Source organism: Hyperoodon ampullatus (genome assembly GCF_949752795.1).
Source record: "Hyperoodon ampullatus genome assembly, chromosome: 4".
In the NCBI taxonomy this organism is placed as follows: domain Eukaryota; kingdom Metazoa; phylum Chordata; class Mammalia; order Artiodactyla; family Ziphiidae; genus Hyperoodon; species Hyperoodon ampullatus.
In genome coordinates, this window is record NC_136917.1 from 171934420 (window position 1) to 172078598 (window position 144179).

The 144179-nt window shown below is 44.8% G+C and overlaps 1 protein-coding gene across 1 annotated transcript; it reads right to left on the reverse strand.

Moving 5' to 3' along the window:
- Positions 1–35096: 35096 nt before the first annotated feature.
- Positions 35097–93318, reverse strand: ICE1 (interactor of little elongation complex ELL subunit 1; the record flags this gene model as incomplete). Its single annotated transcript, XM_079703169.1, has 20 exons — positions 35097–35278; positions 39589–39687; positions 45935–46041; positions 47907–48097; positions 51158–51318; positions 53906–54074; positions 54597–54629; positions 55177–59910; positions 62168–62577; positions 64295–64381; positions 71116–71172; positions 71256–71295; positions 71510–71592; positions 73812–73849; positions 74835–74911; positions 76417–76528; positions 77290–77306; positions 79611–79647; positions 80297–80355; positions 93235–93318. 20 exons carry the CDS (start codon positions 93316–93318, stop codon positions 35097–35099), a joined length of 6777 nt encoding a protein of 2258 aa, XP_079559295.1.
- Positions 93319–144179: the final 50861 nt, after the last annotated feature.

The following is a 144179-nucleotide window of genomic DNA, read 5'->3' on the forward strand; positions in this document are numbered from 1 at the left end:
GGCTTTAATAGACTTGCTCTGGGATGGAAACAGAGTGGGAGCAAGGGGAGTGGCAGGCAAGCAGGCAGGAGGCTTCTGCAAGAATCCAGGCAAGGATGACCTGGATCCGGGAGGGGAGGTAGAAGAGTGGCCGGAGTCGGGAGCCCCATGACGGGCCCAGCTCTCAAGATCTGCTGGGGGACTAGGGGTGGAAGGGAGCAAAAGCAGCGGGAAAGGATGGAGCTGCCGTACATGCGATTAGGAGAGCAGAGGGCAGGGAGCAAGGACACGCACAGGAGCTCTACCTGGACGTGTCATGTCTCATGTGCCCGTTAGACTCACAAGACACTGCGTAGCTAGTTAGATATGAAAGTCTGCAGTTCAGGATATTGGTTATGGCTGGAGATATAAATTGGGAACCAAGAGTGAATGTATATGTACCACCAGTAGACCCAAGTGTAGCTAGAGAGGGAAGAAGTCGAGGATAGAACCTGAGGCATACCAACTCTTGGAGATCGGAAGGAAAAGTAAGTTCTGCAAAGTCCGCTTCCTGGATTCAGGAGGAGAGCCAGCTGTGTGTTCCGGAAGCTGAGTGAAGGCAGCCTCGCGGAAGGAGGCTGTGGTCCACTGGGACCACCTGCAGCATGAGGGCCAGGTGAGAGAGATGCCCAGAATTAACCGCTGCATGTAGCCCTGGGGTCGTCACCTGTGACCCTGAACAGAGACCACTGGAGAGGTGGGGGCAAAAGCCTGATTGAGTCATTTCAAGAGCAAACACTGGGGCAGCTCCTGGAGGGAACAGTGGACTGAAAGGAAGGTCGTTTCTTCACTGTTGGAAAGAAGAGCACGTTCACTTGCTGGTGGAAGGACCCAGCAGGGGAGACGTTGATCATGAAGGAGAAAGGGGCTGAGACGCAATGGGATTGAGGGCACACGTTCATGCCAAACACAGGAAGGAGACAGAGGCATGGGCACAGCTGGCGGAAGGCAGTGGAAGAGACAGCTGGAGCTCGGAACAGTTCTTTTCTGATCATCCCTGTTTTCTCCATGAAACTAAAGAAGCAAAGACATCAGCTAATGTGGAGGATGGAGGAAGAGGTGGTGTGTATTCAAGAGACAGGAGAAGGTATAAATGGTGATCAGGGAGTGTGGTATGAAGGCCAGGCAGCTTTCAGAGCCACTAGAGGTCAGTGCTCATGGGTTTAAGGATAGAAGCATTTGGGCAATTGTGTTTTTGCCCAAACTCAATCTTCCGTCCAGGTGAAGGGGGACTACGGTGTCACCAAGCGCATAAGATGCAGAAACAAAGGAGCAAGGCAGCCACTGTGTTAGTGACACCACCCTGTGAAGTGTAACTCCTTCTTTAAGAAAAGGAATTGGGGGCTTCCCTGGTGGCGCAGTGGTTGAAAGTCCGCCTGCCAATGCAGGGGACGTGGGTTCGTGCCCCGGTCCGGGAGGATCCCACATGCCGTGGAGCGGCTGGGCCCGTGAGCCATGGCTGCTGAGCCTGCACGTCCGGAGCCTGTGCTCCGCAACAGGAGAGGCCACAACAGTGAGAGGCCCACGTACCGCCAAAAAAAAAAAAAAAAAAAAGAAAAGGAATTGGGTAACTTGCCAAAGATCACTGTGCTAGTGAGGTGATGATTTGGGATTAGAATCCAGGTCTAGCTGACTTGAAAAACATTGATCTTTCCACCAACTCTATTCACTCAGTACTTAATACAGAATTTAGCATTATATATACCTATGTCTGCTCTGAGTTTTCTGTGCCATTATATCACTAATGCCACATTGAATTGCACTGTTTTTATTATTCAGTATTAGTTCTTTGTTTTTCCAAGTGTTTTAAATTTAATTAAGTTATGTCCTAAACACAGGAAAATCAGAATTCAGACATGTATGGTTTGATGAATATCACAAAATGATAATTACCAATGAGTTTCTTATACCTGTGAATTGACATCTTCCATTGGGTTTGGAAAATTCTCAGCCATTATCTCTTTCAGGATTGCCCCTGGTTCATTCTTGTTTTCTCACCAGTTCTAGAAGTGTCACTCAGTCTCTTCTTTCTTTGCCATGTTTTTCATCATTTATTCTTTCTATGATTCAGTCTGGATGTTTTCTTTCAACTGTTCCTTAGTTCTTTGATGAAATTCCTAACTTGGCTTTTAATTCTTGAACATATTAAGCACAGTTATTTTAAAGTCTGGGTCTGATCATTCCAATATCTGCATCTTCTGTGGTTTGGTTCTTAGTTTTTTCTATTTGTCTTTGGTCTGTCCTTATTTGTTTTCACCCCTGTTGTTTTAATCTGCATTTAGAACTTTAGGCATGAGAAATTAGAGCTCCTGTGAGGTGCTGGTTTGTGCTATCATTCTTCAGGGAAGGCTTATTATCCCTTCAGACAGGCAGTCGGAGGTCGAGGGGGCTCTAGGATTCATTCTTTGTGAGACCTCATCTATTTCTGTTTCACCCTTATTCTTAAGTGTGACCCTGCAAGATTCCCAGCTGAAGGCTTTCTCCCTTGTGTTGGGCTCTGAGATCCAATTTTTGCTGAAAGCTCTGAAGATACTCAGACTTTTAGTCGATACAAGGGCCTTGAGAGGAAAGTGGCACCTCCCTCAGGGTTTCTTCCGTGCCTCTCCTTCCATCCAGCATCCTGGACCTCAAATCCTTGCTGTCTCGGGAGCTCTGCAGTGGCTATAAACAGATGGGCCTTTTCTCTTTACAATGTGTTCCATTTTTCCTGTTATTCTTGGTGGAAAATTTGGTCTGAATTATCTCATCTTCCAATACTAGAAATGCAAGTCTCTTCTTAACTGCTTAAAGCATTTCACACGGATTCTTTTATATCCTCCATAGCCCATCAGCAGGGCAGATTCCTAGAAAGACACATTTCACTGGGCAGTACCCACAGATATGAAGTCAAATGGTGCAGTGCATTCATTACATTCTTTAAAGTCGTCTCCTTAACAAAGTTTTCTTTCCTTTTTTTTTTTTCTTTTCCTGCCTCCTTTGGTTTCAGGAAGGGCCTAAAGAGTTAATTTTTTATGAAACTGGGAAATCTGTCTCAGGATTCATCATATTGTGTTCTTAGAAATTGTCCACCTCTCATTAAAGCATCCCAGGTTATTTAATTATAAGTTTCAAGTAGTGCTTGGGGCAGAATAAGGTATTTGGAACATGTACAACCCAACCTTAAACTTAATAATGTGTTCTCAGGAAAACAAAAAACAAAAAAAAAAACACTTTAATTAAGAAAGCCAGATGACAGAACAGAGAAATGTAATCAAGCAACTCAGTCTTCAGTGGAAAGAAATGGGAGATTTATTATGCATTTCCTCTTGAGATCCAGCCTGGAGAGTGAGGGTCAGGGATGCATTTGAATGGAGGAGGTGCTCAGGGTTGACCAGTGCACAGCCCCAGGCCTGGTCACTCTTACGACCCCATCAAGCAGCCTGCTAGGGAGGGCAAAGAGGTGAAGAAGTGGGGTGGGGAGCCACCTCTGTAGGAATGAGCAGAGTTGTGCTCACAGACATAGAAAAGCTGCAAGCCCTGTGCCCAGTGAGTATTTCTGCTCACTCAAAAACCACACTCCCTAACACAAATTTATCTCAGGTGCCAAATTTAATCTGTCAGCACTGTGTTGAGAAAGATCCTGACGCTGAATCAAGATCAATGACAAAGGGCCCTACTACAGTGAATGGTACCAACCTGAGGCTTGGGGTGAGGAGAGCCACAGTGCCGGTGTTGTGTATTTGCCACTTCTCTCATTGAAGTATGTGTACAATGACAATTATCCTGTACGTTCATTATTTTTTCACTTGTTCTTAAACAACCTCATGATGTAGGTAAGACAGGTATCTTAAATCCCGTTTTTCAGGTAAGAAAACAGCATTTTAGAATGTAACAGGATTTGACCACATAATCCACAGCTTCCTACTGAGCTTCTGTTCCTATTCAATTTTCCCATAGCTGCTAGGAAGACAGTCAGCACCCGGTGACCAAGGCATCAGGTAAAAACGTGGACGATGCAGTAATATTCATAGCATTGCCCTCAGAGAACACAATAAATACTCCCCAAAGAACAGAAAACGATTCCGTGCATTCATGTTAAAAAAATTTTAAAAACATAATTAAAACGTAGAAGTTATGAATAATCATGAATTTAGACTTTTTATATTGCAAATGGAATAACATAAGTATAGAACAACATGAACTTGAATTTATGCACGGATTTTTTTTCAGTAAATACATTCTACAGTACTAAACAATCCATGGTTGGTTGAACCTGCAGGTGCAGAACTGCATATACAAAGGGCCAACTGCAAAGTTACACATGAATTTTCTATTGCACTGGGGGTCAACGCCCCTAACCCCCTCGTTGTTCAAGGGTCTACTGTAGTTGATGCCCCAAACGTGTAAGGAAATACAAAAGGGGTTGAAAACTTTCACTGCTAATTTTTGTGTATACCCAAAAATAAGGCAGGAAAAGAGCCATTTAACTAAATTAAAAATATATATTTGGGCCACATGCTAAATGCATAAAATATACTAGAATATAATCTAGTATGGGTTAGATTATTGTATAAGTAACTATAATCCAAGACAGGATATGATAGTACTTGCCATTGGAGAGATACAAGAAAACAGAATGGGAGATCATTGAGTCAGGAGATTTGGATATAATCATTCAGCATGATTATTGAATGAATTACATTTTTATAGCTATATAAAATTTACTGTCAAATTTAAGAAAGCATAAAAGAGAGAGGGAGAGAAAGAGAGGAGTATTTCTTTCAACCTTATAGATTGACTCTGATCCTGTGTGTTCTTTTTCCTGGACCCCTCAGGTGGGTATGAACAAACCCAGTCTATAATGTATTCACATCTATTTCCTGGAAACTTTCTAGAATTGTATATAATGAGCATCTGATAATAAACCAATTTATCTCAGGACTCGTGGCATGGATTTTAATTTCTGCTTACAAATTTTCAAAGGTTAATAAAAGAGAAAATAGAGTTTCTACAAGTGAACATAGAAATCAATAATTTGTTGTAATTCCTGCCACCTTTAAATAGAAAGGTTTTTATACTATCCAACATGGACTACTATCCCTCTTATTACTTAGCTCTCCTGGAAACAAGATCCGAAAACCCCTCCGCATCAAGTGTTCCAGCTTCTCTGGAGGCTGAACAAGTCTGCTGTAGGCAGAGGCAGGGTCTTTAGTTGCATTATCAATTTCTAAAATCTCTGTCCATGGACACTCTTAGCAGTGACATCTGCTCCATCCACTTATACCTTGGTGCTTAGGTCCTTGTAGGCAAAAAAAAAAAAAAAGGTCACAACTTCTTTGACACTCCTCTAGTTAAGGGGCTGAGTCTGTGTCCCCTCCCCTTAAGTGAGAGCAGGCTTGTGATTGCTTCAGTCAAGCAGAATGGTGGAAGTGACCCTGTGTCTTCTGAAGCAAGGTCATAAAAGCTGTGCTGCCTCCACGTGGTCTCTTGAACCCAGCCCCATGCAGTGAGAAGCCCAAGCTGGGGGGGAGAGACCACGTGTGGGTGCCCCACTTAACAGTCCCAGGTGAGCCTGGCCTTCAAGCCATCCCAATCCAGGCAACAGATGTCTAAGTGAGGAAGCATCCAGATGGATCCAGTCCCCAGCCTCTGGTCTGCCCAGTCATTCAAATATTTCCAGATGAGACCTCGAACCTCCCTCCTGTGCTCTATACAATTTCCTGACTGATAGGATTTGTGAACATAATAAAATGATTGCTGTCTTACTCCATGAAGCTTGGGATCATTTGTTATGCAGTACTCAACCAGAACGCCCACCATTACATATGCCCATTGTCACTCAAACTTGTCCTGAGTCCCACCTCTCAATCTATTTCTATCCTGATCTCAAATTCTCTGCCAGTCCTTATGCAAATTTTCCATCTTAACACTCACCCAGCTTTACACTAATATTCTTCTCATTGTACAATAATATTTTGTTGTATTTACTTCCATTTTTAAAACCATTTTACTAACACGGGATGTTTCCATTCTTTTCACTTGGGATAATTAAGGATGATGCCACCATAAATATCTTTGTATGTGATTTTATGCTTGAGTTTCAGGTTAGTTTTAAAGGGTACATTTTCAGAAGTTCAATTACCAGGTTAAAGAGGATTAATGACTTTAGTCTCTGGAGGCATATTGGCAAACTTATTTTCAGAGTTATAACAATTTAGAGTGACACCTGTAATCTATGAGCGTACCTGTGCCTCTGTGCCCTCTCCAGCTAAATTAAGTTTTATAATTAAGAAAAATACTAATTTGAAGCATAAAATTCACAGTTTTGTTTATCTCACAAATTCATGTAGAGGTGAAATGACAAGGGCAGCTAGAATCATGAGCACATTAAAGCACGAGATACAAAAACAGACGGAATATGATTTAGAAGAAGAGAGAGAAAGCAAAAGGAATGATTGTCAAGTCTAAGAGCGAGAGAGAGAGAGAAAGAGCAAAAACGAGATGGAAGAGGTAGCAGAAGGGACCCTCAGATCATGGCAAGGCCAGATACATAAAGAGAGAGAGAACCAAAAAGAGAGATTAATTCCAAGCAGCTGCATGGGTCACTGTATTGAGTAGGGCTCTGAGGCTCCACCAAAGCTCATGGATGGGGTGGTGGGGTGGGAGGGGGAGGCTTCCCTGGTGGTGCAGTGGTTACGAACCCACCTGACAATGCAGGGAACACGGGGTCGAGCCCTGGTCCGGGAAGATCGCACATGCCGCGGAGCAGTGAAGCCTGTGCACCACAACTACTGAGCCTGTGCTCTAGAGCCCGCGAACCACAACTACTGAGCCCGCGTGCTGCAACGACTGAAGCCTGTGCACCTAGAGCCTGTGCTCTGCAACAAAAGAAGCCACCACAATGAGTACCCCCTGCTCGCTGCAACTAGAGAAAGCTGCACACAGCAACAAAGAACCAAAGCAGCCAAAAATAAATGAATAAAATAAATAATTTTATTTAAAAAAAAAAAAAAAAAGCTCATGAGGGGTTGTTCTCCATGGGGTTTTCCGGACAGCTGTGTCCGAGAATCAGACTAAGGTATTGGAGAGACCCAAACCCAGAGTCGTTAAGAGAATGAGAAAAAAAAATAATCTTGATCAGGGGTGTCACTATGATAGAATGAACACCTTGTTTATCATCCCACAGTTTCCTCAGAGGGTAGCAGGAAGACAGAGAACAAGCTTTAGATAAATAGCATTAGGGAAAAAAAAATATTTGGAAGGGGAGTGAATTTGGCCAAACAGATTCAAATACCCTTACTGTTATTTTCCAAAACAACTAACAATTCATCTTCTCTCAGGTAAATGTAGCTCCTTGAACTAAGAAATGTATAAGAATATTCAAAACACCCTTTTCAAGAGTGTGCTCCTTGGGCTCCCCTGGTGGTGCAGTGGTTGAGAGTCCACCTGCCGATGCAGGGGACGCGGGTTCGTGCCCTGTTCCGGGAAGATCCCACATGCTGCAGAGAGGCTGGGCCCATGAGCCATGGCCGCTGAGCCTGCACGTCTGGAGCCAAAAAAGGAGTGTGCTCCTTGAAATCCCACTGTTTAATGGTCAGCTCGCTGTGCTGTTTTATTTTTTTTCACAGATACCAAGGGCTTACGACAAAAACATCTGGTCTGGGTGAGCTTGTTTTTAGAAGCAGCACATTATGTAAATAAATATCTGCTTAAAAATGCATCTCACAATTGCAACTGATATCATCAGCTCCCCAGTTTTCCAAGAGCAATATGAGATAAACCACAATTAAGTCTTCTAAACAAGAAGAGAATGACAGATAAAATAATCATTTTCGCTTAAGCTCTGTTCTGGGCTGGCATCAAGGACCTTTGTAATTCAGGACACTGCAGGCTACTGGACTTGCAGAAAGAAACACTTCTTCCCCCAGACCACACTCAAGTGCTTGGCATATACATTTCACATATACAAGCAAATTAATATTTTATTTTCTGCTTAGCCGGAAAATAGGCAAACTAAACACTAGTTTATAGTATCAGCAATATTTACATGTCAGGTGTGACCACTTATATTGGTACACTGGCCTACGATATGCAAAGGTGATTTCCTTGTATTATCCCATGTCATTAGCACAACAATTCTGACAAAAAGATATTAGTATGTCCATTTTTTTCAAAAACTGGTCTTAAATAAATCCAACGGCTTGCCCACATGTGGGGAGCTCAGTGCTGAGGAGAGAAATTATACAACTGCCATTTGATGCAATTTCAAACCTATGTTCTCCTACTGTACCTGGGCCCTCAGACCCCACCACACCTGGACCTTCAGACCTCCAACCCATGCCTACCTCACCTCCCACCTCAGCGAGGGGTTCTGTGCTGTGTCCAAGGGCTCACCAGGTGCCCACTGCCCTCTCGTACCGCTCCACTACAATTATCAGGGCCACCCCATGAATTCCACCACCTGCATTTCTTAAAGTGAACCTAACACAGGCCAGTGAAGAAGAAAAGGCTCTGTAGTGTCTCAGGGAGCCCAAGGACAACCTTCAACTCCCCTCTTGTTTACACTGACATTACAAACTGAACAGAAAGGACTCTTTCTCATGTCCAGATGCTCTTTGAAGAGCTGACTGGTGTCTTGTAACCTGCTTTCTTTCCATGTGGACTTCCATGCCATTTGGGAAACAGGGATTTATTTTCTGGGCCTTTGAAGAGAAAAGAAAGCAACACAGTGGCTCTTCACAAAGTTCGGCCAGAGCCTGCAGAGGTGCTTGTGGAGCAGGGACCCCAGGCCAGCCCCACGAGGGACACGCAGTGGGTCCCATTCTCTGCAGCTCCGCAGATTTTCGCAAGTGAGGACCGGAAATGCGATTGGGCAGGGAAGGGCCGGCGGGACACAGGACAGCACGGCAGAGCAGGTCCAATCTCAGGGTCCTCCTCTGGGAGCTGGTGGCCTTTGGTGATGTTCATGGTCAGGTTCCTGAGAAGCAGACCTGAGACAAGGAACAGAGTGTGTGTGATGAGGAGGAGGTACAGGTGGGAAATGGTGTGAAGTCGAGGTTGGACCAGGAGGAAAAGCCAAGCCGGATACAGCCCCAGCCTGACCCTGGAGGGGCCGTGGGGTGTGAGTTATGCCTCAGCGCAGTTACAGCCCGGAACAAGGATGCCGCAGTCACACTCCCACACCCAGGACCAGGTCACCAGCCACTCGGGTGGGGTGGCAGGACCTAAACTCTGGGCATTTCCTGTCTGTGCACGTGGACGACGGGTCAAGGTCAGTGCCTCAAGGAAGAGCTACAGCTCCAGTGGGGAGGTGGATGCAAAGGCAGGGAGGGATCTGAGGGGATTTAGGTAAAATACTGGCATCATCCTCCACAGGTAATAACTGTTTTATTGTTTAATACTTACCACTGTGTTCCAGCCAGTGTTGTCAGCACTGTATGTATGTGGATTCACTTAGAAGGATCTAACAATCCTCACTGTCCTGGTTTTGCAGATGGGCAATTTGTGCACAGAGGTTGATTCAGCGGCCCGAGGCCCGATTCCCTGATGGTCATATTCCTACAGGTGGCAGAGCCCTGCCCCGGGGGCCATATTATAAGCCAGTGTCTGCACTGCCCTTGTGTAAGAGCCCGTTTCCTCCTCTGTAAAATGAAATAATAACTAGATGGTAGGGTTATGAGAAGATCCTTCTTGATTATGACACAATGGTGAATTACCCTGACCAGGAGCAGGGAGAACCAGAAAGGGAACCAGCTGACCCAGACAGCCACAGCCCTGGTCAGATCCAAGTAAAGTGAGCCTCTGGCACCCATGATCACTTTGATGCTGGAGGGGATGACCACACACGTTTAACTCCACTCTCATAGGACCTCAGTACAAGGGGACCTACACCATCCTCTTTCATAGGTCATAACCAACTAGCTCCTATGTTGCATTTAGTCATTTTTAAAAACTGGCAGTTTTGTTTTCTCACCTAATGAGAATTCCAGAGGCAGGTGGTTGCTGGCCTTGGTTCAGTGGCTCAGTGATGTCAGGAGCACAGTGTCTGCTATTTTCTTGGCTTTCCTTGTGGTTACAAGATGGCTGTTGCAGTTCCAGCCATCACATCCAAATTCTAGGCAGCAAGAAGGATGAGCAGAAAGGGAAAGGGAAAGTGGTAAGTGCCAGCTGAGTCTTCTGCCTTTTAAAGCTTTCCCAGAAAGCCCACCCAAGGGCGTCTCATTTGTCAGAATAAAATCACATGGCTGAAACCAAGTTCCCCTAAAACTGAGTTTCTCTGCTGAGTTTATGATTAACCTCTCTATCAAAAATTGGGTTCCCTTTCTTGTCCCAAACTTGTTCCCCTCAAGACTGAGGAGTATCAAAGTAAAGGGGGAATTAAAACCACATAGAGGCCCCCGTGTCCCTGTCCTTTGTAGTAAAAGGCTTTAGTCTCTCAGGTCTTCCCTGAGTCTCAAAAGGCTGACTCGAGAGTTAATGATCAGGAAACGTGAAGGTGTCGAAACAAAGAGTAGCTTTTGGGCCAGGAGACAGGTAACAATTTAGACTATAGACCAGCCACATCCCAGAGTCACTGAACTCCCAGTTCCCTGAAAGATAGAGATAAGGGCCTGACACATCTTCCTAAGTTGTTTTGACAGGGAGCAGACCCACCAGATGGAAACTGCTGCCGCAAGCACAGAGACTCCAGACCGGCTGAAACAAGAAGATTGGTGATGCTCAAAACTCAACCTTGATACCAACCAATCAGAGAACTGTGCACAAGCTGACCACACACCTGGCAGCTCCCTCCCTCACACTGCCTTTAAAAAACCCTCCCTGAAAGCCATCAGGGAGTTTGGGTCTTTTGAGCATGAGCTGCCCATTCTCCTTGTCTGATACCCTGCAATAAAATTTGCACTTTCCTTCACCACAAGCCGGTGTCAGTAGACTGGCTTTACTATGTGGGCAAGCGGACCCAAGTCCAGGTTCAGTAACATGGCCACCCCATGTTCAAAGGAGGCTAGAAAATATACTTCCTTAATTGGGCTCATTGCTGCTCCAAAATGAGAATCCTATGTGTGTATCAGTTTCCTATTGCTACTGTGAAAAAAGTTAACACAAGCTTGTTGGCTCAAAACAATACCCATTCATTCTCTTTCTGTTCTAGAGGTCAGAAACCTGCAGTGTCTTAATGGGCTACAGACAAGGTACAGGCAGGGCTGCAATCCTCCTGGAAGGCTAGGGGAGAAGGTTTCCTTGCCTTTCCCAGCTCGCACAGGCTGCTTGCATTCCTGGGTCTGTGGCTTCCTTCTATCTTGAAAGCCAGCAAAACCCAGTCAAGTCTCTTTTGAGTTTTTATCTGTCTGGTTCTCCCTCTTCTGCCTCCCTTTTCCACTGTTAAGGACCCTGAGATTACTTTGGTTCCATCTTGATCATTTAGTATCATCTCCCATCTCAAGATCAGTAAGGAATCAGAAACATTAATTTCCCTCTGCCATTTAAGGTAATGTACCCACATGTTCCAGGCATTAAGATATGGACATCGTTTTTGGAGGGGAGTAATTTTTCCACCTACCACAGTTGGAAGGGAAGAAAAAAAAATGGATATCAGGTGGGGGGTCACCAGCAGCATCTACCATTTGGGTGACTATATGCAATGCTGAAGTAAAAAGTTCAATTAAATAATGCCTTTTCACTCAGCATGACAATCTCTAGGTCTATCCATGTTGCTGCAACTGGCAATATTTCGTCCTTTTTATGGCTGAGTAATACTCCATTGTATATGTGTACCACCTCTTCCTTATCTATTCATCTGTTGAGGGACATTTAGGTTGCTTCCATGTCTTGGCTATTGTGAATAGTGCTTCAAAGATAAGTCAGACAAATATCATATGATATCACTTATATGTGGAATCTAAAAAAAGGGTACGAATGAACTTATCTACAAAACAGAAATAGAGTCACAGATGTAGAAAATAAACTTATGGTTACCAGGGGGAAAGGAGGGAGGGGAGGGATAAACTGGGAGGTTCGGACTGACATATACACACGACTATATATAAAATAGATAACTAATAAGGACCTACCGTGTGGCACAGGGAACTCTACTCAATGCTCTGTAATGACCTATATGGGAAAAGAATCTAAGAAAGAGTGGACATATGTATATGTATAACTGAACCACTTTGCTGTACACCTGAAACTAACACAACATTGTATATCAGCTATACCTCAATAAAAATTTTTTAAAAAACAAACACACACGCTTTTTCCCACTTTCAACAAGATTATAATATCAAGGAATTTAAGAAACAACACTTAAGTATCTGATTTTTAGAGTGGAATTAGGAAACTGAGGGTCAGGAAGGTTGAGCAGCCTGCCCTAGGCTGCTGAGCAGCAGAGCTGGGATTTGAAATCGGGGGTCAGGGGTCAGGGGCAAGTTGGAACCAGAGCCTGGGTCTAGGGTCTCCTTTACCAGGAAGCCACATCATGTGTGTATACAAGGTGGAGAGATTTTCTGTAAGGGACCAGATATTTAGGCTTTACGGCTGTTTGGTCTCTATCACACAACTCAAGTCTGCTGACAGCCACAGAGGGTAGCAAACAAACAGCCTGGTGGCTGAGTTCCAGCAAAACAAAAGCAGCAGGTGGACCCAGTTTGGCCCAAGGGCCTAGTTCACTGAGCCCTGGTCTAGGCAACGATATCATTGATGGTTTGTTTTATGAAACCTCCTTGAACCCTGAGTTAGTGCTGAGTCATGGCTCCTGTGGAAACATGGAGCCAGGCTCCTGCACGTCTCTGGCCACACATTTCTGTGAACCGCTCAATACAGAACCTGGTTTTATGTGTGTTTCTGTTTGAAGACACTTGTTTAATGTATAGTTGAGTTATTAACATTGAACTCATGCCAGCATCTCTGTAGCTCATGATTGAGTAAAGCTCATCTAGCACATGTATTTTTCCCAAAAGGCACATCACAGCCTTCTTGTCCTTAGGACCCTGGGCAGCATTTCAGCATGATGCTTGAGGGCAATTTTAAGCAGTAGAGTCAACAACGAGAAGCACAAGAATGAGAAAAATGTGTCACTAAATAGACTGTGAAAAGGACGCTTGTTTACAGGGTGAGAGCCGAGACCAGGAGGCAGAGTCCCTTGGTTCCCCCTCAGCTGGGACCATGTGTGTCAGGAACTCAAATTTCCCACTGCTCTGGGCACATCTGCCAATGACCATAAAAGCACCAAGAGTATTGATTTGGGGTTACAGATCAATGTTAGCAAGTGGGTGAATGCACAAATATGGAATCCGCAAATACTGAGGACCAGCTGTGCATGATGTTGGTAACCAGGTTACCTTCACAACGACAGATGTCGTATTTGACATGCTTGGTGACCGTATGATGCTGACATCACCAATGAGAACTGACCCTGGTCTTGCAGAACTGATGCCCGCCTGACCCTGAACAGCTGTAGGGAACACCAGTACTTCTACCAGCTGAATGCCAGTTTCCCCACTAGAAAAGCATCAGTGGATGGCTGGTGCTGGCCAGGCCCCACCCACAGCACCTGTCAGCATCACTGGTGGGAATCTACAGTTCTGCAGATCAGAGTATTATGACACGGTGCTCAGAGGAATAGCATGTAAGTAGCCATATTATCCACAGAAATGGGATACTAAAATCCCTGCCCAGGCTGGAGCAGTGGCCCATGTCCCACACGATGCCTGTGAATCCTGGTGCTAGCACAGGGCCCGAGGTGGGGATCGGGGGAACTTCATACATATCAACCAGACAAGTGACCAAGGTTGGGCCCCCAAGTCCTGGTGTCCTGGATAAGTGACCCACGGTTCTAGTGTGATGTGGCCTTGGGCAGGCTACTTAACCTTCCTGTGCCTCGGTTTCCTGACCTGAGTAGCCACCTCACGGGAGCTTTGGGAGAACCAGAGTTGTCTTCTCTTCTCATCCTGTAAAATCCCAATAAGATGAGCTATGTCTGCGCTTCTGGATCTCTCTATCTTGTTCCATTTCACACTCAAAAACCAAACCTGGATCATCGTGTCCAGTTATGGATCCCACATAGTAGAAGACAAACTAAAGAGATGCCGTTCGCGACGATACGGATGGACCCGGAAGATATTAAGTGAAATAAGCCAGACACAGGAAAACCAATACTATATGACGTCACCAATATTGAGAACTTCATAAAGTCAAAGTCATAGAAGCAGGGAGTAGAGAGGTGGTTGCCGAGGGCTGGAGGGGAGGGGAGAATGGGGAGACACTGATCAAAGGGTACAAAGTTCCAGTTATAAGATGAATAAGTCCTAGAGATCCACTGTACAGCATAACGGCTACAGTTAGTGGTACTGTATTGCATACTTAGAAATTTGCCAGGAGGGTAGATCTTACGTTAAGTGTTCTTATCACACACACAAAAATCATATGAGGAAGTAGGAGGAGGAAGAGGAAGAGGAGGAGAAAGAGAAGGGGAAGAAAAGAGGGAACTTTGGGAGGTGATGGATACCACCTATTACACTTAGGTGGTGATGATGGTTCCATGGGTGTTTATCTCCAAATTTATCAAGTCATGTCTGCTAAATATGTACAGCTGTTTCTATGTCAATCATACAGCAATAAAGTGCTTAAAGGTACCAACTGTCCAAAGCATAGATGAGAGTGGAAGCTCTATTCTATCTCGCATGGTTTCAAGCTTCAGAATTCTAGCTGGTTCTGGTGGACAAGGAGATGTAATGGTTGTGTGAGGTATAAATTACAGCAAAGTCAGAAAACAGATTAGAAGAGCTGCTTCTTACAGTGGAATTTGACCCCAGAACAAAATGGCATACAACCGTGCCGCATGGTTTGGGGTGAAATTCTCTCCCAAACAGGCAAGGTCCACGAGCCAGGCTCCAAGACAGTTGCTGAGAAGCTTGACGTTTGTCAAAACGAGACGTGCAGAGTTTTCTTGAGGACCTTTCAGAAAGTCCTCACCAAGTGCAAGGGGCCAACAGCTCAGTGACAGGCAGCAGGATGAGCCAGTCAGTTCTAAACCCCGCCGGCTGGGCCTTTGTGGCTTTCTGTGCATCAGGTGGTAATGCTGTGACCTTTCCCAAATGTGTGGAAATAGAACTTTGATTAACATATTTGTACTCCTCGTAGAGACCTTTATATATACAGGGCAATCTGTTTGTTGGGTGACTACTTTGTACTTATTTATTTATAATAAATTTATTTATTTATTTGGGTTTTTTTTTAATTTTTGGCTGCATTGGGTCTTCGTTGCTGCACGGGCTTTCTCTAGTTGCGGCGAACGGGGGCTACTCTTCGTTGCGGTGTGCAGGTTTCTCATTGTCGTGGCTCTTCTTGTTGCAGAACAAGGGTGCACAGGCTTCAGTAGTTGCAGCACGCTGGCTCAGTACTTGTGGCGCATGGGCTTAGTTGCTCCACACGGCATGTGGGATCTTCCCGGGCCAGGGCTCGAGCCCATGTTCCCTGCGTTAGCAGGTGGATTCTTAACCACTGCACCACCAGGGTAGCACACTTTGTTCTTATTTGAAGACTATTCTGGATCCATTTCTCCCATATGTCGCAAAATAGTGAAAAGTGTCTCCCTGGGAACAGCAGCAGGTCAGGCCCAGGTCAAGAGCAGCTGGAGTCAGTCCTTCCAGACCTGGACAGACCGGAGAAGGGGAGGACACCAGTGGCTCTTATCAGAAGGGCGCCTGCGGGGCCCCGTGGTGGAGGGGCTGGGCTCTCCTTGCTCAGATCCTGTGGCGTCTACACTGGGCAAGGCTCATGCAGAGTGCACGCTCCTCAGATTGCCGTGAGGCTGAGCATGAAGGTCTGGTTGGTTCCACAGAGGGTAGAGCCCAGCCTCCTGAAGTTGGTTCAGGTGAGGCGTTTGCTGTGGACCAAGCTCCTGTGCACACATCGCATCCATAAGATGCCTTCCTCAGAGCCTCTCTCTGCCACTCTCTCCAGGCCCCTCAGCGCTGGCTTTGCTTGAGCCACAAGGCATCTCCTGAGCCTCCTGGGGCCCCCAGCTGCCAGAGGAAGCCCTGCTTCAGCACCATCAGTGCTGGCCTGAGGCTGAGCGGCTCCCTGCCCTTGTCTCTGACACTGGTACCACTTCTTGAACCTGTTAAAATGTCAAAGGCTTGGGACCTGGCTCCCGAGCCGCTGTCCCAGAAAAGTGCAGTCCCATTAACTTGGGGGAAAATTTGGTCAATATGACCCAGGACACAGGAGCACACACTCCCCCCTTTTCCTTCTGCCTGGGGCCTGCTTTGCCTGGAGCCATCCTGCACAGCAGAGCAGGTTCACCTACTGAGCACCTACCTGGCTGTGGCTCTCCCTGGCACTGCTTCCCTGCTGCTGTGGACTGAATGTGACCCCTGCCCCCCAAATTCATATCTGAGATGGTATTTGGAGATGGAGTCTTTTGGAGGTAATTAGGTTTTCATGAGGTCATGTGGGTGGGGTCCTGTGATGGGATTAGTGTCCTTAAAAGAGGAGACACCAGACCTTACTTCCTCTCTCTCTCTGTCACATGAGGACCCAGCGAGAAAACCACCATCTGAAAACCAGGAAGGGCATGGCCCTTGCCAAATCTGCAGACACCTTGATCTCCAGAACTGTGAGAAATAAAGGTCTGTTGTTTAAGCCCGCCAGTCTGCATTTGTTAAGGAGCAAATGAAAATGGCAGCCCTGGTGTCTCATGCCCCAGTATAGCACCAGCACACAATCCTTTCCCCAGGCTCTGCTTTCTGGGGAATGCAGGGTTGGTTTCAGTTATTCAGTTTTTAAGACAGAGATTAAGAGATCTCTCTCACAGGCTTGTTATGAACATGAAATCAAACATATGGAAGGTAACATGTATTGTGCATTAACTGTTGTTGGATATTGTGCTAAGACTTTCACATTCACAATCTCTCAAACAACCTATGGGGGTCGTCCTATTGTCACCTGTTTCCCAGACGTGGAAAGTGAAGGATTCGAAGAGATATGGCCAAGGTCAAATTGTGGTGAGGTCAGGGGCTGCACAGAACTTTGTACCCAGAGGTCTAGCACAGGGATGGCATCTCCTTACCCACCACCTGCATGATCTGTAATCTGTCCAGGAGGGCGGGCCAACACGTGGAAGGGGTTCACAGACAAGAGCTTCCCTTTCCCTCCATCCGTCTTTACAATTATTATGGAACATTGGCTGTCTTTATTTCAAGATAGTTTTGTGACATGTGGTAATCCCCAAATGTGTGTTTCTAGCTGTGGGGAGAATCATTCCTGTAACATCGCTATAATCACTTGGACCGCATTGGGAATTGAGGTCCAGAAACAACAAAATGAATGGACTGTAGAACATACACCATTAAATCATTCTGCAAGATCCTTAAAATGCATAAGCACCCATCCTGATATTTATTCTTGGAAGCTGGTGGTTGTTTCTGAAACTACTTGCAGCATTTTAATTTGTATTATAATACCAAAACGTTATTCAATTTTATTATATTGGGTTCTTTTTGACTTAACAATTTTACAAGCAACTTTCTGATCCCAGAAAAACAGATAAATTAAAAGTTGGCTGTGGGGACTGAGTCGCACTTGAGTTTGGAGCATGGTGTCCTGTCCACCAACTGCTTCCCTTTCGACCTTAGAGGACATTATTATTGCTCACAGGAAGCCAGCCGTGGTGGGCTACTTGCAGATAATTTGGAACCATTATTGGAGAAATTCATACTCTACATGGTTCCTGGGCAGTTCTTAGGCACATGCCTGGTGCACACAATCCAACTGATGCTACAGGAGAGAAGCAGGTGGTGGGCCTTCAGGCCAGAGACGAGGGGCCAAGTGCAGGGCCTGGGGGGTGGGGGGCAGTGGAGGGGCGTGGGCAGGAGGCAGCCTCTTCAGGGCAGGGCAAGAGGAAAGCTGCAAAGAGGGTGAGCTTTGGCTGTGTTGGGAAGATTGGTCCTTGTTCAAGAGACTAACGGGAAGGGAATCCCTGGATATGGAATACGGGGAACAAAGCCAGGGGGATGGAGCACACCCAGCAGCGTGTTCAGTGCAGATGAGTCGGGGTGGGAGTGGGAGGGGACGAGACTGGAGAAGCAATGGGCAAGTGATGGTAGTCTTCCCCTGGTCCCCCCAGTCAACCACAGCGACAGGTAAAACTGAGCAGGTGATTGTAGAGGCAGTGAAGTAAACACACCAATGATGAGCGAGAAAGGACCCAAGGCTCCCTGTGCCTCAACTCTAAGGCGGGGGTGTCAGGCCCCACCTGGGTCCCGTCTGTCTGTGCCTTTGATGAGGAAGGAAGAAAGGAGAAGAGGCGGAGGGGGTAGAGAGGCAGGAGCACGGGCACCTCTGTCTGGTGGTCGGCAGTCGGTGTGGGGAAGCATCAGGGTCTACGGTGGAATAACGGAAGGTCCTGGTGAGGGCAGCTCCTCCTGGCTTCCTCCGCAAGCCGCCACCTTACACTCCTGCTCTGGAGCCTGTGGTATATCCCAGTTTGGATGTAACTGTCTTTTTAACTGTGTGCACATGACAACCCCACAGCCTCTCATACCCTGAGGATCTCAGGCTGCAGCTGGGATTCATCGTGGGATCTTAGGGTCTGTACTGCGCACCACACACTAGATGGAGGATGCCATGGCTTTCAGAGGCAACCATGTGACCACAGAAAGGACCTTCTGATCTGGGGACACAGAAGCAAAGGGCTTAATATATCCTGAGGGGCAGGGTGGGGCGGGGCTGCCCCCTGCCTGCACTGTGTGGTTGTGTGGGTGTGGTCCAGGTGGGATGGACAAAGCGCCCTGTCCCCTTATCCCCTTCATTCTGGGTTTCCCGTCACACTCAAGCAGCTACTCCCATGACAACTATGAGATGCTGACCTTCACCCACCTGCTGAGTTCATGCTACAGCACTCAACAATGGAATGGCCCTCAGCAGAAAGAGGTACATTGTGATTAAAAAGCCCACAAACACCAGGAGAAAAGATTGTGGTTTAACAATTTTGCATCTGACCACTATTTTTCATGGGGGAAATAATGAACAGGTACATCAGGATGAATTATGTGGTGAGCAGTGCAACACCCCATTCCAGGGATTCTGGATTCAGAAATATGAATGCCCCTGTCCCCAAACATGCCAGCTGGAAGACATCCTCATCAATCACTTCAAGAATGCTTCCTTCCAAATAAATGACCTTTCACATTGGGCCACCTGCTTCCTCTGACTCAGAATACTGGGCTGGGGCGGAGGGAAATACAGCTGGTGTGTTAGCCTGGGTTCTCCGGAGACACAGAGAATAGGACATATACGTCAGGGAATGTGGCTCGGTGTCTCTGGAGGACGGTGATATGATGAATGTATGGACAGATAGACAGATAAGTATGATTATAATCTCTCTATACATATCTCTGGATATATAGATATATGTAGAGATATCTATATAAAATATCTATATATTTACATATGTCTATATATAATCTATACCTCTAGCTATACATATATAGAGATAGAGGGATTTATTTTAAGGAATTGTCTCACATGATTCTGTGGGCCAGAAAGTCTGAAGACCATGGATCAGGCTGGGAATTCAGGTAAGATTTGCCACAGCAGTCTCGAGTCTGAACTCCCCAGGGCTGCAGGCTGGAATGAAAGGCAGGGTTTCTGTGTTGCCAGCTTGAGGCAGAATAGCTTCTTCTTTGGGAAACTTCACTCTATGCTTTTGGGGCTTCAACTGATTGGATGAGGCCCACTCACACTATTAAGGGTAATCTCCTTTATTTAAAGTCAATTAACTGTAGATGTTAATCACATCTAGAAAGTACCTTCACAGCAAGAGGTATACCGGTGTTTGACCAAAGACACAGCACAGCCTAGCTAAGCTGACACCTACAGTAAACAACCCCAGCTGGCGTCTAGTCTCTTCTTTCTGGAACTCCATCAGGATGAACAGTCATCTTTTCCCAGAGAGCAACCATGCTGCTGGGTCAGCTACCTCGCTGTCCATGGGCCGGAGAGAGCCGCGGTGGTAGGAGATCACAGAGGGAGGAGCATGGTTTCTTTCTTTCCCTATAGAAATTTCCTTGTGAAGGCAACTTCAGGTTTCAGGTCTGCTCTCTCAGCCAGGGGGTGGCAAAATGATCCAAATTCACACAAGGAAAACATTTTTTTAATATAACTTACACACATAGACATGCTCAGATATCAAGTAGACTATTCCATGAGGTTCTATGAATATTATGAAGGCACAGAGCGCTTTCACCAGCACACATCTGCTGCCTTGCCTTCCCAGTCCCTCCCTCCCACCCAGAAACCAAGGGTCTCTTGTTTCTTCTAGACATTTATACCTATTGAATTATACAGTATGTGCTTTTCTGTTTGGCTTATTCCAGTCATCCTATTATTCTGAGAGTTACACCTATTACATGCTTATCAGTCATCTATTACTTTTTATAAAATTTTCACTGAGTACTAATCAACTGTATGAACAAGCAGAGCTTATCCATTCTGTTGATCAACAGTCCAGGTTTGATGGTTATAAAAGTCTTATAAGAGGTTTTGCATGGACATACATACACATTTATTTTGCACACACACCAGGAGTGGAATTACTAGGTCATAGAAATAGATTTAACACTTCGAGAAACTGACACTTTGACAAAATGGCTGTATGTTTCACAGTCCCACCAACATGTGCAGGGTCTGGCTGCCCCAGAGCTGTTCCAGATTTGCTGTGGTCAACCTTGTACATTTTACACATTCTAATGGAGCATGTGGTAACACCTTATTGGGTTTTTAATGTACATTTTCTTGGTGATTAATGAAGTTGAACAGTTTTTCATGTGCTTATCGACCACTTATATATCTTCTTTTGTGAAGTGCCTGTGTGCCTTTGCCTCTTAAAATTGGGCTGTCTCCTTGTTATTGAATTTCAGGAGTTCTTTATATATTCTGGATACAAATACTTTGTTTTATGAACATATTCTCACAGTCTGTGACTTGCTTTCTTATTTTATTGATAATGTTTTATGATGAAGTTTTGTGTATTTGATGAAGTCTAATTTATCATTTTTGATTTTATGGTCACACCTTCTTGTGAGAAGAAATGTTTTCTTACCTCAAGGTCACAAATATATTCTTCTATGTTTTTTGTTTTGTTTTGTTTTAGGCTTTACATTTAGGTCTATAATTTGTCTCAAATAGGTTTTTGTTTGGAGTGAATTAGCAACTGATGTTGTTTTTTGGTTTTGTGTTTGTTTGTTTGTTCTATTGGACCTCACACAAGCACATTTCAGACCCTGATTTACAAGGTGTTAATATTAGCAACTATAAAATCTTTCCCCAATTTGGCTATTAACACAAGTTTTGACAAGTGGCTTTAATACACCTGGGAGCATTAGGTGACCTCACAAGAGCCAACTCCTCTTCTTGCATTTTTAAGCTTCTCTGCATGGGACCCCTCTGACTTACCAACCATATTTATTTATCACTGTCAGACTCCTGCTGTCAAAAGAGCACTTTTCACTCCTCCTGTGTGTAGCATAGCATGTGTGACAGTCTCCAGATGGTATTACCTCCCTTGATTTTTTTCTCTACTTTTTTAAATTATGAAATTTACTATTCACAGATACATATGTACAATTCCAAGAATCCACATTCACATTGATAAGGTCTTTTAAATTTATACAAATTTGTACATTTTTGGTGCTCTTCATTGCTTCCTACAGATTTGGGATTGAATCTGATATAATTTTTCTTTAGCCTGAAGAAATTATTTTGGTATTTCTTGTAGAGAAGTTCTGATGGGGAGAAATTCTCTTAACTTTCATCTCTAAAAATGGATTTATTTTGCCTCCAATTTTTAAAATTAATCTTTTCTTTTTGGGGAAATAGTAGATTCATATGCTTTGGTAAGAAATACAGAGATATTCCATACACCCTTTACTCAGTTTCCTCCAATGATAGTATCTTACAAAACTACAGTATAATATTATAACCAAGATATCAGCACTAATGCAATCAAGATACAGACTCTTCCGTCACTATAAAGATCTCTCGTGTTGCTCTTTTTAGTAACTTCTCTCTCCTCTCTGTCTCCATCAGTGACCCTTGGTAACCACTATTCTGTCTCCCCAGTTTATAATTTTGCCATTTCAAGAATGAAATTATTGAATAGAAAGTTTGAGATTGCTTTATTTTTAAAGCTATTTTTGTAAGATATGGAATTCTAGCTTGACATTTGTGTATGAGTGGAATATGTGTGTGTGTGTGTGTGTGTGTGTGTGCTTTGTATTTTTCCAGATCGGTGTTTCCTGAGCTTTTTGGATTTGTGGGTTGATGTCTTCCATCAGTTTTAGACCATTCTCAGCAAATATCTAATTAAATATTTCTTCTTGTTCTCTTTTTTCCTTCTTGGGCTCCAATTACAGATATGTTGGACGATTTGATATTGTCCCATAAATTAAGACACTCTTATCTATTCTGTTTTCTGGGGTTTTTTTGTTTACTTATTTTTGGTTTGCTTTTTTTCCCCCTTAATTCACCTGTCCTCAAGTTCACTCATTATTTCTTCTGCTGAGTCATTCTGTTATTAAAACCAATAAAATATTTATTTCTGATACTCTATTTCTCATTTCTAGAATTTCTACTTGATTCATTTTTGCAGTTTCTTTGTGTCTGCTGAAATTCACCCTCTCCTTATCCATACTGCACACTTTTTTTAATAGATCATTTAGCATATTTCTAGTTATTTTAAAGCTCCTGTCAAATAGTTCCAACATCTGGGCCACCTACAGTTCTATTAACTGTTTTCTTTCTTCATCATGAGATGTTAGAACAATAAAGTCTATAATATTTCCCTTTAGAAAAGAGTTTTTTCTTGTGTCAGGTCACTGGTTTGGAGTGATGGAGTAAATTTGTTCTATAGTTAAACTGGGTCTGAGCTTTTGGGCAAGTTTAGTTTGTTTCAGTTCACTACTAGCTACAGATATTTTGAGAGTCGGCTCAGAATTTTCCCTTCTGCAATGTTATAGGTGTGAACGCTACCAAGATTCCCCAAATTTATTCATGTTTTCCACGAGTTTTCCATGCCATGATGGATCTCTCTCTGATTTACAACTCAACTGACAGCTTTGTACATTGTTGGAGAGTTCCCTTTGCTTTCTGGTCCAGCCACAGGCTTTTGGACACTTGTGAATACTCTGTTCTGCCTGGAATGCCTTGGAGGGATTCCTTTCAGCTTTCCTGTCCCACCTGTAGCTATTGTCAGTGGAAAACCTGTAGTGTTTTGGGGAGTGGAGGATTCTCTCAGGTCTCTTGCTTATGCCCAGACCTTGGCAGCTGAAAATCCAGGATGCCTTTGGCTGACTTATCTCAGTTCTCCCCTCCCTTTGTAGCTGCATCCTCAGCCCTCTGACTGGTTTAGAAAGACTGTGACTTTGTGGCTTATACATCTTGTTTGGGTTATTGAGAACAACAGTCTCTTGTCATTTTCTACCTTCTAACCAAAGAGACATCTTCCACATCTCTTACCTTCTGTTTTCTCTCAGTTCGTCTCTCTGAGTTGTTTTCTGGGTAATTTTATTCAGAGCAATCTTATACCAATACCTCATCATTTGTAACTAACCTGCTTTTGTCCTGTCCTTTGGCTTTGTACTTGGAATACACGTGTGTGTACATATTTGTATCTTTTTTTTAGAAGTTCTATTTTATTCTTCATCAAATCTGCTGCCTCATACATTTTCATAATCTTTTTGTCATACTTTCATATTCCCCTCTTATTTCTTTAAACATATTAAAGACAGTAAGTTTATGTATTCTAAACCTGATAAATAAAATATATACAAACTCCATAAATCTGACTTCAGTTTGTGATTTCTGGAAATTCTCACTCGTGGAGTGGGTTTTTTCTCATCTGTTTAATAATTTTGTTCGCATGAGTATGACTTCATGCTCCTTGGGACTTTATCTGTGCGGAGTCTTCAAAAACGGGGTTTAAAAAGAACTTTTCTCTAATAAGGATACGCATTTGCCTTTTCCAGGTGCTTTAGTACGACTGAATTGGAAGCACCGTCAACTAATTTGGAGGGATTGAGGCCACATTCCTGCCCAAGTTCCCATGAGTACAGGCCTTTGGGTAGAAATTCTCATGCAAGAGTGTGTGTGTGTGTGTGTGTGTGTGTGTGTTTCTTCCTGTTCCTCCCATAGCTAGGATGGTGGTGGTGGGGGAGGGCAGGTTTCAATTCCTACCTTCTCCTTCTGTGGATTTTTCCTTGGCTTGACCCGAAGCTTCCTGGGTTGATGCGGTGGGATTGTCAGTGATGTGACCACGTTATTGTGGCCCCAGGCCTTGTCTCCTTTGACCTTCCTCATGGCCCATAAACCTCAATCTCATTTACCATCCGAGACTGGTTTCCTCCCACCAGGTGCCATCCAGGCTGATGCCCCAGTGATCCCTCCCCCCATGGATTTCTTCCCTGTCCTTTATGACCTTCAGGAGATTCCCTTATTTTCTGCTGGCTCAAATGGGCATTATATTTTAGATATTTGATTCAACATTTTTAGTTGTGCTATTTGTCTGCAATTCTGCAGGATTCCCTCTTTATCTTCTATTTCAGCCCTGCTCTCCTGACAATGAATGGGTCTGTTGGCAGTTTCCAGGGGCCCTCAGGAGCCATATTTTGAAAACACACTTCAGGATTTGGATAAGTGTGAGGAGATGTGTGTCCTTATCGGATAAGGTAGCTACACACTCATCTGGATATCCATCATGCAGACCTTCCAAAAGGGAAAGCCTGCTCCTTCCTCAAGCCACTGGCCCATTCTGACTTTAAAAATATCATGTGAAAGTGATTCTCATATTAGTCTTTATTTTGGTAACTGTAAATGCTGACATGAATGTAGATATTGCTAAGTTGAAAAGTAAATGTATCATTACTACAAACTTACTTTTACTGTTTTAAATCTCATACAAGCCCTTATGATTTAAAGAACAGTGCTTAACACTTATTTCTAATTTTAAGTTAATTGTTTGGCAGAAATATATACTTTTAAATAATGACTAGACATTGTCTGGTGTTAATTGCTCTTGCAGACTTTTGTGAGTAAAAGGTTGAATAAGTCTGTGCAAGCTTAATAATGTAGAAGGGAAGTGCATAATCAAAGCTGTAATTACACAGAAATGTTGTGAGATAGTCTGGGGTAAAATCTATCTGATAAAATAGAAGTAACTGTGAAGTCTTAAAATGTGCTGTTTTCCCTTCCTGCAGAGAAGAAACCTCACATGTGGATACACACAATGGGGCAGTGAACCAGCGGCATGGACGCTGAAAACCAGGTGGGTTCTAGGCTAAAGCCAGAGACCTGGTGCGCATCCTACCTCTGCTGCTGCCAGCTCTGTCCCACCAGGGCCCTGGCACCACGGATCGGGTGAGATGGGTCGTGGTGAAGTCACTGCAGAGACCTCTGTGGGGACGATGCCTGTGTCCTGGGCTGGGGAGCAGCGGAGGCTGATAGTGCTTTTGCTGCCGGTCAGCTAACTGTCTTGCTCTACCGGCCAGGGTACACCAGCATCTTTCTTCTTCCAGGAGATGCCAAGATGAGGCAGGAGATGCATGGGCCCCAGGCTGAGCCACTAGAGTTTGTCCCCTGGGGACAGATACTCCAAGATGAACATAACGGCAGGAGGATAATAGGAAGAGCTGAGCCCTGCCCAGATAAAAGATAAAGACCACATATTCCTCATTCTCGAAGTCAAGGGGACCTCCCCGACTACACACGTGCAGAAAGACTCCTTGAAGGTCAAAAGGGAAGGGGCACCACCCCATAGTAGGTGATGACAGCCTTCCCATAGGCCTCTGTGCTGGAATCCATCTTGACTAAGAGAGCACAAGCACACAGGGGAGAACCCTGAGATAAACCACGTACGGACTCAGCAGCAGGCAAAGCAAGATGATTGGCCAGAGTAAACCCGGAAGAAATGTCCCATAAACGTGATTCAAACTACCACGAGGGCACGACTCTCTGAGCCCACCCGTGTGAGTCTATTCACAGGTACTCTTTTCCTCCTAATAAACACTTCACTTGTTTCATTACTTTCCATCTCTTTGTGGAAATTCATTTCTACACAGCTGACGGGCCAGGGCCTTGTCACTGGCCACTGTCCCTAGTGGCTAGGATTCAGCACTCTAACTGCTGTGGCCTAACTTCAATCTCTGGCCGGGGAACTGAAATCCTGCTTCAAGCCGCTGCAGGCCAAGGCCACCCAAGATCAAAGAGACAACGAAGTGGCCTTAAACCAAGTCTGACCTTTCTGCCACCTTTGTCACGTCTGCTCAGTCTAACATGGTGAAACACATGATCTGGGATGCAGGAAACATGCTTCATCCCTGGACATTGGAGACCTCATGGGATGCTAGAAGCAGCCTCAGGTTCCTACAGTTCTACTTAGTGCTCTTTGCAAGCCCACATCCACAGATGCTGAGGTCACCATGCCTGCCTGAGCCTATGGAGATGGCAGTGCCTGACTTTCAAGCAGGCTCCCAGGAAGTCAGAGATACAGTATTCCTCTGTTTTAAAAAAATAGTAGTTTGTCTTGACAAACTACCAAGTAAAACTTTTAACAAGTTAATCAAATAAAATTAGTGGCACATAATTGCTTCAATAGTTAACAAAGAATATTGTGATATCCATGTATGAACTTGAACATTTAAAGCAAATTCTCACTCCCCACCTCCCAGAAAAAAACACCCAGATACAACAACAAGAAAACAATAAAGGCAAATGCAAGCGATCAAAATAATGTCATTCCAATGGTGAGCAATTACTAATGGTGTCAACTAACAAACCATCAGGATCCTACTGGAATTACTGACTGAAACAAAGAGACGTCTCCAAGGCTGAATGTCTCCTGAGCTCAGATTCTCATTATCTGCATGGGCAGTTTTAGGGGCGTTGCCTGTATTTTCTATAGAAAAAAGTTTTAAGCCCCGCAATTCGGTGACTCATAAAAATATCATTTACGGTATACCTGGCTTGTTTCTGCTACACTGAGACAAAAGACAAGTCCCAGGGGTGCAAAGAGGCAAGTGAAGTCACAAAAGAATACAGACATTCCAGACTCAGCCTCCATCTGAGAATCCACATCAGTAATCCCGGGTGAGTTGCACTGTGGTCAGGTTAAAAGGGAAGGGTGCAATTTCTCACTGCTTTCTCAAAACTTCTGTGCTGGAGGCCCCTTCCCAGGCCCCTCAGAAGCATTGCCACCACCAGCAGATGCAGCCTTTGCCTCCGTGGAAGTTTCCTCCTTACAAGACACCAGGAGCACATTTGGGTTCCTGTGAAATCTACCTTGATGTCCTTCTGTGTCTTTTCTCTCCTAAATCCGTGTTTCTCTGTCTGGGCGGAGGAGGTCCTTGGGTTGGGTGGAGGGTCCTGTGCTCATGACCAAGAGGCCCCTGCCAGAAGGTCAGGCAGCTGTCTGCCCCCAGCTTGGAGGGGAGCAAGGGAACCGATAAGATCAATGTGTTTTCCATTGAAAACACTTTCAGGGGATTAAAGAGAAAAAAATAAAAATAAAAATCAACTTGAGGAGCCAGCACAAGGGTGTTCTGCTTTTAAGATTTCTTTCTCCCTCTCCTTTCTCTCCACTTGGTCAGACTGTGGAATTTGAGTGGAAAGGAATGCCAGGGAAGGACAAAATGCAAAGCTCAACCTGTGAATTAAAACAAATCGTTCATGGTAACATTTCCTTTTCCTTAAGTGCATTAAAAATGGGATGCACAGCTAAAGAAAGCCAGAAAAAAAGAACGTGAACTTACAGTTTCTGAAATTGTATTTACCTTTAGTTTTTCCAATGCCAGTATTTCTATTTAGAAATTAAAGTTATGCATTGCAAAACTGCATCAAAATCCAGAAAACTCACTTCCCCATCACTAAACAAATAGGTTTATAAACAGAAAGACACATTAAAAATATTATTCCAGATGATTGCCAAGGTGATAGGAGATAAACTTCAGTCCCTTTAAAAATACACATAGGAAAGGTCAAGAGTGAATGCTTTTAAAATTCTATTTTCTGCTCCACTGCTGATTTAACAGACAGATTTTCAATATGCAGATAAAGGCTGGTCCTCAGTTACAGACATTCCGAGAGGTTAGACCCCGAGTTGCCCTTCTCCTCCTCCCCTGAAGGCGGCTCTCCAGTTCAACTCAGGTTCCTTGAGTCTCAGGCAGGAAGAGCAGCTATAAACTGACCTGCAGGAGGCGCTACTCACATTTCATAAAGCACTTCTTCAGCACTTTAAGGCGGGATAGGGGTTGTGTTTGGTTTTCTTGGGCTCTCCCTTGGCCGCTGACACAGCTTCAGAGCAGATATCATGAGTCCGGAGAACGGCTGTCGTCACAACAGAACCCAAGTCTGCTTTTCTAGATGCTTCCACACTAACAAGGCTCCGGAGGAAGAAAGCACCCTACACTGGCAGGTTCTCCTCAATATCCCCAGGGTGATGGGAAAGCAGAAACTTGAGACAAGTCCTGCCAGCCTTTGGATCATGGGTGGGAGCGTCCCAAAATGACGGCGGCTCGGGATCAGAGGCCCCTTGACCTTCCTCTACCTGCCTGGTCAGGGATGGGGGCTGGCAGGGGGATCCACTTAAGCAAAAAATAACCCTGCAGGATAAATGCTTCTTTGTGAAAACTCTATCCTCTTTCTCTGGGAACTTATTCTTTTCCCCAAAGGTGAAGCAATGGTTGGAAAACATACAGGGATACAGGCCAGGAGACCTTTCTCCTGCAGAAAGACACCGACCCTAACCCCCAGTCTTCCTATGAAGGATGTTTCTGGAGTCACGCACGGGTTGCCCAAACAAATGTGACTGTTGTCTTCTATGAAAAAGTCCTGATCACCCGCTTGTGGCTGATGGGCGGCCTGGGTGGGGCTTCGCCCAGCGCACATGGGGCACGTTCCCGGCTGCTGAGAGACTTGTTGGGCAAGGTGCCCTGGGCAGGGCAGAGGACCTGGCACTGGAGTTTTGGGCCTTATCCTGTCAGGTGCCTCCCACCCCCAGGCCCCTCCTGAGTCCCCGTGACCAAGGTGCCTTCCGTACAGCGGGAGCGGAGCAGTGAAGGACAGACGGCACCTCAGGGTCCCTGGTGACACAAGGGTGCCTGACCATGAACGCACTGATCGCCCTAAACCCCAATCCCTGAAACATCACAAGGTGTTTCTTTCTTCAAGAACTGTCACAGAACTTTAAACGTGACCGTTACTTAAAAATCTGTATGGCTACCTCCTTTCAGGTGTTGCTGCATTTTTATTAAGGATGGTTTTAAGAATCTAACTGATGCTGCTGGCTTGGACTTTGTTCATGAAACAAACACCCACGGAGTTAGGAGCTGAGGTGTTCAGGCCGCCTGGGGTGACAGCTGGGTGGAGACCCGACAGCACTGCCTGCAGACCCTTCCCCCGGAGCTGCAGGCTCAGGAAAGGCAGTGGAGAGTAGAACCAAGCGGAGGGCATGTGGGGTCCTCCTGGTGGGGGGACAAGAGGACAGCAGCCCCGAAGCTCTGCCTTCCCCACGCCTTCCATACTTGGGGACAACTTCCCGAGTGGAAATGCACTCAGGAGACAGGGCAAGCACCTGAGTTTGTTGTTAACCTCGGGGGCCATCAGAAGGAGCAGAACAGGGGCTTCCCTGGTGGCGCAGTGGTTAAGAATCCGCCTGCCAGTGCAGGGGACACGGGTTTGAGCCCTGGCCCGGGGAGATGCCACATGCCGCGGAGCAACTAAGTCCATGTGCCACAGCTACTAAGCCTGAGCTCTAGAGCCCGTGAGCCACAGCTACTGAGCCTGCGTGCCACAACTACTGAAGCCCATGCACCTAGAGCCCGTGCTCCGCAACAAGAGAAGTCACCGCAGTGAGAAGCTCGTGCAGCACAACGAAGAGTAGCCCCCGCTCGCCGCAACTAGAGAAAGCCCGCGTGCGGCAACAAAGACTCAACACAGTCAAAAATATATTAATTAATTTTAAAAAAGAAAAAAAAAGGGCGGGGGGGCAGAGCAGGTGTGGCCTGTGACGTTCCTGCTCCTCCAGCCAGAGCTGGGCCCGGGGTCTCTGGAAGGAAGCCCAGAGCCTGGTCACAGAGCTGCCTGGGGAAGCAGGGCCTGCGGGACGGCACAGAGGGGGACGGACGTTCCAGTGTGTGGACTGTTTTAATGTTTACTACATGCCTACAAGACTAGCATGAAAACATTAAATAAAATAAACACACTGGATTACAATTTAAGCTATTAAAGTGGATACTTAATAGTACAAATTCATAGAAAAACATGGCAATCAAGAGGGGGCCTTCTGTGAATGCAAAGGGCAGGTGGGGTTGAGGTTCGCTTCTGCCCCCATTCTCCTCCCCTTTTGAGTTTCGTCAGTTGAACACTCACAGTTTAGGGTGAGATTATCTCAGAGCAGCAATCAATGGCTATTTGTTAGGAAAAAATAATATTCTTAAAGATGACATAAAAAGTGAAAAAGAAAAAATGGCGGGCACTAGATTCAGTTCCAGATGGCGGAAGGCAGTTAACATGCTCACCTCCTCTTCCTCCTAAATCTCCACTGAAATGGACCAGGAGGGGGACAACGGGGGAGGCTGCCTGGAGAGTGGACATCTGACCTGAAGGCAGTGCGGCTGGGAGAACAGAGGTGGCAGGCGCCCAGGGCAGGGCAGGCTCCCTGGCTGCAGGGAGCACGCCTCTCCCTGGAGGCTGGTACACAGCCGACAACCCAGTTTGGCACCCAGGGGGTCCGGGGTGAGGCCGTGCCCTTTGAGAACCACTGGTCTGGGGATCAGCCCGCCAGGCATCCACTCTCCCGTCCCCCAGGGCACAGCCCCGGACAGGTGCAAGGCAGCATCACCTTTCCCAGCAGGACAGCAGAGGCCCCTAAGGCAGGAAGCCCCCATCCTAAAGCCCTCCACAAATGCCCAAAGTCCCTCGTAAACGCAAGCAGCTGCTTCCATTTTTATAAAACTGAATCAACCATCTCTCACCACCACTCTTCACTCACAATTCTTTGTCTACATCGTTAGAACTGTTCAGCTGTGCTGAGCAAACTGATTGCAATACAGTGACGGCACTTTAATTCATAAAAATAATCCGAGCATACGAAGACAGAAATGTCACGCTATAAAAGTAGGTCTTCCTTAAAATTCTCTTTAGAGGCAAGAAAAGGAACCTCATGTTTGTTTCACAATCACAACAAGCACACTGAATTTCTCTGAGAAAGTGTCAGGCAAATTATGGAAAAAAGAGAGGGAAGTGTTTAGGTTAATGGCTCTGCCTTAGTTTCCAAAGTCCCCTAAATTCCTAGAACACTCTTCAGGGAGACCTCTGTGGCATCGTTGGCCCTGGTCAGGCAGGTTGATTAGACTCCCATTCACGATCCACTGTACTATGGTTCTAGGAATGCTATTTGTAAAGAACTGAGCACGTTCCAGGTGGGCACAGGCGACTTAATCAGGCCCGTGTCACAGAACCTCCCACCATTACTATCACCCACCTGCCACTTGTTTATTCATTTATTTATTTTTGGTCAAAGCATTTTGTTTTAGCATCGTTAGAAAATATCCAGGAAAGAATCTGACCAAACTGGAAAAGTATTTGCTTCTATTTTGGGGTGGGGGTGGGGTATTATTGTGCTCTTGAATTCCATCAGCTTTACAAGGCAGCCTTTCCACACATCTCGCACTTACTTCTGGAGATAAGGGGCCTGGGCAGTAAAAAGAACTCCGTTCGAAGCCCACGGCATGAATGGAGAGCTGTCCTCCTGAGTGCCGACTGCAGACAGGACGGCCTTTGCGTCCTGGCCCTTGTTGCTCACGGTGGGACCACAGCGCCCTCTCACGGCGCCACGCTGCTCATTCCACTCCAGGCACAAACCCCTTCAGGTCTCCACCAACACCATAAATTTGTGAGTTACGCCGTCACATCCTCTCTTAAAAAACAAAGTAAGCAATGTGACCAAGTATTCTCAGGGGGGTGGGGGTGGGGGATTACAGCCTGAAGTGTCACCTCCAGGCTGATTTGTGCTCGGAAGGAAAAGCTGGGGCCTCCCAGGGAGGTGCAGGGGACAAGATGTCCGTTAAGGTCACTAGCCACGCTGCTCTACAATCTCCTCCCGGCCACCGCCCGCTCCTCCGCCCCCGAGTCATGTGAGCGGCTGCAGGAACAGAGGGCCAGGCCCAGGCCAGGCTGCCTGCCGCGTGCGGGACCCAGCCAGGATGCCAGGACCCCTGTGTCTCCTGGGTGCACAGGCTGACGCCAGACTAAAGCCCCACACAACTACAGGTTCAAATGTTTACCTACCTTTGTGCGTGCGTGCGTGTGTGTGTGTGTGTGTTTGATGTTCTGCCCGGGGACCAAAAACTAAATTTAACCACAGCTTAAAATTGTTTCACCCTCTGAGAGTGACGCAGCACGACAGGCAAGCTCAGGCCTGTGTGTTAAATTCAGGACCGGATGCTGCCATTAAGCTCCATGCATCCTCGTGGGCAAGGAACGGCAGCCGACAGCCAATGTCAGGTGCCACCTACCCTCCACCAATTAAGAACACTTCAAACTGTTGAGGTTAAAAAAATGCTTTGAATCCTGTGAGAAATCTATTCACTAGGCAGATGACCCCCAAACTGCGTCTGCTGACCTGCTCTCTCCCTTACCCCCTTTCACTCCGCAACCCTCCCCAAGCCCGTCGTTAGTGGGAAACGCTCACCGGTCTCACCGCCACCCACAGGAAGCAGAATCCAACCACCGGCCACGCCCTTCCTCACTGACCTCGCTGCCTCAAGCAGCTCAGGGGCCAGCTGCCTGCCTTCTTGCCTCCCTGACTCGGGCAAGATAGCAGGAGCCAAGGTGCTTGGCCACCACCTCCTGCCCTACCTGGCGTTTCTCCCTCCCCCTCCCCCAAGCAGCTGCAAATTACACGACCTGCCAAGTGAGGGAGGCTATCTTCCTCCCCAGGTGACCATGTGCTTTAACTAACCTCCAAACTCAATCAGCTTCCTAGCTTGTGTCCCCACCTTGCCTGAACTCGACTTCCGCCTGTAAAGGATCCCTGCCACCTCCACTTGGATGTCTCACGTCCCAGACACACGCCTAGGACGTGTGACTCCTACCACCAATCCCGGAGCTCCTGTCCCCAAGCCCAGGTGCCGCGGCAACCCTGATTCCTATCTGCCCATCACCCCCAGTTCACGAACTCAGCACTGATCCCACCTCCACGACCCGTGTGGCATCCATCCACCCCGATGTCTGCACGGCCACCAGCGTCCACCCCCAGCCTCCTGACACGTCTGCTTCCCGCCCCGCCCTTCTCCTGCCCTCCGTCACAGAACAGCCCCCGTGAACCGTGACATCTGCTCCAATCCCCCTAGGAGCGTGACCGAGCCCAGGGCTGCGCAGGCCCCAGCGACTGGCAGTTACCTGTGTCACTGAACGAAGGACGCTGGCCCACTTACACAGCATGTTCTGGCCATAGCGGCCTCCTGCCCACACGCGGCAGGCTCCTCCCCTCCCGGAGCTGGCGCACCTGTCTGGGAGGGACGCGTTCCAGGGTCCCCTCCTTTCAAGGTGAGCTCCCTTCTCTCGGGTCCAGGCTCACGTGTTGCTTCCTTGGAGGGACCCTCCTTGACTAACAGAGAGAGAGGCGTCTCCCTGCTACTCTTCCGCAGGCAGATCGCTACATCTCCCTCACTGCACTTAAATCCCAAATTTGGACTGTTGATTTATTGGGGTGACTGTGTAGGGTTCTCTCAACAGATCACAGGCCTTTGAGAACCTGGCCGTGACTTTCTTCACCAGCTCCTCCCAGCAAGGCCCTGGCACAGAGCACAGGCCCAAGAGACAGAGGTAGAAAGAGGGAACACACCACCAAAAAGCATCCAAAGGGCAAGGCAGAGTTGTTTACAAATCTGTTTGTTATAATTACTTAAAAAACAGGAGGAAGAAGTAACAAAATACTTGTCAAATGTGATTTTTAAAGGGTAGCAACTGTAGCTAAACAAAGACATCCAATATGGAGGGCCAACCAGCACCTATCTGGTATCTGCTCTCACTAAGGGCACCTGGGAGGACATCCGGGCAATCCAGCATGCCTCCGTCCGTCCAGGAGGGAGGTCCCTCTGGCAGGCCGCTCACCGCTGTCTTTGGTTGGCACCGACTATTTGCTTCATCTTCGGCTGGAACAGAAGTAAGACCAAGTGTCACTCTTTACTGACCAGGACAATCGTGTGCATGGCTTACTTTTATTTTTTATTATAAAAAACACATACAAGAGTTTTAAGAAATGATGAATATAAGACAAATCAGGACCACGGTGAGTTATTAAACCCAGTTTCTATGTACAAATACTAAAATTCCGAAAGTGGAATATCATCAAATGTGAGACACATTATAGGCTGTCCATATATACACGGCACATGAAGAGACCTGCCCGCACTCGGCTGCGTCTGTATGTACACGGCGAGGTACAAACACCCGCGGTGACCTCTATCCTCAGCTCTCCTTTTCCTGATACAGTTAAATATTTGCAAGGAACTTTAGAGACCTGAAGAAATGCACTGAAGTTCTCAAGGCTCTCCCTGTTTATCTACTCTGGTCAGCTGCGCTCCATACCTTGAGAGGAGCTCCGGAGCCCGTCTCCAGCTAAGACAGTGGCAGAGGCTTCCAGGAGCACTGTTTTAGCCTCCTCATCTTTTCCTAGTCAGTCATTTGGGCACAAAGTCCAAAATTGGCTCAGGAACCAAATCAATGCTTTTACATTATATTCATTACAAAATGCCACTCAATTTTTAAAAGCGACTAAAAGGACACTTTCTGCAGCAAAAAAGGGCTAAGTTCAAGTTTTTGTTGTTTGACCAAGACACAACAAATTACAATCCATGTCATGTGATCACAGCAGCCATAAGTGAAATGTGTGCGGTTTAGGGAAAGCAGCCACTGCTTCCTTCTCCGCCCCCAGCACTTGTATCTCCCTGACGTCTCTCTCGGGAACCTCGGATGGCACCCTGGAAGCTGACTGATCTATCTGCACTCGAGCGACGGGAAGGCACTTCTCCGGGCACAGCATGGGGCAGTCAGCCACGCTCCTCCGTACACAGAGCGCTGACCTCCTCCAGGGAGCTAAGCACTGCGGAGGGGACACGCTGAGAGGTCTCTGTGCGCCAGGCTTCCAGGATCTTGGAGATCTCCGCTGGGTTACTGGGACTCAAGTCACACAGAGCGTACACGGCTGCCAGTTGGATACCCCACGGTATGTCTGAAAAGAATTTCCACATCAGTCATCACACAAGAAGATCTTCGTTATGCAAAATGTTAATGTTGTTGATCTAATAAAAGACTATTCAACAAATACTGTCTTCCAGCAATGAAAAGTAAATATTAAAAAAAAAAAACAACACACAATGAAAAAGTTCATTTAAATCCCTTCTGCAAATGGAAAACAAAAACAAAAACAAAGCAAAACGCTGCACAGCTCTCTACAGGTTCCTGGCGCTGCCTGTACCCAGAGGATGGCGAGCCGGAGTAGGGGCACGGGACCTGAAGCGCCCGCCCTCTCACGATCAGTGCAAAGCTTTCCAAAGTGGTCCTGGAAGGATCACACCCTCATGTTTAAGTTTTAGTAAAATGTGGATCCCAAAGCATTTGTCAAATAAATGACTCCATTATACCCCCTGGAAGTGTTTATAAGTGGACTTTGGAAATGAAAAACATGATGACATGAGAGCAAGTGAAAAACTAATTTTTTGTATGTAGTAGAGCATATACTAGACTCTTACACACTAGATTATAGTATATGACTATGGATCACGGCATTTAATTGTAGACTATAGCTAGGTTAGAGACTACGGTGTACTAGAGTTCTCATTAAGTATACGTTTATTTAGGAGTTATTTAATTCAAATTTAATTTAGTTCAATTTTAGTTAAATTCACTTCAATCATTTAGTTAAAAAATTTAGGGGTTATCTCATTAAAACTTATTATTAACTATATACTGTTAGTGATGCAATGCCCAATAGGGCAAACTACTACTATTTAAAAATAAATATCACAAAACCCACACATTCAAATGTTAATGCTGTAGATGTAGATAGTACTACAGCAGCTTTAAAATTACATTCCCCGGGCTTCCCTGGTGGCGCCGTGGTTAACAATCCGCCTGCTCATGCAGGGGACACGGGTTCGATCCCTGGTCTGGGAAGATCCCACATCCTGCAGAGCCACTAAGCCCGTGAGCCACAACTACTGAGCCTGTGCTCTAGAGCCCGCGAGTCACAACTACTGAGCCCCCGAGACACAGCTACTGAAGCCCGCGCACCTAGAGCCCATGCTCCGCAACAAGAGAAGCCACCGCAATGAGAAGCGCGCGCACCGCAACAAAGAGTAGCCCCCGCTCGCCGCAACCAGAGAAAGCCCGCGTGCAGCAATGAAGACCCAACACAGCCAAAAATAAAAAATTAAAATTAGAAAAAAAATTTTAAAAATATGTTCCCTTTATCTACATGGTAATTAGAGAAGCATAGAGAAGGGCACATAGTAAAGACTTAAAAAAAGTCAAAGAGTAAGAGTTTTACACAGGGATTTAAAAATAATTATAAGAGCATGTGCACTGTGTAGGCTCTGGACTCGGGCAGCCTGGCTGTGACCTGGTGGAGCTAACCAGCGCCAGGCCTCCAGCAAAGTATGCTTCTTGCAGGGCGTTAGCTTCCTGTGCACAGAACGAAATCAATGTTCAAGCCCTGGAGGGCCATCCCCAGAAGGCCACCTTGGGGACCCCGTGCTGCTCTGTGGGACAGGGCCTAACCCAGAGCAAGCCCAGCGCAAGGCCCTCTCGCTCCTCCCGGCAGGAGGGCCACGCTGTTGCTAGGAAATGCCCACCCGGCATCTGTGGCGAGAAAGCCCGTCGGCCACTCCCTGGCTACTCTCTGATGACAACACACAGTCTAGACGGTAAGAGTACATTTTCAGGGCCATTACCTCAGCAGCTACTCTAAAATCAAAGACGACAAAGAAGTTCTCATTAGCTCAACCTGCCACGCCTCACCCTGAAAGCGGAGGACAACCTACACGTTAAGATCAACTCGGATGTAAATTTCAGATGTCATCGTGTGTTTCCGATGGAAACTGTATAACTGCATTACTCCTTTTTTTTTGTTTTAATTTTTTTTTTATTGGAGTAAAATCGCTTTACAATGTTGTGTTAGTTTCTGCTGTACAATGAAGTGAGTCAGCTATATGTATACATGTATCCCCTCCCACCCCCTCATTACACCCATCCAGGTCATCACAGAGCCCCGAGCTGAGCTTCCTATGCTTCACAGAATGCTCTCACTAGCTATTTCATACATGGTAGTGTATATATGTCATTCCTAATCTCCCAATTTGTCCCACCCTCTCCTTCCCAGGTCCACATGTCCGTTCTCTACGTCTGCGTCTCTATTCCTGCCCTGCAAATAGGTTCATCTGTACCATTTTTCTGGATTCCACATATATGCATTAATATATGACATTTGTTTTTCTCCTTCTGACTTACTTCACTCTGTATGACAGACTCTAGGTCCATCTACATCTCTACAAACGACCCATTTTTGTTCGTTTTTATGGCTAATATTCCATTGTATACATATACATGTACCACATCTTCTTTATCCATTCATCTGTCATTGGACATTTACGTGGTTCCATGTCCTGGCTATTGTAAATAGTGCTGCGGTGAACACTGTGGTGCATGTGTCTTTTTGAATTATGGTTTTCTCTGGGTATATGCCCAATAGTGGGATTGCTGGGTCGTATGGTAGTTCTATTTTTAGTTTTTTAAGGAACCTCCATATTGTTTCTCCATAGTGGCTGTATCAATTTACATTCCCACCAACAGTGCAAGAGGGTTCCCTTTTCTCCACACCCTCTCCAGCATTTACTGTTTGTAGATTTTTCTTTTAATATATTTATTTATTTTTGGCTGTGTTGGGTCTTCGTTTCTGTGCGAGGGCTTCCTCTAGTTGTGGCAAGTGGGGGCCACTCTTCATCGCGGTGCATGGGCCTCTCACTGTCGCGGCCTCTCTTGTTGAGGAGCACAGGCTCCAGACGCGCAGGCTCAGTAGTTGTGGCTCACAGGCCTAGTTGTTCCGCGGCATGTGGGATCTTCCCAGACCAGGGCTCGAACCTGTGTCCCCTGCATTGGCAGGCAGATTCTCAACCACTGCGCCACCAGGAAAGCCCTGTTTGTAGATTTTTTGATGATGGCCACTCTGATCAGTGTGAGGTGATACCTCATTGTAGTTTTGATTTGCATTTCTCTAATAATTAGTGATGTTGAGCATCCTTTCATGTGCTCCTTGGTCATCTGTATGTCCTCCTTGGAGAGATGTCTATTTAGATCTTCTGCCCGTTTTTTGATTGGGTTGTTTTTTGATATTGAGCTGCATGAGCTGTTTGTAGATTAATCTTTTGTCTGCTGCTTCATTTGCAAATATTTTCTCCCATTCTGAGGGTTGTCTTTTTGTCTTATTTATGGTTTCCTTTGCTGTGCAAAAGTTTTTAAGTTTCATTACGTCCCATTTGTTTAGTTTTGTTTTTATTTTCATTACTCCAGGAGGTGGGTCAAAAAAGATCTTGCTGTGGTTTATGTTTATGTCAAAGAGTGTTTTTCCTACATTTTCCTCTAACAGTTTTATAGTGTCTGGTCTTACATTTAGAACAAAAAATTTTACAGTTTGTATAGAAACACAAAAAACCGTGAACAGCCAGAGCAATCTTGAGAAAAAAATGGAGCTGGAGGAATCAGGCTCCCCAACTTCAGACTATGCAACAAAGCTACAGTAATCAAGACAGTATGGTACTGGCACAAAAACAGAAATATAGATCAATGGAATAGGATAGAAAGCCCAGAGATAAATCCACATACATATGGTCACCTAATTTCTGAAAAAGGATGCATTACTCCTTGATTGCATAACATTCAAATAAAAGTAAGACTCATCGCTTCAAAGGGTTACTTTTGAGTTTTAATCTCTTCCCACAAAGGAATAAGAATATAAAATTACATGCTCTGAGGTATACAAATGAAAAGGAAACCACCACTATGAAGACCGGATCACAAAAAGCCTCCAGTTTCCAAGTTCTCTGGGGATGCTAAGTACTCAGTGATACCCAGGCCACACTGGGGTCGCTGCTTCACACGTGTGACTGCACTTGGTCATCACAACACAACTTCAGCCAGGCCTCTGCAGGCAGCTGAGGTTGAGTCACTGGTCGGAGGTCACAGGGCAGCATGAAGATAGTACCGACAGTTTCTGAGACAGAACGTCAGCACCAGGACGATAAGAGAGTTTCCTCTTCCTTAGGGATGCGCTGCCCAACAGGGCGAGCGGCTACCACTGAAACAACAGGAAACCCACACACGTTCAAATGCCAGTGCTGAGAACGCAGGCAGAGTGTGGCTCCATGATCAAACTCCTCACCCCCAAGCACTGAGAGATGCACAGAGCATGGCACATAGTAAGAACTCAAAACAGAATTAATAAGAGGAATGCAAATGATTTAAAAATAATTATAATAAAAGTTTTACCTTCATCCTGGGCATGCTGTATAAACATACCAATGACTGCACTAATATTTTTCACAGCTGATGGAAACCCTTCCTTCAAACCCAACTGGCCTAAACGACCTAGGGGAAAAAAACAAAATGTAAACAATCTGTGGTTAAATGTTAACTTTTCATAAGAATTTAAAACTTACGTTTTCTTTCGTTTAACATGTACATTAAGCTTCAGGATCCTGAACTGAAGTTAGATGGGTACCTATTCTTAAATGAAAACAAATTAAACAGTAAAGCATCAGGACTCAATACAGCACCATCCGTCCCAGGGTGGGGGGCTGTTTTGACTGAATGATTCGTCAGCTCTTCTGTTACTCACACATACAGATGATACACAGATATACAATGTGTTGCTTTCCCAGTTTTCATATAATAAATGGAGTTTAGCAGAATGAATGGTTTTAGCAGGCTCAGTGTGAAATGACTAACTTCTGTGGGTTAACGGACTAAATATAAGACAGAGTTTGCTGTTACAACGTAGTTGTCTAACACAACCTCCGTTCTCACGTAGAGCAGCAGCTCCCAAGTGTGCTCTACTAAACCCCCAGGGTCCTCAAGGTCAAAACTTTGCGTTCCCAACGACACTAAGAAGTGATGTGTTTTCCTTCCAGTGCTGAGATGTGGCCTGACAGTGCAAAGGCAGTGGTGATCAAACTAATGGACCCTCAGCACCCGTCAGGGCAGTGACATGGGGGTCACTGTCCATGACCAGGAGCTCACAGTCGGAAAAGCTAACTCACTCAGAACGTCCTTCATGAAACGGTAACAATGATTCTTATGAAATCTAGACCCCTAAGCACACGGCTCTGCGATCTTCCGCGGATGGGACAGGAAGGGCACGTGAAGCACACCCCTGGCACCTCGGCACCCCGACTCTCTCCAGGAAAAGCACCTGTGCAGCTGCTTCAGCTGGGAGGGGAACTGGGTGCTTTCTCCACCCACTTTTCACTGAAAGAACCACTGACAAACTATGGCTATTTAGACTGAGACAGACATTTTCTCAAAAATGAGTAAAGTGAACCTGTCACTGCAAGGAAACTTATCATTGTTGTCAGTGATAAAATTTGAGCTCTTAAGCAAAATTAGAATTTTGGAAAAACTTCCATCACCTACCCTAAGCTTGACAGCTTCAAGTACTTCAGATTTCTCTGATGAGATCAGTGATGATATTAATGTCTGTTTTCTTAATATTGTTGACATTTGGAAGATCTGTACAAATCAGTATTTTCCAAGTGAGCAGTACATGTTACAAAATCATGAATGGGCAAAAAAGATCCCTTCATCAAGTAAGGTGGACCAAGGGACTCTGGTGCAACAGAGAAGCAAAGTTCACTGATGAGGTTTCAGATTTCACACTGAAACTAGCCTTTAAGAAATCATCACTTGTTGAGTTCCACTGCAGTGTCAAAGAAGAATATCCACAATTACTTGAACGGGCTATTAAAATACTCCTTTAATCAACTACACATCTGTATGAGACTGGACTTTCTCCAAATACTTCAACCAAAACAACAAACAGCCAGAGACTGAATGCAGAGCAGCTATGGGAAACCCACTCTTCTATGAATCTAGACAGTGAAGAGGTTTGCAGCAAGATAATGTTCCATTCTGCACACTCTTATTTTTGTTTGTTTTGGAAATAGTTATTTTTCATTAAAAATATCATTTATATTAACATTAGTTTATTACTATTAATCTTAAGTGAATAGTAAACATTTTTTTAAACTCCTAGTTTTAATTTCTAGTACAATAATTGACACATAAAACCTGGAGTGACAAAACCTCTTTGGGGGTCTCACTAGGGGGCTAAACAGGACAACACTCCTCGCCTAGTCGCCACCCATCCGGACCCTCCTTTATTCCAATGGTCCTGTGGAAACCAGCTTGCTTCAAAGCGGAAGCCTCTGTGCCTCCCTCACGGCCAGGCCTCATGTCCTTTTGGCCCTGCTGTTACACAGGAGGAGGATTCTGGGACATACCTTGGATGCCGTCTTACCCTAGTCCTCTTCCTGTGCTCTTATGACAACATTATCCTGCATGCTCCCTGTTTTGTGTCCATGTTCTCTCTCAATAGTACAAACAGCCCACAGGCTTAGATGTGACCCAGTCCATCAGCCTCATCTCTGTGTTGAATATGGAGAAACTGAGGCAAGGGACACTAAAGGGACTTTATTACTTTGTATCCCCTATAGGAACTAGCTTAGCGCTAGTTACACGCACCCTAAATGCTGTGATAGACAGCAGACATTCAGTAAACTCCTACTGATCAATGACTCCCCGGTTAATTCCTAATCCAGGATGAAACTGTAAACATATGGATAATCCCTTAGGAAGTCTTTCACAGGTTGAAAAGTAATGTACTTCAGAGCTCAGAAATTTCAAAGTACTGAGCACTCTTAGACATCTTGTAATTAGATCAAAGTGCTAATAACTGCATGTCACCAGACCTGTCCTCTGAGACAATCTATCGGGAGCATTCAATGCATGACTATTAGCAGAGAAAGGGACCGTGTGCGTGCCTAGCACAGCTATGGGATTATCTGGCCATGGGATATGCATGTGTTTCCAGATAATACATGACTGCATTATAATGGGTCCCTTTCTTTTAATTAAAAATGCTTAATGAAGTGCATTGTATAAAGCTTTATATAAGTTAACAGAACAAATCAGAGATAAAATAAGAGGAAATCATGAGTCTGAGGTATATGGTTTGGGGGAAAAGGCTTACATATATGATGACTTGACAAAGATGATGGACAAATTTGCTAAATAGACGGGAAGAAAAGTCCCTCTACAGAAGGAAGGTGAGTGAGTCCAGGGCAGTTCAGCCAACATATTAAAATTCAAGTAAGAAATGTGGAGTCGATCTCAGTGTCAAAGACAACACGCTCCCCACTCACGGAAGCCTGAGAAGGAGAGTTTGCCGGCCTTAGGGAAGGTGAGACCCAGTCTACAGGGCAGGGATCAGAGCAAGATAGTTACCCAGGGCTTTCAGTCAAGATTTCAGATGCAGGTATGTTAAGGAAAGGATGAGTTAAGACAATTGCAAAGAAAAGCTGAAAGACAAGGTGAGACATTGGACAGAAATCAACCAAGTACTGGCTATTGCAGCCTGATGTGCAAAAACCTGACGTGAGAAACAGTGTTATCCTAGCTTCTAGGCTCTGCTAAAACCAGGTGGGCCATTTCAGAATTTAAAGCTCTTTGGGGGGCAAAATGGGGTATTCTATACCTTCATACTCCGCTGCGTCTCGTGGCAGGCAGACTCCCGTCCCCACTCTGCCCCCTTCCCACCCAAGGACCTCAGACAGGGGCTCACCGCCCCCCTACCTCCTGCCCCCGCAAAGAGGCCCTGACTCCGCCAGGACACGAGCCGCCTGGAGCAGGCTCTCCCCCCAGTCCTCCACGTCCCCAGGGGTCCAGAGAGATCCAAATGTTCCACAAAACACTCTTTAATCCATTATTGTTAAGGTAGGTTAGAGAAACCCCATTTAATAATCACATGCAAGCATTTCATTTGCTAACAGGGGTGTTCATACCCCAACCCAACATCAGATAACACTGAACCATTTTGCCAGATAGCCTGTTTTTATTTCCCATGGGGTAAAAATCCAATTAGGATTTACAAATCTGAAGTTAAGAATACAGACAATTCCTTTATTTTATGAATGCCTACTGTGTGACTTCATTTATTATTAAGAAAGCACAGCCAACCAAGTTAATTATTTGCTAAATTCTTTAGTAAATGTCAGCTTCAGAAACTGCAAGAAGCTTCTCCAGCAGAGTTTCTTCTTAGAAACGGTTCAAACTCCAACTCAGACGGGTGTGCGGGAAGGGAAGCACACACCCACCCCTAAAGCCGCCTCTCAGGATTCCGCCCTGCTTCCATCTTCCCCCTCGGCCCACCCCTGCTCGCCGGGACCCCAGCCCCTGCTTTGCTGGGGGGTGGGGGTGGGGGTGGGGGGAGCCTTCAGCGCCAACAGACTCCCAGCAAAACTCAGCCCCGGTTCTCCGGGGACAGCCCAGCGGTCCCTCTCATCCTCCCCACACCAGGCTTTTCACTCACAGGGGCTCGGCCTGCCCTGGTCCACCCGCGGACCTCAGCAGGGTTTGCCAGTCCCGAGTCTGCTCTCATGTTTGACATTACACTTCCTTTCTAATTAGCCATCCTCTCAACTAAACTTATTTACTTATACATTATAATTTTATTATGCAGTATTGTCAACTATATATTAATGATACATTATTCCCATGACACACATCATTGTATTACACCACTCCCAATTATGTAAATATACATATATTACTCTAAATAATATATATTATCAAATGTTATAAATTATTTTCTCAAAAGCCATATTTTAAAGATTTAAAGAATAAATTAGTCTGAGTTTGACTAAAACTACCAATCAGGTTTTCTCCCTACAATTGTACATCCTTGTTTTTAGATAAACTATGACCATATTCTTCTTAATTCACAAATGAGTTACTTTTTAAGGTATGTATTCGAAAGTATTTCTATAATCTTGTGCAGGTTTGTCTGGAGGCTGAGAATTTGTAATTTTAAAAAAGCTTTTCAGGCAGTCTGGACAATCAACCAAAGCTGATAAAAGCTAACTGAGGAGGAGAGTGACATGTGAGGCCGACCCTCCATCACAGATGCTTCTCAGAGCAGGATGGGGTCAACCACCAGAAACACATCCTCCCACTCTCTCTTCCCATCCTGTTACAGTCAGTAAGTACACAAAGAAACAACCACTGCAATGATAACAGCAAAGATCACACCATATTTTATAAGTGTGACTTCAAAAGTCTGTTCTTCAGCAAATTCCACAGATTCTTCATCTAGGTCAACATGTAAGCATTTACAGACCTAACACCTTTCCTAATTTCTTAAATTCTCAAAAAGCTTTCTCAATTTGGAATGAATTAGTTCAAAGTATGAACACATTCTTTCTTGAACCCATAAGAGAAGCTGCTACCAAAACCAGAATTTCCAGACACACACATGCCACCAGCTGACGGCTGAAAATGAGGTCACTGGCCCTTCTGTGTCCTTGCTGCTCCCACTTGGGACAGACAGTGGTCCTCAGGGCACTGGACCTGAGGCATTCAGGGAAGTCCCCCACTGGGCAGGTTAGTCATCTCCACTTCCACACTTTCATGCTTTCATGTTCTGTATCTTAACTCCAAGTGTATGCTAGGTTATTTCCAGTGAAAACTGTTAGATGTCCACCTTGAAAACCAGGTTTTTGTCAAGACCCAGTTTATATATTTATTTACTACAATGTTCCTATGTTTGCATGTAAAATGTGCACAGTGCAGGAATGCAGATACGGTAACAAAATTAGTCAGGGATATTGTATTTCTTACTGTGGTCTATTTATAAGACTGACTTACGTGATTTAAAAATTCTCAAACCTATTTCAAATGGTTTTATCTTGGAGTTTTAATTAATTAAACGGCAAAGATACTTAAAAGTCATGATAACTATCTCCAAGGATCTAAAGGGCCCTGACACGGAAACAGGCTGAACCTTGTTTTGTCAGCCCCCAAGCAATCAACACATGGCAGACAGAGGAGCCACTTCAAAGTAAAGAGAGCCTCTTCTAATAATGAACAGACCTCATCGCTGATCATGACGCCTGGACTGGAGAGCAGTGTGTCAGAGATGGGGCAAGAAAAGAAAAAATCAGTAAAAATAAAAAATAAAGATGTGTGGGTGAAAGGGAGGGGCAGAACTAAATGGCAACTGAGGTCCCCTTTAGATGTGAGATTAAAAAGAATCTGTATTTCACTTAAAAGATTTTTAAACAATGATTTTAATTTGTTTATTCAGCTTACAATTTACAGAAACAAAATAACACTAGTTTCCAATTATAGAAGTACATAGTTATCCTTATTGAGCGAGTACGGAAAAAAAAACTGGGGTGCAAGCAGGGATTAAGTATCCACTTATTTTATAAATCAAATTAACTGTAATTTATAGCAATGTATCCAGCAATGTATCCTGGAGTGTATATGCAAGTGTGTGCATGTGTGTGTATTAAAATTAATATCTGAGAATCAAGAGTTCAATTATAAATAAACTGTACTAACATGAAATACCTTAAATCTGAAAAAGGGGAATAAAATGTTAATTTACAAAGGAAGAGCATGAGTAATGAAAATTAATTTAGTGCAAAAGTACCTACTCTGGTGGCTGTAAAGTCAGTTATTATAGTGAAGTTTCAGTCAAAATATATTATTACACACTTATTCTCTCACCAAGATATCATCAATAACAAGAACACATTTAATACAACAGACAACTCACCAATGAGCCTCAGTATTGACGCTATGATAATATCAGGAATGTATGCAATGTTTGCATGTCCTTTTCTGTATTTTATCCACTTATCCATTACAGGCCACAGCTCCTTACTACAAAATAACAACAACAAATATATACATGTATGTATGTATATGAAAGTATGCTCACCCACCATCGTTCAAATATTAAGAAGAAATTATCTTAAAAATGCTCCACAGGAGACAATTAGTGAAGAGGAGGAACTTTTAAAGATGTAGCATTTTTGGCTAACATGAGAACAGACATTGAAAGCTCACATACTTTCCAACTATTCAGGATCTCTGTGCTTACAGTGGCTTTAAAAAGGCTGCCAACACCCATGCTTGCGTCTTTATTCTATTTAACCCTTTTCACAAGGCTTTAGTGTAGAGATGCTGAACAATGTCCCCAAGTCACAGAACTGGAAGCAGTAGAGTCTGGATTCTCACGTGGACCATCCAGATGTAAGGTGGCACCTGCGTTCTAGAAGCCTAGTTTCCCGGGGTGGAGCAAAGACAAACAGGCTATATTTTGTAAAAAGAACTAAACCAGAGGAAATGAACCACACTTTACATGGATTAAAGAAACTAGATCTACTGATTGAAAACAGTGGCAATTTCTCTTTGCTCTCTCCTTTCAAAAAGGTATTAACTTCTTACATAGTATTTATAATATTAGCAAAGTTAAATACAGACACATGAAAGGAAAATGTACATTAAAAACACATTCTCAGATAACTATCACTCTTTTAATTTGGGGCTTTTCCTCCCACAGACTTCTATGCTTGCATGTATGTAAAAAACACAGTCAAAGTGACGGCAGTGCTTAGGAATCAAGGTCTGGAATCGCCCAGGCAGAGATCCTGATATCCAACACTCTGTCCGTACTGCCAGCGGGGGGACTGTGGACAAAGCACCTGTGACTGGCACCATCCCTGGTGGTCTCATCTGTCATTGGGGATAGAAGGGCCCCTGCCCCCTGGGCTTCCAGGAAGATGAGGCCCAGGGTAGCCACTCACACATCATTACCCAGACAGCACTGAACAGACTGTCCTGGCACTTTCTTAGTAATAGACTGAAAAACACTTTCGTGTCAGTATATAAAAATCCATGTATAGCTATTTATTCTAATATGGCTGTATCTCATTATATAGACATTCCATAATTCTATTACCTATTATTTGACATTCAGATGTATCATCTTTCCCGAGTGTTAAGAAGGGAAAACAAGAGAACAGATTTCCACAGAATATATTCCTCAGGTGTCTCAAAGATACAGACTATTAATCCTTTGCTGAATCCTTTTCAATGTGATAAACCCCTTTAAACCAGCCTTTCTCAGTCAGGGTTGTAAGAAAATTAAGGGTTGTAATTAACTGCAGAACAGTTATTTGACTACTTTCCCCATTCTCCAAACATGCTGCATAGATAGATGAACAGAGAAAAGTTAATTTGTTACATAAAATGGACGCATGAGCGTTAACAGGCTCAGTTCTCTCCTGAAACCCCAGTGAGAAGAGCTGCTGGCCCAGAAGTTTGAATATTTCTGCTCCTGTGGGTTTTTCCATAGTATCTGTACATTAAGATAATGATCATTACATTTCAATCTACATGTATCCGCTGAGCACCTTGTGTGGGCGCTGCTCTGTCTACATACATACCGGGGGAGGCCAGGGAAACCAACGTCCCCCCTGCATGAGATTCATTTTCCTTTAGTAATAAGAGAATACAATGAAAAGTAGTGAAAGGTACCAAAAAAAAGTAAAGCGAGGGGATGTGGCAGTGACACTGGCATTTAAGAGTAGTTCTATTAACTCTTACCCAAATCAAAATGTGCTTTGTAAATGTTTCAGCTGCCTTAAACAGCAAAAATGATTCAAACCACAATTCAGCAATCATTGAACAGACTACCTGACAATTCAAATAACCCAACTTCAGTGAGCAGAATAGCCCTGTACCTTATAATGTTGTCATGTGTCCAAACCCACTTCTGATGGCAGCAGAGCAGATCGATGGCACATATGTACTCCCAAGTGGTATCACTTAGGTCTTCACCAAATCTTTCACTGGACTGAAATTCCGTTTTTGGACATAACTGTATGGTCAAAAGCAGCTTAGAAACCATGAAGCCAACGTCTGCAGGAGCATTCTAGCAAATAAGGTAAAAAAAAAGAAAATTCAGAGTTTCAAATATAACATATCTCATGTGGGTGATCTCAAAGAGTACTAACAAGCATCAGATGAATAATCATTTAATTTTAAAGGACACCTTTTGAAAGTTATTTTGAATAAAGAACTGTGTTTATCTTAGTCATAACAACTGTCCTAAAATAATTATACAATGGTGGTTGACAGGCCAGATAAAAAAGCTCCAGGCAGAATGCAGAATCCAGTCAGGTAGGAAAGACACTGCAATCCAGATAGGAATGCAAATTTTCATTAACTGAAATCAGAGAATTAAAGTTTTATTAAAAAACAATTTTTAATCTTTAAAAAATTCTTCAGTAAATTCATTCCGTCATCTTTCTGACCCTAGATATCAGTCTGCTTTTTCCAGAAATTCATAAAATTGAACCAGATGGTACTAGACTCTTCTGTCTGGCTTCTTTTCCATCTATGCATGCTTTTTTTTGGTATTTTTCCACGTTCTTGCACGTATAGGTAGCTTGAACACCCCTCTTTACTGCCGAGTAGGAATCCATTGTATGGATATACCACAGTTTGTCCATTCACCTATTGATAGAAATCTGGGTTACTTCCGGCTTTAGGCTGTAATGAATAATGCTGCTTTGGACATTCATGTGCAAGCCTTTTTGTGGACATAAATTAGACTTTCCTTGGGTACATACCCAGCAGTGTATTTATAGTTTTTTTTTCTTTTTTTTATTGAGTTTTTTATTAAAAATGAACAAGCGGCTTTCAATCTTCTCTTACACCTGAAAAAGACTGGAATTAGTTGGTTCTTTAAAGATTAGAGAAAATTCAGATGAAATCTATACACGCTTCTTGTATACTAAATTTTTAATCACCTTTTCAATCTTTTAAAATGGAAAACAGGGCTTCCCTGGTGGCGCAGTGGTTGAGAGTCCGCCTGCCGATGCAGGGGACGCGGGTTCGTGCCCCGGTCTGGGAGGATCCCACATGCTGCGGAGCGGCTGGGCCCGTGAGCCATGGCTGCTGGGCCTGCGCGTCCGGAGCCTGTGCTCCGCAACGGGAGAGGCCATAGCAGTGAGAAGCCCACGTAATGCAAAAAAAAAAAAAAAAAAAGGAAAACAACTGGTTTATTCCAGTGTTTTACCCCTAAAGCCAATTCTGACCATATTTATGTTGCTAAGGAACCATCCTCGGTTTCCGAACCTGTTACGAAGCTGTAGGTGGCAGTCTTCTCATTCTTCATCCTCCATCTCTACTCACACTGCCTCTCTCATTCTGAAATCTTGAACATTTTTGCTTTTCTCTTTTTACATTAATCTGAACTGAGTTACCTGTTTTATTAGTATTTTTTAAAGGCAATTTTTTTTTGTTCTCTGCTTCATTACTACTACACCTTTTAAACTATATATTTTTTCTGGATTCCTTCTCAAATTTTTTAAATTTTTAAGATGATTATCAGTGAAATTTATTTATTACTTGTTTAATAATGAAGACATTTAAACTATTTCAATGAGTGTAAGTTTTCCAAAAACGAGAGGTCTTCGGTATGAAGGATTTTCCTTTCATACCAAATACTGTAATTTTACTTCTGAGTTTCTATTTGTTCACAGATTGTTCAGGACTGTGTATCTTGATCTCCAGGGAATTTTTATAGAATCTTTTAATTCTCTGTCTAATTTTACTGAGTCATTGCCAGAGAATTGAGTGTAGACTCTTTACTTTTTAAAAATTAAGGTCAAATGCATGACTGGTTTTTGCAAATGTCACAGACATATGAAAAAATACAGTCTTCATTCAAGTTTACTTTTTATATTGTTGAATTCCACTAACTTTTTACTTATTTTTGTGCTTCACACCTATTGAACTCTGTAGGACAGAATTTGGAAGTCTTGGCCTATAATGGTATTTCCCCCCTCAAGTGTTCCTCTTTTTTTTTTTAATAGCTTTGACTTTATATTTTTATTTGATATGATACAGGCTAAACACACTTAGTAAAATTCTACCTTCTTCATTAATCATGTTTTATTATCCAAACATATCTGGCTTCATCCTGAACAGGCCAAAGGAGAAGGCTCCAGTGCACAAGCAGGAGGACTAAGCAGGGACAGGAGTGGCCCTGCAGGTAACCGCGGAGGATGGAGATGCATGTATGGATGCTCTTCTCACTGCTAAGGGACTGCAATCTGATGGTACCTCACACCAATACACTCTGGTTTGTCTAGGTGGATTGATGAAGAGATGATTACAGACTTGCTTTTTAAAATTCCCTAACTTTTTATCCACCAATAGCCCTTTCCTTTTCTTTTTATAAGAAAATGAAAGTCTAATGAAGAGTAACATCAAAAAGTACTAAAAAGGAAAGCAAAATGACATATAAAAGTCTACTACATGCATAAGCCAGAATTTTTTTAAAAGAGGACAGTAATACAGTCATTAAAAAGGGCAGAACAAAGTGAAAGTCAACCCCTCACTGACTTCAATACCTCTTCTTAAAGATTACCACTATCAATTCAGCATCCAGCGATTCTCATTAGAGAAAATCTACGAAGAAAAGAACACCAATCTAGATACTATATTAACATATCAGTCACTAAAGAAAATAAGATAATGAAAGAAAACATGGAACACAAAACTTAGAACAAACACAAATTCCATCAACTGGAAAGAAAAACAGAGAATATTAGATTCAGAAAAAATCATAACAGGAAGGAATTGAGATACCAATTTTTTCACCTAAGTACCTACTGTAGAAGCAAATGATGTGCAGCTCTTCCGAGCCCTCACATATATATGTGCATGTACAGATTTCATCAGCCATAAATTAGTACACAAAAGAAACTTTGTTCAATTAACACAGCACACAGGTCTACAACTTCTTCCAAAGTGTCTCATGCATACTTAATGAACAAAATGCATAAGCTTAGACTAAAACGATATTTTAAAGGATCTAATATGAAGAATAATATCTCTGAAATGCTCACGAACTAATACAAAACCAAATAATAACATTTATATAAGACCTACAAGTACAGTATTACATAAAAAGTAACCTCACCTTCTCCCAATTGAGGAAAGCTCGCAAACAGTTCAAAACTTCTCCTTTAGCGCGTTGCCTGGCTACCAACTGCATTGCCTTATTAATCACCGACTGAGAGATAAATATATCATGCCACATGTTTGCAATGAACAAAGTCAGTTTTTCAGACTCTGGAAAATCTATGAGAAAAAAAACAAGATAATAAACCTTTATGTCTGATTAAGTGAATAAATGACAAACTAAGAATACATTTGAATAATTTCCCCTTGTGCACAGCAGGGCCACCTAAAGCTAAAGGGAGGAAGCCTGACGAGGCCCCAGCCTCAGTTATTTCAACTCTGCTTCTCCATCTCTCCCGCCCATCCCTCCCCTCCCCCCGCCCCCCCAGCCAACCTTTCTTTCCCTTTGGCAAACTTTCTTTAATCGAATTTGAAACACAGTGCATGAGTATATACCACTGTAGAAAAGAGCAATAAACTCCAAAACAAGAAGAGAAGGCAAACCTCCTCTCGTAGGTTCCAGACCCTGCGCCCAGAACCCTCCCATTTGCTGCGTATCCTTTCAGGCCATGTTTTATGCATTTACAAGACAGAACTCACTTGAAGAACACCTAAGGCTTTTGATATGAAGGGATTTTTTTTTTATAAATTATGACTGATAATCCTTTTCTTATGAATACCTTCTGCAATGCCACAGCTTGTCTTTTCTGTTTGTCTAATCAAGTTAATCGAGGCACAGCTTACATACAATAAAATACACTCTTTAAGCAGACAGTCTGAAGGATTTTGACAAATGAACACACCCATGTAACCCCCACTACAACCCACAGGTAGAACATTTCCATCATCCCAGATTCCCATGGTCTGACCCTTTCAGTGAATCACTTCGTCCCAAATACAGACAAGCCTGATCTGCTTACTGTCACTTTGCACATGTACCTTTTCTCAAATATTTATGAAGAGATTTGTAAAGCATGCACCCTTTTCTGTCTGGCATCCCCCTCTCAGCAAAATCCATGTTGCTGCACGCATCACTAGCCCTTTCCTCGTTTGTCTGAGTACTATTCCAATTGCTTGATATACCACACTGGTTTTTCATTCAACTCCTGATGGACCTTTGTTTCCAACCATGGGCTATTATGAATTAAGATGCTCTGAATACCTGTGAAGTGTATATGGATATGTGGATATGTCTCCATTTCTGTTGAGTAACTACCCGAGAGTGACATATCTGTGTCAAATGATAAACTGTTTAATTTTATAAGAAACTGTCGAAATGTTCCACAACTGGTTGTATCAGTCAACACGAAGATTCGGATCCTGTTTGGCATGACGCCGCATCTTTTTCGTTTTCTCTGTTCTATTTTATCTAACACTGCAGGGTGTATAGAGAGAGGGTAACTCAAAGCATAAACTCACTGCGCTATTTTGATCTGTTACTTTGGAAACCTTGTGCTTATCTGATTATACTTCCTCCTGTCCCAGGACTCCACATGCTGTTCCCTCTGCCTGGAATTCTCTCCCTCACTTTTATCTTCACATCTAAGTTCAAAAGGCACCCCGACAGGAAAGCTTCCTCGACCCCTGAGAGTCTCTCAAACCCACCTTCCACAGCACAAGTCATTCATTCAACAGATACTTAAGGAGAGCATACAACACATTCTCCTGGGGTGAGGATGTAGTAGGAACAAGACAAACAAAATCCCTGTCCTTACAGAGTATGCGACCTAGCAGAGGAAAGAGACAGCAAACAAAAAGGTAACAGCGTAACCATAGCAAAGCAGAGGGAAAAGCTTCCCCGCAGAGAACCTGTTACGAAGACCCAGAGGTGAGAGCCAGCTGGGTGTGTCTGAGGAAGAACCAGAAATCCCACGTGGGCTCCGCAGAGTCCCTGGTGCCCTGCTTCCTGCTGCCCCTCACTGACCAAACCTGACGTGCGTGCCCCACTGGAAGCCTGCATCTATACCTGGGTTTGGTCACCATCAAAGCCTTAACACTTATGTGTACCCCGTAACTATTTGTTAAATAAGTCAGTGACTGAAAAAATAAATGAGGTGGGCAACAAACACAGCAGCCTCACTCACAACTCTACAAGTGACAGATTCAATTATCCTGATTTATAAGCCCCATAAACATTATGGTAATAAAAGATTATCAATCTTTGCAATCTAGATAAGACTCTCTGATGTAGCATTAAATTCCACTTGTGTATCACTTTGCTATATTAAAATGTTTCCACTGATGATCTGATATGAAGGAGTCCTATGTGCTCCATTAATAGACTTAAGAAATAGTAGTAAAAGGAAAAGAGAATCAAAGGACAGCCCTCCTTTCCATTTCTCCCTGAAACGCTTCTTTCCATGAGCTTATGAATCCATCTTAGCGTTTCTGCCCTTTCCAGCTAGTAACAGAGCAGAGCGGTTTGTCACTTTAAAATGATTCCATTATCTTGTGTCAACTATATCTGACTCTAAAGTAGATGCACAAGGAACAAAACCGATATGCACTAATGAGAGATACACTTTTATACACAAGTGGAAATGTATATGCTGACCTAAGTAAGCTTAAGTCACACAAATTCTCCCACTGAAAACCAGGTATGGCTGGGTCTATAGCTAAGGCTCTTCATGCCTTCTGGCAAATGCACAAGATAACATGATTGAAAAGATACACAGCAATACCTTAGCTGAAAATACAGATGCACATATAAGCAGATAAAAAAGCAACAACCCGTTTTCAATACAAGAATGTCGCCATGTAAACATACCTTCCTTAAGTAGGCTGTAGCAAAACAAGCGAGCTCTTTCCAAGTCTCCCAGCTGCCGACAAATACCCACATACACTCTGCAGAGGGCGTGGGTGTAATTGTGCTCCACAGACATCTTCTGAATTTTCAGTTCTGAGAGAACAGAGTGAAGCAAGCACTCTGCTAAAGGCTGAGTGGGGGAAAAAAAAAAAAAAAGGCAATGTAGACTGATACTTATCTTCAGCCTACTAAAGACCAGCTAAAAGTTACAAGATTAAGTACCTTTTCGAAAGTTGGAAAGATAAAACGTGCCCTGTCTCAGAAAGTAGAGGACGACAACCACCGCGGTAACTTGCTTTAGCAAGGAAAGCCGTGAGGCTCGGGGAGGAGAGAGTCCATGCCTGTCGGTGTCCGGAGGTCAGCAGGGCTGCAGGGGCCACGGGGTGAGTCCCAGGACACCTGGATGCCTACTGCCACTACCACCACTCCTACGAATGATCACTTTTTGGTTTTTACTAAAATAATCTGTGTGTGTGTATTAAATCCACTCGAATTCTACTCCCATTCTTGTTTTCTGAACTCCAATGTACTCTACACATTTATCCTGTTTAGATCTTAAAATACTGGGTAATGTTTTCCTCACCCAGGAAAAGGAGCATTACATAATTTGATACATTCAGTCGTTTGAAAATAAACATCTTTCCAAAGTTACCTGTACTGCTCTTTGTGCTTTCTGAAATGCAATCTAAGAAAAATAAATATTTATACCATTGTGATTCCAAGGATGTACAGATAACCGATAAAGCATAATCCATGGGACACTGGAAATCATCCACCCAGTATCAACGTAAATATGTAGAAAATAAAAACCGAGGAAAGTCCTAATAATCCATGTAGGTAAATCTGCATAATCCTCCCCCAGCCCCCTTCCTGAAACTAAGCATCTGTTCCTATTTGATTTCTGACCTACATTAAGGCGGGGCGGAGAACCCACACACTACCTTTCTGACTCTCAAAATTCTCAAGTGTGTATATAATACCATTCACAGAAAAGAAAGGCTCTATTACATAGCAATTTGATGCTTTGAAGCAAATCATTTCGAGCTTTTAAGCATGCCAGAATCAATGGGAAGTATGCAATTTAAGTCCTGACAGGCTTTTTTTTTACATGGGTGACTGCCCATCTCTGAGAATAAACTTCTGTTCAGGACCACTTCCCTTTTCGCTGACCGGAGACGGCCTGTCTAAGGACGTGCAATTCCTAACGCTCCCAGAGCAAAGGAGCCACATACCTTTTTTGTTGTGCTAAATTCATAAACAACTTCTTTCTCTTGATCTCTCATCACAGGCTTTTTGGAGATGTTTCCCACATACACATGACTGCGAATGACAGGTAACAGGTCAAAGGACGACTCTGCGATCTTCCTCAGGGCCTCCGCTATGGCTCTGTCGTGGGGCTCCACAGCTTCCTTGGGGCTCAGGGGTGACTGTGAGGCTGTACCGACGGCCCGAAGACGACGCCCCTCCTCCTCTGTCCTCACAGCTGCAGCCTGGGGGGGGTTCCTCTGGGGGCTCCGGCTGACGCCCTCTGAGGGGGGCTCTGGCTCCGGGGACCTGCTGTCCAGGCGCAACCTCTTAGCGCTCCTTGGTGTGCCCGCTGACAGTGCCCTTTTCCCACCTGAACCCTGTGGAGGTCCCGGATCTCTCGACTTATCCTGCGTACAGTCAGCACCAGAGCTGCCTCCTGCTTTCACAAAGGCGGTTGAGCTTGAAGTGATGGCTTTGAAGCCCCTGATGGCGCTGGCGGGCCCCGGTAGGTTCTTGGAGTCGGCCGGTGGGCCTCGCGTGAGCTGGATGTTCCCTTTGAGAATGCTGAGGGTGCGGGCCCTGGCGGACAGCTCTGGGTACATGGTGTCCAGGATCTTCACGGAATTCTCCTGGGGCGCTGCCACCGCCGGATGGGCAGAGGCGAACGGGGGCAGGCGGCCGGGCACAGGGACGGCATGCTTTGGGGTCGCAGCACAAAACTGCAAAGGAGATGACAAGACCCTGTCACTGGCCGGGGCGGTGGACGGGGATGGGGACGCGTGTGGAGGAGAGGAGTGCTCCGGCTCCTCCAGCAAGGGGGACACCATAGGCGACGCCGGGATCTCACACGGCGGAGAGATCGGGCCGCAGGGAGAGACGGGTGAGCAGGGGCTGGAACTTGACGTCAGTGGAGAGGCTGGCTGTGAAGTCCTCGGAGGCGTGGCTATCAGAGGAGCCAGCAGCGGGGGCAGGGGGGGTCCCACCTCCTGCCGGATCTTACTCAGCGTGTCCGCACAGCAGTCCGCAGGAGTGGACGTGTCGGCGCTGGCTAGGATGGTCTGCGTTTGACTTCTCTGAGTTTTTCCGTTCCCTCTTTCTCCAGAAAATGACGGAGAAACTTCACCCTGAGTAGTCTCCACTCTGCTCGACGCTAACATCTTCACTGGTTTGTTTGTTTGATCTCTGTTTGAAATCTTTGATCGATTCTTATTTTTGCTCAGCGGCTCTAGTTTCGAATTATAGTACGTGTGATCAGAAGGAACGGTCTGAGTCTCAAAGTTCTGATCATAAATCTCAGAGCTAATCCTCACGCTGGGTTTAACAGGTCTATTCCGCAAACGACTTTTATCAAAGTTAGTACTCTGACCGCTGCTTGACATATCGCCCTGGGTTCCGGCCACACTACTGCCATACTGGGGCTCCTGAGAAGGGGGGCCAGGGCGACCGGTCTCTGGGGACTTCTCCACAGAAGGGACTGGAATGAAACCAGCTGCCAGCCCTTCTGGATCCGGGGAAACAGGGGCATCCTCAGGGCTGTCACACAGGATAACCTGGTCCGTGTCTGGCATGAGAGCTACCCCGTTGATGATGGTCCAGTTGTCCCCTTTCTCAATGACTAGATTCTGATCCTTATTTATCAGCACGTTTATAACCTCGGAGGTCACTGTGGAGATCTGACACTGAAACGCCACATCCCCCGGCCCCACTCCCGGGGCAGCGCACAGGGGTGAGGGCTCCGGGGGTTCTGACGAGGCCTCTTCCTTACCATCCACTGGCCCGAGCGCATCCAAGTTACCCTCAGATCTGCTCTGTGTGTTTTCACGGCCAGGTCCACCACTAGTGGGAGAACCGCCCCGAGTGTCCGAGCCGGCCGTCAGCAGGGGGGAAGAGGAGCCGGCTGCTTCCAGAGGCAGAACTTGCTCTTTCTCATGCTCCGCTGTCACGCTGTCAGGTGCATTTAAGAGCTGTAACTCACCAGCGTCCTTCCCACCAGCATCCTCCCGGTCGGGCTGCAGCTCCTGGCGGATCCCGGTGAGCACCTCGGGCAGCGTCTCCAAGGAGCACTGTGCAAGCTGCCTCATGCTCCTTGAAGGACAGTCGTCTTCCTCCGAGGAGCCGACGCACTCCTCAGAGGTTTCTAGTGTTTCCTCTTCACACAGTTGCTTTCTGTACTTTTCTCCTGAGGGTTCACTTTGCTTTAATTCCTTGCTCATCCCTTTATTTAGGGTTCCTTTGCTAGAACATTCTGAAACAGAGTCCCCTGAACTATAATCCCTTAACTGACAGCTTTCAAGAAACATCACGACCTCGGACGTGGAAAGTCCGTCTGTCTCGGAGAGCGCACTGAGGCTACAGTCCCGCAGAGCCGAGGTCAGGCGCCCCACCTCGACGGAAGGTCTGGTCTCGGCCGCACCGGCGCTGGCAGGCCCCTCGCCTCTTCCGGAGGCCCCGCCAGCACTCTGCTGGCCGCCCTCCAGCCCGGCTTCGGGATCGTTCTCTCCCTCACTGCAGCTCGGCGCGTCACCCTCTTCCACCTCGGTGTCACCTCCGCCTGCCTCGCGGATGCCCGTGTAACAGTACAGGGCACCAGCGAGGCTGCTCTGCGGGACAACACGTTTCTCCTCATCTTTGCTGCCAAACGCTGGTGAAAAAGCAGTCTCTGTTGCGTCTAGAGCTTCAGGAGAAGCACCCCTGGGAGTGTGAGACGGCAGCTGCGGATGCTCCTTTGGGCCGTGCTGTACAACAGACGGGTCCTTTGTAACGGCCAGGGCCTCCCCAGAGGCTCTGACTGTGTCTCCAACAGGAAAACCTCTTGACAGCGTCACCTCCATGGCTGGAAGTTTATCCACATCCAGCTTGGACGTGTCCACATTTGTGGCAGGAAGACACGGGCTCTGCTTCTGCACCTCTTCCTGCACTGAGGCTTCCGTCACAATGTCTTGGTTTGGGACCAGGATGTTGTCAGAAGAGAAAGATAATGTACTATCTGTGGGATGATGGGAACTTTCTACTGGTAAAGAACCCCCTGGAGAATCAAAGTCTGCTTTTCTCCAGGGGGAGGAAACTCCCGGGGCAGCGCTCTCTGTAGCAGCCGCCTCCGTGCGTCTCGGTGCTGTGGGCGCTCTCCCCCCACATCTTGCTCCAGATGGCGTCCGACCAGCCCCATTATCAACGTCTGTCACTAAGGGGGGCTCCCTCCTGGACAGTCTCGAGGGTTCCCATCGTGCGCCCTGCACGCTTTCAGGCCGTGCCTGCTTGGTGATAACTGACACCTGGTTAGGCAACAAGGAAGCAGGCGCCCTGAATCCCGCAGGACTGTTCTCCTCTCCAGCACGTGCAGGCTTGGACGCCGATGCTCTGCTTTCTGAGGACGCCGCCGCCGCCTCTTGTTCACGTTCAGGTTGAGGTCCCAGCCTTTCTCCACCACTTCGCCGTAACAGATCACTGTGGTGCCACGAAGTGCTTTTACCAAAGCCAAAGCCACTCCTGATCAAGCCAGACTGAGGCCCTGCCGACGATGTGAAACCTGACCGACTCGGCGTGAGCTCGACCCTCGGACCCTGCCTTTCACCCGGCCCGCCTCTGGCGGCTCCCGAGAATCCTGACTGCAGGAGTGAGGAGATGTCATTCATGCCCTTCACAGGGGTCGTACACCCCACCTCGCTGCCCCTCTGACCGTTAGAATCAGATGCCCCCGACACTGGGCTCAGAGCACATAAGCTGTTCTCCAGATGGCCTTCTCCTATGGGACACTCCGGGGGCTCAGAATGCACGTCTAGCATGGTGAACATGGCAGCTTGTGATGTCTGCTCCAAACGATGCAGTTCGGGAGGGCCTACTTCAGTAGGAACAGACGTTTCAGCGTCATCCTCCAACCCAGAGGGAGTCCGTGGGTGACCGCAGAGAGATGAGGCTCCCGAGGCCACGGGGGAAGACAACTCCTCTCCCAGACCGAGCGCCGCGGCAACTAGCGCGGCGGCCCCTGCTGCTCCTGGGGCAGAGGGGTCTCCCGAAATGAACCCTCGCATCGCTTCTCTTTCCTTCTCCAACTCTCCAGATAGTCCCTGAAAATGACCAGAAGCGGACAGACGACCTGATGCCGAAGTGACTCCATCAGTCAGTGCCCACTTGGTCACCTCTAATTTGGGGGATCCTATCACTCTGGACACTAGGGTTTTTCCTTCAGGTGCGCTGGGCTCATTCGATGGCCATGGGCCCAGGGGAGGATGACACGAGTCTGACGTCCCGAGGGCCATGCCCTCCTCTAGAGCCAGGCCGCTCGACAGCTGCTCAACGTGCCCGCTGCCCGTGGGTTCAGGATGTGTCTTCTCTGTCTGCACTGACCCATCCATCTCCTGAGCCCGTCTCTGTCTTCCTGCCTCATCCAAAACGCCTTTTTCTCCCTTGCTCACGAACTCAGATGGCACCGTCCAGTGTTTCTCATGAGCAGAGGGGAACGTGGCTGCAGGTTCTCTCAGGTTTGCTGTAAATGTCCCAAACCCCACCGCTGTCACCTCACTGACTTCCAATGTATTTAGAGCTTGGGTGGCTTCGTGTGGTTGGAGCTTTTCCTCCCATGTTCCAGTTCCTTTACTTTTTCCAGATGAGCTAAAACAATCCAGCGATTCTGGTGTATCATCTTCTGAAACAGGCTCAGAATTCCTATGTTGGGTCGAGTCATGATCACTGTAATCTGTACACTCTCCAAAGTAGATTTCCTTAAATATAAATGAATTACATTAATTAGTTAGTAAAATACTACTTCAGTCAACTAAACGCAACTACCAACTAAATGCACCAAAAAAAAGTGTGTGCTTCCTTAAGAATCTGAGGAAAGGGTAGTCCACTCTCTGGACTCCATCAACGGATGCGTAGGTCTCAATGAGCACAGCACTGCTTCACCTTCTTTCCTTAAAGAAGCCACCTCTCCCCAGCGTTTCCTGCACTCACACTGCTTCTCCCCAAACGGAGAAGCTTCCCAGTTCTACTCCGCATGCAGCCTAGGGTTAGGTCTGTTCTCCTAACTTTGAAGTAGGCCTCCTCTCAACTCTGACGTCCCCATTTTCTGGCCCAAAAGGCTTCCGCCTCTAGTGGCCCAGCCCCGCCTGCCTTCCCCAGCGAGCCACGGGCTCTGGCCCAGGGCAGCTCGCCCAAGCGCCAGCCCGGCCATCGCTCTGGGTGTCACCCTGCAGACTCCTCTTGCCACACCTCATGCCTGTGCTGCATCCTGACACCTCTGCCTCCTCCACGGCCCCTGACTCCGGTTCTGCTCCGGAAGCCCCCCCCACCCCCGTCTTGAGTGGTAGAGACCACACGGCCCCCAGGAGAGCTGGCACAGCCACCCGTGCCCCCTGGTCTGCGAGGCCCAGGGACTGACAAAGAGTCACCACCGTTGACATGAACTTGCTCCCACTGGAGAAATCCTTTCCTCCCTTGGATGGATGCTAGGGCACCATCACCCCCTGGTTTTCCTCTGCTGCCCTGACCTCTTCTCCTCCTCTTCTGTTTGGCCACGTCGGCACTGACAGCTCCCCAGAACTGTCGGGACCCGACCCTCTCCTACACGCGCATTCCGGCTGGATGACAGCACGCAGCCCCGGGCCTCTGCTAGCCCCCAGGCTGAGGCACCCCGGCACCTGCGTCCACCCAGCCTGGCTCTGAGCGCCAAGCCCATGGAAGGGGGTACATCACGCACACGCCGCACCTGGGGATCCCGCACACACCTAGCGCCTAACATTCCTATGTTACCTCCCCGCCCAAAGAGGTTCTTCTTCTCTGTTGTTTCCAGCATCCTCGACCCCCCACTCACCTAACAACCGCACCGCAGATCTCACGAGACGTGCTGCTCGTTCAACCTCGGGACCTTTTCCAAACCAGTTGACTCAAGTGCTACTACTGTTCAGGTGTCCAGAACTGAGGAAACTGCTGATTAAGTGACTTCCCAACCACAGTCCTGCCTCCTTCCTGACTCGCCCCTCTCCCTCCCCATTCATACTATGACTAAACGAAAACCTTCAAGTGGAACTCGACCATTAGCTCCACTTCTTTGGATCAATCGAGGATTTCCCTTTGCCTTCAGGATACAATGGAAAGTCCTTAGGACACACATGGACCTGGGGACCTGGTCTGGGTGAACACCCCCAGCATCAGGTTCGCCCTGAGTCCGACACATCTGTGTAAACAGCTCCTCCACCTGACACAACGCACCCCTCCACGCGCTCGGCCGGGACACCCGCTCGCTGGCGATGCTCCCGCCCGGCCTCCGCCCGGCCTCCTTCCAGCATGAGCTCCGTGTCCAGCTCCCGCCAGCAGCATGCTTCCCAGCAGCGCGGACTCCACCACAGCCCCGTTATGGGGGCAACCGCCACACAAGACCCCACCAGGGGTGACCACAGCCCATGTCACCTCAGCGTTCCCAGTGTCTAGTACCAGGTCCAGAACGAAAACGACATGCATTATGGTTTCCCGAATGAAGGATGTGACTCAAGCAGTCATTTATCTGTTCCTTAAGCCAAAATGCATACAAATCTGCTTTGTCAAGACTAACTTCCTAAGAAATTACAATAAACCATTCTGCAAGCACACAAAAAGATGATGAATTCACTGCATGAAGGTGGGGAATTCAGAAACCTAATTGACCTGCATGCTCTATACATGGACTTCCCATCTCTGAAAAACTCCATGTCTATAATAAACACTTGTTTAATTCACTCATTCCATATCTGTTATGTGTCAGGCACTAAAGATAAGAGTAAGCAATTAAGACACAGGAGACTTACAGTACATTGTAGATGAAAACAATAAAAATGCACCCCTAGTACAAAATGAAAAAAGCCGTATGTGCACGTGGACCCGAGGGCACAGGCCCACCTTGTTAAATCCTCACGTTCCTCCCTGACACGAGCTGGTCTGAGTTCCCGTAGCAGGATGGACAACGTGGCCACCAGGTAATGCAAATACAAAGTGTCAACTTACAGGTGAGAGTGAGGACGGAAATGCACCCAGGTGTGGGGACGACAGCAGAGGGGGTGAGGGCACCGGGGACAGAAGAGGAGGGGGCAGCTTGAAGAAGTCGACGGCAGCCTGAAGATCTTCATCAAAAGAATGATCATGATCAGAAAAGTCAGCTCGGTCATCCTCATTCCTCTGCGTTACAGCCTCAGGATTCCGGTCCTCTTTAAAGACACCATTGTCACGGCAAGCTGCTCCACCAGGCCTCTCTCTCCCCGCGTCTTCACACGCAGAGAAGTCGCCCTCTATCTCCATGGACAGCTCTGCCAGGCAAGTCTGCGCGGCCGAGGTCCTGAGAGGGCTGCCCCCTGCTGGAGGGGGCACACCATCCTCCCTGGACTCTAAGGATCTGGGGGTTTCTTTGGCAGGTTTTTCTGTGGGGAAAAAAAATATATAAAGAAAACTTAAAAAAAAAAAAGCCTTATTTTAACAGTTCAAAATGCTTGCATTAAATCCAAGTAAAAACATTTGTAAAAGGCAACCAATCCCTTCCTAAAGAATAACCTATAAGACTTGAACATATTCCACAGAAGTATGCTTCCCTCACAACAAGCAAACGAGAAGACAGGCAGGTGGATGGTGAGATGCCTGTGTCCCATTAGCAGCAGGGTGTCCGTGCCAAGGTGCCCATCCACTGCCATGGGGCTTGATGATGCCCTCATTCTCTTGGGAAATCAGCAGGACTGGGGAGAAACAGCTTCTGCATACAAGCTGATAGGAAACACTAATTTCCCTGTCTAAAATCAACCTATATTAGACTACTTCATGACCATATTTGTACAATTCTCTAACTAAGGAACCTGACTAGGTCACAGAAATACTTTGCATTATAACACAACAAGAAAACTACTATAAAATGCTAGTTCTCTTTGGATTTGGATTTTGGTATACTGCAGTAATGCTAATTGTTAGTAAAAACATTGTGTCCTCGGAAATAACTAGAAATAACCATTTGTCATATTTGAAAGCTGTAAAAATACATTTTGCAGAAGGCCTCAGGGCTCCTTGGAGCAGTGTTTGGTAACAGGGCTGGGGCCTTAAACAGCTTGCAGTACCAGAAGTAAAGAAGTACTCAAAACAGGACGGGACATGCCTAAAAGACCCAGGAGCTAAACTAAAGATGGTCCTAATAACCAAATCTGGAGCAATTTGAGTAAGATAATGAAAGTACTGTATTATAACATACAGAATAAAAAAATATATATCTGTGAGACTACACTGACAGAAATAGTGAATAAACAAGTAAGTGGTGAAAAGCGACAGCTCTTCCTTACTGAAGAATTCCAATTAATACACGTAGGAGGAATGAGGGAGATACCAAAAACACTATCAGAGTAGTAATCGTTAGCAGATAAGATCCATCAATAGATGCTAAAATCAGTGGGCTACAGTTGGAGAGAAATAGAATATTTGCAGTGTCAAAGCATCTCCCTCAAGATAATCAATGAATAAGGAAGCAACAGAAACTTTACATGGAGAAACCTGGCCAACACCACCTTAAACAAGCAATCAAGGTTAACATCCCCAGGGACAATGCAGACCCACACACACGCTCTCCTGGCACACTACTGGGGAACTCTTGCCAAAAACACACAGCCTCGCTCTCATACAAGAAAACATCCCACAAACCAAAAGATTCGTATTCTACCAAATGATTCCTATTCTCCAAAAGGGTCAGAGATGTGAGACAAAGAAAGACCGGTAACTGTCAGACTGGGGGCAATTAAAGGAAGAATGACTGCTAAACGTAACATGGGGTCCTGGGATGGGAGGTGACAAAAGTGGGAAAATGGTGAAACTCGGTCTTCCGCATACACCTGCCATATACACCTCCCACCATGTGTCTTCCAGTTTCCATGAATACTCTCTGACGAAAGGTGCTATTACAAAATAAAAAGCCAGATGCATTCACTGAGACTAGAAGTCACCCTGGAGGGAATGGAGTTCTGTATGACTTTAAATACCCATCCTAGTTTATTTCACTCTTTCAATGTGAGATTCAGGAGATATTAAAAAGTGAAGGCATATAATGCTCACAGTAAACATTTCTACTGCATATATGAAATGTACTTCTGGAAGCTTCTCTCTCACCTGGGACACATCTGCTGCCTTCACCGGGTAGTCTGTGTGTTGTGTTTATACAGAGCCAGAGTTCCTTCAGAAGTAGTTTTACTTTCCCTGTGAAAGAGAGTGAAGTATTAACGTCATGTCATTTGGCTCATTCTACACAAGGCCAAAACACAGCCCTGTAAAACCGGGATTTACTAGGGAATTAGAAAACCAGGCAACTTAAAATATCTTCCCCAAATTCAATCATTGCACACAATTCAGTTAGCTACTGATACAAAGGTCTACTGATAGGCTGAATACAAGTTTTTTTTGGAAGCTGGGGTGCAAACAGGGGTAGGACTCAAAAAACCACATCTACTTGTTGTTAAAGGCCTTTATCACCGTTACGAATGCACAGTATAAATAAATCTTTGGTCTATGTATTTTCTACAGAGAGTGATATGAGACTGGGGTCGGGGGGGGAAGCATAGATACAGTGACCTATGTAAGAGATTACGGCTCCAGGTAGTCTATAAAGAACAAAGAACAGTATCCCCTCAGTTCCATGAGGTTATCAGAAAAGCCATCCGAGCTGACCATGCTGTAATTAACTTAGGGGCTTCATGGATCTTGGAAAACATTTTAATGGCCTTAAGGGGAAATGGGAAGAGACAAAAATGGGTGTGTATAAACATGAATAGGGAGAGAGAACCACACATGAGCAGACACACAGAAGGAAGCATATGCTTCCATAAGGAAAGTGAACACTTTGGAATTTTCATAAATATTTTTCAAAGGGGTTTGATTTCCTAAAATGGTTAAGAATCACTGGTTCAAGTTGAAAGACAAAGGGCAACTATAACAAAGACAGGCCTAATGAAAGTCATATAACATTAAGAATATTATACTATGGTTTTAAAGTCAATTTAACATTAAGGACACAAATTCCCAAAAATGTTCCAAAGCAAAAAATATTCATAAAAATATAAACATGAATAGTTTGTGTCAAATATGCATAAAAAGACAACCCACACTAGTTCAAATTTAACTGAAAATAGCATTAAGTATTAGGTAATTTCAGTCCACCCCTAAGTTCTGTTATAGTTCATTGGAAGTTCTTAAACTGAATCATTTATTGAAAATACTGAAATCTCTAATCCAGTTCTAGAGAGGTTAAAAAGACCAACCTTTTAAACCAAAATTTCTACAAGGAATCACAAATTTTGGAAGAGGTCAGCCCTATTTAAGTTGGCAAACTATATCGCTCTAAAAAATGAAGTCCATAGTAAGAGGACCAGGACAAATGGGGCATAACAACAGAGAAGTTTGAAAAGCTGGACATTTCCAACCTCTCCTGAGCCGAATCAGCCACTGTCACTGTGTGTGAGGTACATCCATTTTTGAGTTTCAAAATTCTATGATCAAGTAGTTCATCTACATTGTGATTTAACCTACCCAAAAGCCTGCTTCCAAATACTGTAATCCCCTTTGCTTAAATGACCTGACCAGGATCCCTGCTTATTACGTATACACAAAGCAGCAAACAAGGAACCTTCAAAAAAAGAAAAAGAGTTACTTTGCTATGCTTATGGAGGCTACTAACCAGAGCTAGGCCTATTTCAACTGAGCACTCATTCATTACTTCCAGTCTGACATAAAAGAGCTATCCATTCCCAGCAAAGCAGAAAATAATCTTCATTGTGGCATCATTAGTTGTGAAAACCTCCTTCAGCTGAACTGCACACCTTCCCCTTATCCTTTAAAATGCCTCCTTTATCAAAATCCAGGCATCTCTGAGTACAGTATTTCTGGACTTTCCTACTCCACTGATTTGTCAGTTTCCACGTGAAGAGCACACTTCTTTAACCACGATAGTTTTATAAGTATGTTTTAATACCTGTACAGGCATGAATGTGGCTCAGAATTTTCCTTTTCAAAAAATTCCGAACGGCTATTCTTTCCAATCAGCCTTCACCATCTGGCTTTCGAGTGCATATTTATAAATACATGTGGGGAAAGTGCACACCTCTATGCCTTGAGTCTTTCAATCCAGGAACACAGCATTTACGCACGTGTTCAGATGGTTTAGTTTTCCTTCACGGAGGCAGGCATGCTGCTTTCAGGTCTTTCCCTGGACATCTCAGGTCGGCTGCCACCTGAGATCGGGTTGTTCTTATTCCACCCGTTTTGATAGGCTAATGATGGCCCATTGTGCGTGTTCACTGTATATACCAGCACTTGCCCAGCTCCTACACTTCTGTTTTCCTTTTTCCACATAGATAGTCACGTCATTTAAAATGCGGACAATCTGACTCTTCCTTATTAGCACTCACAGCTCCTACCCTTTGTGTCTGCCTGGCTGCACGGCTTACGGTCTCCAGCACACACAGAAGGGATGGAACGAAAAGCAGGCTTGCCTTGTTTCTGACAGTAATGACTACGCTCTTAGGGTTTCACCTTTCTCAAGTTCAAAATGTTTTTTTCTATTATTATCTCACCAATTTTTCTAAATGAGGAATGGGTACTGAATTGAGATGATCCTATCATTTTCCTCTTAACCAGTTGTTGTGGTATTCCTGAGATAAATCCTTAAGTCATAACTTGTCCATATTCTAAATTACTAATAGATTTGAGTTATTAAGATTTTATTTAGTACTTCTGTAGCTTTATTCCTAAGTAACAGAGTTCTGAGTCTTGAAGATATGTATGCATGTTATTCTTAATTGATCTTGGTACAGGGTTATGCTAGTCTAAGAGAATGAAACGGGAAGCATTCTACATTTTTTAAGTTCTAAAACCAAACAATAATAAAGACATCAGTTTTTCACTTCAGGCTTGCTCACCTGCAAGCCACCTAGATCTTCCATGGTGTTGGATATTTAACTATTCTTAAAAATTTCTTCTGGGTTATTTTTCTGTTCAGGATTGCAACAACTAGTCTGTGTCAATTTGAGTATGTTTTCCTACAAAATGGTCCATTTTATGAATGTGATAAAATCTGAATATAAATTTGTAAATTAAAAATAATTCTCCAAATGTATTTTTATAGCTTTCTCAGTCCTGGTGTGAGTCGGTTTTTGTTTCTTCCTTTCTTGATCAGATTTGCCAAAGAGCTGTCAGTTTCATGAGCATTGCAAAGATCCAGTTATTAGTTTTAATGGTCCCCAATCAAATGCCTTGCTTCCTATTTCATTAATTTATGTTTCCATCTTCATCAATTCCTTCCTTCTATATTCCTTAGGTTTCTGCTGTATGTTCCTACCTTCTTAGTCATTCATTTTCTGTAATCCTTGCTTTCTAACAATTGCTTAAGACTACAAACCACTCACTGAATACTATATTGTCTATATCTCAAAGATTTTAATAAATACTGCCCTGCTTTTGTTTATTTCCAAAACAGTTTAGTATTTCAGTTTTTATTTTTTCTGTTATCCAAGAGGGGTTTGTTTGTATTTATTATGTGTGTTCAGTTATCAGTTTTTCAGGGCGGAGGTAGGAGAGATTTTTATTAATATCCTATGAAATATCAGTATCTTAATATCTCATATTAGATCGTAGCTTTTCGTTGTCTAGTAAATAGTCAGCTTTTATATATGTTTGAAAAGTATTTTAAAGAACTCAAAGTTTGTGGTTTAAGAGTTATATGTAAATCATCCATCCTGCAATTATGATTCCAATTCTATCTCCTATTTAAATTCTTGCTTCTACTCTGTATTTCTGAGAAACACACTGAAGTCTCCCATGAAAACAGATTTGGTTATTCCCCCTAGAATATCTAAGCATTTTACTTGACATAGTTTTATGCTCAAAGGTCATAAGAGCAGTATCTTCTTGATGAATTGTACCTTTAATCGATCTAAATATTTCCTTTTAATCCATGTAAATTCATTTCTAGGTGTGAATTATTTATTTGCCTTGTATTACTGCTTTCAAGTTAGCATTTGCTTAGAATTTCTTTATCCATCCTCCTATATTCAATCTTTCTGCTTCATTTGATTTTAAATTTATTTCCTTTGAACAAGTCAGAGATGGAGATTATACAGAAAAATCATGCTCTACAGCTGGGAGGCTTTTCTAATATAAATATTGTATCAGTGTCCTGCTCTGGGAAGTTTCTTTCTACAGAATTTCTTGATCACATTCTCTCCTTACAGCTCTGTTCTCCCCTCTGAGAAGTCCTAGATGACTATTACAACACCTGGCTCTATGCTCCAGAGTCTTAGGTTTTCCCTCATACCTTTTATTTCCTTATCTTTGTTACACAACATTCTCACAGATGTCCACAATTAAATCTCTTGGTTCATTATAGCAATCTTCTATTTGTCCACTCAACAATCCAGCCTTTCGAGTGGGTTTACTTCTACAACGTATTTTTAATATATGAGAACCCCAACTCAGATTTCACATCAGCAGCCTACGGATAGGTTCTCAGATGTTCTCTAAGGACTCTATTTCAATTGTTATCATTTTCTTCTTGTTCATGATTTAACACTGTTTCCTCAGGGACCAGTTTCTCTTGAGCTCGGTGCCTTTCTTCCCTGTCACTGCTTTTTCTCAGTGACGTCTCTCACAGCCAGAGTACATTTCTACAGCCTCCATTTTTAGTCCTATTCCTCTGGCAATCAATGCAGGCCCTCATCTCATGAACCTACAGGACCCTGTCTTCAGAAGGAGGAAGCAGAGTGAATACAGTTGTGAGGACTTACATGGCGTATCCAAATATCTCATTTTCTGAGAACAGGAGGGGCTATCCTTCAAAGCAGCCGTAAGTAACCCAATTTTCTGACATCCACACCCACTCTGGGTCTTCCCATGTCCTAACAAACACTTCAGAGAACTAAACTTTGGGCCACAGCCTGTGGACCATTGCCAGGAACAGTCTCGAAGCCAGAAGGCCGCAGGCTTCTCGACCCTTCGCTGGCCACCTGGCGACTGCCAATGCACTGCGCCTTCTCCCGTGCCCGCTCCTCTGATGTGGGGAAGCACACACTTCTGCAGTGAAAACCTGCTTTTTGAGGGCTGCTGCTTTTCTCTGTAATTTGGGGTTTCATCACCAACTGACACCATCTGCTTTACACCTTCCTCATTAATTTCTAGCACGTTTTAACTATCTTTTTCTTTTTTTCTTAATCTTCTGCCATTTTTATTGGAATTTGAAAGGAAGGCAGACCAACAAAGCCCCCAGGCAGTCTTCTCAAAAGTGAAGCCGACCCAGTGCTCTTTCTGCCTAACTTGTAAGGTTTTTTCAGAAGTCAGGTATGAACAAAGAAAAGTGTTAAAGGTATACTTAAGAATTAGGAATTAAACCCATTAAGGTCCACAGCTAAATAATCAGCAGATTCCTAAAGACTTCATTTATTTACCTGTTTGGAAAAAATAAACAGTATCCCTTCCCTCACAGTGAGGATAGATTAAAAAAATTTTTTTTTTACTTGAGAAAGTATCTAGTTCTTTGAAGGAAACAGAAAATGTAAGGCTAGAGAGCAACTATGGAAGGGGGTGAGGGCTGTGTTTTAAAGAGTGAGGCCTGAGAACAGCAGAATCCTAAAAGAAAGAAGGTTAAAGTCCACACCTGACTGTTAGCTGGGAAAGCTCAGTGCTGCCGAGTCCGGCTTCTCTCAGCAGCACCTATTACTCAAAGGCTCACTTTCCACACCTCAGAGTAGGAAGAAAGGTCAAAAGCACATGGAATTATGCATCAGTGATAGTGATAAACAGACTCAGGGCCCGGGCAACTGAAAAGTATCAACTGTTAGTCTTAAGCCTTGATCTATGGATTAAAAAAAAAAAAAAAAAAAAATTAAAGGAAGGAAAAAAAGGTAAAGGAGACTTCTGAAGAGACACTATATACTTGCGCAAAACAATGTAAGTGGTTTTAATAATTTCCATTTGGAGAAAACATGAGTGACATGAAAATACCATTATTTACTTATTTGCCTTTTTAAATGTATCTCTACCAAAACAGTACAAGATAGGCAGAGAAGAAATTCATAATCTCTTTTTTACAACTAGGAATGAAAACACAAAGAAGGGAAGTCAATGGCCAAGGGTCAAACAGTAAGTAGAAAAACTGACATGACACTCCAGCGTCCCCACTTCTCATGTTACACCTCCTCGTCCACAAGGTAGCAGGCTCAGCGCTGCAACGTGCCGGGGACACTGGGGACGTCCCTGTCCTGTGAGCACCACTGCACTCCTCTGTAACTTCCGGCCTTCTGTAAACCCTTCTGTCTTCCAACAATACACCACAGGGCTTTGACTCCACAGTTTCCCTGCCCGACTTTAACCATTTTTATATATTTAGCACCTATGAAATCTAATACATTAACTTGATAAATTGTAATCTAATGAGGAAACTATACTCATTTATTGAGAAGTGTGGAAAGTATAGCTCTCCCAGTTTTCTTTCCCAAGGAATACTGCTTTTTTTTTTTTTTTTTTTTTTGCGGTATGTGGGCCTCTCACTGTTGTGGCCTCTCCCGTTGCAGAGCACAGGCTCCGGACGCGCAGGCCCAACGGCCATGGCTCATGGGCCCAGCTGCTCCGTGGCATGTGGGATCCTCCCAGACCGGGGCACGAACCCGTGTCCCCTGCATCGGCAGACGGACTCTCAACCACTGCACCACCAGGGAAGCCCAGGAATACTGCTTTTTGACTCTTTCATTCACTATATTATTTTATCAGACAGCAAGGTGATAACATACACAGATCTAATGAAGACAGGAAATAGGAGATGGTTTCTTCTAACAAAAAACATGTACAAGCCCAGGAATTCCCACAATTATAGGTAAGAGTAACAAGCAACCTCCCAAACCACTAAAAGAAATACAAAGAGATTGAAACTAAATTTGCAGTATACTTACTTTTATCGATACTTCCATAAGAATCACTTGAAATTTGTGTTCCAATATGTCTCAACTCTAAAATGTGGGGAAAAAACAGTTAGAAAAGAATACTGTGTGTCAAAACAGAATTCTTAAGTAAGCATTAACTGAATACTCACCCTTTTCATTTTTCTGTTTAGAAAATTCATCAAGCTTTTCCTGTGAAAACAAAACACGAGCAGTGTTTGCAGTGGATAAAGGAGTGCTAGTTCTAGACGGGATGTAAGAGGGGGCGACCCAGGGGCACTGCTGACTGCCCTCAGCTGGGGGCTTCATGTGTGACTCATGACGAGGACCCACGGGGATTACAGAGGACCCAAGGAGTCCCGGAGGGAAGATCTGAACATGCGTGGGCACTGCTGTTATCTATTACCTGTGTCTTCCTAAATTCCTTTTCAAGTATTTTCTTTTCATTCCTTAGTTGCTTGAAGTCCTGAATTTGCTTGACAGCAGCCTCTTTATTTAAAGAGTGCAGTGAAGTAAGAGAGAAAAGTAATTTACCACATTTATAATTACCATTAATGAAATTCTCAAAATAAACTATTGAGAGCTTTCCTCGTTTCTTAAAATTTGAAACAAATTCTGTAAAAAGTTACTGTTCTTTCAGTATTCTACCAGAATCAGGGATAAATGCAGGAACACTTTTGTTTAAACTATTATCTACGAAACTGAAGAATTGGCATATAGGCCCTAAGACTCCTTTCCAATCCTGAAACAAGCCAACCCCCACCCTTTAGTCAGGCAACAAGCCAATGTACAAGATCTTTAGAGGGAGAGGCTGTGGTCCCCTTGTTCTTCAACAATCAGGAACATTCAAGTTTTAGAGACTTAGAACTGTGATTTTATCAAGAAGTAGTTAAGACCATTTTCTTCACTTGGGGGAAGGGACAATCTTCTCGATGTTTACAATATTTTTACCCCTTCCTGCCTGGAGTTCCCTTGCATCAAGCCAACTCATCCCAAGTCCCAATATCTTTACATAGATCTACTTTTAAGGTATTTTTATAGCTCTCCTGTGGATCCAGAGCAAATTTTTAACTCGAGTTTTTGGTTCTGAAGCACTGAATGGTTCAAATATACTATTAAGAACCTGAGCAGTATTGACTTTATCTGAATATGTTCATATACAATTGCTATGAAAAGTAAAATCCTATAAACACCACAGTAACAATCCTCTCCTGATTCCTCTAACAAACTTGAGTATTTCTTTACCTGATTATTATGCCCTGTCACTTACTAGAAAAATATTTTTGTCACATGGGAAATATACTTTCACTTAAAGGAAGTTTGCTGTAAAAGCTTCATATAGTCTCACAGGCATTTTAGATCCCTTTAAAAATTTTCCTTAAATAGACATATCTCCACACAGTAGCAAGAGAAGGTAATACTGAGAAAGAACACAGTGATGTTGTACTTACTGCCACACTCAATGTTTGTGCAACAACCAAATCAGAGGAAAACTTGTTAGCAAAACATATAGAACCTAAGTCTGAAAAATTGGGCTCAATTAAGGCAAGTTAATGACTGGAAATATATTCAGCAACTTCTATTCAAATTCTCACTTCACACTCGAAATGAAAATAAACTGTTCTCCGACAGACTTGCGGTTGCTAATGGGGGCTGCGGGAGGGATGGAGTGGGAGTTTGGGGTTAGCACGTGCAAACTATCATATACAGAATGGATACCAACAAGGTCCTACTGTCTAGCACAGGGAAACTCTATTCAATATCCTGTAGTAAACCATAACGGAAAAGAATATTAAAAAAAAAGAACGTTTATATATGTATAACTGAATCACTCTGTATAGCAGAAATTAACTCAACATTGTACATCAACTATACTTCAACTAAAAGAAAAAAAAAATGTTCTCTGAAGCAGAGGACTATGGGAGTGATGACAGGGCAAAGAGCAGGTCCGTGAGCCCCACAGCTACGAGGGCAGCCCCAGCCCACGCTGGAGAGAAAGGAGGAGGGGACCAGGGATGGGCTGGCAAGTCACACTTGTCTCTACTTGATGTTATTTCCACGTCACAACCACCCAACGAAGGAGGAAACAACAGAAGAAAAGATCTCGGATTCAACTCCTGAAAGGGCTCTGAGCTGCCACAGGAGGGCTGAGCAGACCCTCGTGTGGCCCTCTGCCTGCTCAGTGTAGACAGAAGGCCCTGACCAATCTTGGGGTGCCGGGGGCGGGGGCGTGGTGGCAGGGACACAGCGGGAATTCCCAGTAGGGAACCTCACAGAAATCTCTCCATCCTGAGTGTGTCACAACCACCCAAATACATCAAGTCTCTCAGTACTAAAAGTAGTATCCTTTTCTACTAACCGTTTATTTCGTTAGTAAAAAATGAGAGTGCCCCATGAGATTCAACTTTCAAAATTTAAGTCCTTTCTTTTCTTGATCGCTGCTTTTTACAGTAAAAGTATGGGCTGTTATTATTTTGAGTGAACACTTCAAGGATATGCCACATTCCATTTCCATGTCTATCCAGTAACTGAGAGAAGTACAGTATTCAACGTTCTTCCTAACGGTACCCTTAATACACTCATCCAGGGACACACCATCAAAAACCAGGGCTCAACTACTTGACCAAGTACTACAGCCTTGTACAGTTACCAATCATTCATACAAAGACAATGACTTCCATTAGCTGGACGACAGGAGTGCCAATTACCTTCCAGCTTCTTCACCTTGGCTTCTAGTTTCTTCTTCCTGATAATATAATTGTATAAATTACAATGGTTAAAAAAAAGTAACCTCACAATTTGTGATATATGTGATTTTTTAAATTATTGAGATTTACATAATAAAGAAAATGTTAGTCACAACAAGTATAACACATCAATCATTAAAAGTACCAGCAATTGTTTTGAAGGTAAACTTCAGAAAGAATAGTATGCTGTTTAGTGTGTAATATCTGTAAAATGGATTTTTAAAACTCTGCATTTTTGTGGCATATCATGCCTGTGTGGCTCATGTCTGAGCCAAGCTGATGCATCCAGGTGGCACCCTGGCCTCAGTCCAGCACCTGACTAGGTGCGGTTACTTTCGGAGCACGTTACGGAGCACAGGAGCACAGGCAGGCAAGAGCCATACCACCACTTTACAGGAGGCAGCAGCTAGAAAATTGCACTTGTTCTAGGATAGATTTCTGAGTCAGAGAAGGTAGGACACCCTCTGAGAAAGTCTCTGAATTACTGTGACATCGCATCTACATTAAACTACTGTATGTGTAGCTCACGAGTTTTGTAAACAATGTGAATATAGTATTAAACTTCAAAACAATCGATTGACTTCTTTGGAAGAGCCCCTTTCATTAATGGAACACAGACACCCATTCCAGATGATATCTATTAAAGGAATGGTGCAAAGAAGTGAGACAATAATCATGCTTTCTCTATGAAAACAAAATACAGACACACAAGCATACACGCATATAGACATAAAAACTTTTACGGAGTTCCTTGTGCAGGCCTTTAACATAAGATGGTCTATTTACTCCTATTAATCCTTCAACATAGCTACAATTTCCATTTTACAGATATGGAAACCAAGGTTGTGAGACTAGTTCAAGATCACCCAGTTAATTATGGTCAACATACCCAAAGACAGAGAAAAGAGAAACACTACTGATTTAAGCATTAAACATTTTCAAAGTTGAAAACACTATTTCCACAGTAATTTCTGAAATACTTACTGAGCATCAGTTTTCAAGCATTCTTCTTTCACACGAGCATATTCCTGATGAGTATCCTGATACAACTTCAGAGAACTCTAAAAAAGAAATAAATGTGTGTGTGTGTGTATCTGTTTGTATATATATATATATATATATCAACAATCTGAAAGTCACTGACCACCAGTGATAAGGATTTTGACCCTGATAAGCTAAATTATTATCACTTAATAGTATGAAATTAACCAAATGAATACATATAATTAGGCAGGAAACCAAAGTACAATTCATTGAACATTTTAACGGATCTAACCAGATCCTAAACAGAGGTAATATGATAAACAGTCTAATCAAACAGAGCTATAAAACTTAAAATATACTAATTTTAAAATAACCCCAAATCTTCATAATATTGAATAGCTAATATTTTTGTTGCAGCCAATTAAAATTCAACAAAACCTAAAGCAATTTTAGAGGTAATAAATATAAGCTATTATTACTACTATGCAAAAATATAAAGTAAAACGTTATACTTAATGGTAATTGGGGAAAATATGTTAACAACAATCAATATGTATACACTATGGACACTATGGAATGGGAAAGAAACTTACTGAGCCTGATAACACAGTACAATATAATGTGTATAGCTTTTCGGTCGCCAAAGCTCTGAGAGACGGGCTTTATGACCCCTTTTAACAGATGAGGGGTCTGAGGATCCAGACACTGAGTAATTCTTTGAACGTCACAGTGAAAGAGTGACTATTTAGGTTTATTATTCAGCTGTGATTCCAATGTTCATGTTTCCTCTCAGGTATGGCTGATGACATTACTTTGCAGTCAGAGGTAGACAAAATTCAACATCTTGATTGTTTCTGTTTAACTTTCACTGCATAGTTAAATATATAATAAAGACTTTCTATAGAAATAGGAAAACCGACCACTGTTTGAGTATGTAAACCTCAGAGAGGTGCATGGCATCCTAAAATGAAACAATTTGAAGACTGGGAGGCACAAATACTATCAGACCGAGGAGCCAGGAATCATTCTGGCTTGGCTACGACTTGCCTAATGCTAACCACCTAACTTCACTAGCTTCAGAGTTTTTTTTTTAATTTGTAAAAGCCATGAATTCTCTTCTAAGGCTCCAGTAAAACAAAATTTATATTGAAAAGAAGTTTATAGCATTTAAAATAGTTTTACTTAGTGCAACTGGGTTTTGAAATGGAAAACATAATTTCTGTAATTTGAGTTTGAACTTTTGAAGGTTACTTTTACACTTACAGCAAGAAAAATGGAAAAGGCAAGCGATGCAGGGCACATAAAGTCATAAAAATTCATAGCTAAAAAGGTTCCTCTACTGAACCTCTCAAAAAGCATAAGCAACTAATACAGCATTACATTAATTACTAATAATTACTGTAAGGACCAAGCCATCAATCAACTAGGTCAATGTTCTCTAAGTACAGCAATACACTTAGAGTCTTGACTACCATTTATTTCCTTTGTTAAGACATAAAATGTCCCCTTATCCCAATTATAGTAAATAAGTAGATCTTAATTTACTGACGACAACCTTCTGTAGGAAAATTACTTTAGGTACCTTTTTCTCTTCTAACTCTGCTTTTAAAGATCCCAGTTCTTCCTGACACTTCTGCAGAGGAGAAATTTTTTGAAGCATCTGTTCCACTTGGTGATGCAGAGTAATATTCTCTCTAAAAATGGACAATGCATTAACGTTATTATGCAAAAGTATCTACAGTGAATTATTAAATATATCTACTGGTTTCAATTTTATTTCTACCTAAAAACAAAGAATCTCTCTTGTTAAATGCGTTCTCTCTATTTGTACCAAAATGATTTATATATCACTTTTTATTTCTGACATGAGTCTATTTCTAATAAAAGTACATCCGAAACCATATGAGAAGCAAGCGCAATAGGCTCTCAATCTGCTGGAGAATACAAGAACACTTGGACGATCTGCCAGGTGATCTGGCTCCTCAATCCTGAGTTCACCACCACTGATTTCAATTCAATGATAGGCAACAGTGTGAGTCATTTTATAACCATATTTTGCCTTCTAATTGATAAATGTAATCAGAGTATAAAACATTACTAAATTCCAAGTAAGACTACTTTAAATTGATCAAAATATACATGATAAACAACCACTTTAAACTATCCAATTCACAGAGACAACAATAACTGATAGCAATAAACTTCATCTCAGTGGCCACAAGATCAGTAAAATTTACTGAAAAATCAAACACTAGGCTGTAATTTAAGACCTCGGTAAGAAATTAATTTGGACAATTTAATAGTAAGGAAAATGTGAATCTTCTTTTATTATAAGCATCAAAGAAACAGTCTACATAATGGGTCATTTCTATGTGGCACTTTGTTGAATCTGTGTAAAAATCTAGTCCGATAAGTTCTACCCCAAATAGGCTAGGAAAACAGGTAGCTAGCTTACCTTCTTGCAAACTGCAGCTGTAAAACTTGTTAAAGAAAACTGTGACAATTTTATCTACTGACGATAAAACAACTTCATCTTGTCTGAAGATAAAACTCACCTTAAAACTTCAATAATCTGTGTTCAGTATACATAGAGGCAAAATCATAATCCTTAGAAAACAACATTCCAAGTTCCATCTATAACATATGATAAAGCTTTTTACTGAGTTACTCCTATTAATCATAACATGCACCATAAGTCAAAATATGTACTTCTCTAAATTAAAAGATTCTTGATTAACTATACGATTAATATTAAATTCCAAGAATAAAGACAATGCAATAAGCAACTAATGAAAACTACCTTGAATCCTGTATATATCAGAACACCCAAACATCCTGTCCTTCTTTTCTCAGAGTCCAGAGCTCAACTCCAGCAAATCAGAGTTACGTACTTACTAAAACCACATATATATGTGCGTATATATATATATTTAATGAATTTAAATATTGAATGAATTAAATATATATATATGTATTTAACAAGCAATGAGAAAAGAAATACAGGGAGAACATAAAATCTGGAAAACCTTTAACTTTTACAGTCTGGTAAATTTGGTAACTTCATTTCCCATCATGTTGCCAGTAAAATGTTCTAAGACAGCAAAAAGTCATTCCTTTAAGTTTCACCACCTGTCAAATCCTACTCTCATATCACAGTATAGAAATATCTGCTGGTCACAACACATCTGTACCCTCCTCTATTAGAATGTAAACTTCTGAAGATTAAGGAGTTTCACCCTAAATTACTGCAGTCTTTGCAAGAAAGAAAAATTCAAAAAATATCTGATGAAATAAAATATACTCTCTGCCCTGTACAAAGAGGAACTAATAAACAACAAAACAGTCAGAATTACACAAAAGAGTAAAGAATCAAGTCACACAAGAAGCCATATTAAACCTGCAACACTGGCACCTCAGGTTGTAGAGCAAACAACTGCATACTTGAGGTACAATGAATACATATTGTGAGCAAATGTCAGATGTGTTTAAAAAAAAAAAATCTATATTTACCTATAGTTGAGGCTGAAGCAGATTAGCACACTGCAGAAGGGAAATTCAAGAATAATCAAAAGTTTTATCAATTTTTAATAAATTACTCTAACAATTTTGATTTTTTAAATTTTATAAATTTTAGAAAAGTAAATCAATAATTTCCCTGCTAGCTTACATTTGTAATTACCTCAAAAAGTTCATGCCATTTCCTCCAAAAAGGATACAATGAACACATATTTTCCTAATACTGGAATTAACTGCCTATTTCCCTATTTAGCTAATTAGAAGTGTTTATAATAACTGTTTCTGTACAGCTTTCAAAATCAAAGATATGACTCTTGCAATAACATACATTTATAGTTAAACAGACTGATAGTTTCAATAAAGCACAAGAGGAGATTTTCAAAGACCTATTTTTTGAATGTAAAACTTGAGATACTACAAATAAACGAAATGCTGTGCCTTGATTTTATTACTCTAATCACACAAATTAGATACAATGGTACCAACACAAACAAATAACTGGTGGTTACATATAAGTTTAGGAATGCCAGAAATAATACTGAAACACGCCTCAGGTTACTGCCAGAGTTGAACAGCAGTATTTGCTCCAATACTGAAGCTAAGGCTGCGGGTCACACGTATGTGTGTTTACTGTCACAGGAGACACTTAATTCAGGTAAGTATCACCAAAAGACGTGGGAGGAATGATTGTGCACACTACTTCCGCCCTGCCAAGAAAATACAGAGGCCTGCAGGTGCTCTAAACGGCTACTGGACAAAACGGTGACACAGAGACCAAGGACTGTCCTGGGGATACAAACTTACACTATGATTTGGGATATATTCATTAATTCTCTACAAGTCACAAAACTAATTAATAAAAGTTAATTTTCCCACATTCTGAATATTCCTACAGTGCACTCCTTATAGAAATCCCAAAATATTCTCATAGCATCATATTCAGCTTCACATTATTCCTAAACCTAAAGTGCACAGGTCATGTCCTCAGTACAAATGAAAAACACCTACTCTTTAGAAAGCTTACGGAACCTTAAGAAGATCAAAATCAATGACAAAAGCAAAACACATTCTATAACAAGGAGGCCGGCAGCCTTGACCATTAAACGTGTGTTATGAGTAGAAGACAGCTGCTCAACTGCGCTTGCCAGGGGCACTTCCTACTTGGGGCCTGTAAGCACCGCTTTCTAAAGAGTAACTATGAAATTCCTCACATTCCTTTGCACCCTTAAAAACCTCCAAGGAAAAAGCCAGTAAAAGGATATCATCACATTTCTTCTGATATTCTGTCAACAAATTACTGTAACAAAGAGAAGAGTTATGTTACATTTTCAATCTAGAAAACACATTACGTTAAAATCATGTTTGCAAATGTACAAGGCACCTTTCTTCCTAGGTTTCCTGCAACAAATTTATGTTTATTTAATTAAACATATGCACACACAAATACATATCACCTTAAATTCCTTAAAAGCACTGCACTGATACGTGAGTTTTTAAGTTAAAATTCCTATGATCTAAATAATACCTTTGCCTATAAATTCTTGTAACTTTCACAGGATTAAAAAAACAATCTCACACCAGGAAATTTACTACAAAGAAATCTGATGTCCAGTCCTAAAGCTAAGAAGGCTTTAAAGATAGAAAACAGCTTTAAAAAATTTTTCCAGTTTAGCAAAAATCATGTTCTAACCACTGAGCCTCGTTGTAAAGGTCTGAGCACTGGTAACTCCCCAGCGGTCCAGTGGTTAGGACTCTGCGCTCTAGCTGCCAAGGGCCTGGGGCAGGCCCTGAGGAGTTCCATTATAACCCACACCACACAGGCACCAGGTAAGCAACCCCAGTTCCACTCTCAGCCCCACTCAGAGGGGGTCTAACACCACCACCATCTGCTCCAGCTTGTATGTCAGGTTCACGAACTTCAGCCAAACAGAGGAAAACATACTCACTCTGTATTAATAATTTTTTGCTTCAGGGTAATTAATGCTTCAACGTATTCATTTAAATTCTGAAAGAAAAAAAAGCTACAGTTAGCTATTTGCTTTTATAATATAAACTACTTTATTATTTTTTCTGTAACATTTATTATAAAATATAACCATACTGTTCACTATATTATATAAACATGGAAATACGTAAATCTATTATTTATGTTGAGTATAAACCCACAGAGGTATTCTGTGTGACCTTGAGCCCATGCTGCATTTCTCTGAATCTCTTTCTTCACCTGAATGACGTCACTCTAACATCAAGGCAGTTGTACTGATGCTCTGTGTGTGCTTTTTCACTGCGAGAGCTCAATAAATATGCATGACTTTAGTTCACTGATTACTACTAACCATCAGTCTATACTTCACTCCACATTATTTCCGAAAGGACTTAATCCAAAAATACACGTAAATTATTAAAAACAGCAAAAAAAATAAAAATAACATGGGAAAAGCAAACAGGAATACTAAAATGGGGCCAAGATTAAGTGAAACTTCTTTTTATAAGGATCTATGTTACACTTTAGGGACAAACTGCAAATGTGGCTCTAAATTACTGCTATCAACTTGACAGAAAAAAACATTAGTTACACTGTTCAAAATGTTCCTAAGATTTAAAAATGAACAGATTTTCTTTTCTGTAAGCGACTTTTTCTTTTAATGTCTTCTTTTTTCACTGATAAACACTTCAGAAATAAGAACTTATTTTTCATTAATTATCCCCAAAACATCTTTCTTTTCTTTTTTTTTTTTTTTGCAGTACGCGGGCCTCTCACCGTTGTGGCCTCTCCCGTTGCGGAGCACAGGCTCCAGACGCGCAGGCTCAGCAGCCATGGCTCACGGGCCCAGCCGCTCCGCGGCACACGGGATCTTCCCGGGCCCGGACCGGGGCACGAACCTGTGTCCCCTGCATCGGCAGGCGGATTCTCAACCACTGCGCCACCAGGGAAGCCCCCAAAACATCTTTTTCTATCTAGGTAATCTAACTAATTTTGAGAATTACAGAACTATTTTCCTTCATGCTAATATATGCATTTTCTTTGCAGTCATACATGTAACATATTTACTAAAATAAAAAATCTACACATTAAAATATATAAAGTAAAAAGTATATGTTACCTCATAATCACAACACCTGTCAAAAATCACTGTTACTTTTTGTATATATCCTTTCAGAACTGTCACTATATATTTAAAATACGTTTGGATGTACTCAATTCACCAATTCTCCACTGAAGGCCAGTTAGGTCCTTTTCAGTCTTTACCAACAACAGGCAATGTATTTCCTTGCCCAGTTCTCTGGGAGACACTTCTAGTTTCCCCTAGGATAAAGTCCAAATAGGTTCCCTGCATTAGTGATAGCTTGGGAGCTTTGATAATCTCAGAGACATATTTTTCATTTACATTTCTTTATGCGTGATACTGAGAAATCTTCCTTATCGCCTCTGGTCGGTCATCATTTTTCTTTTAGTAAGAAAAATGGCCCCTTATATCACTTGCTCATTGGTGTGGTTTCACTTTTCTTATGAGCTGCAATATATGAGGAACAGTAACATCTGGTCCAAAAGTTACAAATATATACATAGGTATGTTTCTCAATTGATCATTAAAATGTAACTATCTATGAATACAGTAGTTTCAAATATTCACATAGTTGAATGTGTCATTTTTCTTAAATTTTGGTTTCCTAATATATTTAGAAGGCTCTACCCCACCTAAGATGCTAAATCATAAGGAGTCTTCCACATGTTATTCTAGTACTTTTATGCCCTTTTTCCTATTTCTATCTTTATTCTAGAATTGATTCTTGGGTACAGTAGAGACTCTGAACATTATAAATCAAAGGGCAATGAATGGACTATTCAATAACTTTAGTGTGTTTGGCTTTCCACATTTAAAAAAATCTTTCATTATGTAAAAAATAAATTCTACATGGCAGATTTCTAGGCAGAGAGGGTAAATAACGCATCTGCTTTTACTCCCTCCCTAAAACCGGCTAAAACTGAAGTTAAGGGATTTATTTTCCCAAAAGGCCAAACCCACAAGGATGAGGAGCAGATAAAAGACAAAGGAACACAGGAAAGCTGACTTGAGAATACTGATTTAGCAGACCCAGGAGAGGCGGGCGGGGCGGGGGGGTGCTGGCAAACCACTCAATTCTCGGTTTACACTGCAAAACTTCAACAAGCACGGAGGGGCCCAGGGCCTCAGGAAGGCTGGGCGGGGGTCACTAAGACGAGAACTAGTTGCAAGCTTCCTGGTAAGCATGAACCCTCAAATCCCCACTCTGCTCTGCTACCAGGAAACTGCCCCACCCCCAGCCAGCAGGAGGAGGTCTGCTTTTTGAAGAAGCCTCTGCCTGGAACACTGTGAACACTTGGGGCAGGTGGAATGCGCTAAAAACAGAGGGACCAGGTACATCTAAGCACACTGCTCCAATAATGACCGCCTGCTTCTCCCCATTAAGCTCCCAGACAGTGGCAGCCACTCCTTTTGCCCTCCAGGCAGGAGGCAGGAGACTAGAAGCAGTTTCTCTGAGGAAATCTAACCAGCCTGGAGACAAGATCTAAAGTAGCTAGCGAGGAGATATTCTTCAGTCAAAAAGTGGCCCACCCAGACCTACTGCAATGAAGCTCAGGGTCCAAAAGCCCACAACACTCAGAATCTCCAGCCACCACTGTATTAGCTACTGCTCTTAATATGAACAAACAATCGAAGATTTCCAAACATCAGACAGAAACCTGTAACGTGAAAGAGAGACCAAAACAAAATGAACCAAAGCAACTTGGAGTAGACAAAAACTGAGAAACCTTTAAAGGTACTAATTAACATGACCTGAGATAAATGATGTTATTTTCATAAAACAAGAACAAGCAGCTATTTTTAAAAGGAATACTCAGAGTTCTTAGAAGTTTTTCGAAAAGTTTTTAAAAATTAAAAACGAACACCCACTAGGATGGCTGAAATCAAAATGACAGACAATAACAAGTGCTGGTGAGGATGCAAGGCAACTGGAGCCCTCATAGCACTGCTGGTGGAACAGGAAACGTGCAGCTGCTGTGGAAATAATTTGACACTCCTCAAAATGCTGAACAGTTAATTAGATGATTTAGCAATTCCATTCCTAGGTATATGCCCAGGAGAACTGAAAACATGCCCATGCCACATTTGTACACTCTTATTTAAAGGAGCATTTATTCACACTAGCCAAAAAGTGGAAATAAACTAAATGGCAACTGAAAAATGGATGAACCATCATCTGATGAATGAATAAAAAAAATGTGGTATAGCCATGCAATGTGAATATCCGACAATGAACAGGAATGAATGGCACATGCTACAATGTGGATGAACCTTGAAAACCTGCTCAGTGAAAGAAGCCAGTCACAAAAGGCTATACGCCGTATGATTCCATTCGTATGAACTGTCCATAATAAGCAAATCCAGAGAGACAGAAAGTAGCCTAGTGATAGCCAGGGACTTGCGGGCTGGGGAAGGGGGACGACTGCTGATGCTTAAGAGGTTTGTTGGCAGGGGCACGGGGCAGGGTAAACGTGTTTTACAAGAGGCGACCAGGTTGTGTAACTGTGAATATGCTAAAAACCACCTACCTGTACATATTAAAAGGATGAACTTTATGGTATGTGAATTACACTTCAATAATACTGTTATAACTAAATTAAAAACAGGGAAACAAAATAAAGATTCAGAAGATTTGATGAAAAAGCGTCCTCCAAAATTTAAACACAAACAAACAAAACACAGATGTAGGAAAGAATGAAGAAAAAATAAAAATCAGACTGTCAGTGCAAGAAGTCTCACATGCCCAACAAGAGTTCCAGTGAGAGAAGAATGGAAACGATGGAGAGATCATTAAAGAAATACTGATATGCAAGAAGAAAAAAACCAAGAACTGAAGCCAGAAGTTTCTAAATTGAAAGGGCCCCAGCACATGGATACAAACTGGATCCAAACCATGAAACATAAGCACAAAATTTTAGAGCATCAGAGACAAAACAAAGATCCTATGAGAATCATGACAGAAAAACATCAAAATGAAACAAGTCATGTACAAAGAACCTGGAATCAGAATGGCTTTAGACTTCAACTATCATCTAGAGACCTGGAAAGCAAGCCTTCAAAATTTTGACGGAAAATGAATTCCAAGGTAAAATTCTGCACAAGCTATCAGCCAGTCACGATGGCAAAACAGACATTCTCAAACCTGGAGTCTCCACAAACTCACTTCCCAGACACCCCTGCTCAGGGAGGTGCCAAAGGATGTGGACACGCTCCACCCAAATCCTGGAGTAAACTGAGAGAGGACGAGGTGGGCGCAGAACAGAGGTAAAGAGAATCCAGGAAGGCAGCTGCACACCAGACTGGAGCAGCTCTAAAGGCCCAGAAGGGGATTTTTTTTCCCTTAAGAACAAAACGACAGAATTATCTGGGGGAATGAAGGCATTAAGGTATTTCTACCTAACTGGCAGAGAACTGCAAGCGCCATGTAGCGTCATCACGCATTTAAATGGATTAATTTTTAAATAACCTCCTTCTTTTCCCATTCTCTTTGCAGTTCTCTGCTAGTCAATCTCATCTTCCCAGCCTTGCTTCCAGATGCCATTCTGTAATGTCAAGAACTGTGCCACAGATGTTCCAGAAACCTCAGGCTCTACAGTTAAGACACAGCTGGATTCAAATTCCTGTTCCACCACTTCCTGGAAGGGTGCCTTGGGCAAACTGACTTAACTTACCCCTGCCTCAGTACTATTTCCAATGTTATAGATAAGGAGACTGAAACATTGGTTTGGGTGTGTGTTTGCGGGGTAGGGGGTTACCTAACTGGCTTGCTATCAGGGTTAAACAGAATGAGCCGTATAAAGCGTTTAATGTGGTCTCTGACACACAGTGAACACTCATTAACATTTTCAAGATGAAAACACTGAATTAAGGAAACAGTCATTAATCGGGGAAACAAGAAAACACACAGGTAAGGAAAAATCATCATAAGTTACTCCACAGTTTGGCTCTGAATAACAAATAGTCATAATGATGTGAACTCCGAATAGTGACCTAAGGGAAATCACAGCTGCACTGAGAGGACATTTTTTGGGGGGCAGGGGCAGGAGGGAATGCTCAGGGGTGCTGGGGTACAGGGCAGAAAGACAGCTCAATCCTCACCTTCCGAAGTCAGAAATCAAACAATATGCCTAAAACTGAAAAACAAGCAGCAGCAATATACATCTATTATTTAACCAGATGAAACACACAGAGTGCAAACAAAAGAGGTCTCTCTCGAGAACAGGGACAGGCTGGCTGGGGGCTAACAAATTCTGTACATCTAGCTGTCTCTCTAAACTATGCTCATGTGTAACTCCTATTTTAAAGACTTAAAACCACAAAACATAGCATTACACAGGAAAATAAAACACAAACTGAGCGAGGACAACTTCTTAGTTTCCTACAGCACTCCAGTCCCTAACTTTTTTCCTATGGCCTGGCTGAGTGGCAGCTTGAATCTGGTCTGTTACTGCAGTGTCCTAATAAAACATTCTTTGGTTTTTCTCCAATCTGATTCAAAGGTCACTTAGGTTGGTTGCAATCCAGGTCTCTAACTAATGGATCTCAGAACGGTGAATGCTGAGCGGGCTGTGTCCAGGTGGAAGGCAGTAGGGCCCTTCTGACTCACGTTCACTTACGGATACACACACCGTGTGCCCTCCCTACTGCTGTCCAGCCTCTAGGGAAGGACGCAGGGTCCAGGGTGTGGTTCTTCCTCTCCAGGCAAGGGGAAGGTGGCCTGGCGTCTTTGATTACGGCTTCTCTCCCTGCAGTCTTGTCCTCTCCTTCTGGAACTTCTATTATAACACATACTGGAAAGCTCAGATTTATCCCCAATTCTCTCCTCTCTGCTGTCGTAACTCCCACCTTCTGTTTTTCTCTGCCTTCGGGCCAAGCTCCTCAAGCTCTATCATGCTCACCCGCTCACGTGTTCGCTAACACAGCCCCCAGAGCAGCCCCCGCCCCCGCCCCCCATGCCACTCAGACGCGCTGCTCATACCCACCCCCCGTAGCACACTGTGCATCTCAGCCATACGACAGCCTCCTGGACGTCACCGTGAGCACCACTTCTCGGGGAAGCGGGATCAACACGGCGGCTAAGAGCACAGGGTGAGGAGAGGGGCCCTGGCACGGAGCACGCAGTGGGCCTGGGGGCTGAGAAGGGGACAGAGGAGACTGCAGGATAGTCAGGAAAGCCGGTTTACTAAACCACTAAGTACAATGCATAGACACAGAGCGAACAAGGAAATATACAGATGCTAAGGGAATAACTAAATTGCCTGAGTCGACCTCAAATTATACTAACATTTGGAGATGGGAGATTCTTAGCTGTGCGGCTGCCCTTTGCACGGACAGGCCTGCCAGCTTCCCTAGCTTCTACTCACGATGTGGCCAGAGCACTGCCTCATCCCCGAGGGGTGGTGCAGACAAGGGTTCACGGGGCAGGCCTGCTCGAGACGTGGGCCCTTCGCGGGCGTCTGGGAACTTGGATTTCTGGAGGGTTCCCACCATTCCCCAAACTGACAAGAGGGGCGCCCTGTACCTCAACTGTGCAATGTGGCCGATGCTGAAACCTGCTTTCCTTCTGGGAGTCTGGAGTTTTGGTACGTGCTAGACAGGGGGTGCCCACATGACCAGCCCCTAGCAGGCTTCAGGCTCTGAGTCTCTAATGAGAGGCCCCGGGAGACGATACGTCACACGTGTCACAACACACCGCTAGAGGGATTCATGAGTCAGGTCGCTCACCTGGTTTCCTCTGCACGTCACCCCACTCGCCTTTCCTTTGTATCCTTTCACTACAATATACCACACCCTGGAGCAGTCCCCCTGGGGAATCACTGAACCTGGTGTGGTCTTGGGATCGCTAATACAGTGTAACCACCAAAAATGTCTCCAGACCTGGCCAAATGTTCCGCAGAGAATACAAGGCTGTACTCAAACTTCCCTGAACGTGAAAGGCAGAGAAAGACTAAAGGAAAAAGGCTGAAGAGACGTGACAATGACATACATCTTCCTTATAGGACCTTGAACCAGAAAGGGAAAAGCTACACCTGGGCCTAACCGTAAGCACAATCGGATGGGTCTATGGGCTGGAGGGAAGTGCTGCACCGAGGCTTGCATCCTGATTGGAAAGCTATGGCTTATTCTGCTGACAAGTGCTCAGGTCTCGAGGACACACTCTGTGGAGTGCGCAGGGGAGGGAAAGTGTGCGTGTGTGCACACCATGAGGGAGTGAATGCAACCATCTTGACAACCTGTGAGTGGGGTGAAGAGAATACCAGAGTTCTTTGCACTATTCTGGCAACTCTCCTATGAGTTCTCAATTATTTCAAAATAAATTCTTTTTTAAAACCACACTAATCTCCTTGACTGCTCTGCTGTGGTCGATCTGCTAAATGGTCAGCTTGAATCCTCTGATAAGCCACACTTCCTCCTCCTGTTTGCTAACTTCTTATTAACTGCGCTTACTTAAAACTGAGAGTCTAGGTCGAGCTCCGTCAGAGCTGAGTGTGTCTCTGAACAGTCAGACAGGAGCCCGGGTGATGCCCTCTGGCACAGTGGTAACAGCCCACCCTTTTCCACCTGTGCGCACCCACCAGGATGAGCTGAGAGGTTCTGGCGCCCGGGAAGACAGGCTCCAGCTTTGTGCTTTACTCTATCACAGACTCTATTCTGCCCTCCTAGTCTTTGCACATGATGCGCCCTCTGGCCACACTCTCCCTCCATCTCTTCCCTCTTATTTAGTCAGGAACCATCCTTCAGGCCTAGACGCACTTCTGCTGCGAAGCCTTCACCCGTCCCTCCTGGATGCTCCCAGGGTACCTACCCTGAACATCCCGCAAAATAGTACAGCTGACCCCTGACCAACATGTATCTGACCTGTGCAGGTCCACTTTTCCTCAAATTTTTTTCAAGAACTACGTGTACTTATTACACTACAGTTATTCGGTGGTTGCTTTTTCACTCTTCCGTAACTTTAACCACAACACAAGAAGCTCCACGCCTCTTCTGTTCATGGTTGTATTCCAACCCATGCCACGGCATCACAGACACGGTGACGCTCAAAAAATGTTCACTAAATGAATGAGTTACAATTTTGTGAGCATTCTTTATAACCACTTACAAATCATTATGTCTAGGGACAAGTATGTTTCAAGTTCCAAATGATGAAGTTCAAACCACTGGTGATTATCAAATGGGAGTCCAACAAAAGTTTATATAAATCATGCGCTCAAACCTGCTCCAAGGACAACCAAACACCATTTATTCTAACTCTATTCTAGTTACATGAGCTAAACAGTATAACTATGTGCTTCAAACTCCCACCTGGATTCCCAAGAGAGTTAAACTGTTTCACTCTGCAATGACTGAAACTAGTAAAATAAAAGGGCCTCTCCTTCACCAGAATTAAAGGGACTTATGCCAGCTTGACTTAAAACCACTCAAGACTTGTTTAATTGTACATAATACCACCAGAGTGAGGATCCACCTTGGTTTAGGATTCCCAGAGCTCGGCAACCCATATGCACACTGGGCTACAGATCACTGAGAAACCATTATAACCAATAAGGATGAGCAAACAGATAAGGTGATGTGAGAGACTAGAAAAAGAGAGACTAGTGGGTATCTCCGCACCCACTAAAGAAAAAGAGGGCAGGGAACTCCCTGGCAGTCCAGTGGTTAAGACTCTGCACTGTCACTGCTGAGGGCTCGGGTTCAACCCCTGGTCAGGGAACTAAGATCCCGCAAACTGTGGGCACGGCCACAAAAAAAAAGAGAGAAAGAGGGCAGGGAGGAGTGAGACAGGAAGGACGACTTGCTGCGCACCCAAGCACTGTTCCACTGGGGACAGAGACAGCCAGCCCCCCACGGAGGTTCAGAATGAAGCCACAGCACTGACGCCAGGGCTCCTGCAGGCAAGACGCTTGTAATGTGCTTGTATATGTTCTGCAAGCTCCAGAAGTCTCAGTGTGTTAAAGCTATACAGCAGGATGCCTTCTCTATGTACAGAACCTCTTTCGTTTCTCCCTGGTACAATTTTAGTTGAAACACAGGACTTGCTGTGACACTAGGTAACCCTGCAGAAACTTCCTTTCTACCGGTGACCCATCATGGACCTTCTACCTGGCAAATGCCATCGCCTGTTCTCAGCCCTCCATCTGTCTCATCCTGATTTCCGTATGCTTCCCGTTTAACTGTGTTTCTCCTTGCTTCACCGCTCCATGCTCCCCTTAGTCACGAGCCCGCTGGCTTTCTCTGAAGAGACGGAACACACTCCTCCATTCTCCTATGCCCACCCTCTCCAGATAAAATCCTTACAATGAACTCAGTGCCCATCTGACCTGGCTGCTTCACTATTGCCCTGGAAGTGTATCACAGTACCTTGGAGGCACCTCGCACTACAAACAAATGTGAAAACAGCTGAAAATCCCCTACGCTGACGTCATCCCAAAGTTTCGCTCCTACATTTCCAATGTCTCTCCCATCTTGGCGTCTGCTTTTTCCTACCTCTACCACAGCTCTCAGAGTCACTCAGGATTTAAATCTCTGGACCTTCCATCTTCCTGACTGAGATCTGTGCACTCTTGGCAGTTTCTCACACTCAGAACCTTTTTCTTCTCCATTCCCAATCCCAACACCCTTCAGTTGGGCCACCCTCTTATTACCACCAGCCTGCATCAGTGCAATCACTGACCTCCTCGGTCCAGCACGCACACGGCCACCGGTCAGTTTCACTACAAACACTGCTCTTGTGCAGTAACCATGCAAAACCCTTCACTCTTCATGATGCGAACGGAATTAAGCACAGAACTTTAAGGTGGCTACCATTCAAGGTCCTCCCTAATCCGCCAGGAACCTACTTTTCCAGCCTGACTTTGCAATATTAAAGACTTGTTCCATGGACTCCACTCACAACTAACCATTCTCTTCCCCTAAAAAAGCACTCTAGGCAACAGAAAACCCAAATGCAATGGAGTACTGCAACCTAGGAGAGAGGTCTGCAAACTAAGGCCCTTGGCCTGTTTTTGCAAATCAGGGTTCCATGGAACATAACCACACCCATCCCTTCAGTGTTATCTGTGGCCATCTTTACACTATGCAGGCAGAGCTGAGTATCTGTGAAGGAGACCACAACACCTAAATATTTATGATGCTGCCCCTTACAGAAAAGACCTGCAGACCCCGGGGCTTAGGGACTTCACAGGACAACTCGTACTGCTGTTTTGAGAACCAGTAGCAGGAATGTGGCACAGGAGGAAGGAAGGCGGCAGAGGAGGCTACAGCAAAAACCCCCGGGGCCAGAGATTACAGCAGTTCACACAAGGGCGGAAGCAGTGGGGATGGTGAGAAATGGGTGACTAACAAAGAAGCCAACAGAATCAGTTGATGGGCTGGATGCAGGCTGTTAGACAAAAGTGAGAAACCAAGGATGACATCTAGTTTCTGGTCTAAGCTACCAGAAGGATACAGTTGCTACTTTGAACCAAGATGGAGACTACTACGGGTAGACCAGGTTTTTGAAGGAAAATCAGATCCACAACTGGACAACATAATTTACGCCAGTCGTTCTCCTGCACAAAAGCCTCTCAGGACTCACTATCCTTTCAGAGTAAGAGCCCAAATCCTTACAATGGTCTCTAAGGGCTCCCACAGTCAGGCTCTCTTCTCTCTGACTTCATCAAACTCCCTGATTGCTCCAGGTCGCTTGTGTTCCCCACAAAATTCATAGGTTGATATATAATCCCCAATAGGCTAGCCATTTGGAGACTGGTCCTCTGCTAGGTGAACAGGTCGTAAGGGCAGAGCCTCCATGGATGGAATCAGTGTACTTATAAATGAGACCCCAGAGAGCTCTGAGCTCTCTCCCCGCTTCTGCCATTGAGGACACGGCCAGAAGGCATGAAGCAGGCATCCTGCTCTCACCAGATACCAAATCTGCCAGTGCCTTGATCTTGGACTTCCCAGCCACCATAACCGTGAGAAATAAATTCCTGTCGCTGACAAGCCACGCGCGTTATGGGACTTCATTAGAGCAGCCCCAAGCAGACGCAGACACCAACATGCACTCCACCCTGCCACAGCACCTCCCTGCTCTCCCCGGGCACACCAGTCAAGCTCCTGCGTCAGGCCACCACACCTGATGACGTTTCTATTGTCTCGGATGCTTTTCTTCAAAGACATCAACAGAACTTATTCTCACCACCTCTGCTCAAATACAACCTCTGTGAGGACTCCCTATTTAAATTCCACTAGCCCCTGGCCCCTTCCTCACCCTTTTGTTCTCCCCGCTTCTCTGCTCACTTTATCTCCAGCACATTTATTACCTTCTCACATAACTTGTTTAATCTGTCTCCTCCCTCCACCTCCTAGAATGGAAGCGCCAAGAGATGGAGAGTATTCGCTTTTCCCCCCCACTGTGTAGCTGCACTGCCTAAAACACAACAGGTCAATAAATATTTGTTGAGTAAATAAACCGGCCCAAAGAATAAATATAACTCGTGAAAGAGTCAAGAGAACTTCACTCACGTTCTTGGGTTTTGAGGGAAAAAAACAAAAGCACGTTCTAAATGCCTACGTGAGGCAGCTCAGCTCAGACCATTATTTGACTAGTAGCTCCCCCTCTATTTCAGAGCGCCAGCACATGACTTTCTTTTCTCCCTCCCCTGCTCTCAGCCCTTAAATGTTTGGGATCAGTTCACAGATGATGCAGTTTAAAACGAAAACAAAACGAAACAAAACCCTAAGCTTATCTAGCCTACATTCCTTTCGGGTTTCATCAGTGCTCTCCCCTCTGCGCTACACTCACACCAACCAGACTTCGTTCTTATCCTCAAAGACACCTTGCTCCTTTTCACGTCAATAACCGCTCGCCCGTTAAGCCCTCTACCTAGGAAGCTGCTCTCACACCTCTGTCAGTCGTCTTCTTCTCATCATTCAGATGTCCGAATGCCACCACTTCAAAAACACCCTGCCTGCTGCCACCCCAGCCAAGAGACAAAACCACCACTTCCAACTCCTCCTTTATTTTCCTAACACTTAAAACCTTCTAAAGTCCTATTTGCACACACGTATCTTATTTATGACAGCAGATCTTACCTACTTTGTTCACCACTATGTCCGCGGTGCCTAAAACACTAAGTAAAATCGGTGATAATTTAGTTACATGTCAATACCGTGGTAGACAGTTCCGCTTTACCATTAAAAGACACTGATAGCCAGAAGAGACTCCTGATATCAGATAGCTGGGAGAGTCTACTGGAAACGACTACTTGGGACTATTTCCGCGACTCCGTGAGACCTGGGGCCAGACACTAGCAGCTCTTCTGCCACGGTAGCGCACAGACCACGCTACAGCTAGGAACCTCCAGGATCTTCAAGCCTTTAATCGATGAACGACCCTCTCGGCCAATCCGCAGGCCGCATAAGAACCTGCCCCCAGGCAAGAAATATTTTAAGGACGGACCAGCACAATAAAAAAAAAAACCTTATCCTGGGAAAGGTGGCTTCCCTTGTCATTTTGACCATCCCTCATCTACCTACAAGTCAGCCCTGGGGAACCCTGAGACTGCATAAAGGCAGCAGGGGGCCCTCCAGAGCTCGCTCCCCAACCACTGCATCCCAGTAAATGAATCCTGTATCCTAAACCTAAATAACGCAAAGGAAGCCGTTCCCAGAACAACTGAAGGGAAGGGGGGGGCAGGGGGGAGGAGGGCTTCAGGCCCGGGAGTGGGAGCAGCGGCGCGCGGAAGCTTAACGCGCTCGGCCCGACCCCCAGCCGGAGCCCTGGACGGCCGGCCCAGCCCCTCCGCACCCTCGGCCCGGGGGAGACGCCGTACCTGCTGCAGGGAAGCGCAGCCCTGACAGCGCGAGAGGTCCGCCGCCGTCCCGGGCGCCGCCGAGTGGGTCTCGCCCGGCATCATGGTGCCGCCGCCGGGCCCGGTGAGCCCGCGCGCCTCAGGGACCCGCGACCTCGGCCCTGTCCTGCCTCTGCTGACGCCGCCGGGGCCGCCGCCTGCCAGGCCGCTTCCCGCCGGGTCCGGGCGGGTCCATCCGTGCACAGAGGTCCCCGTGGAGCTGACGAACCACTCTCCGAGCCAGAGCTGCCTCAGGCACTAGAAAGAAACGCTACCCGGCGCGGCCCCCGAGCGCGACGCAGTCCGGCCAGGACCCCGCCCCGCCCTGGCTCGCTCCGCCCCTCGCCGCGGCGCGGGGCTGCCTGAGGCGCTGCCGGAGCAAAATAGGGAGCGGAGCCGCGCCGATGCGGCTGGGAAGACAGGCGCGAAGGAAACGTCGAGGAGAGAAGAGACATCGGAGGGGCCCTTCTTCCAAAGTGTAGGATTTACTCGTTCATTGCCGGCTTGCTGTGTGGCACACTTCACATAGACACCTAAAACCTTCAACGAGGGGGAGGTGACCTGAGCATGACGTCATTCCAGGCGCCTCATGGTCTTGAAGGACCCCGCACACGGACGGGCCAGTGCACGATTCTTAAGTGAAGGGATGGGCGCTGTCCGAGTCCGGCCGGGTCCAGGAGGAGAGGGCAGGACTACAGCTCCCAACGCCCCGCGCGGCGGGCGGACACCGAGTGGTTCCTCCGGCCGCGCCCGGTGCGCTTTGGCGCCTCGCCTTGTTTGTCGTCGCCGCTGACCAGTCCTTTCTCCGGGAACGTCTTTCTTCCCGGCAGCGCCTGCTGTGTCCACTTGCCGTCCGACCCGGCGCTCCTCGGCCTCATTCCAGACCCATCCCCGCCGTGTCCCTGAAGCCTCGGCTCTGGGCGCCGCCACCCACTAGGTGCCAAGCACAGCGCCTGGCCGAATCCTCGGCGACCCTGCCACCAATTGCTAGCTACTACCAAGTCTTATTTTTTAAATCTCTTGGAAAGGGAAAAAAGAAAAGAAATCCTCACCTGAGCGCAGTTCCTGGATACATTCAGGTCCCGATCTTCTTGTCTGAACCGAAGTTTTTCCCATCTGCATTCCAATACCCACCACCACCAGAATCGCTTTTTGATAATCACAGCTTGCTGCCGTCAGTACCTTGCTCGGAAGCCTCCCGTGGCTACCCGACGTCTGGTTAGAAAGTCCAAATTCTTAGCATTCAGTACAAGCTTTGTATGTGTTAAGGAGACGTCCAGACCTTACCTGCTCCTTCCTAAATCTACAGGATGGAAATTGCAACTGAAAACACCCCTTCCAAGAAAGCATTCTGGGTTCCTCTGCAAATATCGCACCCCTGCCCTTGCTTACACGCTCTGTGGCTGACACTTGCTGTGAAGTGGAGGAACAAGGTATCCAGGAGATCCCTAGATTACCTGTGGTGGGCACTCAAGACGCACCTGTACTTGTCTGAAGAGGTGCTGTGGGATGCGAAGAAAGCAAGAGTAGGGTTAAAAGTGAAAGGAGAAGTAAGCAGATGGACAGCGGGGAAGCAGGTGTACCTTGGAAGAGAAAGGGGAAAGGAGGCCCTTGCGGTCCTAGTGGCTTTCCATTTCTGGTTTCCGATCCCAGACAACTGGTCTTAAGAGTAACTTCCTTTTTATTTAAGGTTTCCCAAATGAGTGTTTTTTTCCAGAGTCCCTTCGTGGAGGAGGCACCAGCTTACCCTCCGGGGTTATCTCCCTCTGCACTGCACCCACGCACACAGCACACCTCCCCTTGCTGGAACTGGGAACCCTCACGACTGCCTTCCTGCCTTTGGGCCCCTGTCCTTGTCTTCCTCCAGCTTGACAGGCTGTCGTCCTGTTCCGGGCCCCACGTTTTACCTCCACAACTGCAAGTAATACCTAGGTCCGTTTTTGTCCCTTAGCACTGAGCAATTTTTTTTTTTTATAACACCACATTTTGACTTGTACTTTGGTGATTTTTATGTCTTAGAGGTGCTTTTTCCTTCTAAACGCTGCAAAGCGCTGTACACTGTAGGTGCTCCATGGATGTCAGAGTGAGTCAAATTTGCTGCAGCTAATTGAAGGTGAAAGAGAATAAGCACTTCCATTCAAAAGTGGAAGTGCATTTGTTTCAACTTCTGCCTTTCTCATAAGATATTTAAAGAAAAAAAAAAAAAAGTCTGGTTTGTGTAATGTAGGGTGGGCAAAGTTCCCATAAAGGGCCACATAGTAAAATATTTTAGGCTTTTGGGGCCATAAATATGCAGGTCTCTACTGCATATCTGTCATTTTTTTTGTTTTTGAAAAACCTTCTAAAGATGTAAAAATCATTCTTACCTGGCAGGCTGTACAAAAACAAGTGTAATTGTAGTTCGTGATGGCAATTGATGTTGGCCACTAGTTAAGGAATGCTGAAAATAACATTTTCCTCTTTCCCACATGATGGGCCACACCTGTTTTGTTATTGTGATGGAAACAAGCAAGCAAACATCTACACTGCAGAAAGTGGTGAGCAATGGCTTTAGAACCAAACGCCTAGCCTTAAAGTCTCTAGCAAGTGACCTATTTGAGCTGGTATTTCCTTACAGAGGATTACCTATAATTCAAGTGTAAAATGACAAGGACAGGGCCAAGTCCATAGGATCTTCTATACAGAGGGTAGGTATTAGCAATTCATTGATGGTGTTATCCACTTTGGAAAATAGAGGGATAATATCTGCAGCCTACTCATTAAAAAAAAAAAAAAGTTTGGTTTTGTTTGGTGTTTTAGCTTTTTTTTTTCGGTCAAAATTCCAAGGAAAGCTGTGTTTTTCTGTCAGACTGCCCTAAGCCCTGGAGGGATGTCTAGATTCTGACTCTGATTTGGTGGACCCCTTGCCTGTAGAGTCCAGTTAGTTATTTAGAGGAGAAATAACTATAAAAGTCTCAGTTCTTGCCCAACACCCTCATCACCATCTCCCAGATACTTGGTAACTTCTCACAAAGCTTTAGAGTATAACATAATTAAAAGGTTAATTAAATTGATTATTTAATTTATTAACATATGATTCCACTGAAATGGCTAATAGATTTTGTTTAGGAGTCAAGGCTTTTATCACAGGAACTCAGAATGGAAAGTTGTTTGTTGTTTGAATGTTCTTGTATTTTGCTTTATGAAGCGCTATTCTTTCATCTGTTGCATTTACCCATAAGAAAAATAAACTACGTTTCTTCTTTCTTTTAAAACCCTGAGAGATGTCTTATGGAGTAGCTGCAACTCTAGCACTCTACAACTCAGTGATATTATCTGATGGAGTTATATTAGTTTCCACATCTGTGATGTAATGCTAACATAAGCCCACAAGATGTCTGTCTTTCCCTGTCTGTGGTCTAGGCCCAAATGGAATTTCCAGCCATATTTATTTATGATATAGCCCCTTCTTACGGGAGTAGAAATGCCATCTTCTGGGGTATCCTGTGTGGAGGTATTTTGTAGGAGCCACCTTGCCTCCTGCCCAGTCGTGTCCACTGTGTTTGGTTCTAGCGTGCCTTTGCCTCGGTGTTTCTTACTACCCTAAGCTATGGTAGGGTTTTGATCCTCCCGCAGGGATCGGGGGCAGGCCCTGTGACTTTGCTTACAGCCCAACTCTTAAGTTCAGGGGGTAAGCATGTTACTTCTTCCTGAAAGATCGAGTTCACTCAGAAACCAGAAGAACCCACTTTTGTTTTAAAACAAGCGTAATATGGAATAGAATGCAAAACTGATACGATTGTTAAAGCTGAAGCACAATTTTAAAAGACTTTCCTGGTTGCTAAAGCCCTCTCCAGGGGAGTGTGGGGTATTTTGTGAACATCTGGCAGCTGTAGCTCCTTGTCACGTGAGACATTTCCTGTGGTCTCAGGGATTTGCTTCCTAAAAGTTCCTACGCTACAGTCCCAGTAACTGGTGCCTTCCGGCCCCAGGATCATCTATACAGTTTGTGAGGCCAGGTGTAAGACGAAAATGCCAGACCCCTTGTTCAAAACTTCTGAAGAATCTTAAGATGCAACAGCAAAGCACCAAACAAGCACAGAGCCCTTGGGAGTGTGGATCACTCTTTGACAAAACAAGTAGCACACAGAGGAAGTGGCCCTGCCAGTCACCGTCTTTCTAACCAGACCTGCTCCCAGCCCTGCTCACCCTGCGTGGTCCCACCCCCTCCCAAACCAGAGGTACAGGGCTGTGTCATCACTACTTTCAGACTCAGCCTGCCAAGTGGTCGCATCTAACGCCTCCCTCTCTGTCCTCAGACACACCAGCATCTGGCCATTCCAAAGGTATCACTGATTGACTTCTCACTTCACCAAACTCTCTTATCCGGGGTCTCGCATCTCTCCTTTCTGTCTGTCTGTCTAGGCCCTTGATGAATCTGGTTACACATGACCTCACCCTCCCGTGCTGTATATCAGGGGGTCCCCAAGCCCCGGGCCGAAGTCAGCTACTGGTCCCCTTAGGGGCTGGGCCGCACAGCAGGAGGCAAGCAGCAGGCAAGCCAGCAAAGCTTCATCTACCGCTCCCAGACGCTTTCCATCGCTCCCCATCTCTCCCCATCGCTCCCCATCGCTCCCCATCGCTCCCCTTCGCTCCCCATCTCTCCCCATCTCTCCCCATCGCTCCCCATCGCTCCCCATCGCTCCCCATCTCTCCCCACCGCTCCCCATCTCTCCCCATCTCTCCCCATCTCTCCCCATCGCTCCCCATCGCTCCCCATCGCTCCCCTTCGCTCCCCATCGCTCCCCATCGCTCCCCATCGCTCCCCATCGCTCCCCATCTCTTACCATCTCTCCACACCGCTCCCCACCGCTCCCCATCGCTCCCCATCGCTCCCCTTCGCTCCCCATCGCTCCCCATCGCTCCCCATCGCTCCCCATCGCTCCCCACTGCTCCCCATCGCTCCCCATCTCTCCCCATCGCTCCCCATCGCTCCCCATCGCTCCCCATCACTCCCCATCTCTCCCCATCGCTCCCCATCGCTCCCCATCACTCCCCATCTCTCCCCATCGCTCCCCATCGCTCCCCATCACTCCCCATCGCTCCCCATCGCTCCCCATCGCTCCCCTTCGCTCCCCATCGCTCCCCATCGCTCCCCATCGCTCCCCATCGCTCCCCACTGCTCCCCATCGCTCCCCATCTCTCCCCATCACTCCCCATCTCTCCCCATCGCTCCCCATCGCTCCCCATCACTCCCCATCTCTCCCCATCGCTCCCCATCTCTCCCCATCGCTCCCCATCTCTTACCATCTCTCCACACCGCTCCCCATCTCTCCCCATCGCTCCCCATCTCTCCCCATCGCTCCCCATCTCTTACCATCTCTCCACACCGCTCCCCATCGCTCCCCTTCGCTCCCCACCGCTCCCCATCGCTCCCCTTCGCTCCCCATCGCTCCCCATCTCTCCCCATCGCTCCCCATCGCTCCCCATCTCTCCCCATCTCTCCCCATCTCTTACCATCTCTCCACACCGCTCCCCATCTCTCCCCATCGCTCCCCATCTCTCCCCATCGCTCCCCATCGCTCCCCTTCGCTCCCCACCGCTCCCCATCGCTCCCCTTCGCTCCCCATCGCTCCCCATCGCTCCCCTTCGCTCCCCATCTCTCCCCATCGCTCCCCATCTCTCCCCATCTCTCCCCTTCGCTCCCCATCGCTCCCCTTCGCTCCCCATCTCTCCCCATCGCTCCCCATCGCTCCCCTTCGCTCCCCATCTCTCCCCATCGCTCCCCATCGCTCCCCTTCGCTCCCCATCGCTCCCCACCGCTCCCCATCGCTCCCCATCGCTCCCCATCGCTCCCCATCGCTCCCCATCTCTCCCCATCGCTCCCCATCGCTCCCCTTCGCTCCCCATCGCTCCCCATCTCTCCCCATCGCTCCCCATCTCTTACCATCTCTCCACACCGCTCCCCATCGCTCCCCTTCGCTCCCCATCTCTCCCCTTCGCTCCCCATCGCTCCCCATCTCTCCCCATCTCTCCCCATCGCTCCCCATCGCTCCCCATCGCTCCCCATCTCTCCCCTTCGCTCCCCATCGCTCCCCTTCGCTCCCCATCTCTCCCCATCTCTCCCCATCTCTCCCCTTCGCTCCCCATCGCTCCCCTTCGCTCCCCATCTCTCCCCATCGCTCCCCATCTCTCCCCATCTCTCCCCATCTCTCCCCATCTCTCCCCATCTCTCCCCATCTCTCCCCCTCGCTGCCCCTTGCTTCCCATTGCTCCCCATCACTCGTGTCACCGCCTGAACCATCCCCCGCCCCACCCCACCCCCATCTGTGGAAAAACTCTCTTCCAGGAAACCGGTCCCTGGTGCCAAGAAGGTTGGGGACCACTACTGTATATCACTCCTCTCTCCTATGGCTCTTGTCATAAGACTCCAGGGAGCCCTAGGATAACTGCAGAGTGACCCCAAGAAAACCCTGAGGGACTCCTAAAGACAAAATATTTCCTAACTGTTGAATAAAAAAAATTATTCACAACACTTGACAAAGAACAGTGAGGAAGCCTTGCATAGCACCATCATGATAGCTGTAGGGGCCACTGGGATGGGGTTTTGAGGAAGGGGTTTGGGCTCAACTCCAAATACCACCAGGAAGAGGGAATTTATAGCCATGGAGCAGGGTGGGGGGCAGTGGAAGGAGCGTTTCTAAAAGGAGACATCAGGCATGAGAGGGTGGAGGGCGGGTGTTCTGGCTAAACCATGCTAACAGGATGCTTGCTGAGGGCAGGCCGGGTGATCAGGCCTCCTGTGGGGTCGGTGGAGGATGAGGAACAGGGTTAGAAATCTTGGGAGATCCGATATCCAGAGGGGAAGATTCTGGTTCAAGTGACTTAGCAAGACCCTTGCTAAAATTGTACAAAGCATAGATGAACCCAGAAGCCCGGAAGTCAGGCCCACATTGAGAAGACAGTTCAGAGGAGTCCTGTCGAGGGACTGGCAGCTCAGGCAGCAGCTGCCGGCCCGCAGCACTGCTCTCCCAGCCCCGCTGGGCCTCCTCCAGTTATCAAATAAAGCAAAGATTTCTCTCCCAGAAGAGGCTTGGGGACCTCTTTCATTCTCAGGGCCACGGCTCAGCTGGAGTCTGGGTGAAGGCCTGCCGAGGGGGCTGTGCTCTTAGAAAGCCCACCAGGGCATTTCCAAATCAGAATAACCTTCACTGCTATCGCCTCAAGGCCGAGAGTGGGTCCTAGCCCAGGGTGACAGCAAGGCTGGATTCCACAGGTGAGAGGGAGTGGAGAGGTGCCACCAGAGGCCACCCGTGGATGCCTTCTGATCCCAGATCCTTTCAGGCAGATCGGAAGGAAGGGTCTCTAACAGGCGTTGTCCAAGGTTGGCGGTGCTCCTTTTGAGACAGGCTTACGTTTTCCACTTCATGGGAATCAAAGCTGCTGGCAAGACAGAGCATCAGGAGGGCCGGGGGAAGCTGTCCTGCCTGTTGGACACCCTGCCTGGGTCCTCCCGCCCAAACCCCTCGCCAGCTCCTGCACACCTGCGCTGCCGGCTCAGTCCTCACCCGGGGAGTCCTGCCGCCGCCTTGGTAGATCCAGCAGCTACTTAAAACCCTCTGCCCACCTCTAGCCATGATATTCTCTGGGCGGCAAGTCTTCTTTGTTCTACTATTTTTTGGAGACAGTGACTGTTCTGCTTCCTTTTAGTCCCTTCCCTTGGGCATTGCCTTCCTTCCCGTCCCACCCACCCCCTTCAGAGTCTGTGCCCTGAGCTCAGGTTTGGTTCCCGCAGCCTCTGCTGGCTTGTCCTGTATCCTTGAGCTCTCCGAAGACCAACTCTGGAAATGATCTGTTTCTATGATGCCTCTGATACCCGAAATTCTCATGCTCTTAGCATCCCTTCTTGTCATCATTTAAAGGGAACCATCTTTGCTAATTTAACCGGAACATCTCCTAAACTGACTTTTTTTTTTTTCTTTTTTGGCTGTGTCGGGTCTTCGTTGCTGCGCGCAGGCTCTCTAGTTGCGGCGGGGGGAGGTTACTCTTCGTTGCGGTGTGCAGGCTTCTCATTGCGGTGGCTTCTCTTATCATGGAGCATGGGCTCTAGGCGTGCAGGCTTCAGTAGTTGTGGCTCATGGGCTCTAGAGCGCAGGCTCAGTAGTTGTGGTGCACGGGCTTAGTTGCTCCACAGCCTGTGGGATTTTCCCAAACCAGGGCTCAAACCCGTGCCCCCTGCATTGGCAGGCGGATTCTTAACCACTGTGCCACCAGGGAAGTCCCCTAAACTGACATTTGTGTTGAACGGCACTTCGCCATCATCTTTTCATGGTTATTAAATATGAGGTCTGGTGAACCCCATTCAAGGTTTGACACAAAACTGCCCAATGGTGTCCTCAGCCCCCTGCCAGGAAGTGTTTTCATGTACCTGTGAGCTTGGCTGTAGGTGAGAGTCCCATCTGGAGTCTGCTAGAAGGACTTGAAGGTAGTGGCTGCTCAGAAGGTGGGTCTCTGAAGGGTGCTGGTCATCAGCATCCACACTGCGAATTCTCACTCCTCATCAGTGTTTTCCCATCGTCATGCTGCTGCTCTCTGGGACTGGATAATTTCGGATAACTGTGGAGCCTTCCTGCTCATATTAGGATATTAAACAGCACCCCTCCAGGCTGCACACCGGGTGCCAGTAGCCCCTCACCCCCCCAGCCCCAGTGTGAAAATCAAAACTCTCTTCAGACCTTGCTCAGTGTCCCCGGGGATGGGGGGACGGTGTTTGAGAACCACTGCTCTACATCATGGTAGTTGCATCTTTAAATTTCTTGGTGGCTGGAAGGGAAAATAGGGAGGCGAGGGAGCAATTTTTTGAAGATAGGGGATGCACATCTCAGCATGGAGTCCTCATCTTGCACAACTTTCAGCATCATTTGTCGCAGCTGTCCATCACCCTTTCCTCCTTCATCTGGGTCTTCAGCGGGGTCCCGGCACCCTCTCTCTGAGTGTGCTCCTGCTAAGTCTCTCTTACTGGGCCCACTGGCTCACCTCTCAGGGTGTCAGTGCAGGTGGCCCCGCTGCTGTCCTCCTCCTCTCCTCCCTCCAAGTTCACTACCTGTACAGCGGCCTTCAGCCACCTGTCTTTTTTTTTTTTTTTTTTTTTGGTACGTGGGCCTCTCACTGTTGTGGCCTCTCCCATTGCGGAGCACAGGCTCCGGACGCACAGGCTCAGCAGTCATGGCTCACGGGCCCAGCCGCTCCGTGGCATGTGGGATCCTCCTGGACTGGGGCACGAACCCATGTCCCCTGCACCGGCAGGCAGACTCTCAACCACTGCGCCACCAGGGAAGCCCCAGCCACCTGGCTTTAAGTACCGTCTGACTCCGTCCAGCCTGGGCCTCTGGCCTGAGCTCTAGAAGAACATGTCACCCGCCTGTGTGCTCTCTCCCCGCATCCTGACTGTCTCCACCTGGGTTAACGGCCATGTGTTCTCCCGCTTGCGGACCCAAAGCCGAGGAGGACTCTTCCCTCCTCTCCTCTGTCAGCCCACGTCCAGCTCACAGGCAGCTGGGCAGCTTGCAATCAAAGCATGTGAAGCTCCCAGGCTCCCATCACACGTACCACCCTCCCCCACGTCCGTCCCCATAACACTCATCCTAATGATGCTTTCACACAGAAGTCATATCAGATTCTTCTTGGACCAGGAAAGAGCGAGGTCACAGCTGTCCTTGGAAGATCTGCTGCCTCTGTGTTCTCACGCCCTCTCTCTCTCCCCTACTCACCCCGACCTGGCTCCTGGCCTTCAGGCTGCATCATGGCGGCAGACACCTCTGACTCCAAGGTCTTCTCAAGGCTCTTCCTTCCCCCGCAACATCGGTTGGCCTCCCTCCCCCACCTCATTCACTTCTCTGCTCCAGGGCCACCCGACCAGAGGGCCTGCCTGACAAGTCTGTCCAGAGCAGCCTTGCTGTCCATCCTCCTTCCTCTTCTTCTGAGCTCTCGTCACCACCCAGCATCATCTGTCTGTTTGCTGATGGCTTCCCTCCACTAGAATGGGTGCTTCATGGAGGAGAAGCACTTTTTTTATCATTCTGTGTCCCCAGTACCTAGAGCACACCTCACACGTGGCAGTCATCCAACGGATCTCATTGTGGAAAGAATCAATGAGTGAATTAATAAATGAATATCTGGATAAAAAATATAGTTTAGTGAGGTTAGCAATCAAGAGCTCCACAGTCGTGCACCTTGATATTCACCCAAATGAGCTGAAAACATATGTCTCCACAAAAACCTGCACACAGATGTTTATAACAGCTTTGTTCATAATTGCCAAAACCTGAAAGCAATTCAGATGATCTTCAGTGGGTGAATGGCTAAAATAAAACTGGTACATCCTGTCAATGGAACACTATTCAGCACTAAAAAGAAATGAGTTCTCAAGCCATGAAAGACATGGAGGAACCTTAATTGCACATCACTAAGTGGAAGAAGCCAATGTAAAAAGATACATCCTGTATGATTCCAACTTTATGACTTTCTGGAAAAGGCAAAACTGTGACGACAGTAAAAAGATTGTGGTTGCCAGGGATTGGGGGGAGGGAGAGGTGAGTAGGTGAAGCACAGAAGATTTTTAGAGCAGTGAAAAACATTACTCTGGGGACTTCCCTGGTGGCGCAGTGGTTAAGACTCCACGCTCTCAATGCAGGGGGCCTGAGTTCAATCCCTGGTCAGGGAACTATATCCCACATGCATGCCGCAACTAAGAGTTCACATACCACAACTAAGGAGCCTGCCTGCAGCAACTAAGACCTGGCACAGCCAAATTAATTAATTAATTATTTTAAAAAAAAAGAGGACTTCCCTGGTGGTGCAGTGGTTGAGAGTCCACCTGTCGATGCAGGGGACACGGGTTCATGCCCCGATCCTGGAAGATCCCACATGCCACAGAGCGGCTGGGCCCGTGAGCCATGGCCACTGAGCCTGCGCGTCTGGAGCCTGTGCTCCGCAACAGGAGAGGGCACAATAGTGAGAGGCCTGCGTACCACAAAAAAAAAAAAAAGAAAGAAAATATTACTCTGTGTTACTCTGTGTGATATGCTAATGAGGGATAGATGTCTTACATTTGTCCAAACCCATAGAATGTTCAACACCAAGAGTGACCACTACCACACTACCATAAACTATGGACTTTGGGTGATTATGATGTGTCAGTGTAGCTTCATCAGTTGTAACAAATGTACCACGTGGAAGGGGCTATTGATAACGGGGGTCGGCTGTGTGTGGGGGAGCAGGGACTATATATGTACTTACCACTCTATTTTGCTGAGAACCTAAAACTGTTCTAAAAATTAAATTCTAATTTAAAAAAAGAACACAAAGTTGTAGGCAGCGGGAATAACAATAGAAAGTCTCCAAGTCAGGAGGAAATTTGGCATGTTAAAGCATCATAAATCAGCTCAGGGACTCGGGAGTGTAGTGAGCAAGGGGCCAGTGGTGTTAATTAACTGATGTGAGGAGGGGGACATGGACCAGATCCTACAGGGTCCTGTAAGCCAGGCTAGAAATGCTTTCGATTTTAAGTGCAACGGGCAGTCATGAAAGGTTTTAAGAAATGGAATAGCCTGATCTGATTTCCGTTAAAGACCTCTCATTCTGGCTGTCCTATGGAAATAGACTAGGAGACCGGGTGTCTTACCTGAGTTGGGTAAAAGCATCAGCTTTGGGCAGGAAATCAAGGATGTGTTTCTCCAAAGATGTGCGTAACTTAAAAAGAGTTGTTTATGGATTTCACAAGGAAAGATCACACAATAGAATTATCTGGGCCCCTGAATGACAAAAAGGTTTTGAAAAATAATGTTTTGAGTTTCTTACTGGCCTTAAGAAGCCATGATTCTCAAAACTTCTTTGTTTCTGAAATTGGAGGTCCAGACTGTGAGTTGGGATGGTTTTATTCTAAGATCATGAGACTATAGCACATTCTGTAAATTATCCTGGCAGGAAAGGATTGCCAAGGAGGAAAAAACAAAATGACTTTCATTTAGAATAAATGTCTAGCGATTGTTTGAATTTTAGATAAAATGATACCAAACATCTTTGGCCATACATTTTCTTTTGGCCTCATTCTCCAGCCCTGACATAAAGAAAAATGGTGCTAAAATTTAACAGTACATTCCAGATATGTGGTGTGGAGACAATCATTCAACATATTCTAACGTAAAAAATGTATATCTTAGCTTAATGTTCTTTATTAAAAAATAGGAGAGTATGAACCCCAGATGCCTCTTGGATTTACCCTATTGAATTTGCTGTTATATTTTGAATTCCTATTAAAAAAAAAATGACTTTTCTATCCAGTAAGGAACCTTACAGCTTCTGAGGAAAATAAATTAAATATCTGCTTAAGCATAGGTTGAAATTTCCTTGAAAATTCAGAAGTAAGGTCTGAGAAGTGCTGTTGTGAAGACAGATCATATCCCATCTTTTAACTCTGGAAGAAGTGGGAGTTGCAGGCTGTCAAGTCCATCTTGGTTCTCGAGAACTAGGACATCCAGTTTATGTGGAAGGAAAGAGGAAAGGGGAAAGGATAATGATGCTTCCTTTTTCTTTGCAAAAATATAAACAGTCATGGGAATTTCAAGTAGACAAAGTGATTCAACGCTCTGCTAAAGCTGGATAGCCATATCACTTAGAAATGATTCAGTTGTAAGAAACAGGAAATTTAACCTCATTTGACTTTTAAAAGAATGTGTTGACTCATGTTAACTAGTCTCATCCAGGGGTCAGCAAATCTGACCTTTTAACTCTGTTTCAGGCATCAGACAGGCCCTCCCTGCCCAGCCACATGGTAGGATGGGTCCTCTGGGTTCTCATCCACTAGGAGAGAAGTACCTGCTCCTACAAACAAAATCCTGGCTAACTTACATCAGTTGCTCATACCCAAACCAGCCTCTGGGCTGGGAGAAGTTTAGGTCTGGATCACGCACGTGTCCTGCTGGACAGCCAGGAGCACAGGCAGCCTCCCACCCCATGGCATATGGGCGGGGCCAGATACCAAAACGGAGTTAGGCGCTTCTACTCAAGGTAGAAGACTGGAGGCTAGGCGTCCCTCTAGCACAAGTGGCGATTCCAGGGGACTCTGTGACTGCACTGCCCGCTGTCGTTTCCAGTGGCTCCCTTTATTCCTAGGGTGACCAATAGTAGCAACGACCTCAGGAAGAGGAAACCAGATTTGGGAGGGTGATTATGACGGCAGATTTTTTTCATTTGTTCATTCATTGGACATATTTTATGGGCCACCACCCTCCTCCATGGCAGGCCCTGTGCACTATGCTGGGATGAGGAGATGTAAGCTCATCATACCTCACCCCCAGGAGCTCACTTCTGGATCAAGTAACTGAGAATTAGGAGTTAAGAGTGCCTGTCATTGAAACCATGCAAGAAAAAGAAGGAAGCCCTGAAAAAGCCTAATGGTCAGATAACATTAGGAAATTGAGTTACACCTGGATATTTATTTAAAGAGCTTTATGGGGCTCCCTGATGGCCTAGTGGTTAGCATCCCAGGCTTTCACTGCCGTGGCCCAGGTTTAATCCCTGGTTTGGAAACTTAGATCCTACAAGCCACATAGCAAAAAAAACAAACAAACAAACAAACAAACAAATAAACAAAACAAAACAGAAAAACAACCCAAACCAAAACCCCCCCAAAATAAATAAATAAAGAGCTTTATATCAATATCATATAAAAATCAAAGGCTTGGCCCTATACAAACAATTATTTTAAAAGGATGAGCAAAAATGCTTGCTCAGCACTTCTTTAGTTAACTGCTTAAGAATGATTAGTTGTTGCGATTAAGTAGCTATAAACCAGGACACCAAAACTTAAATCATGGCAATTAAATTAAATTATAGACAAAATATAGATAGTAGATAAGAAAACAACAAACTTCTCCAGTGGTACTGAATTTGCAAATCTTTATCTTTGAAAGAAAAATGATACATACGGTAAATAAATTCAAAGCAAGGAAATGGATTGTGTAAAATTAAAGTAGATACTACGCTGTTGTTTAAACATGGCTTCATGTGGTAGAGAGAGGTGATTGGCAATCACATCCCTTTATCATCTCTCTGGAGTGTCTTTTTCAGATTTAAGGTCTAGAAAGCAAACATGACTGTGCTCATATGTCTTTGCAGTTAGACTGATGGATGTGAACTAGCTTCTGCCAATTAGATGCACTCACAGGTATTTCGGAAGAAATGAACAAGGGGGAGGTCATGTTTCTGCTGCTGTGACTGACTGTGTAAGGTTTGTTTTTGATTTTTTTTTCCAGCAGTATTCCAGGATGCCGTCACTAGTTTCTTAGGTGTTGAGAGCCCTTTGCAGCAGTGACGGCTGGGACTGCTTTGCACAGCTAGGAAAAGAGGTCCCTGGAGACACCAGGTTGACACTGACTCCCTGACAATGGGCCTTCCTCGCTTGGCCCAGGTAGACACTCCTGATCAATGTTGGCCTGCAGAACACTGGGCCATTCCTGCAGGCACAGCCTGGGGCCACTTTTCCAACTCGGTGTCCAACGATTCTATGGCTACTTAAAGTGGTTGGAGTGTTTTTTATTTCTTGCAATTTAATTCTTAACTCATATGGAATTTGGCAACAAAAGTAGTTGTAGGCAACAGACCTCAAGGACTGAGACTGTGAGATGATCTATCTGTCTTGATGGAATTCGAGGGCAGTAAGGATTCAATCACCATGAGAAAATTAGAAACTGGGCATTTATGGCACAGCATAGGGAAAGCTGTAACGGAACAGGACCCTAAGGGGCCTTCCCAGGACGGGCCTTCCCCCATATCCTCTGCTTTAGCGCCTCTCTGAAGCACCCAGATAATAGTATTTGATGCAGGTTTCCTGAGTTGTTTTGCAGATGTGAAAAACGCCCAGCAAACGGAAGATGTTAACTACTTGATGACCATGAGCACATAGCCCCAGGCCTCCTGGAGCCTAAGGACTGACAATGTGAACCCCTGTGACACCACCCTGTTCCCTCACCATCAGCCCATCAGAGAATTGTGCACGAGCGGATCACCTACCCTGAGACCCCCTCCCACTCACCTGGCTTTTAAAAAGACTTTGCCGAAACCCTTCCGGGAGCTCGAGGCTTTTTAGGGCATAAGACACCTCATCTCCTTGCAAAGCCTTGCAATAAACCTTTCTCTGCTACAGACTCCAACTTTTCAGTTTGTTTGGCCTCACTGTGCATCGGACGCATGGACTCGTGTTAACAAAGCTGCCTAAATTATCACCTGAAGTTTTCAGGAATAAAGAACCTGTTAAAGCAAGACACTGGGGGGGGCGAGTGGCTGCTACAACCTCATGGCGAGAATGAGAAACATAAGGAGGGTTGGTGGGCTGGCAGCTTGTGGCTAAACTGAAGATTTCCAAGCAAGTGTCAAGCCCAAGGGTTTACACTCTGCTTAAGGCACAGTCACACAAGGAGCTCAATCACGCACATTGCTGAGTTGCAATGTCAGCTGAATTCAAAGCCCGGCCAGGTCTCCTTTGAAATACAGGAGACTGGTTGAGCTGGAACCAGAGAATTGTAGTGGGGAGATTCCCTTGCTAATGGAACTTCCTCCTTCTTTGTCTGATGCGGTCAGTCTTATCTACATCGGACAGAGTTTCCTTGAAAGGAACGCTAGTTCTCTCCTGGCCCGTTCCTACCTCCTCCATCGCCCCTAGAACCGTAATTAGAATCAGATCCCCACGTGCCTTAGAAACAAAGTATAGAATCTGACTCAGGAAGAGAAGACATACTCATCAAAATAATTATAATTTGTTTATACAGTCAGCCCTCTGTATCCATGGGTTTCACATGCACAGATTCAACCAAATGTGAATCAAAAATATTTGAAAAAAACAAAATCCCAGAAAGTTCCAAAAAGCAAAACTTGAATTTGCCACTCACTGGCAGCTATGTACATAGCATTTACATTGTATTTACAAGTATTTACATAGAATTCACATTGTATTTACACCCATTTACATAGTATTTGCATTGTATTAGGTAATAATCTAGAGATGATTTAAGGTATGCTGGAAGATGTCTGTAGGTTATATGGCAAATACTACATCATTTTACATAAGAGACGAGCATCCACGGATTTTGGTGTCCTTAGAGGGGGCCTGGAACCAATCCCCCTTGGATACCTAGGAAGGACTGTATTTAATTACATGAGAAGAAGCCTGGGTAATACATTTAGGAATGGATTAGAAACACACTAAATAAACTAGAGTAAAAGGAATATAACTTTAGTTTGGGCAAACTGTATCAGATATTCTAGACTCTTAACCTTTGATCTGCATCAGTATTTTCATTCTCTATAACAATTGACTCATAGGGAATTTGATTATCTTACCACTCTACAGGGCACCATATTGGTTCAATTTATTGATGGCATCGTGCTTATTGAACTTCGTGAGCCAGAAATATCCTATCACGTGTAAGAGCAGGCAAGATAAAACTATGAAAAGTTTCATAGGCCACCACAACCAGTGAATTTTTTGCAGGTCCAGATATATCCCAACATGGGAGAGGACAGTTTATTGGTCTTTGAGACCCTACCACTGGGAAAGAAGCTCAAGGCTTCGTCAGACCTCAGAATTTTTTTTTTTTTTTGAGGCAGAATGCACCACATTTGTGTGTGCAGCCCTGACCCATTTATTGAGTAACCTGAAAGACAACCAACTTTAGAGGAAGTCAAAGCAAGAGAAGGCAAGGCGCTCTGACACCTGTCTTCCCAGCAGATGAAGAGGGACAGACCAGATGCGTCATGGAACCTATTGCAGGCCTTCCTAGGGGAACTGGTGAAGCCCTTCCACTTTTGGCACAAAAAGTAATGTCTTTCATGGAAATAAGTGTGTGTATATATATATATATATATATATATATATATATATATATATATATATATATATATTTTTTTTTTTTTTTTTTGCTAAAATGGCTCTCCTCTACTGAGCCCTGGAAGAGAGTGCCTAACCAAGGGACATTGTGTGTCCTTATGAGCTAACTGACTGGGTCATGAAGTGTGGCTTCCATAAAAGCACCTGGTCAAAGGGAAGTGACATAGGTGCGCCTGAGCATCAGCAGGTCTTGAAGGTCAATTAAGATCGCTTGAACAAGAGGCTCCCCCTCTTGGCATTCCCACTAACGCTTCACTGCTCCTTTCCTGACAGGCTTCATGGAAAGGTCCTATGCCCAGCTGTCAAAGGAGGGAAACATTAACCCTAGTTCACAGAGGGTCCTGCGTGGTATGCTGGTAACAGGCCAGCATAGATTTCTGCAGAATTACAGCTCTTCTCGGGTTTGTCCCTGTAGCTGAGTAGTGAAAGAAGTTTCTCCCCGGGAAAGAAATCGAGCAGCTCATGTAATGTCTCATTTTTATTGGAAGGAGCTATGGCCGGAGGTGCAGACCTTAACTGATCCATGGGAAGTCGATGGAGTTTGGTTGCTTAGGGACGTGGAAGGAATAAGGTTGGAGGGTTGGTGACAAGGGGTCTGGAGCAGACGCACAGACACAGAACATAAGGGAATTTATTTCCTACAGGTGCTCTCCGAGGGGCACCAACCTCAGAGACATTTGCAGCAACCAGGTGGACCAGATGGTCTACCTGTGACAGTCAGTCAGCCTTTCCCCACATCACCTTGGTTTTCCACGAGCAAGATGGCCATGGTGAAGATGAAGGTGGGACAACAGCACTGCTTTCCCTCACAAAGTTGATCTGCCTGACATGGGCTCAGCCTGCCAAGAGCTAACAGTACCAAGTGTCAGATATGGTGTCATTCCATGGGGAGTGAGAAAATATTGTCTGCCATATCAGTAAACAGAGGATGTAACATCCATCAGTGATTGCAGCCACCCCATATGGCTGAGGGAACTCAGGATGGAAACAAGGAATGCCGGCCGGCCATCTAACCATCATCACACTGCAGCCATCCCAGCGGTGCAGCTTGAGGAAACTCAGGATGAGAAAGCACAGGATACTGGCCCCAGATAGCTGAGGTGCATAGCAGAGGAATGATTTCAGTGAGCCCAGACTCTTGCATCTTCTCATACATAGAAAAGCGCTAAATTCCTTAACTTGAGATATCTGGTTTTCTTTAATTAACAATAATCTTTTGATGTTCCAACTACCTGCCCTTTGTTGAAAAACTTCTGTAGATCCTAGCTCCCCTCTCACCTCCTTGGAGCAGTGTCTCAGAGTTGAGATTCTGTCTCCCAGGCTTGAAGTCCTATGAATGTCCACTGAATAAAACATAACTCTCAACTTTTAGGTTGTTCATTTCTTTTTACAGTCGACAGGGGTTGGACGAACACCCAGAGGAAGGTAGTTACATCGGACACTTCCATTTTGACAGGGACCGTGATTTGTCCTCTCTGGACTAGACACTTTGGGTATGAAAAGCTTCTGCCTACACTACCATTGAAGGAGTGCTATTTATTATCATGGTGGCACATCTACCCTTGCTTCTGACCAAAGTACACATTTTATGGAAAGAGTAGTGTGGCAAAGACATACGCCTCTGGATTCTGCAGTCTTTCTTTCTTCCCCAACATCCAGAGGCAGCTGGAGGTTCAAAATATTGGAATGATCTATTGGGTACCCAGACAAGACATCCATCAGGAGACATCACGTGAGGGTGGGTGATGTCCTATAGAATGCAGTATATGCTTTGAAATGGTGACCAATATTTGGTGCTATTTTCCCAGTGGCTGAAATACATGGACCCCAGACTCTTGGAAGTAGGGTTGGCTCCTTTTGTTATTACCCCTAGTGACCATCACACAAAATTTACTTCCATGTCCTCAAATTTGAGGTTTACTTGTTTAAAGGCTTTAGTTCCCAGGTAAGAGATGCTGAAACCCAGGTTCTCCTCAGGGACAGCTCTTAGAACTTCCCAACCAGTGGCAAAGGCTAATGGAAGATTCAATCATCCAACAGAGACAGGACCCTAAAGGGCTCAAGTCTGCTAAGAATAAAGGTTCAATTTGCCAGGTAAACAGCCGAAGTATTTTCTGAGTGGAGGAAAGGAAGTAATTTGTAAGTAATTACATAAATATAAATAATATCTATGGCTTTGTGACCACTTGTGGGAGTGAGGACTACAGTAACTACAAAAGTTTCTTTCCTAGTCTGTAAAGATGGCTTAGCCAAGTTCCTTTTTCCATTCTTTACTTTTCCCTTTTTATTTTACACATGGTGTGTTGGCCATGGTTAGCTTCTTAATTTAGTCTCTAGGTTGCAGAAGGTGCTATTGTGGCTTCAGAGGAAATGATCCAATGATGGACACGCTGACGGACAAGACTTGGGATCTCTCCCCTTTTGTGGAGAAGGTGGAGTTACTTTTTATTTGTATGAAGAATAAACCTATTATGTTGGGCAGGAGCTTTGTTGCCCTTCTAGTGATTTGGAAGATTCAGTGTGGGGTGTTCCTGTGGCACATTTGGAGTGGCAGCTCTCAACGTCCATTCCAAACTCCTGATGTGTCTTCCCAGAGGGCCAAGGTTGAGATGGTGTTTCTCTTATTCCTTTCCAGTTTCGGTCTGGATGGGAATTAACTTCTGAGAAGCAGATACCCTCCCAGGACAGTTGCCAGACAGAAGGGGAGCAGTGCTTACCTTGTTGCCACCTTGGCCATTTCAGCTGATTCGTAGAACAGAGACGTCGGGCTCCTGGAGCCATGGTCCACTCTCTAGGCCCTCACTTCCTGCACCTCCAGGGACAGTTTTCTGGTACCTGGAACACAGCGAAGGCTGTGTGTTCCTGAAGCCACCAGTTCCACCATGATCCTCTACCTTCCTCTTTATAGAGGAAGTACAGCCAGAAAGGACTTCCGGAATTATTCCCCGAGCCCAGTGGGTGTACAGACCCCTCCTCCTTTTGACCCTGCTGGAAGCACACAATCCCTTGCACTAAATCCCTTTCTGTTTAAAATACCTAGTGATGCCTGCATCTGGCTTGTTAGCATGCGTATTGGCTTCAGAGGCAGGAATGCAAACTACACCTGAGCTCTTGATCCCTAAGCTCGTTCCTCTGCCCGTCTCCCTTGTTTCCCCAAAAGACCCCTCAGTCTCCCCACCAGCTCTCAGTTCACTTGTTTCCACACTACTCCCTCTTCTTCTCCCCATCCTTACTCCCTCCCGCTTGGCTCAGGCTGGCTCCATCACTGCCCGTTTACACCCAGACTGCTGCTGACCCACGCAGCCTCAGACATCTCATTCCACTTGTCTTTAATAGCATCGACACGTTTGTTCTCTTAAATCAGTTTTTTTTTAAAAACAGGTTATTCTCTTTCCCTAAAATCTCTGTCCCTAAGGTAACCTATAAAACAAAGCCCAGATGCCATAGAATGGGGTTAACATCCTCCTGCCTCACCCCTCCCTCCACGTTTCCCGCACCTCTGAAGCTTTATTACCAATTAGTACATTTAATCCACCCTGGATCTCCCGGTCACTCCTTGGGTCACCTCACCTTGTGCCCGCATTCCAAGCATCTCCCTCGTGGAGAGAACTGCCTGCCCATAACTTCATCCACCCAAATGCTGCCACCTTTGATATCCTGCCCAAGCCCACATTTTCCATAACAAACCCCTAATTTATCTAGCTCGGGATAATTGCTTTGTCCTATGAACTCCTACAGGATTTAGAATACAACTGGGCTATGCACTAAATCCCTCACTGCTTTGTGTTGCTGTTGTTTTAGCCTGAGCCTCTGCTTAGAAACTTGTGTTACTGCCACCTTCCACAATGCGTATCACAAATCCATTCATAAAGCAAGCTTTACTCCATAATCATGCAACTGAAATGAACACTTGAGAATAACGGATGGGGAGGTATAACTCCTGCCATCAGCCTTGGAGGGTGGTGTTAAATACTTTACGTCTAATAGCAACCCGGGCATGCATTTCTTGTGTGCTTAGAACATTGTTTTCATGTGTGTTTTAAGTTTTCTGTCCCCAAAATGGGGGTATGTATATTGACTCACTTATCAGGAATCCTGTGAAGTGCAGTGTAATTTGTAAAGCACCTTGTTTCTCATTGATAAATAGCAGCAAGAAGAGGACGGTGTCATTTCCCTTATGAAGTATGTTTAAGTCAGAGATCTGAAATTTGAGAAAAATAAAAGGAATCCAATAAATTTTAAACTTGACAAATATGAGCAATTGTCTTTGAACCAAATGGTACTAATCTGGCAAAGAAAAAGGCAAAAAAAAATAAACAACACCCCAAAACCTTGCTCTTGCCAGAGTATATGTTTTCAATTCCCTTATCCAAAAAGTCCCCCTTATTCTTTTTTAAGGGGAATTCTTTTTTCTCACTAGGCTTGATGAAGCTCCCATTTGTTATAGGAGTAGGATGCATTATTTCCTCATCTAAAGTCTCCCCTGAAAAATGAGGGTCTGTGTTAGAAATCAGCACGTTTGTTCCACTTTTGTTTATGGATCACATGTGGACTGAGTGTCTGCTCCAGGCTGGGCCCTGCTCTGGGTGTGGAGATGGCCGAGGGACACTACCTGGCCAGGTGAGCACCTCCTGTGCTGTGATGCTCTGCCCCGAGCACTATGCTAGAGGAGCAGAGAGGTACAGTGTGTGGGGTGGCAGGAATTTTACTAGATATTCAGGGACCTTCACAGAGGAGATGAGCTTGGAATTCTGAGCTGCACATTAAGAAAGGATTTTGCCAAGAACAGAGCCATTAGGGTCAGGACATTCCCGGGGGGAAGTAGCTTTGGCAAAGTCACTGGGCATAAAAGTACTGGCTTATCGAGGGCAGGTGAGTAATAGCACGTGGCCAGAGGGAAGTCTGTGTAGGGCAAAGTGAGGGAAGACTGAAAAAGAGGGGGTTGTGGGTGGTCTTTAAGCTCCAGAAAAGGCGCTTGGGCCCCAAGGACACTGTATTTTGTGGAAAGTCAGAGAAGAGAAGGGTTTTGTCTAACAAGCTGGACTCCCAAGGAAGACAAGTTTCTCCGATGGATTTCTTCTCTTTTCTGAAGGACAGACATAAAAATACACACAGTACTATGGATGATTGATGTTAAGCCGTATAGGTATAGGTGTGCACATTAGTGGTATGTATTGTGCAAACCCTGCTGAGTCAACAGCAACTGCAGCAGCAGCTTCCTACAAATGCCAGGGGGCAGTGTGGGATCATGCAAAGACATCCAGCCTTAGGACATAGCCACTCACTGTGAAGGTTTGGCTGGACACTTGATCTCTGAGAGGGTCTTTATTCTCACATCTGTAAGCTGGGGCAACGAGACGTTCCTTTGTCGAGTTAAGTGCATATATAATATCTGAGCGACCAGTAGGTGCTTAGTAAGATGTTACAATATGGAGACACCTCGTGTTCATAAATTCAGTGCTTGTTAACTTTCTTCTCCTCCATTGCCACAGGTGACCTCTCATTGGAAGCAGGTCTATGTGGTTAACACCACGTTGTTTTATTTGAATTAAAAAAAAAAAAAAAAGGCTCACACTTTGCCTGCATCCAGAATTCACCCCGGTGTGGGGCACTGATCCACCCACTCCTCGGAGCAGAAGTGCATCCCATGTGGTTGGTTAGGGCATCCAGCTGTGCGCTGGTCACTTGCAACACATGCGGCTGTCACTTAAGGCATTCTTCCCCCTTCCCATCTCCATGTCCACATTTTCTGTCATTTGAACACACCCTTGGAAGTCATCCGGGGCGTGGGTTTTGGAAATCATGCGGAGAGAATGTTCCTCTCTGACAGCTGCCTCTTTGCAAATTACCCAGGGCACGGTGTCCTGACCTCACCATTGGTCTGACTGTCTCAGTTCCTAGGGCTGTCTTCTGGATTTTCTATCAGGTGGGGACCTCCCAGAAGCACACTCTGTTTGAATCTGATTCCTTTAGGAATTTTTGGTGGGCTGAGTGTTGAGAACCTAAAAGTCTACCCACATAACTGACTGTCTACATTAACATCGGTTTACCATTCCACTATCTAAATCAACCTGACTTCACCTTTCCAGATAACTCTTGACTAGGAGGATAAAACTTGCAAATAACTTTATTGCTAATTTCAGGATCTTCCTCAATATTAATTTAAATGAACATTAGGCTACTCAATTTACAATGGATAATGGTGGATGATTATATGCCCTCAAGACTTGCTGAGTCTGCCTCTCCTAAACTATTATATCATGAACTTGAAGCAATCCTAATCCCACCCCACTTCACTTTGAAAGACCAGCCTTAAACCAGACACCAGAAATCTCATAAATATCCCGGCTTTGCCCCACCCCCTCCAAGACAAATCTAAGATAATCAAGGTAGTGCTTGCCTGTACCTTGGTGAGTAACAAACTCAGCTTTGCTCTGTCATCAACCTGCACGGGTGGGACTTTCAGGGAGCCGACATTCAGCAGCATGGACGCCTCAATGCCTAGGTCCTTCTTGTCACCTCACTGCTCTGTGTCCTGTGTTGAAGATGTGTGTCTCTGAGGACCATCAGGGGCCACATGCATGGTGGTTGCACTGTCATCCTGGCCAAGCACCCAGGCTCTTGGTATCATTTTGGTGTGGTGGGCTGAGTAATGGCTCCTAAGTTTATCCACATCCCATCCCTGTTACTTTGTATGGCAAAAGGGACTTTGCAGATGTGTTTAGGTTAAGGATCTTGGGGTGAGAAGATTTTTTTTGATTATCCAGGAGGGCTCTAAATGTAATCTCAGGTACTCTTATCAGAGGGAAGTTTGTTAGAGAGAGGAATACACACATAATGAATGCAGCTAGGCTTGTCGACGTCAGCCTTGAAGGCAGTGTACCTCTTCTTCCCCACGCACCAATGAGGATCATAGGACGTTCGCTAAATAGGGATCTTAGCCTTGGTTGACTATCAGTATGAAGACAATGGCCATTTGCAAGGTTATACTGGTCAGTCCCAATGGTTCAGTTAAAATTTTCTGTGCTTTATATAACTTCAGTGTAACACCAGTTTTCTCAAATGTATCTCAAACATGATAATTGTTATAAATAATAGCTGAGGATGCATGGAATCATGGGCTTTTATTGCTATATTTTTTCTGTCAAAATGTTCTCTTTCTTTAGAAAGTTATTTACCAAATCTTTTATAATGAGACATTTCTATATAATCTGATTTTTGATCATATACTTTTTCCTTAGTTTTGGAAAATTCTGATGAATTTTCTGAAGTTCTAAATTTTTCCTGGCTAAGGACATGGAAGCAACCTAAGTGTCCATCGACAGATGAATGGATAAAGAAGATGTGGCACATATATACAATAGAATGTTACTCAGCCATAAAAATAAATGAAACTGAGTTATTTGTAGTGAGGTGGATGGACCTAGAGACTGTCATACAGAGTGAAGTAAGTCAGAAAGAGAAAAAAAAAAAACCTATGCTAACACATATATATATATGGAATCTAAAAAAAAAAAAAAAAAAGGCTCTGAAGAACCTAGGGGCAGGACAGGAATAAAGACACAGACGTAGAGAATGGACTTGAGGACACAGGGAGGGGGAAGGGTAAGCTGAGATGAAGTGAGAGATTGGCATGGACATATATACACTACCAAATGTAAAATAGATAGCTAGTGGGAAGCAGCTGCATAGCACAGGGAAATCAGCTCAGTGCTTTGTGACCTCATAGAGGGGTGGGATATGGAGGGTGGGATGGAGATGCAAGAGGGAGGGGATATGGGGATATATGTATATGTATAGCTGATTCACTTTGTTGTACATCAGAAACTAACACACCATAGTAAAGCAATTATACTTCAATAAAGGTGTTACAAAATTATTCCTGGCTAGAGTACTTTGTCCTAATTACTTAAAATATTTAATTTAAAAAAGACATTCTCCAAAGCAGGTTTCCAGAATTCTGTTTTCACATGGTTCTTTAAAAAGACCCATCTCCTTTCCCCTCAATAAGAGAGCAGCTTCCCATCACTGTAGGAACAACCAGCATTTTAAAATCTTTACTGAACACGTGGTTTGGAGTCATCATTGGGAACATCTTCCCTTAACACTAAAGGCAGCCCTGGCCTGGGTGGCTACCCACCTGGGAAGATGCACCTCTGTGAAGGGGTACAGCCCTCATCTTTCCAGGTGTGACAGGCTCCTACCCTGTGTACTTTTTTTTCTTCTGACAATGAGTAGTTCTGAGCCTCCTCCAAGCACTGCATGCAACAGAGACACAGAACAATGATTGGGCCAGGCTTGGCACAACAAGCGACCAGAACTGGAAACCTCATGAGTCACCAGTCACTGGCATATAGGGCAGTGGAGGAAAGGCGTGGGGACAGTTTGAGCTACTGGATCGGGGTGGTTGACCAATATTTGGACAGCTGAGAGGTGGCACAGACCTGGCAGCAGGGAGGATGAGTGTCCACTGCAGCCCAGAAGCACAGGCTATGGGGCAGGCTGGTCTCAGGGAATCCTTGGAATGTGTGAACACCCCAAAGCAGTCACAGAGGACCCTCTTGCCTGAAGATTTAGGTACAGTTTGTTGTCACCACTTCAGAGAATTTAGGTGGGAAATGATGGGTGGAACCAAGGTTAAGAACCCACCCACTGTTTCTGTTTAGTATAGCACATTCCTAAACTACCAGAATGTTTGGGCAAGTGATGGTCATGATAAAATCCTCTTCCCTTCCTCCTTTTATGGCCAAACCTTGCCAAAGTACACACTACAATTTCCTGTGTTATACTATACAGTAATTGTTATATCCACATAAAATGTACAGTATATACACTATATAAGTATAGTATATTGACTGATTCTTTACTACATGAAGACTTTGAAGCTCATTAGCTTCGCTTTTTTAGCCCATTAGTTCATTCCTAACATCAGTGATGACAGTAAACGCTGACAGGTAGATGACTTCACTGGCTACAAGTTGCCCTGAATTTTATTTTTATTTTATGAAATCTCTGATGGAGATTATAAACCTCTTATGGAGGTTATTTTGTTCATGTGTTCTCAAAGGAGAGGAAGCTGCCTGTATTAGTCATCTATTGCTGGTTAACAACTCACCTCAAACAGCACATATCAGTGATCCCATGCTCTCTGCAGGTCAGAAGTCCAGGCACAGCCTGGCTGGGTCCTTTCCTTGGGTCTCACCAGGATGCAATCAAGTGTCAGGTAGAGCATTGGTCTCATCAGAGGCTCATGTGGGGAAAGATCTGCTTCCAAGTTCTTTAGATTATTGGCATAATCTAGTTCCTTGAGGTTGTAGGACTGAGGTCTCCACCTTGTTGCCAACTGTCAGTGGGGGACCACTCTCACCTCCTATAGGCTGCCCTGTGCTTCCCTGCCACATGGCCCTCTTGCAGGTGGTCCCAAGAGATGGCAGCTCACTTCTTCAAAGTCAGCAAGGGAGATTCTCTCTTCCTCTAGCCTGTCAAGGCATAGTCTTACATGATATATAACCATAGACATGACAACCCATCACCTTTGCCATATTCGTCTTTCAAATGTAAGTCACAAACCCCACTCACACTCAAGAGGAGGAGATTACATAGGACATAAATCACTGGGTTGGAGGCAACTTAGGTTGTGTCCACTACATCTCCTAAGTGTATATTAAACATTTGTATGCATTCTTCTATTTCCTAATCATTCAAAATTTTCAAAATGAATACATATAGAGATTATTATACTAAGTGAAGTAAGTCAGACAAAGACAAATATCATATGGTATCTCTCATATGTGGAATCTAATTTTAAAAAATGATACGAAATAAACTTATTTACAAAACAGAAACAGACTTACAGATATTGAAAACAAATTTGTGGTTACCAAAGGGGAAACGTTAGGGGGGCGCATAAATCAGGAGCTTGGGATGAACATACACACACTACTATATACAAGATAGATAAGCAACAAGGACCTACTATATAGCACAGGGAACTGTACTCAATATTCTGTGATAACCTGTATGAGAAAGGAATCTAAAAAAAGAATGAATATATGTATATGTATAACTGAATCACTATGTTGTACACCTGTGATGAACACAACATTGTAAATGAACTATACTTCAACAAAATATATATAAAAATAAAAATAAAAAAACTTTTAAATGAGTAATTTAATGATTATTTAAAAAAATGGAAAATCTAGGTTAAATGAATAAATACAGAAAATAAAATAGAATAGGTCTTAATTATCATTAGTTCTACCATGAAGAGATGATCACTTATAACACTTAAATGTATGTGTTGGACCCAGTGTTTTGTATCATCCCAGCTTCTTGTAGTCATGATTTACTTTAATGGTATTTGACTGCTCAACACGACAGATGACTCTTCAGAAACGTGGTCTGGGACTGACCACATTCCTATGGGGCACAGGGAGCAGCCTTCCTTCCTCACTGGAGAGAGAGAAGCTTCCAGAGCTCCTTCCCCACCTAACAGTGGAGGTCACTGGAGCCCCATGTGGCCTGTGATGTGACACTCTTGAATTCTTGATTGTCACACTGGATTGAGGGAGGGCTACTGGCATCAATAGGTGGAACCTAGGAAGCTGTGACACATCTTACAACACACAGGACAGACCCTCACACACCAATTGTCCAGCCTCAAACATCAATAGCACCCAGGCTGAGGACCCCTGGGCTCATCCTCACACAGGATAGTGAAGCTGAAGATACTGTGGGGATTTTGTTTATTCACAAAGCTGTTCCTTTCTCTCTCAATCACACCGCACAACTCAACCCAATAGAAATAAGGAGCAAAAGTCACCTGGTTTCAAAGCATCTACAGAATTCAACACTCCTTAAATCATATGACAATCTTGAGTAGATATTCACATGCACTCACAGATCAGGCAGAAATTATATTACTCCCAGAATAAAGCACTGGAGAGTAGGATATTTATTGGGCTTTAAGGAAAAAGGGGAAAATTATGTTATCAAGTGAAGGATCGGAACCAACAAAAAATTAGAAAACGCAGGACACGGCCAGCCTCCTTCCCAGGGGAGCAGCAGGGCTGGCTGACCCTCTGGATTTCCACGGTTACACACCCTTGATTGAGAATGTTTTGTAGGAAGAAATTTTGGGGGGAATTTTGGGGCCCAGAACTTGGAAAGAGGTTTACCTAAACTCCTCCTTGGAGTCTGTGATCATTTGAAAGTAACAGAAGAAAGTTGTCAAGCCAGGAGAACGATTTCAACAGGCACATCAGTGGTCATTGTGGAGATCATTCATTGCAAAATTGCAGGGACAGATACGTGATGGGGAATTCAGAAGATCAGAACACTGCAAACTCCTGGAGACCGCTGGTTAACGCACTCACTTCACAGACGAGGAACCTGGAGTCATAGGCAGAGCCAGGGCTGGAGGCCAGGTTTGGGATGGACAGTCCTGCGTGTCCCTATCTCTTTGCGTCTGCTGCTCTCAGGCTGACTCAGCGAGTGGAGGAATAGGGCTGGCCTAAGGGAAAGCGGCAGGACCTGTGTGCAACCCGTCTGCATCCCTTTCTTGGGCTGTTTAGAGGTCCACCCTTCTTAGGAGTAGTCCTGTAGGTCAGCACCAAAGCTGTCTGCTCCTCAGCTGAGTGACAGGCAGGCCACCTGATTTAATCAATAGCTTCCTAGGCAGGGTATATGTTCATAAGAGGTCTATGTGCTATTTCTCCAGGCATATGCATTATAACAGCTTTTTTTTTTTAACATCTTTATTGGAGTATAATTGCTTTACAATGGTGTCTTAGTTTCTGCTTCATAACAAAGTGAATCAGTTATACGTATACATATGTCCCCATATCTCTTTCCTCTTGCATCTCCCTCCCTCCCACCCTCCCTATCCCACCCCTCTAGGTGGTCACAAAGCACCGCACTGATCTCCCTGTGCTATGCGGCTGCTTCCCACTAGCTATCTATTTTACATTTGGTAGTGTGCATATGTCCATGCCACTTTCTCACTTTGTCCCAGCTTACCCTTTCTCCTCCCCGTATCCTCAAGCCCACCCTCTAGTAGGTCTGCATCTTTATTCTCATCTTGCCCCGAGGTTCTTCTGACCATTTGTTTTTTCTTTTTTTGTTTTAGATTCCATATATATGTGTTAGCATATGGTATTTGTTTTTCTCTTTCTGACTTACTTCACTCTGTATGACAGTCTCTAGGTCCATCCACCTCACTACAGATAACTCAGTTTCGTTCCTTTTTATGGCTGAGTAGTATTCCATTGTATACATGTGCCACATTATAACAGCTTTAACTGTGTCTTCACTTAGAGACAGGACTCCTTAGTGAAGGAACCTCAGGCATTATCACACCACAAAGGAAGTCAATTGTTATATAAATCAATTGACAAAAGATACAGAAGAATAAATGTGATAATATGTATATATATAATATATATTTCATTCATATGCTACTTTCTATAGACACACATAATTAGTCTCTCCATGGGAAACATGAGGTATAATATTCTATAAATATATGTTTTTTCTAGCCATATGACAATTTCAAGTATAAATTTATAATCATTTTTTTCACTTAACAATGAGTTCTAAACATAAATATGAATCTAGACCTACAATACCATAGTTTTTTCTTATGCTTGCAAAACATTGCACTTTAACTGATTCAACCTAATCTCTGCAGTTGTACATTTTGGTCAGGGTTTCTCGGCCTTGGCACTGTTGGCATTTTGGGCTGGGTCATCTTCTGTGGTGGGTGTGTCCTGGGCATGACAGAATGTTGAGCAGCATCTCTGGCCTCTGCCCACTAGATGCCAGTAGCAGTCCCTTTCAACTGTGACAATTAAAACTGTCTTCAGACACGGCCAAGCATCTCTTGGAGGCAGAATCCTTCTGGGTTGAGAACCAGTGATGTATGTTGTGTTTGTTTTTTTTTTTTCTTTTGGCTCTCATTAAACAAAGTTGCCCAAACTTCCTTATAGCTGTCTTCCCACATCTATCCAATTATATCCAGAGGGTAAATTCCTTGATGCTAAATTACTGTTGCAGAGAAGAAACATCCATTTGAGAACTTTAATATCCTTTTGCCAAATTTCTGTCAAAGTATCATTTTTAAAAAATTTTATTTTATTTTATTTTATTTTTGGCTGTGTTGGGTCTTCGTTGCTGTGCACGGGCTTTTCTCTGGTTGCGGTGAGCGGGATCTACTCTTTGTTGTGGTGCTCAGGCTTCTCACTGCCATGGCTTCTCTTGTTGTAGAGCACGGGCTCTAGGCGTGTGGGCTTCAGTAGTTGTGACATGCAGGCTCAGTAGTTGTGGTTCACGGGCTCTAGAGCACAGGCTCAGTAGTTGTGGTGCATGGGCTTAGTTGCTCCGTGGCATGTGGGATCTTCCCGGACCAGGGATCGAACCCGTGTCTGCTGCATCAGCAGGCAGATTCTTAACCACTACGCCACCAGGGAAGCCCCAAAGTATCATTTTTAAAAAGTTAAAAACAGGGACTTCCCTGGTGGTATCCCCGTGAATACCAGCTTTCTAAGCTCTGCAGCTCAGGAAATGCTATTTCCCTGATACCATGCTTTTTCAAGCAAAATTGTGAAAAAGACAAAATATCTCTCTTAGTGAAAAAGAAAACAGGTGTAATTAACGATGAACACTGATAAGACAACAGGATGCATGCTGTCTTGGAGTCAGTTTCTACTCTTCTGACCGACTTCTGTACATTTTCTGGGCAGCCCTCCCCATTCCCCAATGAGGGCTGGAGGACAGCCCTCTTTGCTGAGAACACTGACGTCCTGCGGTTGTGCGATGGGGGACTCTGCTCAAGAGTCTGCATCTGTTGACTGCACAGCAGATTTTGTTAGTTTTCCTTTGCTGTGTAAAGTCACAGAACTTAACAGTGTAAAGAAACAGCCATTTATTAGCTCATAGTTCTGCAGGTCAGAAGGCCAGGCACAGTGAGGCTGGGTTCTCTGCTCAGGGTCTCACACGGTGAAACCAGGGTGTTGGCTGGGCTTCCTTCCTTTCCAGAGGCTCAGGGAGAGATTCTGCTTCCAAAGTCATGCAGGTTGTTGTTGGAATTCATTTCCCCATGGTTGTAGGACTGAGGACTCCAGGTCCCAGAGGCAGCCCACATTCCTTGTCATGTGAGTCATCCCCCGCTATTTTCAAAGTCAGCAACAGAGGAACCCCTTCATGTTGACTCACTCTCCATCTTCCAATTTCTTTCTTCAGGAAGAGTCTTATCCCGTGTGTAGGCTCACCTGATTAGGTCAGGCTCACCCAGGGTAATCTCCCGAAATTGAAGTCAATGTATTCAATATTTTGGACCTTAATTCCAACAACAAGATCCCATAACAGCAGTACCTAGATTCGTGTTTGATTGAGAGACTGGGAGCCAGTGTGTACACCATGGAGTTGAGGGGCCATGGTGGGAATCTGGGGGCTGTCTTAGAACTGCCTCCACACTCACTGTCTTTTTGTTGGGGGCACCAGGATTGCACTGGCTTTAGATATATCCTGTGCTACTGAGATGTTCCTTGTGTGATTGGGAAAATAAAAATGAGTCAGAAGAGATTTGATCTTGGCTAGGGGAAGTAGAATGCATGGGAAATGCAGAGAGGCTCCCACGAGGTTGATGCTGACAACCTGGCAAAGTTCTTTTCGTGTCTGGCAAAATCATTTTCCCCACTGCTGCCTGGCTTGCTGTTCTGGGGATTGAAAGAATCTGTGTGGTCGTTCCATGGTTGCCTTTTAATGAATATTTTAATAAGAGTCTATTTTAAGCTTCATTGTTGCTTGTGGTTGATAAAATGCTCAATATATTTGAGATGATTAGATAATTAACAATCGTGGCACTGATATTCTTTATGGGGTGCCAGGACAATTCATGTTTTGTTTGCTCTCAATGATACATCAAAAGAAACCCCCCATCCCAAACCCCCAAACTGAGACTTGTTAATTTGGAAAGCATCACATGCTCCAACCCGTTGTTTTCCCCAAGCTACACCTAATCTCCCTTTCTGAGTTTTGGATCACAAGTTTGTAAAAGTCACTTTGTAAAGTTTTTAGTGAAATCTAGCAAGTGAAAACATCTAATCAAACCAGGCTCCCTGGGGTCGGCGATTGGATGGTTGCAGCTCCACATTTGCAGCCAGTGTTTGGGGGAGAGGGCTGAACCCTGGGGAGATGCTAAAGGATTATCCCCCCTTCACCTCCATGCCAAGCTCCTCTCTGCAGGAACCCTCAGCTCCCCTCCTTGATTGGAGGAAGCTGTGATTTCCTACTTCAACGCGAGACAAGCTGGGCTCCTGTGGGACAGAAGAGACAAGCCCTACTGCACGGTTTCCCCTGCTCCAGGGCTCCTGGCCTCAGCCACCCGCTCGGAGCTCTGATGTCATTGGTACAATGAGCTCAGAGTCTGGTGGTCAGGCTCATCTTCTCAAGCAGGCCTCACTAATGTCATTAAGCTGCCTGGTTTTAATTTTCAACTGCTTCCCAACTGTCTACTTAGGAGTGTTTAAAGCCAAACTCATTCATTCTTTCCACCATTTACTTGTGATTGAAGCTGTTTCATGATGGTCTTGTGAGGAGGAGAAAGGAATACAGATCAGGAGGAACTGGAGAGTGATGAGAAAGTGGGATGCTCAGTTGGAAGAGAAACACGAGATAATAAAAGTGTAATCGAAAACATCATCCTGTACAATCACCAGGGTGCGGGGCTTGCTGAACGGGGGGGATCTAAATTTATCTCGTTGCTGAGAGTTCACTGTGAGAAATAAAGTTTAAGGAAATCTGGGGGGCATTCCAGGATTTCTCAACAACTTTATCTAACAGTTCGGTATGTGGGAAATAGAGTGTGGGGGTGATTTAAGGGGCTTCAGCCATCCTCTTGCCCCTAAATAAATGTTCACGCCCCATGACAGGCTGTTTGGATCTGAGCCGAGTGGCTGACCAGGACCTGTAGGACTTGCCTGGTCCTCTCTGAGAGAGAAAACAGACACGTTGCTGGACCGCCTCTAATGCAGTGTCTTGTCCTGTTGACAGACTTCATATTTCAGAGAACAGTGTGATGGCTCTGGAGTCAGTCATCACAGGCTCTTCCCTGCTTGTTTTATCCTTGAGATGCCCACGTAGAGGTCCCATAGGCATTGCACACATGTCTTCCCCGAGTCGGCCTGAGCATCCCTGGAACCTCTCCCTTCTCAGCTGGTAGCTCCCCCTCCCGGTGGACCTCACTCTTGGAAGTGTTTGTGGGCCTCTTGTGTCCTCAGATCCAGTGACAGGATGGCCCAGGGGCTCCCCCTCTTCTGCCTCTCCTTCTGGCCAGGCCGCTTCTCCCAGCAGACAGCTGAGAGCGCCACCCCCAGTATCTGCCTATTGAAATATATATTTACATTAATTAGCATAAAATACAATTAAATATTCAGTTCCTCAGTCACACTATGCACACATTCTGAGGGCTCCATAGTCACATGTGGCTAGTGGTTACCTAGAGTAGACTAAATGTTCTTGTCTCCCCAAATTCATATGTTGAAGTCCTCACCCACTGTGATGGTATTTGGAGGTGGGGCCTTTAGGAGGTGACTATGTTTAGATGAGGTCACGAAGGTGGGGTCCCCGTGATGGGATTAGTGCTATTGTAAGAATAGGAAGAGAATTCCTCTTCAAGAAATTCAGAGTCTAATGGGGAAGGACAGATGGGTAAATGCCATCTAATTAGTTCTGGTAGATGTGTGCATAGGTGCTGAGGACTTAGCACAGAAGCCCTGCCCTTGATGACTCTGAACTGAGTTTTCAAGCATGAACAGGAGCCATCAGGTAAAGTTGAGTGTGGAAATGAGGGGCTGACCCTACCGACTATCCTGAAAGTAAATATAAATATCTGAAGACCTTAGGAGGAGATGTAACACCCCAAGAGTGTGATTGCTTGCCCTGCATCCTCTCCTCACTTCCTTATTCATTTCACTTAACAAGAAAGAACATGACACCTTTGTTTTTGGTGAGACTGACATATACAGATGGTCCCTGATTTACGATGGTTCTACGTGCAATTTTTTTTCACTTTAACTTTTTATATTATATTGTAGTATAGGTGATTAACGATGCGGTGATAGTTTCAGATGTATAGCAAAGTGATTCAGTTATACATATATATGTATCTATTCTTCTTCAGATTCTTTTCCCATTTAGGTTGTTACATAATATTGAGCAGAGTTCCCTGTGCTATATAATAGGTCCTTGCTGATTATCCATTTTAAATATAGCAGCATGTACATGTCAATCCCAAACTCCCTAGCTATCCCTCCCCACACTCTTCCCTCCTGATAACCATAAATTCATCCTCTAAGTCTGTGAGTCTGTTTCTGTTTTGTAAATAAGTTCATTTGGATCATTCGTTTTGAGGGTGTGGAGAGAAGGGAACCCTCCTACACTGTTGGTGGGAATGTAAATTGGTACAGCTATTATGGAGAACAGTATGGAGGTTCCTTAAAAAACTAAAAATAGAGCTACTGTATGATACTGTAATCCCACTCCTGGGCATATATCCAGAGAAAAACATGGTCTGAAAGGATACATGCACCCCAATGTTCATTGCGGCACTGTTTACAATAGCCAAGACATGGAAGCAACCTAAATATCCATCGACAGAAGAATGGATAAAGAAGATGTGGTACATATATACAATGGAATATTACTCAGCCATTAAAAAGAATGAAATAATGCCATTTGCAGCAACATGGATGGACCTAGAATTTGTCATACTGAGTGAAGTAAGTCAGACAGAGAAAGAAATATTGATTTATGATTTTCTGACTTTATGATGGCACAATATGTCTCTACATTCAGTAGAAACCGTACTTTGGATTTTGAACTTTGATCTCTTCCCGGACTAGTGATATGTATCACAATACTCTCTCATGATGCTGGGCAGCGGCCATGAGCTGTAGCTCCCAGTCAGCCCCAAAATCATGAGGGCTGACAACTGATACTTTGACAACAATCCTGTGCCCATACGACTTTCAGCACAGTATTCAATCAATTACGTGAGATGTTCAATACTTTATTATAAAATAGGTTTTGTGTTAGATGTTTTTTCCCAACAATCTTTAAATTTTATTTGTCTATTTATTTATTTATTTATTTTTAGTTGTGTTGTGTCTTCGTTGCTGCACACGGGCTTTCTCTAGTTTCGGCGAGCGGGGGTTACTCTTCGTTGCGGTGTGCAGGCTTCTCACTGTGGTGGCTTCTCTTGTTGCAGAGCATGGGCTCTAGGTGAGTGGGCTCCGTATTTGTGGCATGCAGGCTCAGTAGTTGTGGCTTTCAGGCTCTAGAGCACGAAATCAGTAGTTGTGGTGCACGGGCTTATTTGCTCCATCGCAGGTGGGATCTTCCCGGACCAGGGCTCAAACCCGTGTCCCCTGCATTGGCAGGCGGATTCTTAACCACTGCACCACCAGGGAATCCCCCCCAACTGTCTTTTAATGTAAGTGTTCTGTGCACGTTTAAGGCAGGCTGGGCTAAGCCACATTTGGTAGCTTAGGTATATTAAATGCATATTTGACTTACCACATTTTCAATTTACCAGGGTTTACCAGGAGGTGACTCCATAGTAAGTTGAGGAGGATCTGTGTAGAGGTTTATCACAGTAAAAATGGGCATTTGGGGTAAGTCACTCTGCAGAGAATAAGCTAAACTTGAGGTGCTGTATTGTCACGTGAATAAAAAGTCTCAGTGTAAGGCCATGAGGATGGTCAGGGTCCACACCTGCTACCGAGGGAGCTCCCTTGCGATGAGCTGTGGAACAGGTCCATGCACAAGTGCGGGTCCTCCGAGGACACAAGACATTACTTCCCTGCTGGGGAAGCTTGTTCAACCTTCTCCCTGCACACCTGATGTCAGTGACTTTCTTGCCAGGTATGCAGGGGTTTCAACTATCCCAAACCAACCATCTTCCTTCCTCTATGACTTTGCTTCCCGGAGTCCATGTTTCAGTTCCAGGTCAAAGTTTATGCAACTCTTTCACATCCCGGTCTTCCTTTCCTCCACAGCACCTGGCAGGATTCTTCCTGGAAGCAGGCATTTCACCTGGGAATGGTTGCCTTTTAAAACGGTACATGAAGGAAAGCCACCTAGTACTCAGCTGAACTCTGGACTTGTTCTGGTTCCCCTGAACCCCATCCCATGGTGGTGAGTAGGAGAGAAATAAGACAGAGGACTTTAGATTTCCCAAGATGCTCTGCAAGTAACCGTATGGTAATTCTGTATGGCTTTCCAGGGACCTCTGTGAGATGGGTGGCAAAGGGAGGCAGCCATCTGAATGTACTTCTTGGGCTTCTTGTACTTCTTGGTGGAAGAAGGAAGAGGCATGACACAGCTCGGAGACTCTGAAGCTGCTTTACCCAGAGAACAAACTCTGCATCCAAATCCCAGGCCGCCTCTGTTGCTCACAAGGAAAACCGGGACAGTTGCAGTGCATTTACACAGATAAGAAGGCTTCTCCTCACCCAGTCTGTGTGGACCACTTTTCATAGCCTTTTGGAGGCTGCAATGCTGCCACTCTATATTGTGCTCAAGATGATACAGCCAGCTGGGCTTCATGTGGAATAAATGTTGGCAGCGCTACCAACTTTAAATTGATATTAATGTCAGGGTTGCTTTTTATAGTTTCCCTGGAGGTTTTAGCAACAATAGATTGAGGCAAGCTTCATGGTACCTGAACCCGAATCAAGCTTGAATTTTTCGGACGCATATTTAATTTGGTTTTGGCACAGTGTTCCTGTTTTCTTGGGTTTTGCATCATTTATGAGGTTGCATGGATACACTCTAACAAAACATCATCTATAATCAAACGAGTCTCACAGAAGAAAGAAATGCATGTCAATTCCGACTAATCTTCGCCTTTATGGGAATAGCTGTTTGCTATCAATGATTAGCCAAACATCTGTGTCAACACTTCCTGAGCTGGAGATAGACATTGTTAACCAGCACATTTACAGTGATATTTCTAACTCTGTAGAGGGGGAAAAGCTCATCACACACAAATGTCTCAACTAAGCTCTTCTGAGTAAAATCTACTCTCCTAATTACTTATGATAATTGAAGACACAGATATTTGCATGGGATGCATGCATGTCTGTGTGTGTGTGTGTGTGTGTGTGTGTGTGTGTGTTGGGCAAATATGTTTTGTCTTGTTTCACACTAAACTTTCTAAGAAAATGACCTCTAGTCACTCTTATAGGGTCTTTTTAGGGAGAAAGACATTTTCTTTTCCCCATTGAACAGAGGCATACAGTCTCAACTGTACCTCTAATCCAGGCATCACTCAGCGTTTTCTGGGTTGAAAGGAGGCCTATATGCTCTTTGAGGATGGTTTATGGGATTAAGAAGGACAAAAATGTTCAATAATTGAATCCATTGTAAAACATCTCCTACAAGAGTCAACATCTGTACTCCATTGTTCTGCACATACACGGCAGTTTTCAGTGTTTGCGTTGCGGAGCGTGTTTCTCCTGGTGATCACAAACACACGGCTGCCAGACAAGCTACCCACTGAAGCTCATGTTTGGGGACTGCATGGGCCATGCCTGAGGGTGGGCATGACTGCCTTTCTGCACAAGGCTTTGCCTTTTGCTGAGTCTGTGCTCTGCCGGTGATCTATTCTGTCCATACACGACATACATACTGTCATCCGTCTGTGGTGTTGACACTGCAGGAAGGTATGGTCAGAGATCTGGACACATCAGCAGCTGGACAATTTTCTCAAATTTAGAAACAGTCATAGATGGAGCTGATGAAAAGGCAGGACACTGTTCCTGGCCTCGGACGCTCCTGATGCCTCTCCTCTCTGTTTTCCTGCCCTGGAGAACTCAACGCAAATGGGGCATTTCTAACCCATCTGAATCAACTGAAAGTACCCATTGATGTCAGGATCAGCAACTGTCTGTTTTGTCAGCTGCATCCTCTGTGGGTATGTGAGGCTTTCCCAAGCCCTCAGAGGAGGCCAACACGAAAACTTTGAGTCATCGGATCAACTCTCTTTAAACCTAGAGACAAATTCCTTGAGTTTAATAAAATGAAGTTTTAAATAAAATGAGTTTTTCTTCTTAAATGTCTGTCCCTATTGAATTTGGCATCTTCTTAAGACCTTGAACTGTGGTGTGGGAGAGAAAAGGATGGAAATAGAGCAGCCTGAACTATTCCAGCCTCAGAGTCCAATGGGTCCTTTGAATTAATAACGCCAATTGGATGGAATCCAGTTTCAGATTTGACCTCACTCTGGACAAGCATTCTTTTTGTTTCCTGAAGTCTGCCTTTTTGCTTTGTAAAAGTTCACCTATGAGGCAAGTTATCATGCAGCAAAACCAGGAAAAATGGCTCGAATACATCTCGGTAGAATCTGTGTTAAGGCTTGTAAGTCTCTTTCCAAACTGCTCCTGCTTGCTTGGGAGAACACACTGAGACTGAAGTCACCTTATTTCCAACTGGTTTGCCATCAGTTTCCATCACCTCAGCGTGAGAGGGTTTTTAGCCTGGCCCTGTGCTGTTCATTACCAACCCTCAGGTTGTTCTTGTTTTTGCATATTTAACCAGGAAAACCAACTTTTACCTTTACTGAGAAACTGGAAACTGACAGGAGAGAGGATTGGTTTTTATTTCAAAGTCAGCAAATCTGGGGGCCAGTTGAGTAACCCCCGACCGCTTGTCTGGACAACTATCTGCAACATCATGGGGACTCTGAGTACTGCATTCCTACATCGGAATTCAAGTGCTAAGAAGAAACTCGATTCAGTGTCTCAAGGAAGCAGATGTGTGTATCAGCACCAAAATGACAAGGGGACAAAAATGTAGCTGGACAGAATGTTCAGATGCTCAAACAAGTGTCACTGAGATTGAAGTACTTAATCTCTCAATAATTTTATCATGCATCGCGTCACGCCAATTGGTCATGCCTCCCCTCAGTTGAACTTGTAACTTCACTGGATGGTAGCTGGACTGTGTCCCATGGCAGCAACTCCCCTGTCTGTGTGTGGTAAGGACAGGGGTGACTAGGCCCCAAGTCTTAGCACCCCCGTTGGCTCTCAGCATCCCCCACCGCTTTTCTTGTGTTCTCAAACGATTGGAGCCTTAGGCACCTACATCCAGTGTCCCTTTAGAGTATAGACTTGTCACTGCTTTGAAAATGCTATTTAGTACTAACAGATTGATGGGCACAAGAAAACACAATGTTCTTTCTTGTCAAATATGTGGGTTCATTCCAACTTGTAGCTGGAATTTAAATTACTCGCTTTTGAATGAACTGAGATGGCCCTGTCATTTTCAGACTTAAAGGAAATTTCCATTAAAGCTTGCTTTGCTATGATGGAAACATAAAATAAGAGCTTGTTCATTTGAGGGTCAAATAAGAATTCAGTTACTTTGGGAGACTGCATGTAAAACCTTGGGACTTTTGAGCAGCCTGGGGTGAGCTGACTCAGGGCAAGTGCCTGTCTTTTAGGGGGTGTGCTTGAGTTGATCACAGGGGAATAAAGGATTCAACAGGCAAAGTGGGTGAGATGGGCATCCCAGGCCAGGGAAGAGCCCTCATCATGTTAGTATCTGCTCTGCATTGACCCTGTTGTTTGTCAGGATCCATACAGGAATCAGCTGGGATCGTGGTCTTGTCCACCAGCCCCACACGCCACCATTCTGTATGTGTTGGAGCAATGCTGTGGTCCTGCATATCCCCTGATTCCCCAGAGAGATTTAGCTGCTTCTCTCCTGGGCATCATCACCCTGGTGTCCCCAGAGCGAACGGAACTGGCCTGCTGTCATCCATACGCCCGTGTGCAGCATGTGCCTTGCTACCCACTTCTCACCTGTCCCCATCTCTGTTCTTCTTCCAGGCTGGGCTGCGAAGCCTCCTCCTCCTCCGTGTTTCCCCTGCACCTTCTACAGAGTGTAGCGCACAGTAAGTGCTCAGTAGACATCGACTAAGGGGATGGAAGGAATCCCCACCAGATGCCTACTCATTAAGCCTCAGGGAATCACATGGTGGAGAGATGTGAGCCTGTGTACACTTATCTCCAGGGAAAACCTTGTCAAGGTGAGGACTCAACGGCTCACCAATCCCTTCTTGCAAATAACCAAGTATTTTAAAACTCACATATTTTTCCAACAATTTCTTTTTATTAGGCTTTTTTTTTTTTTCTGGGAATGAAACATGACTCACTTATTCTGGACAAAAGCAGTCCATCCCTTCTTCTGTTGTTTTTTGCTCCTCCCAAGGGCACTGGCTTCTTTTCATTTTGTTTAGCCCTTGTGTCTTCACTCCTCCCCGAGTACAGGACTGCTCACATCTGCTCATATGACCTCTCCCTGAAATCCTTCTCTTTCTCTTTTATACAGTCCTCTCCCCCCGCCTCCCATATCCACAAACACTCACATACCTTTCCACTCCACTCAGGCTCCCTCCACACTCCCCAGCTAGCACTACCCCATTGCAGCTGGCTGGGACCAGCTCATAGTTTGGGAGATTAGGTCACTGTGGCTTGTCTATACAGCTGCGCTTCTGGCAGGGCCCCGGAACCACTAATCCCATCCCTCATGGTGGAACTGATGGTTTAGTCTCATATCCAATTTGCAGGCATGCTCACAGTCCTAGAAATGTGACACATTCATAATAAAGCCAAAACACGAGTCACCTAGCCCTGTAACCTAGCACCCACTTCCAAGTGTCTTCCTGCAGGTTCTATGACCGTGGTGGGAGCCCTGGACTCACTGAAAAGACCTTTTTAGCTGGTGGTGGGAGTGGCTGTGTTATGACCACCGTGGATGGTGATGGTGAAGTCTGGGGATATGAGGTCAGCTGAGTGCAGTGAGGGTGATCTTAGGATGATCAGGGCAGTGCCTTCCACTTCAGGGTAGAGGAGCCTGGCATGCTGGCTTCTTTCTGGCCACACCTTGTTATGGCACTAGACACACCTAATTTGGAATTTGACGGGTGAAACAGGACCCAGAGGTTGGGTCCAAACCAGAAAAATGTCCAAGGCATGCCAGAAGGGATTTGAGGATTAGGTAATAGGGAGGGGAAGGGGCTAGTCCAGGACTGGACTATCTGTCTGTCTGTGGTCACCAACAGTCATGGCTGGCCGAGGTCTATGTGCAGGCAAGGCCAGAGTTGTCAAAATAATAACTCTGCTTGAATACAGGCCACACAGTCATGGGACACTAGAGCAGAAACTGACTTTCAAGATAGTCTAAGATTCACGAGGTTGACCAGTTGCCTAAGGTCACAGAGCTTTGGGACCTGTCTCCAAGTCCCCTTCCCTTCCAGTGGCCTTTCCCAATTTTTTTTTTTTTTTAATGTCACAGTGCAGACAGGTGAGTGTGAGGCAAGGGGTGTGCTGGCTGCTCCTCTAAGTACTTCACTGCTGCCACCCGTGAATCTCTGTTGGGGACATGATATGGTTTTATGGTTGTTGGAAACTTTACATTCCAGCTTCTCTTAGAAGAAAAGAATAACTCATTTGCAGCAACTGAGCCCAGTGAGCAGGAAATCAACCAACCATTATGGTGTCTGAGCAGATGTGTGTGCAGGGATCTGCTTAGTGTTCCCCGGGCTGCCGCCTCTGCCTCCAGTCCGCCAGCTCAGAAGCTGCCCTGTTCTTTTCCGAGAACTTCTCCATGGCCTTCTTGATTAATCCAGGGATGGAAACCTGATCCTCTAGGAAACACTGAGTCTCTCCCCAGGGTTTTTGAGCAGGAATTCCCCAATGTGGAAACTGAACCACAGGAGCGGAGGGCACTCCGGGTGCCTTGTTTCCTGCCCTTCAGAGGAAGGGTCTGGGCTCACGGTGCCCCCCCTGAGAGAAGGAAAGACCAGGTCCTGAAACTAAGGAAGCCTGACACCATCTATATCTTGGGGTCAGTGCCCCCTGGGGTTCAGAAACACCACTCTCCTTCCAGAGGTTGGGTGTTCAACCTTTCCTTGGATTCTGTCGACCAATTTAATGGTGTTTGTTTATGCGCATTCAAGTCAAGTTTTCTGTTTCTTGTCACCAAAGGAGTCCTATTCAACTAAGAGACTTCAATTTAGACTCTAAGTACTTATTAAAGAAAACTCTCTTTGTAGCATCGAAGTAAACCAAGTAGAAGTCAACTATTTTGTTTTAGATATAAAAATGGCAGATCCCAGGGTTGGGACAGAGAAAGTAGAAGATGAACTTGGAACATCGTATTGTGTCAGAAAGTAAGAAAATGGTAAAAAAAAAAGAAAGGCAGGGTCTTGTCATGAGGACACAGATCACAGTTGCCACTGGAAGGAGCTCCCAGCAGCCACATCTGGGTCAATTTTTATTTCAGCATCATTGAGGATGGTAATGAATTTTTGCAAAAATTCCTGCCTCCGTGTCAACAATAAGTAGATACACAAAATAAATGGGGGAGAAGAGCGGGCTCTTGCCTACTGTGGAATGCCTCATTCAGCGGATAAAGTAGAGGGTGAGCTGGGTTGAAAAAGCTCCATTTGGCAACCATCACTGTACAAAGTGGTTCAGGCAAGAATCATCAGTGAATGCTCAGTCTATTCGGGGGCAAGGATAGATTTGGATGAGGAGCAGGATGTTGACATGTCTTAATGTGCCTCCCCACAGATTTCTTATTAGAAATTAGGGGAAAGCTAGTAACTACAGAGTGGAGACACTGTATCACACAGTGACTAGACGATCAAAATCTGCCTCAGCAGCAAGGGCAGACCACAGCCTGTGCTCTGGGTGTGATGCACGATGCATAGTATCCCTCAGGCAGGGCATGGACCAGCTCTAGAGGAGCAAACACTGGCAGACCCACACTGAGAATACAGGGCAGGATTCTCAACCGTTTCATGTGAAAGGGTATTAAAAGACGGGATAACCAGATGAAGAAAATGGTCCTAGACCAGCTCCTTTACTGGAGGGGGAAATGCTATAAAGGACATTACTGGGTCAGCTGTCAAAATCGGAATATAGATAGTGGGCTAGATGAAGCAATTGCACCAAGGTTAAATTCACCGCAGTTGATAATGGTACTATGGTTATGCAAAAGCACACTCACTTCTAAGAGTAAAGTGCCATGACCCACACAAGCTATTCTCAAACGGTTCAGAAAACATTATATATACACACACATATAGACAGAGAGAGAACAAATGCAAAAGCAGATGGGGAAAAAGGAAATCATATTTGATGCTGAGGAAAGGGTATATGAGTGTTCTTGCTCAATTTTTTAAAACTTTTTCTCTAATGTCGAAAATATTTCCCAATAAAATGTGAAAAACCACAGCAAAAGTGGTGCAATCTAACCCTTAGGAAGAAAACCCAGACCTGCCTGGGCAGTGGGAGCTTTCTCAATTTCGGGGTTTGCTGTTTGAATTCAGCAATGCGGTAGCAGGCCCGGCCTGAGGGCTTGCACTCTTGGGTCCCCTGTTTAGCGACTTTCTCTTTTCCAGGATGTTTGTTTCAATTAACCCCCAGGTAGCAGAGGGGTGAGAACAGCCCAGCTGCATGCCAACAGTAAGGCCTGGCTCTGCTGCAGCCTCAGAAAAGCTGTAAATAAACCAAAACACAGGGGACATTATTTGATCTGGAAAAGAGTTACTTAAGTATTCCAGGATGTTGGAAACAAAAGATACTTTAAATACCACAAGGCCTTCAAGAGTGATTTAGAGGATGTAATTCTGCCCAATATTAGCTGACATCAATTCACGGAAACCACAGCTAAGAACTAAAGCCCCAAGAGTAAGAGAAAGAATGAAAAAATCCAGTGACTTAGACCCCAAGATTTCAGTGATCCTCATTTTTAAGTGGACAGTAATTGGATCAGCATATATCTGAAAATCCTTGAGCTCCTCATGACTACATCAGCCACTTCTGCATGCGTAATTTTGTTCCCTCGTGGCAACATCTAGAGTTGAGGGGGACCGTGTCATTGCCATGTGGCCAAGCTAAAGGGACAACTTCAGTGATTCCTGAAGTGGGGTCCCTGCACCAGCAGCAGCACCACCCAGGAACCTGAGAAATGCAAACCATCAGGTCCCACTCAGGCCCGCCAACTCAGAGCTCTGGGTGTGTTAACAAGCCCTTGGGTGGTTCCGTGTCCACTACAGTGTGACAGCAGCTGGGCTACATCTCTTCCAGCTTTCATTTCCAATGGAATGTCAATTGCTCAAGGAGCCAGGTTTTAATCCAGTTCTATCACTCTCTGTAAACTTGGGGGGAGCCAGTCAAATGATTGTGCCTTGTTGTAAATGTAGGTACTTTGATCAGAAGATTTCTCATTTTCTATTTTCTTTTTCTTGTTATTTGTTTATTCAAAATCACATCAAACTGGACTTATCTAATTTGAAGCGGTTTCCTCAACCTTGCTGCAAAATGACACGGAGAATCCATTCTTTATGGATCCAGCAACAGACAAGGACTTGTGGGACATGTCGGACATCACTCTGAAGGGCAAGGATTTCCTGCGGAAGGGCCCGGGCAAGGAGACTGGCACACGTGTGCTCCCAGATTGCCTTGTCTGTCCCCCTGGTCACTGCCCGGGTTCTGGCAGGTGCAGTGTCAGGCTGAGGCCATGTCCCCACTCAGAGTGGGGAAGTTCTCGCACATTTCAGGGTGCATATGGGTGTCCAGGAGAACTGCCGCAGGCTCTGGCCTGAACCAGGGCGCAGACACCACTGGATGGAAGTCTGCAAACCGTGAGGGTCTGGAATGGGTGGGGGGCCCATCAGCCCTGAGCTCACAAGCACAGGGCTGTGCTTCCCTTTGTCAACTGCACCCTTAGGGAAGCTAGGGGCCACTGGAGCGTTGGGGATTAGGGTCCATCTCATCCTTGTCTTTGGCACCTGTGGCATCGTGGGTTCCACAGCCACCCATGCTGTAGTCCACTGTGGCCCATGTCGGAGGGTGAGGCTGCCTTCCTCACTGGACTGAGGGGAAAGACGTTGGGCCAAGGAGCTCCCCATCCTCTCTCCAGTGTACCCTGATCTCCCTGACCCTCTGCCCCTGACACCTCTCCTGACTAATACAGGCTGTGATGGGAGTAGGAAGTTCTTTACCAACTCGGCCAAGAGGCAGGGCTCTCTCAGTGTGGGTGGGAGGGGCTCAGGACCCCGGCTCATCCACCATCAGACACTCATTTCTATGGAACTTGGATGCAGACCTCAGAGAAGGCTTCACAAGGCCTGAGTAGCAAAGACCAAGTCAAGGTCAGAAATTAGAAGCTGTGAGAAAAGAAGCTAGTGTTTGCCAGTGGGGAGAGGGTACGGGGAGGGACAATACAGGGGTAGGGGATTAAGATGTACAGACTACTCTGCATAAAACAGAAGCAATGTACTCTACAGCACCGGGAAATATAGCCATTATTTTGTAATGACTTTTCATTTATTTTAAAAAGTTTAATTTTATGTTGGAGTATAATTTGTTAACAATGTTGTGTTAGTTTCAGGTGTACAGCAAAGGGATTCAGTTATACATATACATGTATCTATTCTTTTTCAAATTCTTTTCCCATTTAGGTTATTATAGAGTATTGAGCAGAGTCCCCTGTGCTATACAGTAGGTCCTTGTTGATTACCCATTTTAAATATAGCCGTGTGTACATGTCAATCCCAAACTCCCCAACTATCCCTCCACCCCTCCTATCCTTCCCCCTGGTAACCATAAGTTCATTCTCTAAGTCTGTGAGTATGTTTCTGTTTTGTAAATAAGTTCATCTGTATCATTTTTTTAAGATTCCACATATAAGCAATATCATATGATATTTGTCTTTCTCTGTCTGACTTACTTCACTTAGTATGATAACATCCAGTTCCATCCATATGGCTGCAAATGGCATTGTTTCATTCTCTTTAATGTCTGAGTAATATTCCATTGTATATATGTACCACATCTTCTTTATCAATAACTTTAAATGGAATATAGTCTATAAAAATATTGAATTGCTATATTGTACACCTAAAACTAATATAATATTGTAAATCAACTATACTTCAATTAAAAAAATATTAACTAAAAGAAATTAGAAGCTGTGGAACTCTCTACTCCCTTGGCAGGAGATGAAGTAGCAGCCACTCCTTATAAAATGTGTTCCTACCTCTCGTGGTCACCGTTTAGCTTCTTCCATCCTAAATTTGTGTGGTGCTCTTTCCACGGCCTCTGAGTAAGAGGGATAGAAGGAGAAGTGTTCCTCAGCAGGGAAGTACCAGCCCAGGGCGGTTCTGGAGAGGAGAGCGGGTGGGCATGTGGGTAGAGTCCTGCTCTCTGGGAAAAGCATGGCCAGTTGTCTGATAACCTGCAAAAGATGCTCTGAACAAGTAGAAGAAAACGTGAAATTTTTCTTGAACTAGAGTTAACCTCCAGCTATAATCCATTTCTCACCACTAAAATGCTTACTGATGGAAAGATATGTATGTTCGTAAAAGAAGAAACAGCAGGGAAATGAATTATGGGGCTAAGAAAAGAGGATTCTTGGACCTAACTTGACCTGAAATAAGTGAGTTTGGAAGGCCCTTGTATGTACGTGTGAGTGTGTGTGCTTAGAATGTTCTCTCTGCAAGGGGGTCTTGTGAGTGAAGAAACGATTCTTCATATCATATATATATGACTTCATCTCCCTGAGCCTATTCCGTTATCAGTCAATGAGGAGAGTAATAAGATTATTATATATAATATATGTGTATTATAATGTATGTATAATACATGTATTATATATGTATTTTACATATATTATAATACACATATATTATGTGTAGAATAGTCTTGTTAATATCCTCACTGGCTGATAAAGGAATAGGCTCAGGGTGGTGAAGTCATAATCCTAGGTGCACTGCTGGCAAGGCTGGGCTTAGAATTTAAGGTCTCAGCCACCTCCAAGTCTCCAATGTCCTCCCCACAAGCATAAGTAAATGTTTCTTTCTTCCCTGACCATACCTGTCAAACTAAGGTATTAGTTCTCCACAAAAAGAATGAAATAAAGTACAGAGACAGGCACATGCTTTGCCATCGGCCTCCCTGGCCAGTGGCCCAGCCTGTGTCCAGCTGCTCTGGCAGTCGGGCCTGCTGAGCCGTCCACACCATGCCCGAGACCTGGGTCCCGCCGTCGCTCTTTCCCCTCCTCCTTCCCCTCTTTCCTCTTTCCTGCTTCTCTTGAGTGACCACCGGCACTCTGTTGTTGAGTGAAGGCTACAAGGAGAGTGCACACACACACAGTCACTCACTGCAAGTGCACACACACACAGCCACACACACATACACACACACATGCTGGTACACGCTGAATACACATGAGCACATATACACATACGCCGTGCACATATGCACACTCATATACACTCACACATGCACATACACATGCACACACATGTATACACATACACACTCACACGTACACACAAGGGCCTTCCAAACTCACTTATTTCAGGTCAAGTTAGGTCCAAGAATCCTCTTTTCTTAGCCCCATAATTCATTTCTCTGCTGTTTCTTCTTTTACGAACATACATATCTTTCCATCAGTAAGCATTTTAGTGGTGAGAAATGGATTATAGCTGGAGGTTAACTCTAGTTCAAGAAAAATTTCACGTTTTCTTCTACTTGTTCAGAGCATCTTTTGCAGGTTATCAGACAACTGGCCATGCTTTTCCCGGAGAGCAGGACTCTATCCACATGCCCACCCGCTCTCCTCTCCAGAACCGCCCTGGGCTGGTACTTCCCTGCTGAGGAACACTTCTCCTTCTATCCCTCTTACTCAGAGGCTGTGGAAAGAGCACCACACAAATTTAGGATGGAAGAAGCTAAACGGTGACCACGAGAGGTAGGAACACATTTTATAAGGAGTGGCTGCTACTTCATCTCCTGCCAAGGGAGTAGAGAGTTCCACAGCTTCTAATTTCTTTTAGTTAATATATATATATATATATATATATATATATATATATATATATATATATATATATATATATATATATATATTTTTTTTTTTTTTTTTTTTTGCGGTACACGGGCCTCTCACTGTTGTGGCCTCTCCCGTTGAAGAGCACAGGCTCCGGACATGCAGGCTCAGCGTCCATGGCTCACGGGCCCAGCCGCTCTGTGGCATGTGGGATCCTCCCGGACCGGGGCACAAACCTGTGTCCTCTGCATTGGCAGGTGGATTCTCAACCACTGCGCCACCAGGGAAGCCCTAGTTAATATTTTTTAATTGAAGTATAGTTGATTTACCATATTATATTAGTTTTAGGTGTACAATATAGCAATTCAATATTTTTATAGACTATACTCCATTTAAAGTTATTGATAAAGAAGGTGTGGTACATATATACGATGGAATTAGCTACTGCTTTCCTGTCCTTTCTGATCTGAATAAAAGCCAAGCACCATGCTTATGTCCAGACTTGAGTTGAGTTAAAAATAAAACTAGTTATTATACAATTTAGAGCAGGCTCGTACACTAAAATAAAACAGCGAATGTACTGAATGCCACTGAGTTCCACGCTTGAAAGTAATATGGTGAATGTTATGTTATGTGAATTTTACCAAAATAAAAGCTACGTAAATAACATGAAATAAACCCGAAGCCGTAGCACTCAGCTGAAGCCCTCGGCCGCCCCAGACTCCTCACTCTTTGGGAGAGGAACCCCCCGACGTTAGAGGGGGTGTCGGAAACTTCTCACAAGCTTCCGCTTAATCCTCTCAGGGACCCTCCACTCTTTTTTTTTTTTAAATTAGTTTCTGCTTTATAATAAAGTGAATCAGTTATACATACACATATGTCCCCATATCTCTTCCCTTTTGCGTCTCCCTCCCTCCCTCCCTCCCTATCCCACCCCTCTAGGTGGTCACAAAGCAGCGAGCTGATCTCCCTGTGCTATGCGGCTGATTCCCACTAGCTATCTACCTTACGTTTGGTAGTGTATATATGTCCATGCCACTCTCTCACTTCGTCCCAGCTTACCCTTCCCCCTCCCCGTGTCCTCAAGTCCATTCTCTAGTAGGTCCGTGTCTTTATTCCTGTTTTACCCCTAGGTTCTTCATTTTCCCTTTAAGCTGACTCTGGTCTACAGAATATTCTCTGATTTCTGAAAACTAATTTCTACATCTTTTTTTTTTCAAGGCATTCCCTCTGCCTGGACCCACCCCAGAGGAGGAAGGCCCTAGGGCCAGCCTCACCCCAGGATGGAGGGACTGAGACTCTAAGTCACCCCGTGGGGAGGGCAGGATCTGCATTGGGCAGACTGGCAGCGTGAGTGTGCCCAGGGCTCAGGCCAGGCAGCCTTTGGTGGGTCAAGGATCCCCAGACTTACCTCTGACTCTGGGGCCAAAACCAGAGGTTTAAGGATAAGAAGAATGAAGAACTGACCCTCTGAGTGACTATAGCAGGAAAGTTTAAAGGCTGAATGAGAAACTGAAAAAATTAGAGGTGCACACTTAGGTCAATTCAAGCTGAAAGAGACCACGGAGAATCAACAATCCCAAACCCCTTGTTTTCCTCATTGAGCCTTGTTCCTGGTGTCAAAGAGAGAAGTCAAGCAGAATGTGATTAAAATCCCAGTCTCAACTCTGAAATGGAGCCCGCTTGTCACCCACCCACACTACCTTGGGAAACAGAGAAGTCCTCAGGCAGGATTTAATGAGAATATAGAAAAGACCCACAAGAAAATGTGACTATTTAGAGGCACTATTCACTAGGGCTCTCCTCAAACATAATGTGTTGGATAAAGCAGTTTTGTTTGCAGTGGGCAAAACCCTGCCTCAAAAAGAGAGAAATAGTTTTATGAGGCAAAAGAATTGCAAAGCCTTAGTTTTCTCCAAGAACAAAGCAGCTATTGAATCTGTGAACCCATTTTGCAAATGAAACTTTTCAATAAGCTAGAGAACATTAATTTATTTAAATTATTATTATAATTATAAATAAACATAAAAGTACATAAATAAAAATTATTATAAATTTATTATTATAAGTCCCAGAAAGGACTGAAAACTGGGAAAAATAAAGCCAAAAACAACAAGTTTCTGTGTCTGGATTCCAGTAACTAGAGCTTCAAACCTTTCATGCAGTTTTATTTGTAAACATCTTTAAATAAATCACTTGCCTTGTACGCAGAGTGAATGTAAATTATACATTCTTTTCAGGTAAAACCTAACTAGTCTCAATATTACGTTTGTATAAAGGGAGCTATAATACAGCAGTCATTTTCACAGAAGCAGAGAACAAACATATGGACCCCAAGGGGGGAAAGCGGCGGGGGTGGTGGTGGGGGGGTGAATTGGGAGATTGGGATTGACATGTATACACTAATATGTATAAAATGGATAAATAATAAGAACGTGCTATATAAAAAATAAATAAAATAAAATTGAAAGATTAAAAAAAATAAAGTGGTCATTTTAATCTTTTTTTTTTAATTTAAGGCGATTTAAAGAGTTTTTTTTCTTTCACTACTGCAAACAACCATCATCTGAGACTGTTACATAAAACAATGGTTTCAGAACAGAACGAACCCCAAAACACCAAAAAGGCAGTTCCCCATTCAGTTGGGATGTGTTATTCATCATTTTTTATACGACGTCAGGGACACTGTCAGTGGCTTCACATGTGTGGAGCTCCTTTGATGAATCTCTCTTTGAGTTCAATTTCATAAATGAATCCCCTCTTGACAGGGACCCTTTCATTACCAGGAGCCTTGGAATCTGAGTCTGTCCATGACGGGCGTGGTGAGAGCAGGACCGGACAGGTGTTAAGATGCTGCCCTCCCTGCTAACACCCTTCATCACCTGCTTTCACATCTCGGCCTTGGGATATCTGCCCATGTCTGCCACGTCTTCCAGGTGAACATCCCTGACATAGACATTTATCCTACCTCTTCCAGACAGATGGAGAGAAATTAAGATTTATGGGACTGCACCTTTTGTATCCAGCCAGCTCTGTTTGCCAAACTTGTCTGGTGTCTCTGGAGATGCTTTTGTCTCCTGCACAGACGGAAAGA